The 144179-nt window shown below is 42.5% G+C and overlaps 1 protein-coding gene across 1 annotated transcript; it reads right to left on the bottom strand.

Moving 5' to 3' along the window:
* Window positions 1–16194: 16194 nt before the first annotated feature.
* On the bottom strand, window positions 16195–88519 carry LOC126282389 (venom carboxylesterase-6-like). The gene is made up of 9 exons (XM_049982046.1): window positions 88337–88519; window positions 75390–75666; window positions 62778–62963; window positions 60015–60214; window positions 51121–51286; window positions 42957–43138; window positions 35454–35586; window positions 22049–22178; window positions 16195–16724 (listed from the first exon to the last, which is right to left on the bottom strand). Exons 1-9 carry the CDS (start codon window positions 88517–88519, stop codon window positions 16577–16579), a joined length of 1605 nt encoding a protein of 534 aa, XP_049838003.1. The 3' UTR covers window positions 16195–16576.
* Window positions 88520–144179: the final 55660 nt, after the last annotated feature.

Below are 144179 nucleotides of genomic sequence, written 5' to 3' on the forward strand. Positions count from 1 at the left end.
AGGATGTAGGTTGCAGTGGGTACTGGGAGATGAAGAGGCTTGCACAGGATAGAGTAGCATGGAGAGCTGCATCAAACCAGTCTCAGGACTGAAGACCACAACAACAACAACAACAACGCAACTACACAGGTACACAGAGAACCAGTTATACCAACCTCTCAGACGGCAGCCAGTGTCTAGCTATTAGATTTACCAATCTGGGCCGCTAGTGTACTTCGCCACAACGCAAAAGCACTACTTATACAGGTCAGCGTGCTTTTCGAATAACTCAGTACTAGGCAGCCGTAGGTTTTAGACACTGGTATTTGTAATAACTTAAGTAGGCATTAATCTTCCAAGTATTCTGCAGAAAAACCACAATATATGACCTATTAAGCCTCCTAGTACCATTGGGGTAAATGTGATCCTGTAAGCACATTGGAAATATTATTGTTGTGTACATAGTTCCACGTAGTCAGCGTGTACACAACTTTACCGCTAGAGCGCGCCCCGCTAAGCACAACAGCGCAGGTGCAGCGCTCGTCCGTCTCTGCACTACGAGATGGCGCTGTCTTAGAGACGGACCAAATTCTGCTTCCGCCGATCCGCGTATTAATATGTAACGCAGCCAATGAAATTGCTGCTAATGTAGTACTTTTCTCCTCACGGATCACACTCGCGCAGTGGTACATGAACACGTGTGGTATTTTAACGAGTGTACAGACCTCCGATTAGTGAGTCTGCATTAGTCTGCATTAGTCTATAGTCAAGTTTCAGTCTGTGCCTAATAAGATTACCATATTCCTGTACATAGCCATGAAGATAAATGTATAGACACTTGGTCAAGTATTAGAGATATGTGAGAATAAGATTAACGTACCAAGACCAAAGGAACTTCAGATTGTCCATTGTATACAGCATCCAGAATCAAGTTACATAATATACATTCCTTTTTATTATTTTAATAAATGTGTGTGAAAATTAATCAAGTTCTGTTTAAAGTTGGTCACTGTCAATCTGCTACTCTAAGTGTGCAAGTGGCATTCCTGTCGTCTGACCTAACAGCAGAAGATAACAACGCCACGATAAGACCACGAGACATATTGCTGACACTCACCTACTTCGTTAGAGCGAAAAGTCAAATGATCTGATGGTGTGTGTACCGAAGGTCTTACAGTACGCACACTACAATTATTTTGAAAATATATGACTTATTATGAGTCAATTGTATCCAGTGATGTTTTGTTAAGTTTTGTATTTACAACACATAATTTATTCGTGGTATTTTACTAACTACCACTGATGTCAATAAGACCACAATCTAAACTTTTTGTTTCCTGAATAAAAACGCGGGGACCCTTCGAAACTTTTGTATCTTCGTGGTTTTAAATGACAGTATTTGTCATTGGTCTTTGGGATGTGGGTAGTTGTGGGAATGAAGGAAAAACGTCTTGAAAAATGAACCGAACGACGTGAACAAGTAATCAAAGATCTATGATACATTCTTGTACATACATTTACATGCACTTAATGTGAACAAAATTGTTTACAGAGCATTACAATACCTCAGTGTAAACGATATTTGACATTAGAATGTAATCTTTGTATTCTTTGTTTTCATTTTCTTTAAGGTATGCAAAACTGTTAAGTCATTTAGCTGCTCTTTAAAAGGCTACATACAGTTGTCCGTGAGTAAAAAGGGATTTGGTAAATACAGTCCTGCTCACTGAAGTGTTTGTCCCCATTTTTTTCTTTTATAGCAATCGCAAATGCAATTTTAATTGGCAACTGTCTTCTTGTCAGTTGAAAAGGCATGCCTGGACCAAATGGTGTTAAGTTTATCCGTGGTATTACAACAATTTTCTCAGCATCACTTTGCATTAATTGTAAATTCATCGAATTTTGTTACATCCATGCGTTCTCCACTGACTAAGCCCTCTTTAATACCCAGGTTTCTTAACATCATGACAGTAAAGTTTTTCATTAGTATAGGTTTATCTAATCAATGTAAGTATTCTATGGGATGTTTGTTGTTTCAGAAAATATATTCGTTTAGGAAAGTTAATTTGTACGACAGTCAGAGATAATGGACTACCACAATGATCACAGTTATTGTCTAAGACAATGCTGCATAGAAATTTGTTCAGTTAATAAGTGCTTTAAAACGAAAATGTATTTGTAATAAGATAATATGGAAAGGTTATCTCTTCTTCGTGAGTAATAACTTAGCTTCGTAAAATATAGGTATTAAGTGGGCATCCATAATTCCCTTTCACCTAAGATGTTGAAATTCTACACAAATAATAATTTTTTGCGCAAAAACGGTATGCAATGTTAGAAGCCGGTTCTAAAACCTTTCTAAGGACACCTCATTTATTGCTGAACGACTAGTATGCGTTTAGAAAAAGGGACGTTCACTGGAGAAATAATATAAATGATAGAATGATGACTTAACTCAATTTTCTCATTTTGAGAACTCTGAAGAGCGATCTGTTTTAATTGTAAAAAAAAAAAAAAAAAAACATTCAACAGCCAAGAGTGCATAAAATATTTCTTTATTTAAGTAAACCGGTTTCAACAGACTATGCTGTCATCTTGCGGTCTTTTATAAGTGCTGATTTTTATCCGCTTGACATCTTATTAGAGAGGTTCTGCAGTAGATGAAAATATTTTACAAAAAATATTTTACTGCCTGAAGATGACATCATGGTCTCTTGAAACCGGTTATGTTAAATAAAGAGATAATTTATGCGATATCTCCTGTTGAATGGTTTTTTATGATGATGACTTATGTTGAATAGCTGTAATTTATAGTTTTAAGCGTAGCTGTCTCTCAGCAGCCGTATATAAGTTTCAGCATAGGAATCACATGGCCAACCTGTTGCAAATAACTGTTTGGTACAATGGCTTACGTTTCGACACCTCTAAAGACGTCTTCATCAGAATGAAATTTCAAGAAACCCGCACAATAAGTGTGTCGGCCAACACAGTGAACACCTCTCGACAGAGGTGCTCTCCCTGTGAAGTACTGAGGAGAGAATTGTTCCTCGCTCCAAGAGCGACAGTGGAACGGCGCCTCTCCACGCCAGACGTGTAGGGGTATATCTTTCGCTCTCTTCCATTACTCCTTCAGTTCAAGGTGTCAGAAATATCGTCTGCCAATCACCATTGCTCTTCTAAACCGGGAGAATGACGTTTCGTTTAATCCAGAAATATGTAGTATCGGCGTTTGGCGTTTGCTGTCTCCCTGTGAAAATCTCTGAAACTGCATGCTACGTGTAATGGATGCGTAGGTTGGACGCCCCCACACAATGTAGCGGAATTTGCTTTTAAGCAAAACACGGGGTTGTTCCCCCTTTAAGTCGGGCACACGCTGTCTGCTCCAAGGGCGGCCGAGGTTGACTTGACTTGACCTCTGAAGGGACCGGCCTCCCAGTGTGTGGTCTGTCTCTCTCGAACTAAAAGCTCCTGTGACTGTCGTGTCTGGAATGTATGTGTGCATGTCAGCCTCGAGTATTTCAACCCCGGTGCGCACTTGTTATTTGCATATCGTTTATATGAATTCATACAACATTGACTATATCTTATCGAATTCGGGTTCGAACGAAGCGCCTTGATGTGCGGAATATGATTGTGAGGGCAGAATATCTAAGCAATGAAGGTCAGGAGACCATGACATCTTACAAATGAAATATTTTCATAAAACCTATCATCCCCCGTTTCACTCCCATAGGGACTGAACTTCGAAAAGCAGAGAAACACGTATTTTTTTAAAATTTACAACTGAGAAGCCAAATTTAAATGTTCACAGATTTGGATTTAAAATATTTTCATAAGAAATGTCATCCCCTGTTTCACCCCCTTACGCGTGTAATATCAAAAACACTCAAACAAGAATTTTTTTTATAACCTAGAAGTCAAAAACAGTGTTCATCGATGTAGCTTTAAAAATGCTTTAGTGATTGTTTAATAATTATATATTTATAAAAAGTTTTCACCCACTATTTCATCACCATAGGGTCAAATTTCCAAAATTGCAGAAACACGCATTCATTTATTTCTGACCTAGAAACCAAATATCAATTTTCGTAGTGTTAGCTTCAAAATTTCCTTCATAATGACATTTTCTTTAGAAAACCCTTCATCCCCTATGGTTGGAAATTCGAAAAACCGTTCCTCCAAATTTCAAGTTTCTATCCTTAGCGGTTTGGGCTGGGCCATGAGTCAGCAGTCAGTCAGTCAGTCAGGACATTGCTTTTTACGTATAGCGATTTCTCAAGTCAACATTTTTTCTCAACAGGCAGTAATCGTGCAGGGAGAATGAGGTATGGTTAGAAAGGTTTCTTAGCCGGCTCATGACATTTCCTAGCACTTTTGCTCTAAAACGTATTATTTGTGGGAAACTCTTATATAAAAGAGGCTTTCAACTATGACAGTTACATACCTATATTTTACGAAACTAACTTATTAATCGCGAATAAGAGACTTCCTTATCATGTTACCTAATTAAACTACCGTTTTATTTGCTTTAATGTACTTATTAAATGGATAATTTGTATACAGCTTTGTCACAGGTAATAACTACTGCAGTAGTTCATTATCTCTGCCTGTTATAGAAGTTGACTTTACTAAACGAGTATATTTTCCGAACGACAAACACATTAGTCATTGTTGCTTTCATTTGTGATTTACATCTTGGTACTGTATCCTAACGTGCTTGGGAAATTGTAATTGAAAATGTTTGTCAAGTAAGAGTTACCGGTTATGCGGCCCTACTGACAGTCCCTGATCTCTTCCCGTCGTACAAGCCAGACGCAACATTTCGATTACAATACACATTTTTGGACACATGGAAATGTATCAAGAAGGACGTATCATGAATTCGTGACTATTATTTCGCATTGGCCGAATCATATTTAATTATGTTTTTTCATACTTCCCACAACTACCCTTATCCCAACGACTGCACTTTTCCGAATACTGTCATTATTTAAAACTACAAAACTGTGAAAGTTTCGCTCGGGTCCACTGGTTTGAAAAATTGTAAAAACATTTCTGATGCGAGATTTAATACTATTTTTGTTGTTGCTTGTAGAAAGGCGCTCGCCGTCTTAACTCCAGATGACATCGGCATAGAGGTGTATACCTTGACTATTGCATCAGACGAATTTGTTGCACAGCAACTGTAGTGCAAATAAGAACTAACGTTACCCTCATTGTGCCTGCTAGAACCAACAGCAAACATCTTTTGGAAACTAAAGTGTGAGCAAATGTATCACTCGTCAATATTTCTAATTCGTCACTATTTAGCCTACATTATGTGGTGCAATGAAAACCAGAAATCTGAGCGAGAATGGCAGCTAGTTGTATTTAGTAAAAATAAGCTATTCTGTCTAGTTGGTAGTGAGAACGTCTCAGGTAGCAGCATACGGCCCAACTAAGGGCATCGTGATGTACAGAAGTGTCACTCACAATAATCCCACATCTCTGTTGTTCATCAAGAGTGCACAAAGAAGTTAAGGGCACATTTAGAATCCCATCAGATCCATTGTTCCATCATTATTAAAGGATGTCCCAGGAGGAATGGTCAGTATTGAGAAGTTTGACAGAAACAATCATCAATGCAAAAAAGTGTAGTGAACATGGGCAACATGTACACCTTAAGAGCTGTGAGCACTTCTTCATTTTCAATACTGTGAAACAAATCTCTTTTACTTTAAGCACTTTGCTTATCGTATTTTGGCAAAAGGTAGCAAGAACGAAAATAAGAAAAACATTGTAGTAAACATGGGCTCTGAAATGCATACCTTAAGAACTATGAACACTTGTTCATCAGAAGAGTTGTGTTTCACAGTAGCAAAGATGAAGAAGTGCCCATAGCTCTTATGGTATATATCTCAGACTCCATGTTTTAATAGAAGTTTTTCTGTGAATGATCCTCCCTGTTATTCCATGAATGATCCTCCCTGTTATTCCATGAATGTTTAGCATTCCTCCTGGGACCCCCTGTGTAATGAAAGGGAGATCTGCTTTTACAAAAGGACAATGCTCATGTATACAATACTTGGAGAATGCTTGTGTTGGTGTGCTACAAGAAGCACTCCAAGACATGTGTGATCATGATGAAAATTGTGTATAAATCAAAAATCGTTTTACAGTAGGGACTAACAGAACGAGGCAGTGCCGTAGTTAACACACTGAACTTATATTTGGGAGGAAAGAGTTTGCTCTGTTTGAGGTCCTAATTTAGGTTTTCCCAGATGCTGGGATGTCTCGACAAGGCTACATCGAACCATCTGTTCCATCCTCACAAAAACATGCTTATAAAGTATGTATACACATTTTTAACTATTTATTTTCATTGTATTATGGTGACAATCCTATGTCTTTCTGAGATAATCCCTGGGTGGAAAAGGAAAAAAAATAATAAACTTGTTTCTTTCTGCGACCATGGTTTGGGTATGACTGGACAGTGTCTAGACCAATTCCCACTAGCTACAGTGTTCCTTGATCAGTGAAAAGTTGTGGTGGTTCATAAGACGGTCTCTCGAGATAAGATCTGGTAATTCTTTGAATGTTTGTAAGCATAACTACAAAAATATTAAGTAGCTACAGGATGCAATAAAAAAACTATGAAAATTGATATCAGAAACGATTCGTCTATTTATAAATTCATCCAGAGACCCCATCAATGAGGACATCCTTTACCGATGACGATCGATACGTGGTATTCATTAACAAATTACAAGCAAGTCATACACTCTTAACCTGTACACTATATTAGCAAATAACTGTCATTCACTGCTAAATACTATTCATGCTTTTTGTTGTCGTTGTGTTCCAGTTCGATTTATTTTGTTTATTTATTCGTATGGCTCACATGCAGTTTAAAATTACTGATATATAACATTAGTAGTACTATATACAACAGGAACACGAAAATACAAAACTACATACAAAACTAACTATATGTTAATATCTAGGTATGTAATCCGAGTAAGAGCCGTATCGTCAGCTTTCATGAGGGCGCCCCAACTCCCCTGGTAGGAACGAGGGGGGCATTCATCTCTAATATGCTTGACTGTCTATTTTCGAGCCCCACAGTCACAAACTGGAGACTCTGTAGCACCCCATTTCCAAAGAGAGTCTGCCCATCGTCCATGGCCAGTGGGAGCTCTGTTCAATTTGACCCACAGTTTCCTGTCCAGCTCTGTGCCAGCAGTATCACAATTATACTTTCAAAACCACTCACGCTCTTCAGGATTTTCAATAAGTTGACAGCTCTGGTTCCACAGTTCTCTCACCTCAGTATTACTAGCATCTAACTGTTCTGCTTGGAGTTATATTGTGTGTCTTGAATGGAGTCTATTTGGTCGTAAACTTGGTATGCCAGGTTCTCCTGTAGCTTGCTGTATTCCCTAAGCAAGGCCTCGCTTCTGCAGATTGTGGGTGGGTAGATGTTGCCCCAGTAGAGGAAGCCAATTAATCGGCGTTGGTTGGATTGCCCCAGTTATTAACCGCATAGTGTGGTTCCACCGGACGTCGATCAACTTTATGTGGCACCTGTTTAGCACACCAGGGCACAATACTCGGCTGCTGAGAAGGCCAGCTAAATGGGGGATGTGCGCAAGGTATCTGATGAAGCTCCCCATGTCATTCCACAAAATTTTTAAGTAATATTGTTACGAGTTTTTATCTTGGCAGCAATATTCTTAAGATGTTTCCTATACGAAAGGGTGCGCTCAAGGGTGACAGCAAGGTACTTGGGGTACTTGATATGGAAAAGTGTCTTTCCGTTAAGTTTCACTCTGAGCTGTGCATTTGCTTGTTTATTGGTAAGATGGAATGTACATACTTTAGTTTTACTTGTAATGTATTTAAGTCGCCACTTTTTCACCCTTTGGTGCCTGATGTAACTCTGCTCTACTGTGTCATAGATGTTATTATGCAATACATAGACCTCTCTGGTTGTCAGAGCTTGAAATTGTTTTTCGCGCGCTGCTGTGAAAACAGAAGATTGTATGTGCTTGTTTCCATGGTGTTGCCTGAATTTGTGTGCATTTTATTGAAACTTCCGCTGAGTTTTCCATTGTAAGTACTTACCTTCTTTGTTCTTTTAATAATAGTTTGAAGCATTACGTTACAAGTGAATGAGATAAAGTGGAAAATATAAAGCGGACTTATTAGCACCGTCAGGTTGTGCGAACACTGTATTGTAGCAACAGTGCGTTATCTCTCACTAGTTGTTTTGTCCACTTTTTCACACACAGATGGACGAAAATCGTAAAACTGGTGGCTACTTGCGAACTTTGAGTGATGCAGAGATTGAAGCAATTTTGTATGAGGACATTCCTTCTGATATTACAGAGGATACTGACATCGAAGATGATGACGAAAATGTTAATAATTTTGACAAAGCATTTTCATGCAATTTGCAAGAGGCAGATTATGAAACAAACTCCACTTGTTCGGACAATGATGCCTCAGAGTGTTCTTTGCCGTTTACACCTTCACCTCAATGTGAGTACCGGACACACAATGTGGAGAGACAAACACATAGTAAGGTAAATTTATGCGAATTTAAAAAAAAGTTAAGAAATATCATATTTTGCTAATTAATTTTCTAATGTAGAAATATTTAATATTTATGTGGAATAAAGTAGAAGTTATAAAAACTAGAATTTTTTCTGTGCATGTTGTGATTCTGTCCATGGGGTCTGACGGTACTTCTGAGTACCAGGAGTGAAAAAAGTTGTAAAAAATAAAATAAAATTTTACAAAAAATCCTACCGTCATTTGAAGCCACAATAGCATAAATTCTGCAAAGAAAATTTTAAAAAGTAAATTTTTTCTTATGTCAGGAAACAAAGGGTTAAAATAGGCACTCATAACAGCTAGATCTTCTGTGAGAATTGTCTCCGCTCGTCCAAGATCCTTGGTTCTACAAGCAAAAGCAATTTCGTCCGCGTAGTAGAATTTTGTGGCCTTGGTATTGGGGAGATAGGAGACATATACGTTGAATAATAGGGGTGCTAAGACGGAGCCCTGTGGTAGACCATTACTTAATTTCCTCTCCTTGCTCGTATTTTCTTCCAAGTAAACACAGGAATATCTATTGTTTATCATGGTGTGAATGAGAGTGACAGTTATTTTTGGCATCAGGTTGTTTTTAGTAATGTAAACTGTGCTGTGGTTAGATCTACGAGCGCAACAGATGTCTTCACGTTTTCTTAAAAACCAGCCTCAGTGAAAGTTGTTAGGGCCAGTACCTGGTCGCAGAAACTTCTCCGCCGCCCGAAACACGCTTGGTCAGCTAGGATACGTTCCAGAATGAAGCCGCTGCTTCTCTTATAGATGAGCCTCTCCCAGAGTTTATAAGTACAGCTCAAAAGGGAAATTGGTCTCAAATTTTGAGGTTGGTCTGCTGGTTTACATGGTTTCAAAATTGCCGCTATTTTTGTTCTCCTTAGCTCGCTGGGCTGTGATCCACCATCTAGGATGTTGGAGAAGAAGAGGACGAGCCATTTTTTCCCACCATTACCCATGTTTATCAGAAATTCCAGGTGTATATTATCCAGACCAGGTACCTTACCACGTTTCGTTTGTTTCATGGCTTTATCCGGTTCAGTCAGTGAAAATGGAGAAGAGAAATTGGATTAGTTTGGGCAATGAGCTCTTAGAGAGACGAGTTCTTGTTTTATTTTAGAAGTATGTTGTTTTTCACCGGATGATCTAGATGTTTCAACTATATGGTTAGCGATTTGGTTACTTGAAATACCAGGTTTCTGCCCAGGTTTATTGGAGGCTCCGCTAAGCTTACGCCAGAAGGCTCCATGACTTTCTACTTGGATGTCTGAAGTTTACTTTTTTTTTCATCTCACACCATTGTACTCTTCTAGCAGCGTCAAGACTTTGGAGCAGATTATCTGCAATATCGCTGTCGCCAGTTTCGCTATACTGTTCATAAAGTTGTTCACAATGTTCATTCCACATTGGTATATATTCATTTCTGTACCCACGAGGAATAAACTTTAGCAACAGTAAGAACAGCCCCAACAAATCGAAGGTACCTTTTAGGTTCTGGTGGAATAAAACAGATATATTTACATAGGTGGGCAGCGAAATGCCGCCAATCAGCCGTGCGTGGTTGGGTCGTGGTACAGATGTCGCTATTGGGACAAAAAGCTCAATATTGAGGATTACTGGCTGTGTGGGAAATTAGGTATGATCTCTCTGGATTTAGGCACTGGGTGCCCTTTGCAGTCCAGGGACACAAAGCAGTGATCCGGGTTGTAATCTCTTCGCCTCCGGCCGATCTGAAAGTTTCCAAACCTTTGCATTATAAACCAGGTACAGATTTTCTTTTTCAGCCCAGTCGTTGAGTGCAGTACCACACTTATTCTCACGTGCGTAGTTCCAGTGACTGTGGTGAGTATTAAAATCTCCAGCATAAATCGATGGTTGGGAAGTAACTGGCAGAACATCCAGTGGCCATGGCACATTTGGTGGCTTGTAAATATTATTCATAGTGGGCTCCTCCACTTGCGTAGAGACATAATGGATCTCATTTCCTGTGTTTGTTGAAATGAGACGAGCATGCTCAAAAAATGGTTCAAATGGCTCTGAGCACTATGCTACTTAACTTCTGAGGTCATCAGTCGCCTAGAACTTAGAACTAATTAAACCTAACTAACCTAAGGACATCACACACATCCATGCCCGAGGCAGGATTCGAACCTGCGGCCGTAGCGGTCGCTCGGTTCCAGAGTGTAGGGCCTAGAACCGCACGGCCACTCCGGCCGGCGAGCATGCTCGATATTACTCCTTACGTAGTTGGCAACACCGTACACATTGTCATACGTTGCACCCATAAGATTGTAGACATGGATCCTACCTTTTCTACGCTGGTCTTCCATAGCTGGAGCATGTGTTTCCTGGATTAGAACTACATCAATATCATTATCTACAAGGAGTTTAGATAGGTACTCACCTCTAGCTCGGCTAATACCTTTTATGTTCAGATGGCATACTCGGATTGAAGGGCCAAGTCTTTTAATCAATTGGTCCTGAAAAGGTCAATTTTTAAAGCTTTTTGATTTTGATTTCTAGCTTATTGAACATTACTCAGGGTTCACGTGTGGTATTCCACTACGGACGTGGGCTAGTTGAAACCCCAGTCTGAAGACTGGTTTGATACAGATCTCGACGCTAGTCTATCTTGTGGAAGCCTCTTCATCTTTATATTAGGTACTGCAACCTACATCCATTTGAATCTGCTCACTGAAGCCAAACCTTGGTATTTTTCAATGATTTTTACTCCCCACGTTTCCATCCATTATCAAACTGAAGATTCCTTGGTGTCACAGAATGTATTCTAGCGTTTCACGTCTCAGTTTAGTCAAGTTGCGCCATAAATCCATCCCTCACCCCAATTGAATTCAGCATCTCTGCGTTGGACGCACTATCTGTCCATATATTCTTCAACGTTGTTATGTAGCACCACATTTCAAAGTATTCTACTCCTTTCCTGTACATAGTATTTGCCATCCAAGGTTCACTTTTATACAAGGCTACAAGCCAGACTAATGCTTTCAGAAAATACATCCTAACATTTAAATTTATATTCAGCATTAGCAAATTTCTCATTTTCAGAAACGCTTTTCTTGCTGTTGACAGTCTGCGTTTTATGTGTTCTCTAATTCATCCATTGTCAGTTGTTTTACTCCCCAAACAACACAACTAATCTACTGCATTTAGTGTGGTATTTCCTAATCTAATTTCATCACAATCACTGATGTAATGTGATTATGTTCAATTATTTGTGTTTGACTTTTTGTTGATATTAATCTTACAACCTCTTCTCAAGATACTGTCCACTATTTCCAGCTGATCTTCTAAGTCATTTTCAGTCTGACAGAACTACAATGTCACATGAAGGAACAGGAAAAAATCATTTTGTTTCATGATTAATTTAGGTCTACGTGTTTTGCTACCTTTGGTTTTATTTATTGCGTAAATTAACGTATTTTCCCCATTTTATTTTTGTTTTTCCCAATATTTTGTTAATTCTCATCAATTTAGGTGATATTTTATACTAGATTATTTTTTATGTCCCATATGTTCTTTATTTTTGTCTAATTTCACTGTGTTTCTGTGATATATTGAAAACATACCTGTCGATTATATAATGCAGAGTTATACGGAAGTACCTTCTTGATATCAGAAGATGACCACTTGAAAACTAATAGATATTTAGAAAATAGAACATGTGTCTGAATTTTTAACCCACTTTACAGATGATGAATATAGGCACCATTTGTGACACGGCTAATATCAATACAGTAGTCATCCTCTTTCTGTACATGTTCCAAGGCGTCATGGTCAAAGTCAGCGACCACATTAATTATCCTCATCTGCAACTCTTGCAGGTTAAGTGACAAATGGTTCAAATGGCTCTGAGCACAATGGGACTCAACTTCTGAGGTCAATAGTCCCCTAGAATTTAGAACTAGTTAAACCTAACTAACACACACATCCATGCCCGAGGCAGGATTCGAACCTGCGACCGTAGTGGTCTCGCGGTTTCAGATTGCAGCGCCTGGAACCGCACGGGCACTTCGGCCGGCGGTTAAGTGACAGTGGAGGCAGGAACACACGACCTTTGGCGTAACCCCATAAGAAGAAATCATATGGAGATAAGTCAGGTGACTGTGGTGGCCACTGAAGAAGAGGGAAGTCGTGATTGGAAGCACATTCAATCCAATGCTGAGCCAGCTCGTTACAAAAGTAATCACAAACGTTTGAAATAAAGAGGAGTGGAGCATCATATTACTGCAAAACTAAATCTTACTCTAATTGTGAAATAAGACATTGCTGCAGCACGTCCATGTGAACGATGCCAGAGCACGGTTTTTCCCGCAAAGAAAAATTTTCAGTCAACTATTGGAGAGGACGAGGCACAAGAGATGTTAACTTTGGAACTTTTGCCTTATGTTTGGTACGAAATCGTCGCTTAACTGTTACAACTGACTCACATTTAGAGAATCGAGGATACAAAACGTAGACATCGCTCCATTATATGCCTGTTTTGACACACCTCCCCCCTATCGTGCGCTCTGCAGGTATGGTACGGCGATCATTCTGTATCGAAACTTGGAGGAATGTTCTGTCCGTTAATTTGGGTCATTTTTCTGTATGTCTTGTAGATATGGCGTAGTCATCTTTTGAAACCCTGGAGGTACTTACGATTAGCCTTATATGTAATGACATCATATATCACAAAGAAAGGAGCATTTAAATTAAATTCATTGAATATAATCAGTTACAGAAAAAAATTAGGCAACCATACAGTGTTGACAGCTTCTCAAAAGAAACTCTGTCATAAGTTCAAAGTTTTCTTCTGGGACGCTGTGCCACCGATCAATCAACACTTTACTGTAGTATGAAAACTGTTGCTGAAAGTCTATATTTGCACATAGAAGACAAATTGCCTTACACACAACTGCAGATAAGTGACAATTTACTCTTCCCTGCTGGCATGGAAAGTTTTTTTCCACTAAATTGTGAGTTTGCCATCTCAGGATTAACAGCAGTCATAATTGTCATCAAGTGGTTGAAACAAGAACCTATGGCTCAGAACACAGACTTACATGAGTCTTTGGCTAGTTAAGGGTCATCAGCCTAGTTTGCAAATGCATCCCAGTGGGTTTCAATGTTTCTTTCTGATTGTTGCAACTGGAAATGTTTGTTTCATCGTTTACTCAGTACCGTGTTTACTATTTCGTAAGTAAAGTTTCTTGTGTAGGGGAAGCTGCCAGTTAGCTTAGACGGCAGGGTGGTGATTTAGTTGAGGTGGAAAAAACCAGTAAACGTGATTCCATGAGAAGCTATCATAGTGCTTGTACAGCATAATTTAAACCCTTTATTCTATCAAGTGTGATGCATTGATGTTTGTGAGACATTACTTATTCTGTGCCGTGATTGGCTGATAGAAGCAGAGTGGGCAGGCTTTGTGTTGATGTTTGTGTGTGCGAAGCTAAAGTGCCGTATTTAGTGGCTGTCATGTTTATACTTGCGTTGTGAAAAATATTCATTAAAGGATGCTGTTCTGCGTAAGACATTTTGAGGACGATGAGGAGGTGATACACAGTGAAGCACTGGCTCCGCCACCAGGACAAGGATTCGTACTGACAGGGCGTACACGACTTTGTTTCACGCTGGAGGAAGGGATGGAGATTACGTTGAAAAATAGGGTGTGTAGATAAAACATCTTTTTTTTTGAAGTGTGTAATTCTCATTATGTTCAATAAAGAACTGTCGAAGAAAAAAATGCGGTGCATTACTTTCTAGCCCGTATAAGGTAAATTTTAGGGTCAGTATTGCCTCGCACGTTCCTACACTTCTCTGGAACCGAAATACTGATCCTCCCCGAGATCAGCTTGTACTAGTATTCCTATTTTTCTGTACGTGATTCTTGTCAGTGCTTTTGCAACTGTAACATTCACGCCTGTAAACAGCTGCTTTCTTTCGAACTGGAATTATTACATTTTTCTTCAAGTCTGAATGTATTTAGCCCATCTCGTACAATCTGCATTGCAGGTGGGATTGTTTTGTCCTGGTATTTTGTTCTAAGGATCTCATTAATTCTGCAAGTATTTCGTGTACTCCAAATGTCTTGATTTTGCATAGATCTTTGAGTGCTCTTTCAAACTCTTTTTGAAGTGTATCTGACATTGCCTGTTCATCTACTCACTCTTTTCCTTCCATAATATTATACTGAAGTTCAATTTCTTTGTAAAATGCGTATGTCAGCTAAATTTAACCAAGTGAGCTATAAAGAAAGTGGCTGCTTCAAATAAAAAAATTCTACTGCCTCGTCAGTTACATTACATAGCTATCGTTTTATCTTCTAATGGCAGCTTAGTATTTACTTGTTTACATTGGTATTTTTCGTAGTAAATAGTTTCATACATCATGTAAACATTAACTCCTGTTTATAGTATTTTACTGCTTGTCTAGCAGCTTTACAAGGAACACTGCTACCTGTCTTGTAGTTTACACAATGTTCCAATCCTTGAAAGTATATATTGAGGTAATTTGCAGAAAGAGTGTTTACTAACGTAAGTAACTGTGCCATCAGGCCTAGAGACCCATGTAATGCCGACTGAATCCTGAGTAATCCTCTGCTTTATGGCGTCGTTTGGACGTAGTATGAACAGGCATTAAACAAAAAGATTTCCTGGCCGTTGTCTGATTTCTAGACCTTCGAGCCTCTTCTCATTCAATTCGCTCCTAGAATGTCGTGATGAGGCTTAATGCGCAACCATTTCAATCTCCTCATCAAGGAAAAATACCCGTGAGTAATGTTTTTAATTTTCTGTTTATCGTTAAAGAATGTTGATAATTATTACATTGGGACCGTCTAATCACGACTGAATATCACACAAGTTTTGTAGCGTATATGATTCGCATTTATTCTTTGGAACGCCTATTTAGTGGCCTGGACTACGTACATATTTTTGTTTATGCTATTTAATTTAAATTTAGAGCTTTGTATGTAAGGCTATAAACAGCTCCGACACTTTTCATTTTTGTATGATGTAGTAATAATTTTAAGTTTTGCTCATAGATGGCATGGATGTTGATATGTGTACAGGCAGAAAGTAATGATTATCAACATACGTAATATTACACGCAACTGAGACGACATGATCCCAAAAGCTGATGTTCTTTTGATGTGAAGTGGTCGGCATTCATAATTTCTTGCCTGATGTTAGATGGGTGGAACTTGTTAATTATCTTTTCACCAGAGTAAATAATTCCATTCTGCTACTCGTAGACAAGCAGGCAAAGTATACATGAAAATTGGCAGCAACAAAAACTGTTATGGTATAACTGTATTCGTGAGTGAATGTGTGGGTTCTGAAGACCCTGATAGTGCATATCCCTCTGCAGGGATGTGCTGTTATTTACTTTACATGTTATTCTTACTCGCTTAAGCCGATTAAGAACTTTGTTTGCCTTAAATCCGCTGCACGAGAAGGTAATATACTAAAGACAACAAGGAGTGAAAATATGCAGAATAGCTCAACAATATTCTCTTCAGGTAAACACATTAAGAGACACATCTAAGCACATAGGTGTATAAACATATGCAGAGTTTCAGCTGTGTGGATACAACTTCATTCATGTGAAAATAACACTTTGGAGCAGTCGTTTTTGAATTTCCAGTACTGTATTTTTCCTTCACAAATGCAGATTTGTAGCAGTTCTTGCTGAAGTGTTAAGCACCATTACATGCTAAAATAAACCCTAATAAATTCACTATTTGCATGTTGAATCTTTTCATAGCCGAGACACTCAGATATAAAATGAGTCAGTACTTTTCTACTTGTTTTCTTTATTAAAGTGTTTTGTTTTGAGCTGTCAAATCAGTACACAGCACTGTGACTTCCCGTGAAGCACGTGAGTCCATGTTGACACGCCATGTTACGAAACATTACGTGATAAACATGCTGAGTGAGTAACAATGCACAAACATAATACGAGTCTTGAGCAGGAAGTACAGTAATGGCACACGCCAACGATTACTTAAAGTTCAGAGGGGGATATTCTGCTGCCAAAACTCCATGCGTTCCTTGAACAAGGCTTGCTCCAGATTGACGGTGTCTGTGATGTGCGCATAGTAAAGATTTGTGTTGTCGAAAGGCTCCCAGATGAACTCCTCACCCTCTGGAGATGGTGTTCTGTAAAAGAAACAAAAGTCTCAATTATTTATAATTCAGAAACGTTGCGTTGTGCGAGGCTGCTTCCAGTAAGTTTATTAAAACTGTGCAGTGGGAGGTTGGCCGTATGCCACTACCAAAACTGCGCTTTTTTTCTGTGCTGTAGTCTGGTCGCCTGGCTAAATTAAAAATTTGTACTCCTTCATACAAGCTTCTCACACTGAAAGCGCCAAAATATGAAATCACAGATAATGAAGACTACATTATGCTCAGTACACTGTCCATTCACATCAATGGGACCACCCGTCAAAAGCCTGAATAGGGCTGTGGAGCCATACGGACTCCAGTGCTGTGGTCAGCTCTGCTAGGTTTTATGGTACCACCTCATCGAGGTACTATAAAAAAAAAGAAATCGAATAACATTGGCGTGGACGGAGCTTGTGTAGTAACCATTTCTGCCGCTAGAGGGGTACAGTGTAACTCATTCTCGGTTCAGCGCCACCTGTGTTGTCGACTTGAATTGATCTATTCCTCTGGAGTGATTGTTTTTGCTAGTGCTATTTTGCTCTTGTTTCGTTTTTTATGATGGAAAATTTAAATGCACAACGTGCAGCTGCGAAATGTTATTTTCCACTCGGTAAAAATGCTGCTGAAACTGTTTTAATGTCGAAAACAACTTACCAAGATGAAGGTATGGAAAAATCTCAAGTGCACGGGTGGTTTGCTCGATTTAAAAATGGCTACCCGAATCGATGAAAATTTTTAAAACATTCTAGAGCTTGTGCTCACAGACCGTCGACAGACAATTAATGAACTGTCAGGGATTAGTGGTTATTTTGGAGCTACGTTCATCGAATTGTAATGGAAGATTTCGGAATGAAAAGGGTTGCTGCCAAGTTTGTTCCTTGGGTGACCGATAATCAAAAGGAACGTTGATTTGAAACTTGACGTGCTTGGAAACAACAGCTTGAAACTGATCCAGATTATCTGTTGGAGGTCGTTACTGGTGATGAGTCATGGTGGTATGGTTACGACCCAGAAACAAAGCAACAGTCAAGCCAGTGGAAGGCGTTATCGTCACCCTCTCAAAAAAAAAAAAAAAAAAAAAAAAAAGTCGTCCAGTCAAATCATGCATCAAAACAACGCTTTTTTGATGCTAAGGGCGTAGTTCATTCAGAGTTTATTCCCAGGTCAGACCGTCAATTAAATATTTTATTTGTATGTTTTACGAAGACTGTGCAAGAGTGTTCGTCCAAAAAGACCCGATTTGCGGTCAACAGGAGACTGGTTCTTCCACGACAACCCACCTGTCTCTGTTAGACAGTTTTTAGCTAACAATGACATGGTTCCGCTGTCCTATCCTCCTTAATCGCCTAACCACCCTCTGGGCGACTGAAAAGGGGCATGAAAGGAAATAGATTTGACAACATTGAGGAAGTCAAGAATAAAACGAGGGAGGAGCTGTCATCCATTTCTAAAGCTGACTATAAAAAACTTTTCGAAATGTGGTAGCACCGACGGGACAGATATACTAATTGTAATGGAGAGTATTTTAGAGGCGATAAGTCTGTTTTGTACACAGTCTGAAAATATATAGCTTTTAAGAAGTAATTCCGTTTTTTTTGGGTACCTCCTCATAAATCTGCGGGTTTCAATGACCGGAGGAGTACAGTAGGCTCATCGTTGTGCTCTTCGAATCACACACATACAGTGTGAGCTACGTGATACGTTGCATTGTTCTGCTGGTAGATGCAAAGTGCCGAGGAAAAACAAACGGCATGTATGGGTGGACATGGTCCCCAGGGATGGATGCAAGTTTATTTTAATCAGCTGTGCCTTCCAGGGAATGTCATGAAAGTATTCCACAGATCATAACGCTCGTTCCTCTGACCTGGTTCCTTCCGACGATTGTTGCAGGGCTGTAGACATCAGAGGCCACCTGTCCAATGGATAAAACGTGATTCATCTGAAAAAGCCACCTGCCGCCGCTCAGTGCACGTCCAATTGCGGTTATGGCGTGCAAATTCCGTCCTTCGTCACCTATGAACAGCAGCCAGCATGGGTGTATGAAGCAGGTGCCTGCTTCGAAGGCCCTTACACAATAGCTTTCGCAGAATGCTCATTGAAGAGGCACTGCTTGTAGCCCCTTGGTTCATCCTGGGCGATGAGTTGCTCGACAGTTGCACATCTGTTCACCCGTACTCATCTCCGCAGCTGTAGTTCATCCCTGTCATCTAAGGCCCGTGGTTCACCACGGCTTGCCTTAGATAGCTCCAGTTTGCCAAGCAAGCTTTACTTTAACCATTGCGCCCCGCGAAAAGTTTCCAGACTCAGCCGTTTCAGAAACGTCTCCTCCCTGGGCACGAAACCTAATGATCATACCCTTTCGGATATCAGATAAATCGCTCTGTTTTCTCATTGCGACAATGACTGCAATGTTTACCGCGTCCCCCCGACAAGATTCATATATTCTCCACTGCTGGGGTTGCAACTTCCGGTCTATGACTAGGTATTGCACATTGACTTCGAACACACCTGGCGGACACATTAATGTGTAGAAAAATGTAAGTTAATGTGGATGAATAGGAGAAAGAAACCGGTAATGTTCAGGTACCCTGAGTGACACAGTCACGTTGTTTAAATATCTGTTACAAGGCGATTTGAAATGTAACGAATGTGGGAGGACTGTGGTAAGAAAAGCGAATGGTCGACTTCGGTTTATTGCCAGAATTCTAGAAAAGGGCAGTTAATCTGTAAAGAAGATCGGATACAGGACGCTAGTGTGACTTATTCTTGAGTACTGTTCGTGTGTTTGGGATCCATACCAGGAAGATTAAAGGAAGGCGTCGAAACAACCCAGAGGTGAGCTCCTAGATTTGTTACTGGTGGGTTAGACAACACGCATATGTTGCAGAGTTGCTTAGGGAATTCAAATGGGAATCGCTGGTAGGAAGGCGAAGTTCTTTTCGAGGAACTCTATTGAGAAGATTTAGAGAGCCGGCACTTGAAACTGACTGCAGAGCAATTCTGTTACCTCTCACATACACTGCATGTAAGGAACACGAAGATAAGATACTAGAAATTAGGGTTCATACGGAGTCATAGAGAGAGATGTTTTTTCCTCGTTCTGCACTGATCATTCAGAACATTATGACTACTAAATCCATCTATAGAAACCCGTCCAGCTGAAGCAGCATCACCTGCCGAGGAATGGCTGCTCGTCAGTCACAGGAACAGTGCGTGTAGTATCAGTTAGCGTGATGTCCGTGGGTAAAGTTTGGAAAGCGCGCGATCTATTTGAGTTTGACTGAGGGCACATTGTGACGGCCTGAAGGCTCGACACTAGCATTTCCGAAACTGCACGACGCGCTGGGTGTTTGAGGAGTGATGCGGTAAGTGTCTTCAACAAGTGGCCAAACCAAGGTGAAATCATGTCCAGACGTCGTGGGGTTGGGCGGCCGTCTTTCATTTCAGATCTCAGACGTTGGAGGCTGAGCTGACTGGTAAAGCAGGACAGGCGGCGAACTGCGACAGAACTGACATCAGACTTTAATGGTGGGTAGAGAATAAGTATGCCTGAAAATACAGTGTACCGAACACTCCTAACGATGAGCCTCCACAGCTGACGACCCATGTATGTCAGTGTTAACACCATGACATCGGCAACTACGACTGAAATAGGTAAGTGACCCTCAGCACTAGACATCGGCGTAGTGCCAGAGCGTTGCAGGGTCTGATGAATCCCGAAATCTTCCTCATCATGCCGATGGGAGCGAGTGAATCCGTCGTCTTCCAGGGAAACAGCTCCTTGACGCCTGTGCTGTGGGTGGGAGACAACTGGCGGCGGCTCCATTATGTTCTGGGGAATACTCACGTGGGCATTGATGGGTACAGCGGAGCAAGGCACCATGATGACCAAGGAGTATTGTACACTGGTTGCAGATCACGTACACCTCTTCATGACGATCGTGTTTCCTGATGGCAGTGGTAGTTTTTGATAAGATAATGCGCTATGTCACAAGGCCAGGAGTGTAATGGAGTGGTTCAAGGAACACAGTGGCGTGTTCCAGTTGATGGGTTGGCTGCCCAACTCGCTAGATCTGAACCCGATCAAACACATCTGGGATGTGATAGAACCTGGTGTCAGAGCTCATCGCAACCCTCTGACTTTTGTGTGCAGATGTGATGCCAACTCCCTCCAGCTACCTACCAAGGAACCATCGCTACCATGCCACGACGCGTCGCCGCTGTTATCCTTGGCAAAAATGGGCATACCGGCTGTTAGATAGGTGGTCATCATGTTGCAGCTGATCAGTGTATTTGAGAGTGGAACAGGTAAGGAAGTGACTAGTAGTGGTACGGGGTAACCTCCGCTACACGCCGTACAGTGGATTGTGGATATCGATGTAGATGTAAAAGTAGACTGTGTATAACTCAAAATGGCTCAAATGGCTCTGAGCACTATGGACTTAGCATCTGAGGTCATTAGTTCCCTAGAACTTAGAACTACTTAAACCTAACTAACATAAGGACATCACACACATCCATGCCCGAGGCAGGATTCGAACCTGCGACCGTAGCGGTCGCGCAGTTCCAGACTGAGGTGCCTAGAACAGCTCGGTCACACTGGCCGGCTGTGTATAACTGATGCGCGTCACTCAAATACAGTTTTCTTTCGATTCTCCTCCCCCGTTTGCCCTTTTGTCACTCGTTTTGATGTAAAAAACCGTAAATATCGTCCACATATGTGTTTTTCACAAAATCTCTTGGTATTGTTACCTTTTACACATTTTAACCGTATTTAAATACAGTTTATGTGGCCTTTGGCTGAAGAGCGGTTTTTATCCACTGCCAGCCCACTTTCCCCCATTCAGACACCATGCCGGAATTAGTAGTTCATGTACGAAACTATCTAGTGGAAAGAAACAACAAGATACTATATTTGTAAACCAAAAGATGTTGTTTCAACTTTTACATCGTAAAATACTATTACTCTGAATCTAAGTGAGGTAACAAGAATAAAACAAATGTCTTACCATACACGAGATGACTGAAAATCAGAAAAGTTTGATCTCAAAGTAACGAAACAAGCTTCCTCTGTCAAACTCACTAACAAGAACTAATTTTACCTCTTCTCGGCAGGCAGCAGCACTGTTCACGGCAAAAAAATATGCAGTGGCCACTTTTCCCGCCCTCATCACCTTCCCCTGCCATCCACTATGTACAGTCTTAGGGCCCTTACACTATTAGCGAAGAGATGCTGGGGTGATAATAACAGAAGATGAAAGGAACAAACTCCCTTAGCTGTTGCAGTACATAAAACGCAGCACTTATCCTCCACTTACCCGTACTTAATGAAGTTGCTCCACAGCCGTATCATGGCTAGCCTCAACTGACCAAACGTCGTATTGGGATCCGGCAGGCCCATACGTTCGTTGTAGAACATCATGAAGCCCTGCGAGGCGTGGCTTGTACCTAAGAAAGAGAAACTCTGGCTGCAGTTTAATCGTAAAACAATAAGTATATAACTAAATTTAAAAATGTAAAGTGTTTCAGAGGGAAGTGGGGCTCAAAACAATGTTTCGACATCACTGTCTGAACTGCCCCAGGTAATCATTGGGACAGTTCTTTGAAATCCATTACCAGTTTCAACGCCATATGCTTGTCTAATCGAAGTATATCAACGTTTCTAATGATTTCAAAAACTCAGACACGAAGCTTTAATAATGTACATTTTTGAATCAATTAACAACTGATACCAGGATTACAAATAACTGAAAACTAGACGTACACCCACCATAATAAGAAACGAAGGATGGGATCGATGATTAGAACAAATCAACGAGGCTACTAACAGGTCTTATGAGCGAGTCTGGTTCTATATCATCATCTGTTACGTAAGCATGGTGTCCACCATTTTGCTGACACCAGGCGGTGCTCTATAGTACACAGTCTGTACTATTAAGACGGAAAAATAACTTTAATCTCAAGTGCTGTTCACAGGTAATGTTCTTTCACCTTTTAAAGACTGTCATTTCAGCACATTGTCTTGCCTGTGATACTCTGTGTACCATTTCCGTTAGTTGAACGTGATTTGCAGGAGCATATTATAATAAAGCTAGTTATGGTGAAACAAAATGCATTAACCAGTCTTGAATAATAGGAAATGACTGATTCCCAAGTTAAAGACTCAAAACCCAGAAATCCACTACCAAATAGCTATACGAAAATGTATAAACGCCAACATATGTAATTAGTATGATTAATATGGACATTTCAAAGTGATAGACAACGAAACAATTATTCGTACTTTTTTCTTTAATGTGTGCTCCAAAAATAAATATACGATATTATTTTCTTTGCTATATCTTGTCACAGGTAAATCTTTGTTCTTGTCCAATATGAGTATGGAGTACGATTTATGTATGTGTTGAACTAGCATGGTAGTTGAAGCTAATTATATTGCTAAGTGAAATAACTAAAAATATATCTATTCGACAACAGAAACTCAACGAGTGTTCATATCTTTTAAGAAAATGAAGCCGAGTATTTCTTAGACCAGTATATGAAGTTGCATTTCAGAATCTAGGATGAGCATCCATTACGAGCCCATAATTTCCGACAGTAAAGAAGAACAATAAGAGATGAGTACTATGAAAACTGTTTGCTACCTTTCACTATCTCAGCGTGACAAACGATGTGTAATTGTTACCAGCCGCCAAAATTTAAACTTACTTCAAAATTGATGAATAGACTTTGGGTAATAAGAGGGTGCTGACTGTTGGAACAGTAACTGCTGAACCAAGATAAGTGTGGGTAGGGATGACAATCGAACTCGGATGCTGAGGGGCCTGACTGTCAAACAAAAGGTTCATTTGTTATGCCGTGCGGCGCCACTGAACAACATCTCTGGTATATTTTATTTGTCGTCAACGAGACAATGATGTCTCAGTTTTGGAAAACTCTAACATGGCCTGCACTTCCCACATATCTCCATAAAGTCACATTTCAGCGTGACAACTTGCGCCCGTCGTAAAGCACGCTATTTTTTCTCAACTGCCTTATGGAAGGCGGCGTTTAATTTGGAAAACATGAAGCAGCAACTACAACAGCTAACGCTAGAGAATCATTCAAGATTTAGTGGCATCACAACATTCATTAATTCCTTCATTGGAATGTAGTTTCGCCTGCTTTAAATGATGTCTGCGTGCTCTCCTTCGAAGGTGTTTACGGAATTAGGAATGTTCACTCACTTATTTTCACTGCATTTTGTAACAGTTGTTAATGGGGAGGTATAACTTTTATTATTATAAGATTAGACAGTGTTTATAATTGCGTATTATAACTAGAAAAAAATGATATGAAATGATGCAGCTAAGAAACTACCCACCAAATCTTATTGGCTCCCTTTTAGTTTTTGCGATGGTGAACCAAGTACGTTCAAATGAGTCTGAGCACTATGGGACTTAACATCTGAGGTCATAAGTCCCCTAGAACTTAGAACTACTTAAACCTAACTAACCTAAGGACAGATCACACATCCATGCCCGAAGCAGGATCTGAACCTGCGACCGTAACGGTCGCGCGGTTCCAGACTGAAAAGCCTAGAACCGCTCGCCCACAGCGGCCGGCTAAGCAAGTACGTGCAGACAGCACCGAAACAGAACGGTTGATACACGAATTGGTTAGCTGATATGGTCTAGTTGCTCCGAACTCACCCAGAATAGCGAAATTTTCAGTTCACTTTTCCCGTTCAGAAATCACCTGTTAATGTCACTCCATACTGGTTGTCTTTAAATGTATGGGACGTGGTTGCTACATCCCTGAATTTCACGCTGTGCTGGCTTCAATAGCGCGAAAGCAAATTGACCATTGACTACCAGTTCCATTATTATCGGTTCCCGCATTTATTCCATTCGCGACTGAAACGACGGGAAATGAAGTTAATACGGGTTCCGAAAACTCGAAAAATGTACAAGGAGGGGTCCTATATGTGTTTTATACGCGGCAACGTCAGATTTTAGTAAGCACTAATTCCCCCGAACTCGCCCCGAGTATCGTATTCTGCAGATCACCTTTACGGTTACCGTTAGTTTCGTTCCACATTGAATCGACGTAGTACTGTTTCTGCGTCAGAGTACAAGAATGCAGGAGCTGAATAGTGCAGAATTTTTTACTCTCGCCTACTACATTCATTTTACATTTTTGATCAGGTAAGGTTAGCTGTCATTCATTACGTGTAGCGAAAATTCTGGGTCTTCTCAGGGATGAGACTTCTGCCGAAGGCAGTATCATTATCATTAGACACATCTTCGTTGTTTCTCAGATTATTTTGTGCACTGACGAGGAGAAGAACACGGCTAATCCATCTCCCATGTTTCCCAGAAACTTCGCTCGGTGAAAGAAGGGTCAAAATTAGCGGACACGTATCACGGCTTATCCGTAGATGTTAACGACGTTTCTTTCCCGAGTGAGATTCATACGAAGAAATATCGCTGTGGCAAACCTGCCTTCGCGTGATGCTCTTGCTGCTCAGAAGTTCTATGATTCTAATTTTTATACGATCGGTATCATTCGGGGGAATGCGCCAAATATTCCAGAAGATTAAAAATAAGAATAAAATGTGAGAATTAAGAACTGTTATAAGAATGAAATATAAGAATAAGAGATTTTAAAGAGATTGTAACCCTTGAAAATACCAAACACAATATATAATGTATAGTCAATGTACGTGATCTTACAATTAATATAACACCTTTGAGTAACCTAACTTGATAACAAATATTCGTGTAGTGATCTTCTACGGATGTAGATAGATAAATGAAAAAAAAAGTAGATAATGGCGATGGTTGGGTTTGGAACACTGGACTCTTCAGAGAGAGGCATTTGCGCTAGCCAGTAGCCCACCAGTTGAGTCGGGCAGGTTGCGCGTTAAAAGACATCTAAATTTCGTCGAAAACTTTGACGGTCGTTTTTTCAGAAACGGGCGAGTATCTACGGATAAGAAGTGTTCCCTTTTTTGGCTCCTCTTCCACTGACCGAAGTATCTGGGAAATCGGGTCATGGGACATACCGTTTTCTCCTCGTGAAAGCTCAACTTTTCCATTATTTTAAGTCTACCTCCTGACTCTACTATCGTTTAAGACAAGTGCTCGGGATTGCAACAAGCAAGCGCACACAAATATTGGACGGATATATGGATGCCTCCCCCCACCCCCACTCAACTCCCATCAACCCTCACTTCAAATCGTTGAGTGTCTTGTTCTCCTCTTCGCAATCCGTATGGGTTTTCTCCAATTATCCATATGCTGTACCGGCTAATAAAGTTCTCACATATCGTCAAACACTAGGAATATAATTGTCAATGGTTTTTCCGCAAAACTACATTTCATCACATAAATGGTTCAAATGGCTCTGAGCACTATGGGACTTAACATCTGTGGTCATCAGTCCCCTAGTACTTAGAACTACTTAAACCTAACTAACCTAAGGACATCACACACATCCATGCCCGTGGCAGGATTCGAACCTGCGACCGTAGCAGTCACGCGGTTCCGGACTGACCGCCTTATCCGCGAGACCACCGCGGCCGGCCATTTCATCACATCACGACACTGTATCCTCCATCCTTGAGAACTCCGATCTGAGTTCTCCTAATCATGTTGTAGTTAGGGATGGTTGTTATGACTGAAACAACCGGTTTTCGGTTATACCGTTTTTTTATCTCCAATGTAACCTGAGTTTTAAAACCGCTCAAGATAACCAGTTTCTGAAATAATCGATTTTCTGTTTTTCTTGCTATTATTTCAGCAGTTAATGTACACGTCGAACAAAGACTGAAAAATTCTAACAGTTCATGACACTTCTGCAACACTTTTCAAGAAACACAGATTCAAAGTATCGAGTAAAATAGTAGTCCAGTGAAACTGTCAGAAAAAAAGTCTGTACCTTGCAAAAGGTGGGGTAGAAGATATTATTTTTTTAACTCGTTCATATTGTTGGAAAGGTTAGAAAACCAAGTTTTGCCAACAAAATTTCTCTTGGGAAAACTTTCTGCAATCAAAAAACTTCAAAAATTTCGGACTTTTTTCAGTTTTTTCAAAATATCTTAGTTTCATTTGCTCCTATCGCTTTGACGTCTATTTTCTTTTTTATAGAGCACAAAATTCTCTACAAATTTGATTCTTACCATTTTTTCTACTCCCAGTATCTAAAGCGCTACAGCGCGTCAAAAAATACCAATTTTTCAAAATTTCGAGCAAAGAATAGTTGGTGATAATTTCCACGATGTAAAGTTCCGTAGAAAAGATAAAGTTGTGACTCTCCTTTCTGCGTTCAATTCTGCAAAAGCTGGGAGCACTAAAATTACTCCTGTTGATACTTTAACTCTTTTCCAAAGGATTTGTTTAATGAAACAAAGTGAAGAAGAGCTAAAAGCCTTTCTGAAATATGAACTTGCTCCTTACCCAATGTCCCTAATATCAGAAAAAGGAACAAAATCTTCATTCTACAATGCCTTCGTTTTAGTAGCAGATGTGAAGTCAGATGGACCCAGTAAATTTTTTGTCATTGATGGAGGGTACCTTATCCACGAACTGACTTGGACTTGAAATGTTTGCTTCAAGTCAATAGCCCAAAGCTATGTTTCTTACCTGCAACGTAATTTTGGATCCCAATTTGCTATTGTATTTGATGGGTATCCATGTGAGGGAGAGAAATGTAGCACAAAGAGTGCTGAGAGGATTCATAGGTCCAAACAACATTTTTCGGTTGACGTTGTGGTTGAATCAGAGATGGTGAACCAAGTCCCTCAGGACAAGTTCTTGTACAACGAAGGAAACAAGATGCGTTTGATCACACTTCTTAAAATGTAATTTATGGAGTGTAGCATTGAAGTGCACCAGGCACAAGGAGATGTTGACGTTATAATTGTAACAGCTGCCATTTCAAGAACCAAAGATTTTGGAAGTGTTGTCATTGTAGGAGAACATGTTGACCTGCTTGTGCTCGTGACCGGTTTAGGTGAAGGCATTGAAAAGTTATTTTTCTTAAAGCCAGGAAGAGGAAATGCAGAAAACAAGTGGTTTTCCACTGCATCTTACACGTTTGACAGTGAATATATTCTGTTCACTCACGCCTTTAGCGGATGTGATGAAACATGTGCTTTTTTTTGGTCGAGGAAAAATTACATGCTGAACACCTAACCTCAGCGCTTTGTACGTTGAATAAACCACATGCTACCCGTGAAGAAATAATAACTGCAGGAGAACAGGTTACTAGACCATCTGCGGTACCAGCTATTCGCCAAGTCTGCCACAAAAAGCAAACTGAATATTGCACGGTTGCCACCTACACAAGATGCTGCACAACATCATTCGTTGCGGACTTACCAACAAGTCCAAAGTTGGATGGGAAACTGGGAACCTCCTGAGAAATGGGGCTGGAATCACAGTGACCACGGTCCAATACCCGTTATAATGAGCCAAGATCCAGCACCTGAAGCACTTCTTCACATTGCTTCATGCTCATGCAAGGTGAACTATGGCGGAGCGTGCTCCTGCAGAAAAGTGGGTTTGAAATGTTCTTCAATTTGCAAGAAATGTATTGGGGTCAACTGTGAAAACGTGCCAAAATTTTTATATGAAGACTGTGCAGAAGATGTTATGAAGGATGTTGAAGAAACCGCTGACGGAACCAACGAACTTGCTGAGGCTGACTCGCTGGTTAAAGAAGAGGTCAATCTGGGATCAACTCTATGTACAGACCCTGAATCCGTAACTCAAGGTATTTCTTGTGACACTGAGGAACCTGGCACATCAAAACGTTGGAAGTGATGCTCATATCTGTCTCAAGTGCGCTTAAGTGCAATATTACAAGTATTACACATCCAGAACTGTCAATATTTTTTAGTAACTGACAATGCATTTTAATTGTAATAAAGCTACTTATTTTTAATGTCAACTGTGTGGCTTTTATACACAAGAATAATTACCTACCTAATTAGGTCGCCTATTGCAGCTAATAATAGTTCAGTTTCTGAGACAATTCGTGCGTGCGAGCGCGCGCGCGCGTGTGTGTGTGTGTGTCTCAATGATTTATATTTATAGTTTTACAAATACCAGGGCTGTGGCGGCCCATAGTGAACTTCAGGTAGTGATGTAAGAATCACAATAGTTGGGTGCCCAGCAATCCCCATATTGCATACAGAGAAATTGAATACCTGAAAGTGAGGTGGTAAATTCCAACATATAACATGGTGTATAATGTATTTATACTACACAAACAGAAACTCAAAAAATAGTGTTAAAAATAAGGTATCTTGCCACTATGTTCAAAAATTGAAAAATTGGCATTTTTTGAGGCTCTGTAGCGCCTTAGATATTGGGAGTAGAAAAAAATGGTAAGAATCAAATTTGTAGAAAATTTTGTGCTCTTTAAAAACGAAAATAGGCGTTAAAGCGATAGGAGCAAATGAAACTGAGATATTTTGAAAAAAAACTGAAAAAAACCGAAATTTTCGAAATTTTTTGACTGCAGGAAGTTTTCCCAAGCGAAATTTTGTTGGCAAAACTCGGCTTTCTAATCTTTCCAATAATATGAACGAGTTGAAAAAAATAAACTCTTCTACCCCACCTTTTGCAAGGTATATCTACTATTTGACTGGACTATAGGTAAATAAAAGAAAACTTACTTGGTCTACCAATCGCTGCTTTTCTCGAAAAGTAATGAGGGGTTGAGTACTACAAGAATTTCACCAGTATTCTCCATTAGATTCCAAAGTTTTAAATCTCTGCCCAAAAATCATCTTATAATCGAGAATGATACCACTACTTGTGCATTAAAGCCAGTGCTTATCGCTGAAAACTGAGGTTGAGGTTCTTTTTCGTATTCAGTTGTCTGTTTCAAAAGGGTACAACCAGATAAATGAGAAGAGTTTGAGCGGATTTTGTTGCGTTGATTTACTTTAACATTTCGGGCGATAAACATACGTTTTATTCAAATATAAGTCTTTAGTTTTTACAGGAATTGAGTACAATTGATCTTTAACTGACAAAATCAAAATGCTCATTCGAAAAATTCATATGAATGAGTTAGATAATAGGCAAAATATGAAATTTACGAGGAACAAATACAAAACTATTGTTAAAATTTCAATAATGAATTACTGTATAGGCCGATATTTATTCTTCAGTATGTTAATAAATACTAATTCTGTAATGGGTTTATCTGTAAGTTGACTCATTTCATCGGAAACATTAATATGCCGGCCGGAGTGGCCGTGCGGTTCTAGGCGCTACAGCCTGGAGCCGAGCGACCGCTTCGGTCGCAGGTTCGAATCCTGCCTCGGGCATGGATGTGTGTGATGTCTTTAGGTTAGTTAGGTTGAAGTAATTCTAAGTTCTAGGGGACTGATGACCTTAGAAGTTAAGTCCCATAGTGCTCAGAGCCATTTGAACCAATACACTGAAGCGCCAAAGAAGCATGTATAGGCATGCGTATTCAAATACACAGATATGTAAACAGGCAGCATACGTCGCTGCGGTCGCAACGCCTCTATAAGACAAGTATCTGGCGCAGTTGTTACATCTGTGGCTGCTGCTACAACGGTGGGTTATCAAGATATGAGTTTAAACGTGGTGTTATAGTCTATGTGCGAGCGATGGGACATAGCATATCCGAGGTAGCGATGAACTGGGAATTTTAAAGTACGACCATTTCACGAGTGTACCGTGAATATCAGGAATCCGGTAAACATCAAATCTCCGACATCGCTGCGGCCGGAAAAAGATCCTGTGAGACCGGGACCAACGACGACTGAAAAAAATCGTTGAAAGTGACAGAAGTGCAATCCTTCAGCAAATTGCTGCAGATTTCAATGCAGGGCCAACAACAACTGTCAACGTGTGAACCATTCAACGAAACGTCATCGATATGGGATTTCGGAGCCGCAGGCCCTCTCGTGTACCCATGACGAAACATACCTTTACGCTTCGCCTGGGCCCGTCAACACCGACATTGGACTGGTGAATACAGGAAACATGTTGCCTGGTCGGACGACTCTCATTTCAAATTGTGTCGAGCGGGTTTACGTGTACCGTTATGGAGACAACCTCCTGAATCCATTGGCCCTGCATGTCAGCAGGGGACTGTTCAAGCTGGTGGAGGGTACGTAATTGTGTGGGACCTGGGCAGTAGGAGTGATATGGGATCCCTGATACATCTAGATAAGCTTTGATAGGTGACACGTGCGTAAGCATTTTGTCTGTTCACCTGCATCCGTTCATGTCCATTGGGCAATTCCAGCAGTACAATGCGACGGTCCACACGTCCAGAATTGTTACACAGTGGCTCCAGGAACACTCTTCTGAGTTTAAACACTTCTGCTGGCCACCAACGCCCCACACATGGACGTTATTGAGCACATTTGGGATGCCTTGCAGCGTGCTGTTCAGAAGGGATCTCCACCGTTGTATATGTTAGACACTTGCGTTCTGGACTGCTAAGTTTACCGCGCAAATGAGAGCTTAAGAGTGATGCATTTCAATCGTGTAATTTGCCTTACAGTAGTAGCGCCAGTGGTAGCATACACTTACAACAGCACGTGAGATCCGTGGAAGATGTGTAGGAACTTCAAAAGTATTTTCCTCACGGAAGAAAGTGCTGATAAATTATTGTGACGATTCAGATAAAACCAGTTTACTGAGCTCAGTTAAAGTCAAATCTGACAAATATGTGCATGAAATAACGAGTACGTAATAAAGATTTTCGAAGTGAGTTATCAACGAAAAGATGTCAGCATGATGTAGAAGGTAACAAAACTACGCTTTAGGCCATTTGCAAGTTGAATACTTTGCGCGCTGTTTCGCAGAAATGTTCCTGTTGTCTCAGGGAAAAACTCTGAAAACCTCTACCTGCAGTGCCAACCATGTGTTCTTGGACTTGCTGCAGTATCAGTTGCCACGCAAGTAGTTTGGAAGGATGCTTTAGCTAGGATAGTTAATTCAAATGCTTTCTGCAAATAAGGCCCCTGTATCGTTATAGCGCGGGAGCGCTGTAAGTCTTGGTGTTCGATGCCTGTTTGGGGTAGGAACAAGAGGTAAACAGTTTTTGGTTTAGTCCGGACCGGCAGCCATTCGTATAGCCATTCGAACATCAGGCCTTACTGTAGCTATATTACAATATATTAAGCAAGGTTTGAATGGCGAAATCTTCCAAAATTTTTAGTTTGGCTGAAATTATAGCTCAACTAATGGCATCGTTTCTAATTTCGCTGTTCGGATTTTGCTTGTAAAATCAGCCACCCTTCAATGATACCGGTCTGGAAACTGATAGTTCAAACTTGGCTCACCGGTAAATCGGACCTTGATCTGATAAGTTTTAACCCTTTGAAAAAATTGTACTCCGTCTGTATTTTATGCGAAAAAAGTTTTATACCTTAAATGGATCGGTTCAAACATTGCACGACGATAGATAAATGGATAAATTCAAAAAGTTGTTTTTTTTATTTGCCAGTCTTTATTCGCTGTCAAGAGACGATGGTTTAAAGTCTAGCTAAATATACTGTAGCACGTAATATTCGTTCTTACCTGAAATGAATGCGTGGAAACGGTTTAAACTGAATCAAATAAATGGAAAACGCGTTAGTGCGCTATAAATTGAAAACTGATTCAAAAATTTAGTCTTATTCGGATTTTACTCGCAAAAAACACGTTTTTTGTGAGGTTTTCTTACACGCGCCACTTCTGTGTTTCACTCTTGCGCGAATCGATTCAAATTTTGTAAGGAGGTAGACACATACAAGTAGTTAACAGTCTTTCTGTTCTCTTGTGAAAGCTTTATCCTCTGCCACGATATGGCGCTCAAAATGTGCACATAAAATGCACGTAAAATTTTGTTACGCAAATCGCACTCGCTGAGACGTTTTAAAGACATACGGACGACAAGCAAAAATATTTATACTGTAATTATAAGAAGTGTTTGACAAACTCTTTCATCATTCGGGATTTACGTACGAAAAATTACGCATTTGCATATGAAAATGTGTTTCGTAGGCGTGTGTTGCATTTTAAGGTCAGCATTAGAATAAAATTTAAAAATATCCGGATAATTGCGTGCAGGATTCGTGCACAGATGGTTCTGTAAAATCTAATTATGTGTGCATATAGTTCATGCATCCTAGGACTCGAGAATCACGACGATTTTTTTCTGTTATCGATGTTCATACAAGCAAGATATACGTCTACACATTCCTGAGAAAAAGGAATCTTAACAGATAAACGGACTGACAGACAATCCGATAGCAAATAGCCAAAAATGTTTTTCGTATTGTAATTAAAGAGTAACAATTTTCGGATATTTTTCCGTTGCTTGTACTGTGAAACCTCACATCTTGACAAATATCATGATTCTAGGTCAACAAGAAGTACTCTTTAGGTTCTGATGAATGAGTTCGTATCAAAATAAGTGACATAAACTGCCAAGTCTTTTGATGCATTGACTTAGGAGCTTAAAGTTTTACAACACCAAGGGACCGTTGATCTTAATATGTAACATAAATTTCAATTTGATAACTGTGCCGTTTCGATGTTCATGCATAAAATATTCTATTCAGCGGTGCCTTAAAACCATCGAGAAATCTTTGGACTTGCTAAACATTGCATGTACCAACCCAGAAGTATTCACAAACCTGTACAAAAAGATGCACTGCTTGCACGAACATTTAAAGCTTTGTCGATGACCACACAGAAAATGAAACTAATGCAAAAACTTCTATGAAAATAACTGTCAGAAAAAAGGTCACCTTATTTATAACCAATATAAACTGCTTTACTGCAGTTTCTTCGAAAACTTCTACGCTATATTGTAGAAAATTTATTTTCGGTTAAAACAAGCTTAATTTCGACCATTTTAGTAAGGACTGAAAAGTTGAACGTATTTTGTGGTGTGTACTTTGTTTCACCGTTCTTCTACTTATTTCAACCAATCATACTCATACTTAATTTGCATTGGTTGTTGCAACACTTCTCGCCAAAATTATTCACCCGAGTTTTTCTAGCGGCGGTTACTTAATTTTGAATTTTTATTGTTGAATACTTTAAATAAACAATGACAAGGATTTTAAGATAAGAGATAAGATTTACGCTTTTCAGTAGTTATTATTACTCAGGGTGCGATATAGTAAGCTGTTAAGTAAGGTTATTTAAGTGATTACAGAGTAACAGTTTTCGGATTTTTTCCGTTGCTTGTACTGTGAAACCTCGCATCTTGCCAAAAATCATGATTCTGCGTCAACAAGAAGTACCCTTTAGGTTTTGATGAATGAGTTTGTATCAAAATAAGTGACATAAACTGCCGTATCTTTTGATGCACTGACTTAGGAGCTTAAAGTTTTACAACACCAAGGGACTGTAATATGTGACATGAATTTCAATTTGATAAACATAAACAGAGTAACATAATTAATGAGGAGGTATTGAATAGAATTGTGGAGAAGAGGAGTATGTGGCACAACTTGACTAGAAGAAGGGATCCTTTGGTAGGACATGTTCTGAGGCATCAAAGGATCACCAACTTAGTACTGGAGGGCAACGTGGAGGGTAAAAATCGTAGAGAGAGACCAAGAGATGAATACCCTAAGCAGATTCAGAAGGATGTAGGCTGCATTAGCTACTGGGAGATGAAGAAGCTAGCACAGGATAGAGTAGCATGGAGAGCTGCATCAAACCAGTCTCAGGACTGAAGACCACAACAACAACAACAACAACAACAACAACATTTAAGTGATATGGTCGTATCGTAAATTTATCTACGTAATATAAACTATTTACATACATTATTATCTTAATTTCGTGCAGTATTTGATATTTCGTTCGGTATCCTGTTTATGTTTGCTGTTATTTTGTGCGTTTGTATATATGGTCTCATATGTATATGAATAAAATGTGTGTAGCTATAAAATAAAACAATTTCAGAAACAATAAAAAACTAGACAAAATTAAAAAATTCAAATATAATACAAAATAACAAAATAATAAAAACGAAAATTATGAAAAATTAAAAAAATTGAAAATAAAACAAGGAAACTCCCGTTGGCGTGTGACCGTGACGTGATGGTGAGGCTTGTACATGTTCAACCATCCCAGGCAGGTTACCATAAAGGGACCATGCTCGACTCAAGCAACATGATTCTAAAGTCAATAAAAAACATATACTGGATCAGTCGTCGCCCGAGTCAATAAAAATCTACATTGTTTGCGAAGTTACGGCGGTTGAATGTTAAAATTACGGTAGAGTAAAAGTTTGGAACCAGAATAAAATGATCACATCATAGCGCGAAAAAGGCGAATATGTACTAGCCAGAGTTAGGGATGTAAAAGGAGGGAACTAGCATTCGACTAATCTGACAGCCTCAAAGACATCTAAATCAAAATATCTTACTCGCGCTTCAGATAGCATGTGTTGTCAACCACCATTCAGGACCACACGCATCATTAACTTATCAAGCAATAGTTTTTATTCTTATCAAAGAACTTCTAATCAGGCCCTAGCAATGTGGTGAATGTGAATAAGAGATAAGTTTTTTGTTTAAAAATATAAAATAAAAAAAGAAACGACTGCACGGCAACAGATAAGAAGGGGCTCGTGGGAAAATTGTGTCACTACAGATAAGAAGGGGCTCGTGGGAAAATTGTGTCACTATGAATCATCACAAAAACTTTTTTGTTTTCAGTTGTTGTAGAACAGACGTACCATACGTGCCGTTGCCAAGCTCCGGTCCTCGATAATCGAACAGGTGGTAGTAGATGGGCCCGGCATCGGAATGGTTGGATGCCACCCTCACGGTGGCGTCAGCTGGCTCGCCCCAGTATATATCGGTACACATCTGGGACGCGAGAAACAAACATAAAAGAATATATATATATACACTCCTGGAAATTGAAATAAGAACACCGTGAATTCATTGTCCCAGGAAGGGGAATCTTTATTGACACATTCCTGGGGACAGATACATCACATGATTACACTAACAGAACCACAGGCACATAGATACAGCCAACAGAGCATGCACAATGTCGGCACTAGTACAGTGTATATCCACCTTTCACAGCAATGCAGGCTGCTATTCTCCCATGGAGACGATCGTAGAGATGCTGGGTGTAGTCCTGTGGAACGGCTTGCCATGCCATTTCCACCTGGCGCCTCAGTTGGACCAGCGTTCGTGCTGGACGTGCAGACCGCGTGAGACGACGCTTCATCCAGTCCCAAACATGCTCAATGGGGGGCAGATCCGGAGATCTTGCTGGCCAGGGTAGTTGACTTACACCTTCTGGAGCACGTTGGGTGGCACGGGATACATGCGGACGTGCATTGTCCTGTTGAAACAGCAAGTTCCCTTGCCGGTCTAGGAATGGTAGAACGATGGGTTCGATGACGGTTTGGATGTACCGTGCACTATTCAGTGTCCCCTCGACGATCACCAGAGGTGTACAGCCAGACTAGGAGATCGCTCCCCACACCATGATACCGGGTGTTGGCCTTGTGTGCCTCGATCGTATGCAGTCCTGATTGTGGCGCTCACCTGCACGGCGCCAAACACGCATACGAGCATCATTGGCACCAAGGCAGAAGCGACTTTCATCGCTGAAGACGACATGTCTCCATTCCTCCCTCCATTCACGCCTGTCGCGACACCACTGGAGGCGGGCTGCACGATGTTGGGGCGTGAGCGGAAGACGGCCTAACGGTGTGCGGGACCGTAGCCCAGCTTCATGGAGACGGTTGCGAATGGTCCTCGCCGATACCCCATGAGCAACAGTGTCCCTAATTTGCTGGGAAGTGGCGGTGCGGTCCCCTACGGCACTGCGTAGGATCCTACGGTCTTGGCGTGCATCCGTGCGTCGCTGCGGTCCGGTCCCAGGTCTACGGGCACGTGCACCTTCTGCCGACCACCGGCGACAACATCGATGTACTGTGGAGACCTCACGCCCCACGGGTTGAGCAATTCGGCGGTACGTCCACCCGGCCTCCAGCATGCCCACTACACGCCCTCGCTCAAAGTCCGTCAACTGCACATACGGTTCACGTCCACGCTGTCGTGGTATGCTACCAGTGTTAAAGACTGCGATGGAGCTCCGTATGCCACGGCAAACTGGCTGACACTGACGGCGGCGGTGCACAAATGCTGCGCAGGTAGCGCCATTCGACGGCCAACACCGCGGTTCCTGGTGTGTTCGCTGTGCGGTGCGTGTGATCATTGCTTGTACAGCCGTCTCGCAGTGTCCGGAGCAAGTATGGTGGGTCTGACACACCGGTGTCAATGTGTTCTTTTTTCCATTTCATATATATATATATATGTATGTGTGTGTGTGTAATGTACCGTATCACAAGAACTCTTGTGATACGGTACACACACAATGTACCGTATCACAAGATCTATTCTATTATTTATTAAAAGAAACTGTGTATAGTTACTGCTGTATCTCCTGTGTGTAGCTATATAGTTTCCTTTAAGTGTGCTCCTCGTGTTCCACATAAAAAAATATCAGCATTTATATCCATGACACCCTGCATATGGATATAAATGGAGATATTTTTATACATGGCGCCCTAATATGAACGTTCACCTGTGTGTTGACTGTTTTTTCTCTGCGTAGAACAGTGTTACCACGAAATCGTCACAAACTTAGGACCTGATATTTTCTGCACAGTCGTAAATGCGCCGGTAAGCGGACTACACCTCTCAGTGTAGACCAACCATTTTGCGTCCCTGTGTCCACACTTCAGCACCTGACCTGCTGCCCAGATGGCTTGCTCTTGCCACATGAACTTGGTAGTGCTAACCAACACATACGAGGGCTATCCACAAAGTAGATTACGTTTTGGAATTAAAAATAAATAAAGTATTGGAATTGTTTTATTATATACAGATGAAAGCCAAACTTAAATACTACTTTTCTACATAGTTGCCATTTAAATTAAGGCACTTATCGTAGCGATGGATGAGCTTGGAAATTCCTTCTTCGTAAAATTCGGCCGCCTGCGCCTTCAACCACGCGGTTACCTCTTCTTTTGGGACAGAAAAGGTGTGATTTTTGTGGATTTTCTGGAAAGAGGCACTACAATAAACTCTCAAAGGTATTGCCAAACTCTGCACAGACCTCAGAAGAGCAATACAAAACAAGCGCAGGGGAAAGTTGGGCTCAAAGATCTTGCTGACTCACGACAACGCCCGGCTCACACGGCAAATGCCACTCGTGAAGTTCTCGAATCTTTTAAGTGGGAGTTGTTTCCTCATCCGCTGTACAGTCCCGACCTGGCACCGAGCGACTTCCACTTATTCCCAGAAATGACGAAGTGGTTGGCTATGCAGCGTTTTGATGGCGACGCAAAGCTTCAAGAAGAGGCAACCACGTGGTTGGAGGCGCAGGTGGCCGAATTTTACGACGAAGGCATTTCCAAGCTCGTCCATTGCTACGATAAGTGCCTTAATGCAAACGGCAACTATGTAGAAAAGTAGTATTTAAGTGTGGCTATCATCTGTATATACACTCCTGGAAATTGAAATAAGAACACCGTGAATTCATTGTCCCAGGAAGGGGAAACTTTATTGACACATTCCTGGGGTCAGATACATCACATGATCACACTGACAGAACCACAGGCACATAGACACAGGCAACAGAGCATGCACAATGTCGGCACTAGTACAGTGTATATCCAACTTTCGCAGCCATGCAGGCTGCTATTCTCCCATGGAGACGATCGTAGAGATGCTGGATGTAGTCCTGTGGAACGGCTTGCCATGCCATTTCCACCTGCCGCCTCAGTTGGACCAGCGTTCGTGCTGGACGTGCAGACCGCGTGAGACACGACGCTTCATCCAGTCCCAAACATGCTCAATGGGGGACAGATCCGGAGATCTTGCTGGCCAGGGTAGTTGACTTACACCTTCTAGAGCACGTTGGGTGGCACGGGATATATGCGGACGTGCATTGTCCTGTTGGAACAGCAAGTTCCCTTGCCGGTCTAGGAATGGTAGAACGATGGGTTCGATGACGGTTTGGATGTACCGTGCACTATTCAGTGTCCCATCGACGATCACCAGAGGTGTACGGCCAGTGTAGGAGATCGCTCCCCACACCATGATGCCGGGTGTTGGCCTTGTGTGCCTCGGTCGTATGCAGTCCTGATTGTGGCGCTCACCTGCACGGCGCCAAACACGCATACGACCATCATTGGCACCAAGGCAGAAGCGACTTTCATCGCTGAAGACGACACGTCTCCACTCGTCCCTCCATTCACGCCTGTCGCGACACCACTGGAGGCGGGCTGCACGATGTTAGGGCGTGAGCGGAAGACGGCCTAACGGTGTGCGGGACCGTAGCCCAGCTTCATGGAGACGGTTGCGAATGGTCCTCGCCGATACCCCATGAGCAACAGTGTCCCTAATTTGCTGGGAAGTGGCGGTGCGGTCCCCTACGGCACTGCGTAGGATCCTACGGTCTTGGCGTGCATCCGTGCGTCGCTGCGGTCCGGTCCCAGGTCGACGGGCACGTGCACCTTCCGCCGACCACTGGCGACAACATCGATGTACTGTGGAGACCTCACGCCCCACGGGTTGAGCAATTCGGCGGTACGTCCACCCGGCCTCCAGCATGCCCACTATATGCCCTCGCTCAAAGTCCGTCAACTGCACATACGGTTCACGTCCACGCTGTCGCGGCATGCTACCAGTGTTAAAGACTGCGATGGAGCTCCGTATGCCACGGCAAACTGGCTGACACTGACGGCGGCGGTGCACAAATGCTGCGCAGCTAGCGCCATTCGACGGCCAACACCGCGGTTCCTGGTGTGTCCGCTGTGCGGTGCGTGTGATCATTGGTTGTACAGCCGTCTCGCAGTGTCCGGAGCAAGTATGGTGGGTCTGACACACCGGTGTCAATGTGTTCTTTTTTCCATTTCCAGGAGTGTAATAATAAAAACTCCAATACTTTATTTATTTTTAATTCCAAAACGTAATGTACTTTGTCGATAGCCCTCGTAAAATACAACTTGTAATAGCTTTAATTATTAGTGTGCAAATGACGTAAATATATCATCTATGAAGGTGTATTGACTTAGAGCCAAAGGAAGCTGAGAATAAAGCAATTAACTTAACAATATGGTGAAGACTGTGGCATAAGCCTGTGACACAATTTTTCTCTGACTGTAGGTCGTGTGCAACCTTTTTTGACGTCGATGCTAGGAGGGGAAGGGTGATAGGCCTATCGTCCCAGCTGCCTCGTACACCTGGGAATGATTTCTGGTACGCATTTGATAACGGGCTGAGCGAACTTGGTCATTCCTGGAGGAACTAGAATGAGCAAAAATCCCCACTCCTATCCAGGACTGAACTTGGACCTCCAGGCCCCCAGCTTAGAGCTTCACCAACTAGATCACCACGGTCACGAAAGAAACGACTTATGACTCTAAAATGTTAGTGTGACATAAAACATCAAAACGGAGATTCAAGGGAAGCAGGAAATGAGACAATTATGACGTAAAAACAATTCACCAATACAGGGGAAATTTATAATCTACTGCTGGGTATTATTCGTTACCATTATGCTACTTCCGCGCGTTATAATATACCTGGACCCGCTTTCCGAGTCTGTCAGCAAGTTAGCAGAGGTTCTGCTGCTCAAGTTCGTCTCACACTACGATGGTGGCCGTATTGAAGTCACTCAGCGTGTGAGGATGGCTCCTGTGCCCACAGACTGCATGTTTCAGATGCATGTTCAGTCACGTTGATGACTAAAGTACCGCAGACCATTCAGTTTGGTTGTTTCTTGCCGCCTGGAGGAAGCTGTTCTGAACATGGGCATGATGAGAGTTCGTTTGTTATCATTTTCGAAGACGATCCGTTCGCCGAAATGCTGACAGTAAGGTTGGACAATAGGTGGGGAGTATCTTGTAGCGATACTGCTCAGCGCTCTGTTGAGTATGTTTCCACAGTTCTAAACTGATAACATAGAAGTTTTCTGGTTGTAGTGCTTCAGCAGACCGAGAGGAAGGCGACCGCAACCGCGGCCGAAACGTTGAATTTATCAGTGACAGTTATTTTACAGTATGACGGTACATCATACCCAGGAACTTTTTATGTTAATTTGGAACTCCTAAATTACCCTCGATGGCGGTGAGAGGCGGCCGGCGTTCGTACATGATACCAGCCCAAGACACCTCCCCAGAACCCATGGGAATGCAGGCCTGAGTCGCCCATTGGTTTTTGGCCTCCTTCACACTACTATGCAACGATTGTAAAGTGTCAGACAAGTCCTGGACTCGTCAATGAAGAGAACTCAAAATGACTGATCCAGGTTCTTTTCTAACATGTTCTTCGCCTACCTTCTTTAGTCATTGTTGCGCTGTTGTTAGTAATGGACGCCTAGAGACAAAACAGATTGAAAGGAGAAGAGCACCTACTGTCTGTGTCAACACAGCCCTCCTAAATGACAGTGCACGATTCTGGCAGATAGTACTGGAGCGATCACTATCAACCAGTGGAAAATACCAGGCTTCACAAGAGAGTGTTAGATTACATACCGAGGGGAAGAAGAGACTATTAACGACTCGGGGCGCGCTGGAGACAGCTGTGAAGCCAGAACGAGCAGGAGTGGTTAATCCATTAAGTGAAGAAGAAGAATTATAGAGGCTGACTGTTCGGATGACGTAGCTGTGATCTGTGGTGTGCGCCAATTCGGCGAACACCTTCCCATGCTGACAAGTTTTCTTGCTGTAGAGTGAAGGTGCGGCCTAAGATGAAAATAACGCTTCTAAACATGGTGACAGTTCTGAACAGTCCAGGATTGGAGACACAACGAGTTCTGCTGAGGTGCAGCGAGAATGCGGATTTACTTGCATCACTTCTACCCAGGGGGCTGTACAGAGCGATTTCCTACGACCAAAAAAGTTATTGAGAAAGAGGCTGTATATTAAAATACGCGCAAACGATGGTGCAAAACCTTTTTTGAGCGGTTAACATGGTATGTGGACAGCTACTTGGAACCAGTTGTAAGACTGAAGATCACAATAACGTAAAGGTTTAGAATCTGCGTGCCTGAACAAGGGAATTTGATTGCAACCTAACATCAGATTTTGTTCCACAGTTGTTGTGAGAGACTACACAACAGCAAAACAGTGTTTATTTTGAGTGTCTATCCCAAAAGCGTTTGTCTAGCCTGTTTGGTGTTAGGGAATTTTGGATGTCAATGAAGGTAAGAGGGCCATTCAGAAAGTAAAGTACGATCGGTCGCGAAATGGAAACCACAGTGAAAATCAATGTTTCGTTTGTGTTAGTTAGCTAGCCTTTCAGCTGCTTCTCTACAAAGTGGCCTCTCCGACTTACGTTGTAGCGTTGTACCAACTTTCACAATACCCTTATCATAGAATGCAGCCACCTGTGCTTTCCGCCATTTCTCTGAGCTGATCTGCAGTTCGTTGTCTGTGCCAAAATGTCTTCACAGCCAGCGGTTCATGTGAGCAGAGGTGAACATCAGAGGGAGCCAAGTTCGGGCTGTATGGTGGGTGATCAAACACTTCCATCCGAAACGCCGCAGGGGTGTTTTCATTTACCCTTCAGTGTGCGCCTGAGAATTGCCATGAAGAAGAAAATCTATGACATGTACGTTATCTGGGGTTGCGTGAAATCAGGCGTCTTTACATCTTCACTGTGGTCTCATAGCTGGAAGGAGCGACGTGACGCGATCGATAGGCATACTAGAGACACTGCCCACTACATCTGTGTAAAGTTTCATTTGATTTTCGTTGACGTTTCCATTTTGGGACCTATTGGACCTTATGTTCCGAACAGCCCTCCTATATCAATCGATCAATATCGTTCTCTCGTTGCTGACTGACAGATTTTTAGTTTTCTCCACTTGTTCCCTTGTTATACTAGCAGTGTGGTTTGTAGTGTCCATCCCGTATGTAAGGGCTCTTTTCTCCTTGCTAAAGATATTTCCTAGAATTACTAATTTTTCTCTGTTTCCTTTCAAACAATTCATGAATTCAGTGTGTAGATAAAGCAGTAGTCTTCTAACGGTATATTCATAAAGCCATGACCTACATGTCAAATACAGACTTACTCAGAGGATTCTCCTCCAGTATTACAGCGGGATCGTAGTCTACCACAAGCAGGGAGACTGACAAAAAATTGGTTAATTGACAGGAAGTACCTCTTCCACACCCAGACTGTCCAGTGCTGTTGACACTTACATCGGTGATGGCTTGAGCATCGTCGATGGTGATGTTCTCGTGGCCAAAGTAAAAGTCCCGCATCTTGAGTGCCGCCTCCTCCCGCTCTTCGGCGGTCGGCAGGTGCAAGATTGGAGACACTATCTGCACGAAGTTGTCGCTGAGCTCCTGCACTGCTGCCGGGTCAGAGAGGTAGAGCTTCTCTGTGGGAAAAATATTCATCAATTACTCTAGAAGACTAGTCGCTAGCAGACGCGTAAACATAGCGCGAACAGCGCAAGAGCAGTTGTAATTGGCTGTAGAATCACAGGAGTAAAGGAGAATTTGGTAGCAACCATGTTTATCGAAAATAAGCGATCTAATGTCAGGAAAGCATTCCTAGAGGCAACTATAACTGTTCAATCGTTCATAATAAAGCCCCATAATGATTCATCATGCCACGAAAACTCGCAAGATGAGGAGTTTAAAAGATATATGTTGTGTCCTAAAGAACAGACACCACTCACTTACTCTCTCTCTCTCTCTCTCTCTCTCTCGCTCTCTCTCTCTCTCTCTCTCTCTCTCTCTCTCTCGCTCTCTCTCTCTCTCTCTCTCTCTCTCTCACACACACACACACACACACACACACACACACACACACAAACACAAAAACACACTATATATATATATATATATATATATATATATATATATATATATATATATATAAGGTGCGACGACCGAAGTCCATTCTTTCAGTGAGAATGCACACCAAGCCCGACCTCTTGCGGGAATCTGAAAGAGCAGGCTGCGCTATTAAGAGGGCGACGGGGTGAGAATTTGGGGCGGCTGTGGGGCGTGCACGGATGGTCGAGGCGGATAAGCAACCGCTTGTGTCAAGCGGCAGATTCGGATTCGAGTCCCGGTCTATCACAAATTTTCGCCTGTTACCATTGATTCAGTTCAATGCCCAAAAGCAGCTAAAGTCATTGGGAACTGAATCGAAATTATTTAGGCACATAAAAACAACACAGAATGTGGACAAGTACTGTTGTATAACGTTTTCCTACTTTCATAGAGCTCGTAGTTCCTCTCTAGCTGATGATGGGCGAAGTAGAGAGAATGTAAAATGTGGACTGGCAATTGTAAGAAAAGAGTTTCTGAAGATCTTTTCTGAAAGTATTTCTCTGGATAGTAGCCATGTATTAGAAAATCGACAGCAATAGATAGATTCAAACAGCATAAGTTAATAAGAGACCGGAGTGATCCACCATGGTACACAAGACACGTCAGAACACTGTTGCAGAAGCAACGAGAAAAGCATGCCAAATTCAGAAGAACGCAAAATCCCCAAGACTGGCAAAGTTTCACGGAAGCTCGACATTTAGTGCGGACGTCAATGCGAGATGCTTTTAATAGTTTTCACAATGAAACTTTCTCTCAAAATATGGTAGAAAACCCAAAGAGATTCTGGTCGTATGTAAAGTACACCAGTGGCAAAAACAGTCAGTACCGTCACTGCGCGATAGCGATGGAAATGTTACCGATGATGGCGCCACTAAATCGGAGTTACTAAATACAGTTTTCCGTTACTCCTTCACGAAAGAAGACGAAGCAAATATTCCAGAATTCGAAACCAGAACAGTTGTTAGCATGAGTGACATAAAAGTAGATATATTAGGTGTTGCGAAACGACTCAAATCACTTAAGAAAGGCAAGTCTTCCGGTCTAGATGGTATACCAATGATATTCCTTTCAGAGTATGCAGACGCAATAGCGCCTTTCTTAGGAATCATATACAACCGCTCACCTGACGAAAGGTCTGTTCCTAAGGGCTGGAAAGTAGCGCCGGTCACACCAATATTCAAGAAAGGAAACAGGAGTAACACCCACTGAATTACAGACCATATGACTGACCTCAATTTTCAGTAGAATTTTGGAGCATATACTGTACTCGAACATTATGAATCACCTTGAAGAAAATGACTTATTTATAAATAACCAACACGGATTTAGAAAATATCATTCTTGTGGAAAACAGCTAGCTCTTTATTCCCATGAATTAATGAGTGCTGTCGGCAAGGGATCTCAGATCGATTCCATATTCTTAGATTTCGAGAAGGCTTTTGATATCGTTCCTAACAAGCGACTATTGATCAAATTGCGTGCACATAGAGTATCGTCTCGTTTGTGTGACTGGACTCGTGATTTCCTCTCAGAGAGTTCACAGTTCGTGGTGATAGACGGTAAATCATCGAGTAGAACACAAGTGATATTTGGCGTTCCGCAAGGTAGTGTCATAGGCCCTCTGATGTTCCTGATATACATAAATGATCTAGGTGATAATCTGAGCAGCCCCCTTAGATTGTTTGCACATGACGCTGTAATTTACCGTCTAGTAAAATCATCAGACAATCAATTCCAATTACAAAATGATGTAGAGAGAATTTCTATATGGTGCGAAAAGTGGCAATTGGCACTAAACAAAGAAAAGTGATAGGTCATCCACATGGGTACTGAAAGAAATCCGATAAATTTTGGATATCGATAAATCGCGCAGATCTAAGGGCTGTCAATTCGACTAAATACCTAGTAATTACACTTACAAGCAACTTAAATTGGAAAGATCACATAGATAATATTGTGGGGAAGGCGAAACAAAGACTGCGCTTTGTTGGCAGAACACTTAGAAGATGCGACAAACCCACTCAAGATACAGCCTACATTACACTTGTCCGTCCTCTGCTGGAATATTGCTGCGCGGTGTGTGATCCTTACCAGGTAGGATTGACGGAGGACATCGAAAAAGTGCGAAGAAGGGCAGCCCGTTTCGTGTTATCGCACAATAGGGGTGAGAGTGTCACTGATATGATACGCGATTTGGGGTGGCAGTCACTCAAACAAAGGCGGTATTCTTTGGGGTGAGATCTGTTTACGAACCCTTCGCTTAAAACTTCCGGGCTGATAGGCTGTGGTCAAAGTATAAAACTCTCTCCTGACGCAGCTAGGTGAGCGTCATATCAAAAACCTCGCATTATTATGCACGATTGTATAGAGAGGCTATCGAGACTGTTAAACATCGTAATAATTTTAACAGGAAAGACGAAGGTGTTAAACTGGATAAAATTTGGATGTCAGCGTTGATCGCAAGCGTGACGATCGAGTACTTTCAATCGAGAATGTTGGCATTACCAGAAACAATCTCATAGCGGACGCCACGTGATCGACTGTGGCGTCCTCTGTACTGTGTATACAATCAGCGCTTCCTCGAGTTCTCTTCGCAGTTTTTTTTACCTTCGAGGATGTCTCCCGCAGTCCGAGATGAAACGTCAGGAGAGAGTTTTATACTTCGACCACGGCCTATCAGCCCGGAAGTTTTAAGTGAAGACAATACCGGCCGTGAAAGCTTACATTGTATGATCTATTTACGAAATTTCAATCACCAACTTTCTCTTTCAAACGCGAGAATATTTTGTTGATACTCATCTGCGTAGGGAGAAATGATCATCATAACAAAATAAGAGAAATCAGAGTTCGAACGGAAAGATTTAGGCGTTCCTTTTTCCCACGCGCCATTCGAGAGTGGAATGGTAGAGAAGTAGTATGAAAATGGTTCGATGAACCCTCTGCCAGGCACATAAGCGTGAATCGCAGAGTAACCATGTAGATGTAGATGTAGAAAGTGGATCATGGACATACACAGAGTAAATTAATTCAAGTTTTGTAAGAAAATATTGTATTGAATCAGAGATGGTCAAACGTAGTATCGATTGTGTAGTAGCGTCGCTGCTCAACAGCGATCGCTGATTCAAGGTGTTATGGGTAAAGTGTTAGAGTAACTTCAGTTCGAGTGATGTATGGAGGACTCTCAAGTGTAAAGATGTGTTGTATCTGGTGTGTGCTGGATATATACTTACTCGCTACGGGCAGTAATGATTTTTTATTTGCAAGCTACTATGATGTTCGCTAATTGTAAAATGAAACTCAACAGAAGCTGCAAAAATTAAGGTAAAGGAAGTTGTTTTGTTACTAATGCAATGCGTATTCATAAGTGACGACTGAGACAGTGTATTCACTCACATCCAATGATTTTGTAAAGGTAATTGTTAACGTGTAAACAGCTTATTGAATGTGTTGATTGTGAGCATTATTAATTTTTAAAAACTCAAAATACAAGTTTTTTAAATTAGTGCCATATTGTTACTTACCCAAGTCAATACGAGTTCCCAGATCTATGTAATTTTGAGTAACTATTTTTCTCAAGAAGTTATTGTCTCAGTCATATTTTATTTAATTAAAATGTGTGCTAAGCAAGAGCCTTGCACAATAGCTGTTTGCTAACTATACAATTTTAAGTACTAACAGAAAGCAGTGCGAAGAGCATTACCATAGCGCAAATAAAGGTAAGAAATTTTAGTATTGCAGGGACACATTCGAAATCATTTTAGCGACGATACGGTCGCAACACGGCATCACGCTTTACCTAACATTGGTTCGCCCACTGTTAGAGTATGCGGCCGTGGTCTGGGGGAAAGCCGCAGATGCTCACATTGTGACTCTGCAACGGATACAGAACCGCGCCCTGAAGACTGCTATGCATCTTCCGAGGCGCTTTTCGACGCGCCAACTCCACGAGGACACCGGAATCCTGCCTCTTCGAGAAAGGTTCCGCGCCCTCGCCAGGAAATTCTACGAGAGGACGGAACACTCCCGTAACCGGCTCATCCGTGGACTGGGCCAACAACCACATCACAGGCCAAGCACGCGCTGGCCTGACCTGCTGAGGGATTAAGTTTTACTAATCCCCCAGCAGAGTGTGTTACTTTTTCTCTTACAGGTCACACCAGCATGGAAAATTCGACAGGTGTGTTAATATATTATTCTTTTCTCTTCCACAGGAACCGCAGGAATGACAAATCTGTCTAGTCTGCACCATTCTCGAGCCAAGGATCGGCTCGTCTTTACAGCGTCAGCGTCAGCGACGATACGGATCGCAGATGGGGAAATCTACTGACACATGATACTTTGATACAGGGCAGATTGTTATAGTCCAGCACCTGGGAACGAGCATCTCGGAAATGGCGAAGCTGGTCGGCTGTTCGCTTCTTACTGTCTTTAGCGTCGATGTAAAACTGTTGATCGGAGATGAAACCACATGACTAGGTGTTGCACGTCTGAGCCTCATTACAGGACATGTTCGCTTCTTACTGTCTTTAGCGTCGATGTAAAACTGTTGATCGGAGATGAAACCACATGACTAGGTGTTGCACGTCTGAGCCTCATTACAGGACATGGAGGTACGTCCGGCCTGTAAAGCAGGACAGCTAGCGATCTGTGGGAGACAGAGTACAATCCTGATGCAAGCAATAGTGTTTCCGAGAAGACCATTCAGCGCTCGTATTGAACGTTGATAACAAGTGGGCTTAGGCGTGAATGGGAATTTGGACTGAGGAGGGATGTGTGCCAGAGTAGTCCGTGCAATTGCGCAAAGCTACTGTGGCAGGGTGGAGTATGGTTAACGCATCCATCTAGTGAGCAGTAGATCCAGGTTCGTATCCCGATCTTGGTGCAAATTTTCAATAGTCGCTTCAGTCTGCATACAAACATCTCCATATTAGACGATCGCTACATGTTTCTAAGCTGACACAAAGACCTCTTCAGTTACAATCAATGATTCAAAATGACAGTCACAGTCGCATTATTTATTTTGCTGCCAACCGGTTTCAACACGCGATGGGGTCATCTTCAGGGCAATTTACACTGGAAAGTTATAATATTAGTAAGTAACCATGTACGTAATCTACAAGCAATTAGTCAAAGTTACACAAATAATTTGACTAAGGTGGAAGAGTCAGCAGTGATCAACGGCATGAGGATGCAGGACGCAAAGGAAGCCACTGCATTAAAGACACTATGTGTATCCACAGGAAATGTGGCCTGTAATTGAAAGAGTGTCATCATGGTCTCTCCATTGCAAAAGATTTCGGAATAGTCACCTTTTGGGATGGCTCGGCTCTGGGCACTATGGGACTTAACATCTGTGGTCATCAGTCCCATCGAACTTAGAACTACTTAAACCTAACTAACCTAAGGACATAACACACATCCATGTCCGAGGTAGGATTCGAACCTGCGACCATAGCGGTCACGCGGTTCCAGACTGAAGCGCCTAAAATCGCACGGCCACTCCGGCCGGCCACCTATTGGGATGTCCAGTAAGGGACTGCCAAGAGGGAGATGATGATGAGGAAAAGACTGAATAACTAGCGGAACGATAACGTTCTACAAGTCGGGGTGTGGAAAGTCAGAAGTTTGAACGTGGTAGGGAAGAAAAAAAGGAGGGCTAGAAAGGGTTGCGACTGACCGAGAAACGAAGAGAGAAAGAAGTGTAGCTGCCAGAAGATGGGGGCATTTGTTACACTGTTTGACAGAGGAAAAAAACTTGTTATGAGATTTAATTTTTGTGGTATGTTATGAGAGAGTCATAAGAAGTGCTTAGGATTCTTACTAAAAGCAACAGGAAATTGAATTTTGTGCAGAAAATAGGGTAGCTTATTCCAAAGGCGGACCGCACCAACAGAAAAGGATCTGCGAACGTTTTCTTTCGCAATGGGCACAACTAGAATATTAGACAAGTTAGGTCTTTTGCTTGGATTATGATGAAATTACATGTACTTAAAATGTGATTCTAGGTGCTGGAATGGATGCGCACTGAGTGTATGGTAGTCACGTGACTGGTCTGTCCGCAGCCACCCTTAACGGGCATATGGAGTACTCAGGGACGTATGTTGCAGATGTACCACACACAGTAATTCTTCATTAGTCGTAACCATCTAGCATTCTCACCACTCGTGATATAATGGATTATTTCGCAATAATGAAGGTTTACTAGAACGATTGACTGCAGAAGTTTACGTTGCCATCCTTTGCAAATATGTTCCGAAATAGTGTGCACACAGTCAAGCGGGAATCTTCCTAAATGTGGCAACAGTATTTTCTGCCCGTGGTACCGGATGCACCTTTTGAGAGATGTTTGAATATCGCCTTTTAGACTAGTACTCGGTTGTGCCGTTTATTACGGTGACTTACACATCCGGCGGCGCGGAATCTCTAGATCTGTTGTATACTCTGATTTGCTCAGTGCTCTCCAGAGCCCGTGTGCGATGTACACGTACCACACATTAGTACATCGGATATAGGAATGCCCTCATCGTTCGCTGACGCTGTTACCAACGTAACGTTTGTTTGCGTCGCCTTAATATGTTGGCATCCGCCCCTCGAGGGACGAGACTCCTGCTTTCAGACACGAACGCTGGTCATATCTCGGATGGGAACAAACTATGGGGGACTAACCCCCCTCCCTATCGCTTGCGTGACTTCGTCTCGCCCATCTCGTTGCAAGCAGATCACTGTTACTGGACTACGTATAGGTCACTGTCTTTTCAGTGATCGTCATCTGTTAATTGTCGACCCTACACCACTTTGCTGTCACTGTAACGAACTACTGACGGCGAGACACTTCCTAATCCTGTGTCAGATTTATGTGTCTCATCTGAGCTACACGAAGTTTTAGTAGGTACAGCATAGGCGGTAGTACGCGTTATAGTATTTACTCGCCGTAACAACGTGGAAAAACAATATTAATTCTCGACTGTAGACCTGGTTTTTCTAGAATCTCTTACCGAACGGCCCGTTAAAAAAAGGAGGAACGTTATAATTGTTAATTTAGCTTTCCATTACACTTGTTAGTTTGTAATTACCTTTCTAGGCTCACTATTATTATTCATTTCGGCACCACTGTGTCATTTAACTTCACCCAACCAAGGAATGAATTTCCTGGAAAATGTCACGTTTTAAGTCGTTATTTGGGCGCTGTTTTGCACCCTGAAGCTAAAAAAAAAAGCAATCAGCAGTTGAAATGCTCAGGCAGACTTACAACTGACTTGTTAACTGCCTTCTGATATAGCACTGGAATGCTGTCAAGGCGAATAGGAGGCAGTTTCTCGCTGCACCATTAGAATGCAAGCTGTTCTATTAAAATTAGTGTTGAGAGCTCAAAATTGATAAATTCTTTATGTCGTTCATTACAACCTATCTGTGTCTTTTAGAACTGACAAAACTTTATCAGCATGGTAAATAGCAGATTGTCAATTTAACGAATCAGAAACTACGGTGGTCAGAGTCGGATGGGCAGGTTGAAACTCACGTCGAATCAGCTCGAGTCCGTCCCCGGACGTGAAGCCCGTGATGACGGGGACCTTGTTGAAACGGCCTGCCTTCAGGCTTTCGGCCGGCCACTCGGTAACGAAGGCGCCGTCCACGTCCTGTTCAAGCACGGGGAGCCAGGCAAGGTGCTGGATGCGGATCTCCTCCTGCAAAAGTACCAGCAGCATAATTAGTAGGCAGTAAGAGTAAAAGATACAGGTAGCACTTTACTCAGGGTGTCCCTAAAAGTGTTTTAACTTTGGCGCTCCTGTATTAGTCACATGCAGTTCTCTAGAGTAACGTATTTCGTCCAGTTGCTGGAGTCGAAAATAAACAAATGGTAACGCAAGGAAAATGCACACCATTACTGCTCTGCTAACTTGTATTGTCCATCGATGAGTAACAATTCGACATTGTCTTTCTTCACGTATATGCTATTCACACAAACCATCAACTGATGTCAATTAAATGAATGACTGGTGTGCAGCTTGCTTATGTTTCCAGTTGTTTACTGTCAACTTCAGCAAGTGGATTAGTTTACCTTGGGTACCTTCATCGTGTACTACCATTTTGTGTTACATATCTAAACAGCACTTGCCTAATAACTTTTTCCCACACATAAAAAGCGTATTTGGTGGCGTCAAGATAAATGCGATACACCACAACACCCTGTATATAGCTAGTTGGATTCCATAATGGCAGACACAGGAGATAGTGTATAGCTCAGTGTGATTCACTAATGAACGAAGCAGACAGCAGATTTTCTGGAACTAGACAGAATTTGAGAAATAGATAAGGAGTTAGCGGCATGTCTATAACTGTGAAGGATTAATCACGCACTGTTAGAAAATTACCCAGAGTGGTATTTTCCCCCAATGACAGAATCCCTTAAGTTTATCTATAATGTATTTGTGTCTTGCCTAGTTGTTTTAGATGCTGTTGACTGCACGACGAGATGTACCTCCTGAAGTAATAAAACTTATCAGTCAGTTAAACGATATTTCATTACGCTGTCCATTTGTTTTCCATTACATTTTTTAGCGCTGGAGGCCTCTAAAACGATAGTGCTGCAATAATGTAAAGGCAGCAAAAGCTCGACTAGTACTTCTGTAAAGTTCCGATCCGAGATCGTGTAATTATCAGAAGATTGAGCGAAGAGTGACGGAGAGTGATCCTGTTCCGAGATAACATCCCGAAGATGTTCGGGCTCATATGCGATTCCTCTTCGTCGAAATGTCTTGGCTCAAACTCGTCTAGGGGTTGAACCACACATGTCGCATTATACGCCCTAAATTAGACACTTGTGACCCTTTCATTAAATTGTCTGGCCGATGGCAAGTTTGCGAAATACAAAGTTCACATAACACATAATAGCAGTAATAATAATATCGGGAACTAAATTAACGACCCATAAATAATGTAGGCCACACAGTTGCGATTTGGTTAGAATAATGTTTATTCAGAAAGCAACTAATAGCGAAAGTGGTCGAATTTAAGATTACTGTTACACTCGAGTGCATATCCATTTAACACAGTTCGATCATGCACGATCTCGTCGCAAATAACGTGTCCAATACTCCATCTAGTTAACTATGCGAAAAGTCAGAGTTCACAGCAGGCGCTCGGCTGCTCACAGCTCAGAGACTATGTCCCGCGATACCACACAACGCGAAATTTTCAAAGTCGTTTCACTTGCTGGCTACCTAAAGACCAACAGTCTGCTTTCGCGTCTCAATCCGAACTGTACTCTTTGGTGTCTAGACCTGAACTGTCCTCTGCCCGTGTCCGACAGCGTTTCCGGCGCGCCGAACATCGTCGCTCAACTGACTACAGCATTACTCTTTCCTGAAGTCGCCCATCTGATTGGCAACAGCTTATTCTACATTACTTTACATTTTAACATACTTATATAATCAAAGCTTGATCACTTTCACGTTCTAAATAAAGTAACAATAATATCCCTTACATAATAAACATAAATTCTTTTACAGAAAACCAAAACAATTTCCTTCATAACTTTGAATGTCATGGCCAGTAACGTTGCATTAATGTGCTTTCTGATAAATAAATAAAGAACAAAAGTAACTATTATACACTAAATTTTACAACAAATATTCTATTACCTAATGATCCAATAAGGTGTCATGCTGTCATCGTTCAATGTGTTTTGTGTGGAGGAAATGATGATCTGATGCTTAACTGAAAATACTGATAATTAAGATTTACTATATCTTTTAAACAAATAAAGTTACAGAGTTGATATTTACAACGTTTGTCATTTTAATGATGCGCTTCTATATGAAATGTCGATCGTTAAGACCGACCAAAGCGTTCAGATTTTTTTGTGGAGGAAATGATGATCTGATGCTTAACTGAAAATACTGATAATTAAGATTTACTATATCTTTTAAACAAATAAAGTTACAGAGTTGATATTTACAACGTTTGTCATTTTAATGATGCGCTTCTATATGAAATGTCGATCGTTAAGACCGACCAAAGCGTTCAGATTTTAGCATTGAGATCTATGTTACAAAACTTTTTAATTGCACTTTAACAGTAAATCCTAAACTATTATAGATATGATCAATATTCAAGTTTTATTAAGATCACCATATAAATTTTTTCGAGGATAGCAGATTAAAATTACTGTGGCTTTATTCCCTGCATTACTATAGTATTAAATAGTTTCCATAAATGTTTCCCATTATAGTCGATTTTAGGTCCACCAATTGAACACTACTATGTCTCCTCGGCCACAAAAACCTTCTACTGGGTTTCCCTATGACGTAGATTCTCGTCTGTCTCACTCTCACACTACAGCGCTTAGGCCTCAATAGACAATAGACGGCTGTGAGTTTCCCCATCTCGTGGTGAACATGCGCCCTTTGTGGCACGCGGTCCTGGACGACAGGGTTCGTTTCGCAGTTCCTGTAGGCTGACTCTTTCGACCATATATTTAAATGAGGGCGCAGTGTTCGTTAACTGGCACTCTGGAGTGCCAGGACGCCAATGAAACATCACTCATTAACAATCATTTATTTTGAGAGTTGTACAATAACTCCGACTTCTTGCCGGAGTTGCACAGGAACGTCCGTGCTGAATACGGAAGCCACTGCTTGAAAGGTCGAGGTGGCAGGCCCTGACATTGCCTTTGGTTTGTACCGAGACCTGTAGGAGGGTGTAGTGGCTGTGCGTCTGCGCATCGAAGCGTGGCTGTGGACGTCCTCAGAGCCTCAGTACTCTCTAAGAATGAAGCTGTACTTAGGCCTGTTCCCAGAATACTGTATCCCCCTGTAGTCGGTTTTCGAGATGGCGCGAAGGCAGAAAACCCAGCAGCAACACCAAGGACAGCCGGTAAGGCGGTACTAATGCTGCCGCGGCACTGCCCCAACAAATCCTGGGCCTAATCTCAATGAGGAATCGCCTCAGGAGACAATGGCAGCGCACCAGGCGTCCGTACTTTAAACGGCACGTTAACAGGCTACAGGGCATCATACACGATAAAATACAAACACATAGAACACAACAGTGGAACCAAAAATTCGAAGGGCTGGACACCACACGACCTGGCGTGTGGCAACTAGACCGACACTTCACCAGGGAGAAAATATACACCCCCACGCTTCAAGGGCCTGACGGACCTGGATACTCAGCGGAAGAGAAAGCAGAGCTAATGGCCCGAACATTCGCAGCGTCATTCACACCGAACCTGGTACCATCAGATCCAGTGTTCACACTTGCTACTGATCAAGAGGTTACACGCATTCTAGCCCAACTATCGCGCGACGACATTCGACATGCTAGCACAGCCGAAGTCTCCTGGGCTATAATGCATTCCGCTGCTAGGAAAGCCCCTGGTCATGATGGCATTCAAAACCGTGTCCTCCAGGAGTTCACGGATAAAGCAACTGAGTACCTAACACACATAACGAATGCCATACTAAAACACCAACACTTCCCCGCCTTTTGGAAGACTGCCAAGGTCCTGATGTTCAGGAAGCCGGGGAAAGACCACAGCCTCCCACAAAATTACCGAGCCATCAGCCTTCTGAGCTCGCTGAGTAAGATTGTTGAGAAGGTGATTCTCAAACGCATCACTAGGCACTGCATAACAAATGACATCCTGTGACCGGAGCAATTCGGCTTCAGGAATCACCACTCCACAACACAGCAACTCCTACGAGTCGTTGAACACATAACATATGGCTTCAACATAAACAAAGCTACAGGGGCGGTGTTCCTGGACATCGAAAAGGCTTTCGACCGTCTATGGCACAACTGCCTCATCCGCAAACTCAGCGACGCGGGATTCCCCGACGGGCTGGTGCGCCCCATACACTCACACCTCACAGACAGGAGTTTCAACACTGACGTGCAGGGAAAACAATCAACACGACACGGTATACACGCGGGAGTACCCCAGGGAAGCATCCTAGGGCCCCTACTGTTTAACCTCTACATAAACGATCTCCCAACCACACACAACACAACGATGGCAATCTATGCGGATGACACAGCCATCCTTGCGCAAGATTGGAAATCATCAAGCATTACGTCACGCCTACAGACTGCACTCAGAGTGGCTGAGCCTTGGTTGGAGAAATGGCGTGTTAGAGTAAACGTCGACAAGTGCGAAGCCGTTCTGTTCACTAGAAGACCGAAGCAACTGCGCAAAAACCGCTACTGCAGACCAATAACTCTAGAAGCACGTCCAATATGTTTCCGCGAGAAAGTCAAATACCTCGGTGTCTGGCTGGATCGGAAACTACTCTGGGGGGACCACATACAACACATGACCAACCGAGCAAGCGCGAGGCTCAAACAGCTCTATCCTATGCTCAACAGGCGTAGCACACTGAACAGAAGGGTGTCGAGGTCCATGTACATGACTTATCCGACCCCTGATGACGTACGCTGCGCCTACACGCCTGCGCCGTCTGCAGCTCATACAAAACAAAGTACTCAAAATCATAAGCAATGCTCCACGATGCACACGCATCGCGGACCTTCACCGGGAATACCGACTTGAGATCTCAAGGAGGTAATCCACAAACTCACCACAAGACGATACAGGAACTCCAGACATTCGCAGAACCCGTTTATTCTGAATCTGGAGAACTACGACCACAACCATAGATGGAAACATAAAAGACCAAAAGACATACTTGTAAGGACATAACGTCTATGGCCAAGCATACGCAAACATAACGGTACAGGCGAGCCCCTGCTAATTAGACGCCATTACTGGATATCCAGCAGAAACACACTGCCGAATAACTGGCACCACACAGGGAAGCTGTGCCGTACACTGCATGCAGACAAGCTCCACACATCCCCCACACAGTGAGATGATCTATGGCCGATCTCCCACTACTGTATAACGATCTTGATTGTTCCAGGAATGTAGCAGCTGCAGCAACTGGGACACATCGCCATCGCTTGTCACGGTAATGATCATGATACCCATACTAACAAATCCAACCTTGCATGAACTATCGCAGCTAGTAAGCCACTACTGCTCTTACTACCCATCCCACTGTCGCAGAGGTTTTTTTCCCACGGCACGAGCCATGGCACTTTTTTCCCTCTGCTCTTCAAATTGCTACCCTCACTCCCGTTTCGTCCACTATCTATCACCTGATGGACCGTGTTAATGCGTAGTCGTACCCAGACGCACGGACAACTTCACAGCGCAGCACCCTGTGATCCACTTACTAGATAACTAACATATTTACAGAGGTGGCAGTAGAATTTTTGGTTTGGGCACCACGTTGGTGCTGGCGTGGAGGGGCCCATACCTACACACACACACACACACAAAAGCCATGTTTCCGGCGACACATTCACCCAGTGCCAAAGTTGAACAGTTTGTAGATGGGCAGGTCGGTTCTTCTTCAAGGGAAGATCGGCCAGGCCCCCAACCTCTGTCAGTGTCATTATAACCGGAATGACAGCGGCTTGCCGTTCAGAAGACTCTTCCACAGTCAGATGGCTGTGGACTTGTAGCAGTGGGCTTCAAATTAGCGGCAGCTTCTAGATACTTATTGAATTCACCAGAGCATTCTGCAACTTATGGAGCTGGTCTGGCATTGGTATCGGTGATGAAGAAGGAATAGCCTTTCTCTGAGAATAAGCTTGAGGAGGGAAGAAATTGTATACCAGGGGATGACATAGTTCCCCTGCCCTCCCCCTCCACCCCCCCTCCCCCCGCCACCCCTATAGTGATAACAGAACATGTTTTCATTTTCGGAGCCTATCAACGCTCTCAGCTGCTCTAGTGTTTCATTTCAGAGTTTGAGGGTGTTGGCCTCCTGGAAGGTGTTATTATGAGTCTCTAGGTGAAATTACTGTATTTAGCCTCAGTACAGTAGAGCGTTCTGTCTGTTCTGCACTGTTGTCAAAGTGCTGAATCAGTTATTCTTGGCTTCTCTCTCACATAGACTGATGAAACGAGCTCCAAGCTTGTTTGCACTTTTAGCCACCCGTGTTGACATTCGGCTATGACGCTGTTTCATAACCGGCAGACGTGTCCCGCTTAGTAACGCCTCAGTCAGTTTTTGACAAAATTTTATTCCTGCATTTATTTACTATACACTGTGCATCGGTTCGTTTTGTTATGCAGTTGATTCGCCATGGTTTCATGTGGCTTACATGCGGATGAATATCAATTCTTTGTATTACTAGTGAACATATGGTTTCTGATAATACATTTAAAGCTTGTACATTGTTTAAAAATCCCTATCAACCATATAAATATCACCGTATCAACACTGAAACAATAGAAAAAAATACCATACAATTCGCAACTTGCCTTGGCACACCACGGGACTCTTTCAGTGAGATGAACCTTTCTGGTAGTCGTTAATGTCAAATTGCCCGCATTCTCATTAATCCTATCTTTCAAGCATCCTTTCTTTCAAGCAACTGATATATAGAAAATGATTAAGATTTATTGGGAATCCACTCTTCCACCACTTCATTATCAATAATTTACTCAGATCTTCGTTCACCAAAAGAAATAAGATTTGATAATTTTATTGTATTATTTATGATCAACTGGTTCCAAATTACATGGACAATACGAAACCTTTGAGGAAAATGAGACTTACCTACATTAAACAGTACCACCAGTCCTGTCTTAGTTTTCTTTACTAGCAAAAGAAGAAACGTCCTGTCAATGACGAAAGTTCAATGAGGAAATTTCTAATTGCGCTAGAATAGGGAACGATTCAGGATTTGCCTGAATCAGTTTAAGGAAACTATATGCCTGAAAGGTTTGTTGTGGAGACATGAGATTCAGTGAGAGCATTATTTTATCAACAGCTCGCAGTCGAGCAGTCTCTTTTCTGTTTCACGATAACGAGCAGCGACATTTACAAGTAGAAAGAATTTTTGAAGGCGTAGAAAAGTTGCAATGTGTGAGATCAGTATCTGACACCAAATGACCCAGCGATTGGGTGTGGCCGGCCGGTGTGGCCAGCCGGTGTGGCCGTGCGGTTCTAGGCGCTTCAGTCTGGAACCACGTGACCGCTACGCTCGCAGGTTCGAATCCTGCCTCGGGCATGGATCTGTGTGATGTCCTTAGGTTAGTTAGGTTTAAGTAGATCTAAGTTCTAGGGGACTGATGACTACAGATGTTAAGTCTCATAGGGCCCAGAGGCATTTGAACCATTTTTTGATTGGGTGTGTCAGTTAAAAGGGAAAGATATGGATGCAAGAGATAATTAAGCACACGTTCTTAATTTATCATGAAACTTCAGTAATATAAGAGCACACGAGGAAACTTCTCACAAGAATCCTTTATTCCCTATCTGTTGTATTCTCACAGAATTTCGCTGACAAACATTTCAGATTATGAAGTGTACCATTCATCCACCCTATAACTAACTTTAAATGTTTGTTTCATTTCGTATCGTATTTTAATGTATCCTTAGCTATGTAATTGATGTCGCAGAGTCCAAATGCTTTTTGTCAATGGTCTAGTCACAGCAAACAAGACTTCGTTTCCACATATTATCTTTTACTTTGTCGTGTACAAGAGAAGCTGTTAACAACTAGAAGGAAATGGAAGATTGAGGCTTAGAGTCCTGTCAATGACAAAGCCTTTGTAAATGGAGCACAAACTTATATTCGGTAAGAGATTCGGTCATGTCATTTTCAAAACAACATTTCCAAAATTTGCTTTAAGAAACTTAGGAAACGACAGTCAAAGTAAAACTGGATGGCCAGAGGAGGATTTTAACTGCTGTTCTGAATGGGAACTCAGCTCTACTGTGCCATATCGCTCAGTCTGCTGTCACTTACTATCCAAAACGAAATGTTCTGTGCAGTCATTTACGATTCGTTTCAGTTACTTAATGAACATACCTACCACAAATGTTTTCAATATATGAGCAGTTCTGTTGTCTTCTTTGTAGTGCAGATAAAAGCAAAGCTGTTGTCAGCCTGAAGATAGTTTTAACACCATAGTGCATTGCTAGACATCATACTATTGGATGTGGTAGACCCTCGACTTCCTCCAAATTTTGAATTTATTTTCATAGCCTTTTATAGGAGAGTCTGCAGTTTCATGTGGAACCCGAACCACGATACAACTTGGCATCTTTCACACTGAAAAACCATTGCCACAATTGAAAGAAGTGATGTGAGTGACCTAAAGAATTTCGAGAATGGAACAGGGGATTGAAGTCCATACCTTTGATCTTCAGCCTGGCTCTTATCTGCTACGCCATCCAGACACACTGTCACTCTGCAGGTGTGACGAAGATACACTGACCTGAGTGTATAGACCATCATGTCCTTTAAAGAGTTGTCTGACGCCTTCATATAGCTGGATAATAGTCCGTGTAGTGGTCGATACGGATGCTTATTGTACAAATCTGCTGGAATTACCTCTGGAGTGATGATGTCGTCATCGTGAGATACGAGGTCCTGTGGGTCAACCGTCAGGAGGAAGTCTCGCAGCTCCTGAGTGTTGTTCGCCGTGAAGCCGAGGACCTCTGCCAGACGGAACGCCTTGGCCGCAGGGTCGGCCATTATTCCCCAGGGGCTGGCCGCCTCTCCACTGTGGATTATGGCAGCACGGAAGAGGCCTGTGAATAAAACATACTGCTACCACGTGTTCGAGGTGGACTGTGAAATCAACCAACAAATGCTACTTCGGTGGCAGTCATATTCTGTAGCGACCTGCATCATGAGATACAGAGTAATTATACAGTCCACCGAACTTTCCAAAAAATTGGTACAGATAAAAGGACAAGAACAACGTAAAAAATGATACAGTATGTGAAAGGCAGAATCTCAGTTTTTTAAATAGTTATACTTAATGTTTTAAGTGTTCACTCTTTGTCACATGGTACATCCAATTGTAGTCCAGTTCAGCCCATACCCGAACCAGCATATCAGGAGTGAAGGTAAGAACAGCTGCTGCGATATGCTGTCAAAAGCGTTCGAGGCCCAGTGGTAGAGGTGGAAACCCATACGAAAAATTTCGAGGTGTCAACTCAGACGACTATGGTGGCCACTCGAGCAGTGCTGCCAGTGGTCGCAATGCGGCCTACCCAGTGACGTATCGAAGTATCATTCAGACGATCTCGTGCACAATTTTGGAAATGTGGAGAGGCGCTATCTTGTTGAAAAATGAAATCGCTGCTATTAGTTTCAAATTGTGTCATGAGCCATGATTGCAACATGTCGAGGTAGGTGACACCAGTCTCACAGCGAAGAAAAATGGTCTGTAGACTGTCTTGTAGGATACAGGAGAGCTTTCTGGGATTTAACAGTTTCACGTTCTTCACATGGTCCACTGTCTGTTCCGACATGTCCGGCTGGCCCGATCGTTTCGCATCTCACGAGCAACCATCCTTCTCGAATTTCCTGTATCATTTCACAATGCTATTGTGAAGTGGTGGTTTCTTGTGAAACTTGCCATGGAAATCTCTTTGCATACTCACTAGCGTTTGGCAATGGGCAAATGCGGTCATACAAAATGCTTTCTTCGCCTGCTTCGCTGCCATTTTGTGCAACTACGGTCGGTGGCACCCTTGCTGGCTATTTGCAAATTAACTTGGCAATACCACGTTTAAAAGAAACTCTCAGAGTTTGTTCGTCACTGAATGCATCGTTCGTTGGCAATGTTTAGCCATTTACCTATACTGGTTTTTTAAAATATTTGATGGACTTTATAAGTAAACTGTGACTCTTAAGAGATATGTGGTGTGGCCATATCGCTTGCCATTACTATGTGTGTCTTACATAGACCAAGAATGTGAAATGGAAAGTAAAAAGACAAACTGTTAAGAAACTAAGTGCAAGCTCATGCTTTCTATGTATCCATTAAGTATTGCCATTGTGTACTTGGACTGGTTTCAAAGTTATTTTCCTATGCTGGAAGAGGATAAATAGATAAATGAATGATGAAGGTGTACAGGACTGTTAGCAGTACAGAAGGGTATCATAAGGCGTAATTTAGTCTCTGAGTCTCCTCGTACATTTTCCTTCGCGGCCTGTGATTACTGTGACTTCACTGTATATATTCATTGAGGACAGCTGTCGTGAGTGTATTTCTACATCTACTGAACTAAGAATGGTATGTAAGATGAGAGTACTGTGCCAAGCATATTGTACTTTAAAGGATCAAATGGAACTTTCAGCATTTACAAAGCAAAAGAAAAGCGAAATACGAAATCAAACATTCCCTCAATTCTGTAACGTCTGCGCCAAGGAATGCTACACGTCTGCTGTTGCTTGGGGAAAAGCAGACTTTTTCTGAAAAATTCGAGGGTGCACTGCATTAAAAAAGTCTAAGGTAAGAACATTACCATTGATAGTAGGAATTGGAGGGTGAGTAGATGCTACATGCTAGGTTATCTGATCGTAGTATGCATGTACATCGGCTATAGAGTAATCCTCCCGAGCTCTAGCATTTTAAATAATAACTAAGTAATAATATGCCGGTATCCGAATTTATTGTACGATAGTGAAATGTATTTAAAACTACTATGGTTTATATGGCAACCTATGGAAGAAGAGCCTAGGTTTTCTATGTCTATGTAAGCCCCCTGGTAAAAATTGAGATTGTCTGTATAAACCGAGCCCTAGATCTATTAAGTACTCGCTAACAATAGCAACAACTAGATGAGACGAGCGATATGAGTAACACTTTTGAGACTTCGGTATAAATTTCGCCGGACAGGCATCCTGCACTCACCAGTGTCACATTAGTGAAACTGTTTTACAACTGCATAGCTTTAGAAATTGGATTATATGAAGAGGTAATCATATTAAGCAACCGTTGGATACCAGAGTACTGATTGCGAAAATGTAACTAAAATTTTCGTACATGAAGAGACCCTTTCTCTCTTGAGTTTGCTACATTTACAGAGACTTCAGCATTGGATTCTTCTGAACCAAAAAATAAATTTGGACAAGAGAACATAAACCCGGTTTACTTTAAAGACATAAATGGCGACCTGCTTAGTGTCACTCAGTGTGCTACTCTTTGGAAATTCTTTAGTTGGGTGAAGTGATTTCGTGCATCGATTTGCGGCGAGAGGCGATAGCTTTGCCACCATGATAAATGCTGACCAAAGTTTAGTTTCCTTAGCGACATCCAAAAGTGTACCACTGTTATATGAAATGGTTTTATGCACCAACCTGCAGTGAGAGGTGACAGTACCAGGTGCGAGACAGAGCAGCCTCCAGAGCTCTCACCACCGATGGTCACCTGGTTAGGATCCCCACCGAAGGCAGCGATATTCTGTTGTATCCACTGCAGGGACATCACCATGTCCTTCATGCCGGCATTCCCAGGGATCACCTCGTCACCAGTGCTCAGCAAGCCTGCAAAGTGCACCATAGTGCAACCATTAAAAAATTAATCATTGCAATTGTGCCTTTAGGATTCACACAAACACCCACTCTCCCACCCCCCCCCCCCCCCCCCCACACACACAGCCCCTACCTAATAGCTTGCTGGATTCAACAAGTAAATATTTTCTAGCAAATAGTACCAAGTCTCTTATACAGAGGTTGTTAAATCCAATATTTTGCACCAAAACATACCAAATCCCTTTCAACTTTAATGGCAAGAAGTACCAGATCCTCTTGCAATGAGTCTTCTGGCATTTTTCCTGTGATGCAAATAATATTAAGCGTATTCGATTGTTTTGTAATAGTTATTCATCTCAAAACAAAAATTATTGTATTTTGTTTCTGTTCTGTGTGATTGCATGACAATATGGATTTCAGATTGAGTGGTTCTCCCCTGGATATGGTCATTTGTAGAGGCCTGCAGCTAAGTCTTTTGGTATTGAAGAACAGAAACCCTGATAACTTGAAACTGTAATGCTCCCAGAAGAACATCACAACGTATCTGAGACAGTAGAAAGACTTTACTCCCAGAATTCTGGTTTTTCCTCAAACAGTTGGTAAGAAATCAGTCAAATATCAGTTCAAAACTAAAAAAAAACCTTTAAAATTAATGAAGCTGAACGTCTCACTGGCCGTCATACCTTCGCACTCGTTGGTCTGCATACTACATACACAATGACACGAAAGTGCAAACACAAAATGTTCAGAGGCAGGGTAAGGTGTGGTCGTATTTTGCCTCAAGTAAAATATTCACCAAATACTACGCATGTACAAAAGGCAAAGAAAAATGACTTTCTACAGTGGGGTATGAATTGAACCAAATCCCTTACTAAAAAAAGTGTTAGAGGATAATGAAGTATTATTAGCTAATGAGGATGAAGACACTGACAAGATAGATGTTCATAATGATGACTGATGATTTGAACCAAATAACGGTAATACTAGGAACAATTAGTTCCTATATGTATAATCATTATTGATATAGTACCTGTTAAAAATTCTTACAATTCTGTAAGACTTGAAGTAACTCCCATTCTAGAAGTTTCAGTAGAGAATTAATACATGACAAGTTATGCTCTAAGTAAGAGAAAGATAAAGTTATGTTCTAAAGTTTTGATTGATGAACATGTCCTCTAAAGTCATTTGCAATAAATGTTATTTGTTCATGAAGCATGAAGCCCCGAGTTCGAGTCTTCGTCCAGCACATAGTTTTAATCTGCCAGGAAGCGCACACTCTGCTGCAGAGTGAAAATCTCACTCTGCGTTCATGAAGCATAGTTTGTACACTTTGAAAATAGTTTTTATGACAAAAAGTACCAATTACAAAATTAAATTCCCAATAACTGTACAATAACAATGAGGAATGTTTTAAAATTTTCCAAAAGACACGTCAGTGAGTCCCAGATAAGCTGCAGATCAACTATGGTTTGTGCATATCAACTATGGTTTGCATATGAGAACTTTTGTGGCTACAGGAAATTTTTCTTGTCTACTGGAAAATTTGTCCAGTTTGGTACCTTTTTGAAACAAGCTATATATATATATATATATATATATATATATATATATATATATATATATATATAGCTCCTTTCAAAAAGGTATATATATATACCCCGAACAGGCAACGAAGGCCCAAAGGCACCAACCGGCCGCTGTATCATCCTCAGCTCACAGGCGTCAATGGATGCGGATGGAGGGCATGTGCTCAGCACACTGTTCTCCCGGCCGTATCTCATTTCTGAGACCGGAGGTGCTACTGCCCAATCAAGTAGCTCCTCAGTTTGCCTCACAAGGGCTGAGTGCACCCCGCTAGCCAACAGGACTCAGCAGACCGGAGGGTCAGACACCTTAGAACTTGCTATAAGTCTACCTTCAATAGCCTGAATTCCTCTCTGCACAGACTTCAGTGACCACCTCGAGATGGCGAAATAAATGGATCACATGTCGGAGCTGTTGACGACAGGCGGCTAATATATCTGCGTGTCCAGTGAAGCACAACAACCAGACCGTTCTGTGCTTCACAGGCACTCTTGCTGCCACGGTAGCCCATTTCGTTCTGTGCTTCACAGACATTTCTTGCTGCCACTGTACCCTGTTCTACCTGGCTACGATTTAGGACTTCTCTGTGGTTATTCCTCCTAACTGTTTTACTTGGCAACTGACTGGAATTTTCTTGGTGAATCTTTAGCGTGGCTGTCTATCACATTTAGTCAAAGCTCGGTCTGGTTTTGAGAACTGTCTGTGTATTTTAGAGTTATGTAAAGATCAGTCAAATAAATCAGTTTTGTCCCCCTGACTACGTTTTTTTCCAAAACGAACTGCGGAAATAATGAAGGACAAATGTCATCAAACAGATCAGGAAATATTCATAAATTGGTTATATGAGTCAGTGATTGTCTGGAGGGAAATAAGTGAACATGAAACAGGTCTGCCATACTGAAATGGCTCTCATCTGAAGCAGCACAGATTAACTTGTTTGTTTTTTTCTTTCTTTATTGTAATCCCCCTCATGAACCATGGACCTTGCCATTGGCGGGGAGGCTTGCAAGCCTCAGCGATACAAATGGCCGTACTGTAGGTGCAACCACAGCGGAGGGGTATCTGTTGAGAGGCCAGACAAACGTGTGGTTCCTGAAGAGGAGCAGCAGCCTTTTCAGTAATTCAGTAGTTGCAGGGGCAACAGTCACGATGATTGACTAAACTTGCCTTGTAACACTAACCAAAATGGCCTTGCTGTGTTGGTACTGCGTACGGTTGAAAGCAAGGGGAAACTACAGCCGTCATTTTTCCGCGGGCATGCAGCTTTACTGTATTGTTAAATGATGATGAGGTCCTCTTGGGTAAAATATTCAGGAGGTAAAATAGTCCCCCATTCGGATATCCAGGACGGGACTATTCAATAGGACATCGTTATCAGGAGAAAGAAAACTTGCGCTTTACGGATTGGAGCGTGGAATGTCAGATCCCTTAATGGGGCAGATAGGTTAGAAAATTTAAAAAGGGAAATGGATAGCTTAAAGCTAGATATAGTGGGAATTAGTGAAGTTTGGTGGCAGGAGGAACAAGACTTTTGGTCAGGTGAATACAGGATTATAAATACAAAATCAACTAGGGGTAATGCAGGAGTTGGTTTAATAATGAATTTAAAAAAATAGGAGGAAGCTACTACAAACAGCATAGTGAACGCATTATTGTGGCCAAGATAGACACGAAGCCCACTCCTACTACAGTAGTACAAGTTTATATGCCAACTAGCTCTGCAGATGATGACGAAATTGATGAAATGTATGATCAGATAAAAGAAATTATTCAGGTAGTGAAGGGTGACGAAAATTTAATAGTCATGGGTGACTGGAATTCGAGAACAGGAAAAGGGAGAGAAGGAAACATAGTAGGTGAATATGGATTGGGGGTAAGAAATGAAAGAGGAAGCCATCTGGTAGAATTCTGCATAGAGCAAAGAATCATAAAAGAAGGTTGTATACATGGAAGAATCCTAGAGATACTAGAAGGTATCAGATAGATTATATAATGGTAAGACAGAGGAACCAGGTTTTAAATTGTAAGACATTTCCAGGGGCAGAGGTGGACTCTGACCACAATCTATTGGTTATGAACTGCAGATTAAAACTGAAGAAACTGCAAAAAGGTGGGAATTTAAGGAGATGAGACCTGGATAAACTGAAAGAACCAGAGGTTGTAAAGAGCTTCAGGGAGAGCATAAGGAAACAATTGACAGGAATGGGAGAAAGAAATACAATAGAAGAAGAATGGATAGCTCTGAGTGATGAAGTAGTGAAGGCAGCAGAGGATCAAGTAGGTAAAAAGACGAGGGCTATTAGAAATCCTTGGGTAACAGGAGAAATACTGAATTTAATTGATGAAAGGAGGAAACATAAAAACGCAGTAAATGAAGCAGGCAAAAAGGAGGCTTATCTCACTAGGGGTAAGATAGATACTCCCTACAGAAAAATTAAAGAGACCTTTGGAGAAAGCTTTGATGGAAACCCAGTTCTAAGCAAAGAAGGGAAAGCAGAAAGGTGGAGGGAGTATATAGAGGGCCTATACAAGGGCAATGTATTTTAGGACAATATTATGGAAATGGAAGAGAATGCAGATGAAGATGAAATGGGAGATATGATACTGCGTGAAGAGTTTGACAGTGCACTGAAAGACCTGTGCTGAAACAAGGCCCCGGGAGTAGACAACATTCCATTAGAACTACTGACGGCCTTGGGAGAGCCAGTCATGACAAAACTCTACCATCTGGTGAGCAAGATGTATGAGACAGGCGAAATACCCTCCGACTTCAAGAAGAATATAATAATTCCAATCCCAAAGAAATCAGGTGTTGACAGATGTGAAAATTACCGAACTATCAGTTAAAAAGTCACAGCTGCAAAACACTGACGCGAATTCTTTACAGCCGAATGGAAAAACTGACAGCAGCCGACCTCGGGGAAGATCAGTTTGGATTCCGTAGAAATGTTGTAACACGTGAGGCAATACTGCCCCTAAGACTTATCTTAGAAGAAAGATTAAGGAAAGGCAAACCTACGTTTCTAGCATTTGTAGATTCAGAGAAAGCTTTTGACAATGTTGACTGGAATACTCCCTTTCTTATTCTGAAGGTGGCAGGGGTAAAATACAGGGAGCGAAGGCTATTTACAATCTGTAAAGAAACCAGATGGCAATTATAAGAGTCGAGGGTCATGAAAGGGAAGTAGTGGTTGGGAAGGGAGTGAGACAGGGTTGTAGCCTCTCCCCGATGCTATTCAATCTGTATATTGAGCAAGCAGTAAAAGCAACAAAAGAAAATATCAGAGTAGGTATTAAAATCCATGGAGAAGAAATAAAAACTTTGAGGTTCACCGATGACATTGTAGCTCTGTCAGAGACAGCAAAGGACTTGGAAGAGCAGTTGAACAGAATGGACAGTGTCTTTAAAGGAGGATATAAGATGAACATCAACAAAAGGGAAACGAGGATAATGGAATGTAGTCGAATTAAGTCGGGTGATGCTGAGGGAATTAGATTAGGAAATGAGACACTTAAGTAGTAAAGGAGTTTTGCTATTTGGAGAGCAAAATAACTGATGATGGTCGAAGTAGAGAGGATATAAAATGTAGACTGGCAATGGCAAGGAAAGCATTTCTGAAGAATAGAAATTTGTTAACATCGAGTATAGATTTAAGTGTCAGGAACTCGTTTCTGAAAGTATTTGTATGGAGTGTAGCAATGTATGGAAGTGAAACATGGACGATAAATAGTCTGGACAAGAAGAGAATAGAAGCTTTTGAAATGTGGTGCTACAGAATATGGGTAGATTACATAAATAATAAGGAGGTATTGAATAGAATTGGGGAGAAGAGGAGTTTGTGGCACAACTTGACAAGAAGAAGGGACCGGTTGGTAGGACATGTTCTGAGGCATCAAAGGATCACGTATTTAGCATTGGAGGGCAGCGTGGAGGGTAAAAACCGTAGCGGGACACCCAGAGATGAATACACTAAGTAGATTCAGAGGGATGTAGGTTGCAATAGGTACTGGGAGATGAAGAAGCTTGCACAGGATAGAGTAGCATGGAGAGCTGCATCAAAATAGTCTTAGGGCTGAAGACCACAACAACAACAACTATTGTAATTTCATTCCACTGTCGCATATGGACAGGGGAGGGCTGGCAGTGCCATAGTCCACCACTCTTCAGCCAATTGGCTTTACAGAAATACAGAAGGATGATCACATAAAGAAGGGGAGATAAAAAGGGGAAATGATGGGAGTTCAAATATACACTTAGAAGGGGACATGCAATGGGGGACAGTTAAAAAGTCTACATAAAGTTAAAAGAACACAGCTATCAAATCAAAGTGGACTTAAAAAACATGGAAGCAAACAGAAGTTAAAAGTCGGCCACATGATAAAAATCACACAGAAGAAGACAAAAAAACCACTGGAAACGACAGAGCACTCATGAAGAATAAAAAACCACTGGTAGTGACCTGCCGAGGGACTGGAGGCTGGGGAGGAGGGAAAAAGAGGGGCAAAAGGTGCAGTGGGGGGACTGGGACTGGGCGGTGGGATGAAGAGGAAAAGAGGGGCAGGAGATGCACCAAGAGGCAGGAAATGGGTAGGGTGGGACATGAAGAAGGAAGACAGGGCAGGAGGGAGTGCAGAGACACTGAATGGGAGCACAGGAGAGGGAGGGGGTGTGGGACGGGGAAAGCCACTCAGGAGAAGGGAGGGGGAGGAGAGGGAGCTCTGAGGAGGAGGCAGGAGGAAGGTGGGGTTACAGCTGGTAGGAGTGCAGACGTCAGGGGAAGCTCATCATCTGGGAGGGGTAGTTGCTGGAAGCTGCATTGGGAAAGTAGGTGGAGGATGTGGAGATGAAGAGAGGGTGAGACACTATGGTAAGGGTGTGGCAATGGGCTAGCAGTGGAGAGGAAGGGGGACACCAGGGGGTGGGGGAGGTCGAGTCAGCATTCAATATACAAGGTGTGGATATGTTCAAGGAAAAGGAGAAGGTGGGGGAAGGGGTGAGGTCATAGAGCATATATGTGGGAGAGGGAAGGCAGATAAGAAAGGGGAGATGGTGTACATGGCTTTTGAGGATTTGGAGGGTTTTATAGAACCTGGGAGGGGTGGAAATTCAAGCTACGCTGGCATTACAAAGGAGTGGGCGGATCAAGGATTTGTAGGTGTGAAGGATGGTGGAAGCATGCAGTCCCCATGTCTGGCCAGACAGGAGTTTCAGGAGGTGGAATCTGTTGTGAGCTATGTGTTGGATTGTAAGGAGATGGGGAGTCCAGGTGAGGTGTCGGTTGAGGGTGAGGACAAGGTATTTGACAATAGGAGTGAGGTGGACAGGATGGCAATAAATGGTTAGGTAGAAATCATGGAGACAGAAGGAGTGCATGGTGCAGCCTATGATGATTGCCTGGGTCTTGGAGGGGTTGTTACAAAGGAACAACTGGTTGCACCAAGTGTTGAAATGGTCAAGGTGGGTTTGGTGGGTATATGGGACTGTTGAAGGGTTGGATAAAGTGCTAGGATTCCAGTGTTATCAGCAAATTGAACAGGTGGAGGAGGTTTGGGCATATCAGCAGTGTACAGAAGACAGAGGAGAAGGGAAAGGATGGAGCCTTGGGGCATGCTGGCGGAGGGATAGAAGGTATGGGAGTTGGAATTGTGGATATTGACATAGGAGGGACGATGGGAGAGCAAGGAAGCAACGAGACAGACGAAATTGATAGGGAGAGTTTGAAGAGGAGCCCGGGATGCTGCTCATGGTTGTAGGCATTCTGAAGGTCAAGAGAAACAAAGATAGTGGAGCGATGGGAGCTAAGTTGGAGGGAAAGAAGATTGGTAAGGTTAAGGAGCAAGTCGTCGGCTGAGAAGGAAGGCTGGAAGCCACACAGGGTATGGGGAAGGAGGTGGTGCTGGTTAAGGTGGCGGTGAATGTGGCAGGAGAGGATGGTCTCGAAGACCTTACTGAACTTGGAGGAGAGGCAGATAGGACAATAGGAACAGGTATCAAAGGGGGGGGGGGTTGTTGTGTTTAGGGAACAACAGGACATAGGAAGTCTTCCACAGGTTGGGGTAAAAGACAGTGGAGAGGAGGGCATTGTAAAGGGTAGCAAGGACAGGCAGGAAGGATGGGGGGATGCCTTGAGGTGGCAGTAGGTGGGCCACCGTGACCAGAGGCGCTGTTGCATTTGGAGTGGAGGGCAATTGTGATGTCGTGTGCGGTGACGGGAGTGTTGATGTCTGAGGGGAGGTAATTGACCCAAGTACTGAAAGCTGGGGGCGAGTGGTGGGACAAAGCTATCAGTGCAGTCAAGGACAGTGGGGAAGAGGGAGTAATCAAAATGGGGAGGATAGGGTAATGCAGGGTGGGATGGCTACCAGTAAGGTGGTGGAAAGCTTACCAGTACTTGGAGGTGTTGACAGGTAGAGTGGAGTTGAGGCATGAGCATGACTGGCGCCAGTCAGGTTCAGTTGGTGGAACACTCATTTTTGTAAAAGCTCTGGAAGACTTGTACACTGTCCCTGAGAAGAAGAACCATCTCATAATGCAACAATGATGAACCTTTCATTCACTACCAAGAAACAAATTGAGATTGTGCTGATCAATTTCGGAAAGACTGGCATACGTCCAGCAAAACATGATCTGTTTTGTTATTGTCCTTCGCGTGTTTTCACATTAACCACACAGACGCCGTTTATATATAGGTGACACAGATGGCAGCACTCTATGGCACACACAGAGCGCTAGCGGCAGCGTTGAGACTGAGGACTGATTTTGATTGTAGAAATCGTGATCCCCCACTGCAAGAAGAGCGATTATTCATTAATTTTCTCTACTTGCGTTGGGTAGCACCCACAATCGGTTTAATGCCCAGACAATACACGAATCTGTGTACAGGGTGTATTATAATTCGTAGCGAAAACTCACATACGAAATTATAGGATAATACTAGCAAAAGCATTCTAGTAATCCCGAGTCCTCAAACTTGCTGTTTACTAGAGAACTGCGAATGTATGGTTATGGACCACCACTGACTCCACTATGAAATATTGTCCTAGTTAGTACAAATACATTTGAAATGTAAACTTTTCGATTAAGTCTCCATCTAAGTGAGCTCAAATTTTACCCAAGCCTTTCGTTAATAGGAAACACAATACCACTTCAGCATGTTACATGTGACAATTAACTTTACACTTTCATGGGAGGTAAGGTATGTACACGCCACTGGCGACCATGGAAATCAGCCACTATCACAAAGTAACAAACAACATAGCGAGACATTCTGTCTACGGTCTGTCAGCGTACAAAGTCCCTATAGACACGAGAGCTGAACCGACGATGTATTATCTGCCGGCTTTTATCTCGGGACCTTCAGTCGACGTTTCTTTATTACTTTTCTCTTGTTTCGCGAAGACGAGTGGCTGGCGCTCTCAAACATCCTCCCTCCATTGCTGCCAGCAGACTGAAGTCAAGCACGTGGCCGGAAGTAATAAAGACCGCGGAATGGGGATGGGGTGGGAGTGGGGGGGGGGGGGGAGGGAGGGGGGTTGTTACCCTGGTCGTTATCGCTGTAGCTCCTTGCAAAGGTTGTTCGTTGCAGCACGGGAATCAAGGATCCGTTTACCATCAAGCTTTCGTCTTTCTCATAAAAACTAATCTCACGTTACGGGCGTGATTTCTCCACAGCACGAGGTGTTTGTTTGTAGGGGGGAGGGGGTACGTGTAGGGAGAGGGGTGGGCAAATGATATGTCGCTCGTGTAACTAGAACGGGTTCTGGTGACACACACTGAAACTCAGTCGGTTGAGTGAAACGTGTGGTGGTGGTGAATGTGAAGAACGTGCATCCAAAGAAGGCCAAAAGTCAAGTGACAGCGAACCAAACAGTCTCGGCCTCGAGACAGTTATTTTGGAGGACCGTTGACATTCCAATGGCTTACTGGCGCCCAATCGTGCATAATGATCTGATAATGCGGAAAGTGGAACCAGGTGCGTATCTCAAATACCGAAAGGCGATCGTAAGGCTCCGCGAGGGGCAGTTTTCCACATTATGCTGACAAGTGATGGTGGCAGCAGGAAGCTTAATTTTTTCAACAATTGTGGCAATGGGTAGGGCATGGTTTCCATTTTTAAGTACGTAACTGAGGTTCCAGCAGCTCAGCGGACGCACACAGAGTTAGCACTACAGAAACAAAGGTGGCCATATGTAGGAACAGCGATAGCGTAACCCTTAACCACTGCGTCATATGGGTCTACAGTGACAGGTGCGAGCTGCGTTTTGAAAAAAGGGACGGAAAAGACCACACGTATGATCTTTCATCAAGGAAATGCACCGGTGCACAGTACGAATACGATGCAGGAGTGTCTTTGTGAAATCAGCTTTGACCTACCTCCTAACAGTTTCTATCTTTTTTCAAAGATGAAAGACGCACTCCATGGTCACACATTTTCTAGTCGTCAGCTATTTCCAGTCATCAAAACAGACTCCTAAAGGAGCGTTCATACCGGCGACATTGTGAACGATGTCTACGGCTGCAGAGGGAAAACTTTGAGACGATTCACATTTGTTATGTGATTATTTTGTAGAAACGAAAACCGGAGACCTTAGAAATAGAATGCACCTCTCCCGCGTCTTGGGAAAAGTCCATTTAATCGATATAGGGCCGGTGTGGGTCGCGTGGTGCAATCAGGACGTTGGTGACAACGGAAGTTCGTTTTGCTGCTCTAATTAACCTTAATAACGGAGATGAGAGAGAGAAGAACTTCCCCGGTTGCGACTGGGAACAGGGCTTGTGTTTGGCAGAAATGCTCTGTCCAAGTAGCAAGTTATTAGTCTTCTTTTAACAGCATTTATTTGATGTAAACACAGTTAAATGTGAGGTTGTCGGACCAATTGCACCTTGATACATATGAAGCCCAGTAACTTCCTACAGATTCAGTCAGCAACTCTCCTGAGGATACCCCTCTGAACACACGCAGTCTATAACATTTATCAGAGACAAGCGCCTTTGGTATAATTTGTTCTGCTAACTACTGAATCACTGGCCCGTTGGCCTAAATAATTAATCTCTGGCCCCTTGGCCTATTTAACTAATACTCTACGGCCCCTTAGCCGAAATGAAAGGAGACAACCAGTGTCTTGTCCCTACTATTTACTGAAAAAATATTAAACGGTCATTATTTGAAACAGAGAGTGTGCTATTCCAATTAAATCAAGATAGATAAGCGACTTTGACAAAGGGCAGATTCCTATTACGCAAAGTCTGTGGACGAGTGCCTCGAAAGTGGTGAAGCCCGTCGAATGTTCACGCTCTACTGTCGTGATCATCTACAGAAAGATGTAAGAGGACGGTGAAACTACCACTAAACGTTGAATGGTTGGACGTCCACGACTCTTCACAGAACGTGAGGTTCGGAGGCTTGTCTGCTCTGTTAAGTGGATAGAAGGTTATCTGCCGAAAGAGCTGAATGCTGGTGCACGCACAAGTGTTTCGGAGCACCTCGTTCATCGTACATTGTTGAACATGGAGTTCCGCAGCAGACCACCCCTACGTGTATGTATGTTGACCCAACGAAATTGTCAATTACGATTGCAGTGGTAACTGGACTCCCGGGATTCGACCGTCGATCAACGGAAACATGTCAGCTCTTCGGGTGAATCACATTTTTGCTGTACTAAGCGTATGGTCGTTTCCACAAACGCCGTCATCGATCTGAACGGCCGCTCGAAACGTGCAGCACGCCACCGATTTTGGCTGTTGGGATCGGTATTATGCTACGGGAAACATTCTCCTGCACTTGCATGGAATCTGGGTCAGTAATCGAAGACACGCTGACAGCTGCGAACCAGCTGCATCCCTTCATACTTGATGTTTTCCCCGACGGCGACGTCACCTTTCAGCAGTGCAAGTGTCCGTGTCTCTGAGCCAGAACCTTGCTACAGTGGTTTGAGGAGCGTTATAGTGAACTCACGTTGATGTCTTGACGACCAAATTTGTCTGGTGTAAATCCTACAGAACCCATCTGGGTCGCTATCGGCTGCATCACGGCGTATGCATATCAGCGACACATTATTTACGAGAATTACATGATCTGTGCGCAGACACCTAGTACCACATACCTCCAAAAACCTGCCAACAAACTGTCGGATGCCTGATACACAGAATCAGTGACACATTTCGTTCCAAAGGTGATCAAAAAAGCTATTAAGTAGATGGTCATAATGTTTTGTCTGTGTGATTGAACTTTAATAGTGCTCGTTGGCAGAACATCTGCATCAACATCTACATCATACTCCGCAAGCCACCTAATGGTTTGTGGTGGAGGCTTCTTCCGGTAGCTCTATTTGATCGCTCCAACCCTGTTCCACTTGCGAATGGTGCGTGCGAAAAATTATTGTCGGTAAGCCTCTGTATTGCCTCTAATTTCTTGAATTTTCTCCTTCTGGTCAATCGCGAGATGCATGTGGGGGGAAGTAATATATTGCTCGATTCCTCCTGAAAAATGCTGTCTCCAAATTTCAATAGTAAATATCTTTGTGATGCACAACACCTCTCTCGTAACGCCTGCCTGTGGAGTTTCTTTAGCATCTCCGTAGCGCTCTCTCGTCAGCTAAACGATCCCGTGACGAAACACGCCACTCTTCGCTAGATCTTCTCTATCTCCTCTATCAGTCCTACCTGATAGGCATTCCAGATTGATGAACAATACTCGAGAATTGGGCGAACAAGAGCCTTATAAACCGCTTCTTTCGTGGATGAGTTACATTTCCTTATGATTCTTCGTGCTAATTTTGATTTGTCATTAGAATAATCTACGGCCACGACACCACGTATGTATAGATCACAAGGACCATACCAAATCTACTTACCCATGGCACTGACTCGAGGCTGGACTGCGACTACAATGATGTCTAGCGACAGGAATATGTCTGGACCTGTGTCTGCCGCAGACCCACTTTTGAAGGCGCCTACAGGAAACCACGTGAGCACCGGGAAAGGGCCCGATGCATTCAGAGGCACGTATATGTTGACGTATAGGCAGTCTTCATTGCCTTGAAACCCTCCAGACATCCCTACCTGTGGGCAGGGGTCAGGGTCCTCCAAGGCATCGCGGTCACCATCCCAGCTGGCCGGGGGTTGCGGTGCCTGCCAAGAGATTCATCAGGTCACTAGACAGGTACACACTAGAGTATAGGCCTAATACAGAGCCTACGTGATGACTGGGTGTTGTGTGCTGTCCTTAGGTTAGTTAGGTTTAAGTAGTTCTAAGTTCTAGGGGACTGATGACCATAGATGTTAAGTCCCATAGTGCTCAGAGCCATTTGAACCATTTTAGTACAGAGCCCTACATGGATCCGATAACTGCCTGCTGTCAGGAACCTCTCGTCTGCTAAGGAGGATAGAGCGACTTCGTCTATATATGTATGGACTGTAAAGGCATCTAAAAAGGTAATGAAGGCGACCACTGTCTACATCTACATCTACATATACATGGCTACTCCGCAAATCACACTTACGTGCCTGACAGAACGTGCATAGAACCAGCTTCACAATAATTCCACTCTCGAACAGCGCGCGGAAAAAACGAACACTTATATCTTTCCGTGCGTGCTCTGATTTCCCTTATTTTATTATGATGCTCGATTTTCCCAGTTTAGGTCTGTATCAACAAAATATTTTTTCATTAGGAGGAGAAAGTTGGCGATTGAAACTTCGTGAGAAGAATCTGCCGCAACGAGAAATGCTCTGGTTTTAGTGATGTCTACCCAAAATCCTGTACGATGTCTGTGACACTCTCTCCCCTATTTCTCCATAAAACAAAACTTGTTGCCCTTCTTTGAACTTTGTCGATGTACTCTGTTAATCCATCAGGTAAGGGTCCCACACCGCACAGCAGTACTCCAAAAGAGGATGGACAAGCGTAGTGTAGGCAGTCTCTTTAGTAGATCTGTTGCATTTTCTAACCGTTCTGCCAATAAAACGCAGGCTTTGACTCGCCTGCCCCAAGTTGTTCGTAATTGTAACTCTTAGGTAGTTAGTTGAATTTACGTCCATTAGGCTTGATTTATTTATCGTGTAACTGAAGTTTAACGGATTCCTTTCAGCACTCATCTGGATGACCTCACACTTTTCATTATTTAGCGTCAGTTGCCAAGTTCGCACCATACAGATATCTTATCTGAATCGTTTCGCAATTTGTTTTGATCTTTTTATGACTTTACTAGGCGACAAACGACAGCATCACCTGCATACAGCCCAAGACGGCTGCTCAGGTTGTCTCGTAAATTGTTTATATAGATAAGGAACAACAGAGGGCCTACAACAATACAACAATACCTTGGGGAACGCCAGAAATCACTTCAGTTTTACTCGGTGGCTTTCCCTCAATGACTACGAACTCTGACCTCTCTAACAGGAAATCACGAATCCAGACGCATAACTGAGACGATATTCCATCAGTAGGCAACTGATTACAAGCCACTTGTGAGGTGAGGTGCAAAAGCTCTCTGGCAATATAGAAATATAGAATCAATTTCAAATTCTTTGTTGACAGGGCTCAACACTTCGTTTGAGTAAAGAGCTAGTTGTGTGTCACAAGAACGATGTTTTCTAAATCTGCGTTGATCATGTGTCAGCCCGTTCTCTTAGAGGGATTTCAAATTTTTGGATCACAATATATATTCCAAAATCCAGCTGCATATCAACGTAAATGATATCGGCCTGTAATTCAGTGGATTACTCCTATTGCCTTTCTTGAGTACTGATGTGACCTGTGTAACTTCGAAGTCTTTGGATACGGATCTTTCATCGAGTTAGCGTTTATATGTGATTGTTAAGTATGGAGCTATTGCATCAGCAGACGCTGAAAAGAACCTAATTGGTATACAGTCTGGATCGGAAGACTTGCTCTTATTAAGTGATTTAAGCTACTTCACTACTCTGAAGATACGTGCTATGACAGCGCAGATTCGTAGAGCATTTCAGTATCGTACTCCAACTACCCAGGTGTGGCAAATATCTTGCAAAAACCTTTTAACTGTAGGTAATGGAAGTCAGAGTTGGCAATGTAATAAGTGGCTTTGAGAAACGTTCCTCAAGTTTTTTCTGAATGCTGTTCGCCGCCAACAGAGGTTTTTAAACGAAGTGATATTGCATTTAATAAATCTCTGCAGTATGTAGAGGAAAACCTTTCTTTGTTGCTTATAGCAAGAGTGTAGTACTCAGGATCCCTTGAGAATGATAAATGATTTTGGACACTTATCAATCCAGAAATATCGGTGCGCTTTCTAATCCAAAACGCAGGCAGCCAGACTGAGCCAATCCACTTAACCAAACCGAAATTAGGCAACCATTCTGTGTTGGGGTATATAAGGACCTGGGAATCTCAGTTCCAATTCAGGGCATTAGACTGTGTGGTTTGCAACACTCCGCTGTCACTTGCTGAGGAACCTGTATAACAGTGCTATGTAACAATCAAACAACAATGTTCAGAAAAACTGTTGTACCTCAACAGTCCACAGAGCTCGTACCTTGAACTGACTTCAGATTTGGCATTCAGTTTAATCTGTGCTTACGGAAACAATGTGTGAACTATTTAAACATAAATGACACAATTAGCTGTAGGAATTATCACGTGTGGACCTGAGTAACTTCCACTGTGACAGTTGGTATTAGTTATTAAGAAATAGCATGAGATCATATGAAGTAGCGCAGTGAGCGATTACTTAATATCTCCACGTAATTTCACTGACGTTAGCATAAGTTAGAAACAAATCTCCTGAGTTACTAGTTGCTCGTTCAAATATACAGAGTGCTTCACGAAGATCTGCAAATAGTGTAATATTTGCAGACCTAAAGAAAAAAGTTCATGTAAACATAGGTCCGCAAATGTTTAGTTATGGAGTTACGGCTAGTAAAGGATTTTACCTAAAATTTAGCAACTTCGCTAATATGTATACATCGTAAAACTGTACGAGGTTAAAGTAAACATGAGGATGGATGAAAGATATAGTTATGAGGAAAAAGTCAATACACGTGAAGCATTACTTTCTTGCATTATGAATGCTATAGACGAAATTAAAAACTATCCTGTGAAACTGAAACAAGCAACAAAATCTGTTCATACACTTGCAGCTAAACGCATTGAACTTGGTCGAGACATTTTTGAACATTTGTTGTGAATGTATTGTGAAATTGTATATACATTGTACAACTTTCTTAACACTAAGCTTTGTTTTTTCCGTTTTAACATGAATTCACATGTGCTATGGTATTAATAAAAGCAGATTATCTGACACATTCATATCGTTTCAGGTAACGGTATTACCATTATTTTTCCAAAATTAAATTCTCTACAACTTCTGTTGAAAACTTTGTGCAATAGTCTGAAATTCAAAAAACAAATTGGGCCAAATAGTTAATAAATTAAATTTTTTACAAAATTACTTCTGTGCTTCTCTGGATGTTCTGGAAAACTACTACAGATACACTGCTGGGACATGTTTTATTAGATTCACCAGACCAATAACAACAAAGTAAATGAAAACCATGCTTTACTTTAAACTCGTACATTTTTGCGATGGCTTCATATTAGCAAAGTTGCTAAATTTCAGGCAAAATCTTTTATCTGGAACTTTTTTCTTTAGTTTTCCTAGCAGAATAACGTATTAAAATATTTGCATCTCTTCATGAATCACGCTGTGTATGTGCACTGTCCTGGTTGCGTATCGCACTCATGAGCCCTCTGAAAAAGGTAGAGCGGAATATTAGGTCATTATTCTGTGCCAGCAGTTTCATCCAGGCTAACACAATTTGATTTTTTTTTTTCAAATTGGGCATAACGAAGATTGATCTGTGAGACACCTGGAGGAGGAGAAATCCAAATACTACCTCCTGGCCGTTATATGTTTCATGTGATGATAATTGCTTGTTAACCGGCATTTAGTTTCTCTAATCAGAGCTCTCAGTATCGCACCTGAGGTGTCCACTGTTGCCTGTGTTCCACAGCAACGTATCAGTTCTTATGCATTATTTATGAACTCTGGCTTTTGTACCATTTCCTCGTCCTTTTTTCGTTCTGTTAATCAAGCTTTCCAAGCACTCAGCATAACTGTTACCTGCCATGGGAAGCAAAAGCAGTTTCTTCCAGTTTTTGCAGATGGCTCCCTGTTGTCCAGGCCTTAGCCGAAACGCTGTAGCGCCGCTTGACAAATAAGACGCTTCAAGGACACTGTATATTTTAAATGATGAGAGAAACTGATCTGTTTTATAAATTCATTAGCTTTTTTGGGTCTAGAACGAAAAATGACGCTATGTACTAACTTTTAGAGTTATAATCATCTATGCTGCCACACTCTCCTTATTTCAGTTATAGAAAACCATTATTATTTCACAAAACAGACGCAACATTTTTGCTTTCACCGATTCAGTTTAGGCTGCATTGCATATGCTGGTAACACTGCTGCTTTCCATGAACTGTAAATGATCGTCTTTGTCCTTGTTTATTTTGCCTTTGGTGAAGTGTTTTGTTTACATCCTACCGAAAGTTTCTTGCCTAAGTACTACAGATTTTTGTGAAACTAGTCCATTCCAGTAAGCGGAACTATTGTATCAGTTCTTTAAGGAAGAATCTCTCACATGGCTAGTCTCGCTGATAGCTGAAATTTTTATGTTAATTGTGATGATCTTATTCGACGCTAAACCCTTCGTAATATATTTTTGTTACTTCCAGGTAATCTATACAATCACATTGTCTACATTACACAATTTCCATCATCATAAAAGATGCTTCTGCAATCGACTACGAAATTGTATCAGAATATCCCCTCCCACAGTTTTTAAGCATTATTACGAATCAACTGTAGAATTCTGTTGATTTTAAGCGATTATATATTCATTTGTGTAAAACAGTAACATAATGGTAGAAACAGGAATGTAATAGTTATTTCTGCTGAAATATTTGGAGATAAATGTCTTAATGCATGTTCACCAAAGCAGGAAAACGAGCTAAATGGTTTCAAGAAGAAACTTGAAGACACAAAAATGAAGCAGGACGAATATTATCCGCCAGGAATGTTCTGAAACAGAACTTAATGTGCTCAAATCTTCATCCACAATTTCCCACAAGTATTGTTTTTCAGAATTTACATACACATATCTTCGTAAGTTTATAAAGCAGTTCACTCTTTTCTTCTGTAAGCTACAGTTGTCCCTACCGGTATAATGGAGCTGAACTTTATTGCACTGTCAACTATTTACAGAGAATTACAATTTTTAATTAAGAAAAATATGCTAAAACATAAAATACAACATACAATAGAATTTTTTTGGTTAAAACATTTAATGTGCGGTATTAAATAGGTGCAGTATTCTCGCCATCATGTCGTACATACATGGTAAAGATTTTGTCTTCTTTGCATGTGCATCAAGGCATTAAATAGTACCTGAATTTCAAGAAGCGTTTTAGAAAATCGTGTGCACAATTTGCTTTATTATTATTTTTTATAAACATCAACAGTCCTAAATGGATGAAAGTAATTTAAAATTGTTTGGAAATTATTCTGCATTAATTGTCATAAACTATAAAACTGTAAAACGCACACAAGAGGAACATGTGCTGATTTTCGCTTAATTTAGAAATGAAAAAGCACACAGCGTCATTAATCAGAGTATAACGTCGTTAGGATGGATGGTGTGGAGCCCCCTGCTGTGTTCTCACGCCTGTATTGAAAGTAAGGTTTTCAATTTTACACAGCTATTCTTAATGTATGTACAATATCCTACTACCTCCTAGTACCTATCGACAGTTGTGGCATCCAACTGAGGTGTTGTCGGACTGAGGGTTATTATATAACTGTAGCCTTGCTCCACCTGGGGCAATTCGTCATTAACAGAGAAACAATTCACTGCACAAAAGCGTGTAATCAGAATAATAGCTGGAGCCCATCCTAGATCACCTTTCAGACATTTATTTATGCAACTCGGGATATTCACAGTACCTTCGTAATACATATATATTCACTTAAGAAATTTGTCATTAACAACCCATCCCAGTTCAGAAATAACAGCGAAGTGCAGAGCTGCAACACTAGAAGAAAGGATGATCTTCACTATTCTGGATTAAATCTCACCTTCGCACAGAAAGGTGTGAATTACGCTGCCACAAAAATCTTTGGTCATTTGCCAAATAGTATTAAAAGTCTGACTGATAGCCAACCAACATTTAAAAGCAAATTAAAAGAATTTCTGAATGACAACTTCTTCTACTCAATAAATAAATTCTTAGACTGAAATATTAACTGCAAAAATATTCATTATTTTGTGTAAAGAAAACTTATGTTAAAGTGACACGTTCCGCATCATTACGAAATGTCGTATTCATGATCTGTGGAACAAGGATTAATGTATGTGTGTATGTATCGCTTCACTAAACGTAGACCTTGCTGGAGCGGTAAAAAAATGACTTGTAATTATGACACAGAGGGCAAATGACTTGGAAGATTAGTTGAGTGTATTTGATAGTGGCTTGAAAAGAGGATATAAGATGAACACTGAGGCGGATACCCTTGGCCCTTGGTGGCCACTCGCATTGCCTCCCGCGCCGCCCCCGCTGGTCAGCCCGTACGCTGTTCTTTCGTTTTTGTTGTACATTAATATGTAGCCCGCGCATCCGCGTCATTGCATTTTATACGTTTCTAAATAAATTATGAATAATCCGCCTCGATTGCGAAAATTCCCGGTGTTTACCCAGGTTTCAACGTGGATAACCACTCCTTCTTCAGAACAAAATAAAAAACAGCTTGCCTAAATGGGCTTAGTCAATTTCTAAAATGAACACCCACAACGGCAGGTCCCAAGACCGGGAATTTTCGCAATCGAGGCGGATTATTCATAATTTATTTAGATAATTACGATTGCTGACGCGCTGCAATGCTAAAAGTTCTTATACGTTTCTGTCTGCCACAACATTACGCTAAAAGTGACGGTAGCTCAAGCTATTTTTAGCGCCCGCTCCTTGAAGTTTTTCTCTATCCGCCACTGGATGAGCATCAACAAAACTAAAACGAAGGCGATGAAGAGCAGTCGATTTAAATCATGTGACGCTGAGGTAATTAGACAATGACACTAATAGAGGAATTTTGCGATTGGGTAGTAAAATAGCCATGGAAGTATAATACACTCCTGGAAATGGAAAAAAGAACACATTGACAGCGGTGTGTCAGATCCACCATACTTGCTCCGGACACTGCGAGAGGGCTGTACAAGCAATGATCACACGCACGGCACAGCGGACACACCAGGAACCGCGGTGTTGGCCGTCGATTGGCGCTAGCTGCGCAGTATTTGTGCACCGCCGCCGTCAGTGTCAGCCAGTTTGCCGTGGCATACGGAGCTCCAGCGCAGTCTTTAACACTGCTAGCATGCCGCGACAGCGTGGACGTGAACCGTATGCGCAGTTGACGGACTTTGAGCGAGGGCGTATAGTGGGCATGCGGGAGGCCGGGTGGACGTACCGCCGAATTGCTCAACACGTGGGGCGTGAGGTCTCCACAGTACATCGATGTTGTCGCCAGTGGTCGGCGGAAGGTGCACGTGCCCGTCGACCTGGGACCGGACCGCAGCGACGCACGGATGCACGCCGAGACCGTAGGATCCTACGCAGTGCCGTAGGGGACCGCACCGCCACTTCCCAGCAAATGAGGGACACTGTTGCTCCTGGGGTATCGGCGAGGACCATTCGCAACCATCTCCATGAAGCTGGGCTACGGTCCCGCACACCGTTAGGCCGTCTTCCGCTCACGCCCCAACATCGTGCAGCCCGCCTCCAGTGGTGTCGCGACAGGCGTGAATGGAGGGACGAATGGAGACGTGTCGTCTTCAGCGATGAGAGTCGCTTCTGCCTTGGTGCCAATGATGGTCGTATGCGTGTTTGGCGCCGTGCAGGTGAGCGCCACAATCAGGACTGCATACGACCGAGGCACACAGGGCCAACACCCGGCATCATGGTGTGGGGAGCGTTCTCCTACACTGGCCGTACACCTCTGGTGATCGTCGAGGGGACACTGAATAGTGCACGGTACATCCAAACCGTCATCGAACCCATCGTTCTACCATTCCTAGACCGGCAAGGGAACTTGCTGTTCCAGCAGGACAATGCACGTCCGCATGTATCCCGTGCCACCCAACGTGCTCTAGAAGGTGTAAGTCAACTACCCTGGCCAGCAAGATCTCCGGATCTGTCCCCCATTGAGCATGTTTGGGACTGGATGAAGCGTCGTCTCACGCGGTCTGCACGTCCAGCACGAACGCTGGTCCAACTGAGGTGCCAGGTGGAAATGGCATGGCAAGCCGTTCCACAGGACTACATCCAGCATCTCTACGATCGTCTCCATGGGAGAATAGCAGCCTGTATGGCTGCGAAAGTTGGATATACACTGTACTAGTGCCGACATTGTGCATGCTCTGTTGCCTGTGTCTATGTGCCTGTGGTTCTGTCAGTGTGATCATGTGATGTATCTGACCCCAGGAATGTGTCAATAAAGTTTCCCCTTCCTGGGACAATGAATTCACGGTGTTCTTATTTCAATTTCCAGGAGTGTATGTAGAGTGTCGCTGCAAATTTACGCTGTACATTGCTGTGAAGCCGCTGCTACCATGTTAGATGCCCCCAAATATTAGCAGACTACTTTTTACGATTGCATCTTGTTCTCAGTTTCCATCTATACGTAACATGTTTTAAACAGAAAATGTTACAGTGCTTTCATGAATAATAGAGTGCCTGGAAGCAATTTTCAGAATTTTTTCCGGTCTGAAACGCTTATTTGATAAAGTAATACGACGCATTTCGCCTCATTAATGTAACTTTGTTTTTTGCTGTTTTTGTAATCTTCTCTTAATTCGGAATGACGAATCTTATATTCGGTCTATGATCTCTTTCCGAAAATGCTGAGAAGATATGTTTGCTAGGTTTCCAGTCTTTCCTTCTCATAGCGTTCTCCCAGAACGCTTTTCCGACTTGGAAAGATAGGAAATCTAAAGTCAAATGTTAGAAATTAAAGGACTACCGTAAAAGTAAACACTGCAAACAGACTTCATGTAGATAAAAGACAACATCGTCTAGACGAGTCCACTTCCGAATTAAATGTGATTCCTTTAGCCTTCAGACTATAATGACAATGTCTAGTACGTCCGCAAATGATGCAAGCTGGCAATTTTCTTTTTTTTTTTTTTTTTACCAAAACGCTTCCATCAGAAAGTAATGTTTGGGTGAACGTCTGATTCAAGTTTGTGACACCATGAGAATAATCCTTATTATACCTCCACGAAAATAGTTGACGATTACCGAAGTAAAGAGGATGTATAGGTTATTCTTAAGTCCCGGATGGTTTTAATTATAGCTACTGACAGAGGTCCAGTGTGGGCTGAAGTTACGATACGGGTTGGGTTGGGTTGTTTGGAGGAGGAGACCAAACAGCGAGGTCATCGGTCTCATAGGATTAGGGAAGGACGGGGAAGGAAGTCGGCCGTGCCCTTTCAAAGGAACCATCCTGGCATTTGCCTGGAGCGATTTAGGGAAATCACGGAAAACCTAAATCAGGATGACCGGGCGCGGGATTGAACTGTCATCCTCCCGAATGCGAGTCCAGTGTGCTAGCCACTGCGTCACCTCGCCCGGTTATGGTACGGCAGCGAATCTTAGTATATGCGCTAATGTGTTAATGTAGAATCAGTTTATGCTGGAAAAGAATTAGTTCAAATTTGGCCACCAGGTGCAAATCTGGCCTTTTAATGCAAGAAAGACGTATACAAATGTCTCCATATATAGTGGATTAGGAACGGGTCGTGGGCAGAATAGGTCAATCGAGTGAGCAAGGCATAACATCGATTTTAGTATTAACCGATGCTTACACAGTTCGTTCAGTATGAGCACCGGAGACGTCGACGAGATGTTGTATCCGTAAAACGCCGTCAGATCAGGTAGAGATCGAAGGTGTCCCTGGTGAACACGTTCTTTTAGATATCACCAGGGCGAAAAGTTACATGGATTCCGATAAGGTTATCTTGCAGGCGATGAATCTGAAAAATCCCTGGAAGTCATGGAAAGTTGCATTAAGCCGATCTTTCAGTGGGCGAACGGCGTGAAGAGTTGCCTCTTCTTGCATGATAACAATGGTTTCCACACAGTTGAGCTCTTCCAAAGCAGGCATCACACGCTGTTCAAGGAGGTATCGAAAACGCGCAGACGTCACGGTACACCTGTCAGACCATCTGGTGTGTTCTCTTCAAAGAAGAACGGACCTAGAATAAAGGTGCTTGAGAATTCACACAACACAGACACATACGGCAAGTGAAACAAAACCCCAAACTCGGCGGTTCTGAGAATTCAAAGCATTTTATGGTGTAAAATGTGCCTCGTCACTTCACAGATTATTGCCCGGCCACAAGTCATCAACTTCGATCCGTGCCAGAATCCGAGGAGCAAATTTAGAGTGTTGCTGTAGATAATGAGGTTTCAGTTGCTGCACCGTCTGGATTTTGTACGGGTACCAGTGTAACACAGACCACAAAACATTCCGTACTGTTGACCGTGGGATGGACAATTGTCGTGCCACTGCGCGACCACCAGCTCTATCCGAGGCGTTTGCTGCATGGTCAGTTACAGTGACAGCAACTTCGTCAGTTGCTTCCACCACCGCAGGACGCCTTCCTCTTCCAACAGGTGTCACACCAGGCTCACCCATGTTTTAGAATTTTATTATCATCTTCTTCAAACCATTAAATGACATGGGTCTCTCCTCGGACCTTTCCGTCGGCGATACTCTCTTAATGCAGCACTGCAGTGACAATGTGGATGTCCTAGAGTCATACAAACTATGTACAGCGCCAGATTTGCTTCTGGTGGTCGAAACTGGAACTAATTTTTTTCAGCATCTCTTGCGCATTAATCCATTGGCATATCTACCACGTTTCGCTGTCATACGGTAATTACAGGCCACCCTGTCAACCCCCGGTAGCTGAGGGGTCAGCGCGATAGAATCTCAATCCTAAGGGCCCGGGTTCGATTCCCGACCAAGTCGGAGATTTTCTCCTCTCAGGGACTGGGTGTTGTGCTGTCATAATCCTCATCAATTCATGCCCATGGAGGGGCAAGTCACGGAAGTGGCGTCAAATCTAAAGACTTGCACGCGGCGAACGATCTACCCGACGGGAGGCCCTAGTCACATGGCATTTATATTTTTACAGCCCACACTGGACGTCAGCGAGTAGTTGCATTTGAATTATAACCATCTCGTACCTGCAGGGCTTGAGGAGATGACTGCACGTAAACTACTAAACGTACATAAAACAGACACATATCAGTGGTCAGGTTTTTAACTAAATTTACAAGTGCTCCGTGCACCGTCTGTAATGAAGCAAACGTCAGTAAGGACGTACGAACAAGAGCGTGGATTTCATTAAGTCACAATTACAGCACCATACTTTGGAAATCTGTCCGCTTGGTTGCATATCTGCAAGCGATAGGTAATTCGATGCGACAGTGTAGAGCATATGATTTATCTGCATGTCCCGACACGAATGCCCCCTAGTGCAATTATGCCACGAACCAAAACTCGGGACCGAGCGAGGTGGCGCAGTGGTTAGCACACTGGACTCGCATTCGGGAGGACGACGGTTCAATCCCGTCTCCGGCCATCCTGATTTAGGTTTTCCCTAAATCGTCTCAGGCACATGCCGGGATGGTTCCTTTGAAAGGGCACGGCCGATTTCCTTCCCTAACCCGAGCTTGCGCTCCGTCTCTAATGACCTCGTTGTCGATGGGACGTTAAACACTAACCACCACCAGCACCAAAACTCGGGGAGATGGTCTATCTACTGATGTGCGTCATTCTTCTGTAAGTATCGTAGTTTTGTACAGCCGTCTTTTGAAACCTAGAGGTTAATCACGAATAATCATGTGAAATGCAATAGCAACCAAAGAGTTTCAGCAAAAGAGGTACATGCCAGCACTGAATAAAAATTTAAGGCTCTTCAGTAAATATTTGTCTGGATAGTAGCGTTACATGGAAGATAAACATGAATAACAGTCAGTACAAGAAAACTATAGAAACTGTTGAATTGTAGCGTTACTGAAGAATGATAAAGATTAAATATGCAGATTTGATAACAAAGGAACGGGAACTGAATTGTGTCAGGGAGAAATGTCTGAATGGTACAACTTGAGTAAAAGAAATGAAATGAAATGAGCGTATGGCATCGATGGAAGGGAGGCCCCAATCGGGGAAGTTCGGCCGGCAAGTGCAAGTCTTATTTCAGTCGGTGCCGCACTGGGTGACTTGTGGGCCGATGATGGGGTTGAAATGATGATGAGGACAACACAACACCCAGTCCACGAGCGAAGAAAATCTCCAACATGGTCGGAGCCCGTTTGCATGGGAGGCAAACCCGTTACCACCCAGATAAGCAGGCGGACTGAGTACAAGAAGATACAGTTTGACAGGATAGATCGCCAGGCATCAAGAAATAGGAGTTATTTAACGGAAGGGAGCGTGGCTGATAAAAACTTTAGAGCAAAGCCGACGTTAGACTATAGCGAGCAGGCTCAAGTGAATGTATGCTGCAGTACTCGTGCAGAGATGTGAGAGTTTGTGCAGGACAGGCTGGCACTGAGATTCACATCAAACTAGTTTCCAGAGTGAGGACTACAGCAAAAGCAGCCTGTTCATCACCCATGGAGGTGTGTCTATGCCCTCTAGATGTATGAGTACAAATGCAGGAAGCGTCTACAGGTCTGTGGATAAGAAGTGGCAGCATTTACCTGGAAGCGTAGTTCCCCGACGGGTGGCTGTGCGTAGGGCACTCCCCTGAAGCTGGCGTAGGGCAGGCCCAGCGCGCTCGTCTCCACGGCGCCCCTCAGCCTGCCCTGCTGCACCGTCACGTACACGTCCTGCGCCTGCAAAACGTCCATAAGGAAGCGTGAGTTGTTGGCAGTAGTGACCATACACCATGCGACCTGTGGTGGTATCGTCCTCCTGGCTTTGCCGCTATCTGGTCTTAGCTTTTGTTTGGTTTTCATTTCACTACAGGTCGTGAGCTGTATGGTTTGTTCCCAAAAATCAAGGAGAAGTTCCGATTCACTGCTTGAAAGGCAATGGACCATTTTGTTTTAGGTGCAGGGGTATCTATCTTTTCATTTATTGTCTCAATGTGGTACCGGTTGCTTCATGTCGCGATTTGTCTGATTTTGTGTTCATTTTGTACATTTGTTATTAAGAAGAATGTTTTATGAAACTAACTAATGCGTATGTGTGTATGGCATTTTTATCCAAATCACCTGTGAAACTGTTTTATATGGTGCACGTAAATTTTTACGAGCGGCATTCAATAAGTAAAAAACGGTTCAAATTGCTCTGAGCACTATAGGACTTAACTGTGGTGGTCATCAGTCCCCTAGAACTTCGAACTACTTAAACCTAACTAACCTAAGGACATCACACACATCCATGCCCGAGGCAGGATTCGAACCTGCGACCGTAGCGGTCGTGCGGTTCCAGACTCAAGCGCCTAGAACCGCTCAGCCACACCGGCCGGCATTCAATAAGTAATGGAACACAAATTTTTCTCCGCCAGTTGGTTGAAAAAAAAAACGGAATTTGTTGGGGGACATCGTGGAGTATTCCTGCTTCACCCTCTATAGTTTCATGAAGTGCAGATAGGTGGCGCCGCAATGGCATCAGTTACGGAGGTGCCTTCAAAGCAGAGAGCTGTCATTGAGTTTCTTTTGGCGGAAAACCAAAGCAACGCAGATATTCGTAGGCTCTTGCAGAATGTCTAAGGAGAGCTGGCAGTGAACAAAAGCACGTTGAGTCGTTGGGCGAGTCGTTTGTCGTCATAGCAACAAGGTCGAGCAAACCTGTCCGATCTCCCGCTTCCCTGCCGGCCCACACAGAGCTGTGACTCGTGCAATGTTGGAGCATGTGGACGCTCTCATTAGAGGTGATCGACGAGGTGATCGAGGTGATCACTATCAACCACCCCGTAGCGGTCGCTCGGTTCCAGACTGCAGCTCCTAGAACCGCTTGGCCACTCCAGCCGGCGCCTAACAAAAGATCAAGAACAGCGAAGGACCATCTGCGCGGAATTTCTTGTTCGTTACGAGGCTGATCGAGGCTATATTTTTCGTATATCGTCACAGGTGATGAAACGTGGATTCATGACTTCGAACCGGAAACAGAACGGTAACATATGGAGTGGAGCCACCACCTCACATCGAAGAAAAAGTTCAAAGCTGCACCCTAAGTAGGTAAGATCATGGCGACCATCTTCTGGAACTCTCAAGGAGCTATTCTGTTTGATGTTCTCTCTCGTGCTGCAGCGATCAACTCTGGATTGTACTGTGCTACCCTCGCTACCTTTTTGCGCCGGATTTGCCGCCACAAAAATGCAAATTAGCTTCTCCTTCTCCATGATAACACAAGGCCTGACACAAGTCTGCTCACCTGAGAAGAGCACTGAAAAACTTCATTGGACTGTTTCTCATCGCCGGCCGGAGTGGCAGAGCGGTTCTAGGGGCTACAGTCTGGAACCGCGCGACCGCTGCAGTCGCAGGTACGAATCCTGCCTCGGGCGTGGATGTGTGTGATGTCCTTAGGTTAGTTACGTTTACGTTTAAGTAGTTTCAAGTTCTAGGGGACTGATGACCTCAGATGTTAAGTCCCATAGTGCTCAGAGCCATTTGAACCATTTTTGTTGTTCATCATCTACCCTACAGCCCGAATCTTGCACTTTCCGACTTCCATCTGTTTGTCCCAGTGAAGGATGCACTCATCGGAAACAATACTGTATGATGGGGAGGTTACTGGTGCACCAAGAAGTAAGCTCCGACGTCTACCAGTAGAGCTGGCATCCCAGTAAGGTGGCGTCGCATTGAGCGCAGATAATATTGAAAAATAGGAGTATGTAGCCAAAAGAGTAGGGAATAATATGGCGTATTGGAATCCTGAGTAAAAGCAACCAGTTTCAGAAAAAATGTGTTGCAGTATTATTGAACGCCCCTCGTACATAAATTTCCACATTACACTACAGTTCTTCCCACAATGTTAACTCATTAAACAGATGGGCTAATTGGGATTCATTTCTTTAGTTTATATCACTGTAATAACAAAAATTCCCCCTCGATGTTAGATTAATATGACATATCTACTAGGTCAGTGACAAGAGCAGCGCCCATAAAATTGCACCAAAAATAAATATGTAGAAAGTAACGGCGTAGAGTGGAAACAAGCCACGATTGTTTCCCTTTTATTAAATGTTTGTGCTCTACATTACTACGCTACATACTATGTCATTCATCATTAGCTTTAATCATATTCTTGTAAGACCATGGATCTTCAGTGGAATTTGAATGGGTTAAGAATACATGCAAGGAACTACGTCTATTAGATCAGGGTAGACCAATGTATATCTATCTTCAGGAGACACATTGTAAATTATTTCACATTCCTGAGCTGCGTGGCTACATTCTCCACAAAAACGACGACCTTAGTGTAGAGAGAGCTAAAGGAGGGGTGATAATTTTTTCTTTAACCATGCCTGCCTCTACTCGCCTCTCTCTTTCACAGTCTCCCAAACTTGTGGCGAGAGGTAATTTTAAGTTCACTTTTAAAAAACCTTGTAAGGACCGCACACACCCGAGTAGTAACCGCAGTGTTGCCTTCACCAGATGCGCAGGAAAGACCTTGGACTGGATGGTCAACAGCCACCTTGCCTGAATCGTAAAATCCGGACAATTACTTATACGCTTTCAGAGTGGGGTCACAACTCCTTCCTCGGCTTCCTGGAAGCGGCTATTTGACACCGAGAAGGCCTAAGATACAACTTGGAAACAGAATACCATTGTGCAGGTCCACGAATGGAAGTTCCGAGGGTGTTTTGCCATCTTTGTATGGTCCTTCCTCTCATTACGCTATTTCAGACACCGAGTCAATGACGTCCACTCTGACCGCTCTGAACAGGAGAACGGCGTCCCTCAGGGAACCGTTGAACGTCCTGTACAGTGTCCTTTGTTTGTGGAGGACCTCTGTCTTTTGTTCCTCCTCTAGCCTTGCAAAAACAGTCCGTCATTTGCATCTGATGTCGACGGCTAGAGGAACTGGCGGAGAAGGGGGGTTTTAAATTCTGAGGCGAACAGTCTCTTTGCGTTTTTTTTTAACCGTTCACGTTCTGTTAAAAATTTTCTTCATTTGAAAGACAGATTAGGTTTCTGGATCTTACATTTGGCTATAAACTTAGATGTTCGTTAGATTTTAGGAACATGAAAAAAGTCCCTCAAAGCACTCAATATTTTAAAATGTGTTAGTCGTAATTCATGGAGAGCATACCAAAACAATCTGCTTCAATGTAAGAGTCTTCGTGCGATCTCGGCTTTATTATGGTTTCCCGGTGTACCAATCTGCAAGATCCGATTTAAAGATGTTGCACGTGGTGCACCGTGAAAGACTTCGGCTGACCAGTGGGGCTTTAAAACCAGCTCCATATCGAGCCTCTATGCTGAATCCGATGAGCCGCCGCCACATATCAGGTGTCGTCCCCCCACGGTAGGCTAGGACTATAAATCAATGTCCGCTCCAAACGGAAAGGCTTTTTCATAATCGACAAGACGTAATGAGGCTCTATGGGACCCGTGAAAGGGCTTGCCTTTTAGGACTAGGTGTGGCTGGTTTTAAATTTTGCACCAATGATGGAGCAGTTTTCCACCTTGGCTCATGCACAGGGACAGTATTTTTTTAGACCTGAGGAATTATAAGAAGATTTGCACTCCAGATTTTACCTTTGAGTCTCATGCTTTTAACACTTTACAATGACGGAAAAGAAATCGCCTCAACGAGAATTAATACTGTGATATAAACGAAAGTATGTAGGCATCTGAAAGGTGATGCCTATTCAGATTTCGCACCGGTCACATATGAATAGCACTAGTAGCACCATTGTGACTCTGCATATCAGGTTTGCTTTAAACGCTCACTGTAACGGTCGTGAACGTGAATTATCAATGAGATTAGAGGTCATGAGTTGATGTTAGTCGAGAATGCCTTTAACACGACAAAGACGCCATTATCAAAACCACACTCAGTTTGAACTAGGTCGTGTCATAGGGCTACGAGAAGCTGGATGTTCTTTCTGCGATATTTCAGGAAGACTTGGCAGGAATGTAACCGTAGTACATGATTGCTGGCAGAGGTGGTCACGGGAAAGTACAGTCGCAAGAAGACCGGGCTCTGGACAGCCACGTGTCACTGCTGAGAGGGAAGACCATCGTGTTCGGCATATGGCTCTGGCGCATCATACTGCATCTGCTGCAGCAATCTAAGCAGCAGTTGGCACCTCAGTGACACAGCGAACTGTTACAAATCGGTTACTTCCAGGACAGCACCGAGCCAGAAGCCGTGTAGCGTCCATTCTACTGACCCCAAACAATTCCCGTTTGGGACTTCACTGATGTCAAGCGAGAGCTCTTTGGAAACTGCTCTTGCCTCGATGCCAGCGACGGTCTCGAGTTGGCTAGCAGGTGGCCAACTAAGGACCTGCAACCAACTTGTCAGCGTGCTACAAACACTGGATCTATTTCCGGAGCTATGGTCTGGGGTGCGATTTTCTATGACAGCAGGACAATACTCGTGGCTATCCCATGCACCCTGACAACAGATTTGTACGTCAGTATGACATAATGACCTTTCTAGATTCTGAGAAGCTCATCTGCAGAAACCAGCACGGTTTTAGGAAACAGAGGTCATGCGAGACACTCTTTGTGCTTGATATACAGCAGGCTCTAGATACCAGCTCCCCTGTTCATGCCATATTTCTTGACTTTCGAAAGACGTTAGACTCAGTTCCGCACTGTCGCTTGCTCCAAAAAGAGCGTGCTTACGGTCTATCCGATGACATATGCGGTTGGACAGAAAGTTTTCTACCAGACAGAAAGCAGTATGTCGTCCTGAATGGGGTGACTTTAACAGAAAAAAGTGTAACTTCAGGTATATTCCAGGGCAGCGTAATAGATCCGCTGCTTTTTACGATTTACATAAACGATCCGGTTGATGGTGTTGACAGCGGCATTAGAATGTTTGCCGATGATGCTGTAGTCTACAGGAAGTAGTATCAGACGAAAGTTGTGAACGAATCAGTGAGGATTTGCAGAAAATAAATGCGTGGTGTAATGACAGGCAGTTATCTCTCAATATTAGTAAGAGTAACCTACTGCGGATAACAAGACGAAAATCCCCACTGATGTACGAGTACAAAACAAATGCTCAGTCTTTGGAAATGGTAACATCCGTCAAGTACCTGGGTATGAATATTCGAAATGATCTCAAATGGCATGATCAGATTACACAAGTAACGGGCAGGGTGAACTCTAGATTGCGGTTTATTAGTAGAATCCTCAAGCGATGCAGTCTTTCAATAAAGGAAATAGTTTACAGTACGTTAGTTGGTCCAGTATTAGAGTATTGTTCACCTGTACGGGACTCTTTCCAGTTGGGTCTCATTCAAGAGATTGAGAAGGTTCAAAGAAGAGCGGAAAGATTCGTGACTGGTACATTTAGTCATCGCGAGAACGTTACAGACCTCATAGAAAGTTTAAAGTGGGTCACACTTGCAGATGGACGACGCGCTAAACGGGAGGGGCTGCTCACTAAATTCCGAAATCCAATCTTCGCCGAGGATGTAGAGCATACATTATTACCACCAACTTTCAAATCGCACAATGATCACCATTGAAAGATAAGGGAAATTGGAGCTCGTACTGAGGCGTTCAGACAAACGTTTTGCCCTCGTGCGACCCGCGAGTGGAACAGAGGGAAGGAAATATGAATTTGACGCGAATTGAGCTCTCCGCCACACACCGCTTGGTGGCTAGTGGAATATATATGTAGAAATAGACGTAGAATCAGGTGATACGAACTGTTGTGCTGTCATTCACGAAAATCACCCCAGGGGGTGTTTTCCAACAGGATAACGCTCGTCCACATACCTCTGTTGTAACCCAGCATGCCCTACAGAATGTCAGCATGTTGCCTTGCTCTGCTCGATCACCAGATCTGTCTCCAATCGAGAACATAAGAGACATCATCCGACAACAACTCCAGCGTCATCCACGAAAGGAAAAAAACCGTCCCTGTTTTGGCCAACTACCTGCAAAAGGCATGGAACTCTCACAACCTGACATCCGGCACCTGTAAAACACGATGTATGCACTTTTGGTTGCTGGAGTTCAACATTCTGGAGGTTCAATCGGCTATTAATGTACCAGTGTTTCAAATTCGCATTGGCTTATCTCGCGCTTACATTAACTTGTGATGTTGCAAAGTTAAGCACTTAAATATGTTACCGATACAAATATACTTTCGAAAGTCGTTACCCCACATTAATTATATTTTGGTGTAGCCATTTTTTTCCACCTATGTATCACAGATTTACAGCGTCCGCCCCGATTGCTGAGTGGTCAGCGTGACGGATTGCCGTCCTACGAGCCCGGGTTCGATTCCCGGCTTGGTTGGGGAATTTTCTCCGCTCAGGAACTGGGTGTTGTGTTGTCTTCATCATCACTTCGTCCCCATTGGGCGCGCAGGTCGCCCAATGTGGTGTCGAATGTAATAAGACCGGATCCACGGCGGCCGGACCTGCCCCGCTAGGGGCCTCGCGGAAATTGACGCCAAACGCTCATTTCCACAGGTTTACAGTTGTGTTCCCTGATGGTTCCAAACAAGGACTTTTCATTAGCTCTTCAGTAGTGTACCCCGACCGCGTCTTCAGGATTCCTCTTCCTCGTGGATATAGTGTATTTACTGGAGAGCTCCATACGCCTCTTAAGGCACTGGAGGAGGTGAAGCACCTATATGGCAAACATGTTTCGTCTGCTCCAAATCTAGCTATCTGACTATGGCGTTCCTCATGCCGTTCACTCAGACTGGATGAAATGACTCTGACCGCCTCCAAATGGAACACTCTCCCCTATTGCATGTCTTCGTAGTCCAACGACAGGATCATCCAGTAAGTGATCCCTACAACGTACAAATCATGTACTCCACATTTTAACTGAGTACGTTTCATTATTGTAATGAGAAGGTAGAAGCGAATTTCGGTTGCAATGTGTCCTCTATTTTAGCTGACGACATGCTTGGCTAAGTGTCGTGACCTGACGCAGGATAGAGGGGGACGTGGGTTTGATGTTAGTCTGCAATTTCTGAGCGGTGAGGAGCAAATGCAGGAAGACAAATTCCCAGTGAAGGCAGGGGGATGACTTGGATCAGCCCCAAGCAATGTCACACGGCACTTACGAGAGGCGCAGATTTGGAACTTGACAGGATGTTTGTACCAGGAGACTCGTGGAATCCGGGACCCTGAATAACACTGGTTATTAGCGATTAGACCACATTGAAGGGTAATTCTAAACGTTAGAATAAGCAAAGGGGCCAGCTGGTTGCACCACAGAAGTCATTGTCTAAATCCACAGGGTTGAGGCTAACAAAAGTAGAGAACACTAGCAGCATGTTTAGTACAAATTTAAGAGTAGCCGTCCAAGTGAGAGAAACAGACATGTTGGAGCTTACCGAGGCTGACCGCAAGCGACACGATCTGACTGAGAGCTCTATCTGAACGCAAATACATGTGTTTTTAAAGAATCGTGGCGGCCCAATATTTCTCCTATCCTATAGTTGACCCAACGATCCACTGGCATTAACAAGGTTCAGCCTATCTGACGACTCATTCTTCACCTCTAGGTCGCATCTCGCCAATCATATTTAGCTTCCTCCACTTCTAGTCGGTAAGTAGGGATACTTCTTGACTTAACAGCAAAGTTTGGTAGCAACAGCGTTCAGCTGAAAGCTAAACGTCACTGCCAGCTCGTCAGCCGAGTAGCGTCGTCGTCTCGTAGCAACGTTTCGATGGAAGACGAAGCTTGTTGCCTCTACTAAAATGTGCCTTTTCGTGGTCATCTTCTGCTGTGACACCTGTATCAGCGACTAGATGTAATTCTATGAAGTGACACTTTTCCCTTGGGAGAAAAAAATGGTTCAAATGGCTCTGAGCACTATGGGACGCAACTGCTGTGGTTATTAGTCCCCTAGAACTTAGAACTACTTAAACCTAACTAACCTAAGGACATCACACACATCCATGTCCGAGGCAGGATTCGAACCTGCGACCGTAGCAGTCGCACGGTTCCGGACTGCGCGTCTTGAACCGCGAGACCACCGCGGCCGGCTCCCTTGGGAGAGCTGCCCATTTCTGGGAGAGCTGCCCATCTCTGATAACCTAAACGCTATCACTTTTGCCCACTGATTTCCTATCTTGGAGTGCCCTTGATGGCTCCAAACAGCCTTAAAAGCAACAACGTGCAACTCATTGCGTCGTCAATATATGACAGAAGGTTTCCAAGATGTGTTTAGACTCCGGCCCAAGTTTCTAGACAGAAGATTTTAGTTGTTGCAGAGTAACCGACTCAACCACTTAATTCCAGTGATCAGCCAGAGACAGTTCTCCACCCAAATGTTGCAAAGGTTGTTTCGACTACGCTTTAGAGGTTTTGTTGGGTAGCCGTTTGCATACTCCATACTGTTCCAATTTCTCTTCATCCCATTTCCGCATCTTTATAGCACTGAAGAAAGACATTCATGGCTGTCTTTTTGCTTCGGATGAAGCATACACGCCGGCAGGGGTGTCCGAGCGGTTCTAGGCGCTACAGTCTGGAACCACGCCACCGCTACGGTCGCAGGTTCGAATCCTGTCTCGGGCATGGATGCCTGTGAAGTCCTTATGTTAGTTGGGCTTAGGTAGTTCTAGGGGACTGATGATATCAAAAGTTAGTGCTCAGAGCCATTTGAAACGTTTTTGAAGCATACACAGTGTGTATAATCAAGGATCAGTAGGTAACTGCATTGAAGGTATTGAATGTTTTGTCCGACAGTGGGATAAATATGTTGACAGTTATGGCAGTTACTTTTGGAACAATAAATAACGTACCTACTTTTACTCCATCTGTCTCGTTTTCATCAGACTGCACCTTACATTTGATACTTCAAGTGGGGCTATTATGTAAATTGAAGGTGGCGAAGGGAGAAATAAAAGAAAAGGGAATGCATTATTGCTGTCAGCTACATCGGGACTTTGTGCGAAATCAGCGGCGATGAGTAAAAAATGTGTGCAGGACTGGGATTCGAACTCGAGACCTCCCGCTTACCTGGCAGTTGCATTAACCACTACGCCACACGGACACAGTGTTTATCGTAACTACGTGGACTGTCTTGGTATGCCCCTTGGCCGCTCCACATTCCCACCTAACACCACCTTTCCACAGTTCCCATCCAAGTCATCCATGCTTGCTACTTTATTCCCACAGGAGATCTGACGTAATTATGCACGCACATTGAAATTTGTGGATTCATTCCGAATCCGTCATGCCCTAAAGAACAGACACGACGTGGAATCCACAGCTGTGATACATATTATGTAAATTGAAGGTGGAGGTAGGAGAAGGAAAGGAAAGGGAAGGCACTACTGATGTCAGCTGAATCGGGACTTTATGCAGAATCAGCAGCGCCAAGTGAAAATGTGTGCCAGATCGGGACCCCATCCGGGATCTCCCGCTTACTAAGGAGTTGCGTTAACCACTGTGCCACCTGGACACAGTGGTCATCGCAATTACGGACTACCTTGGCACGCCAACACGTCGGCTCTATGGACAGCAAATATTTTTAACCTCTCGTAAGTATTCATTGCTGAACCATTAATTAGTGAAGGACTATGTTCTAATGGAAGGGGGCTGGAGAAACTACATAAAGCTGGGCGTTTACATGTAGTGCTTACTTACCGTACATAATGATAGATGGGCTGTCACGAGCACCATCGTAGCAAAGACTGCTTGAACACAAACTGCCATCTTCACTGGGAATATCAACTTTGTCGTCTTACTGTGTGCAGTCGAGATATTTTAATGAACAGACGTATTCCTGTTATGCTGCTCCAGGCCGCATCACAAGCTTTTATATGTATAAGTACCTAGTACGGTGGAAAGAGATAAGGAAATATTATCGCTGCAAATTGATGTTTGAAATAATCACTGATATCCATTGCCAACAGCAGATGTTGTGATAATGTAGTCTCTCTCAGCTCCAGCCTTGAATGTTGATCGAAATCTCAAGTACCTTGCAGCATGTTTGGGGCTTGTCATATCTGTTGATGAGCAGATATTGTTTATCTTTGGAACGAAGTGAGGATAATCTCAGAGAGTCACTGGTTGCCTGGTTGCTAAGGTGTAATTCGCGATGAATGTTTACCCTGTGAAAAGTTTATTTGTGTATTTGGAAGTAGCCTGTTTCACTTCTGTTTGAAGAGATGCGACTAATATCTGTAAATAAATTATATGGCTAGATCACAGATTGAAATGTAATATCTATTAGTCTAATCAGTTAAATATTTACAGCAAAAAATTCTCCACTTCATGAAGATTGCTCTTTAACTCCAAAACATGTAATGCTTCACAACTAGTCTATTTTTGCAGATGCTTATATGCTTTATTAACCACAGGAGAGAATTTCTTACTGATTTTTTGTGATAACTGATGCTTATGTTGTTTTATTTTTGTGTTCTTCAGTCTGAAGACTCTTTTGATGCAGCTTTCCACGCTAGTCTAGCCTGTGTAAACCTCTTCATCTCTGCATAACTACCACAACCTACATCCATTTGACCTATTGACTGTAATCAAAGTATTGGCCTCCGCAATTTTTACCTCTCGCAATATGTTAACATTGATGGGGTCCGAAGGGGATGTTATAGGACCATTACTGCTCACAGTGTATATATAAATTCCCAACTGGATAAAGTCGGAAGCTCAATGAAGCTGTTTCGTGATGACGCTGTTGCCTGTAACTATAGGGCAACGCTATAAAAATTTAGCAAAATGAAGAAGACCTGCAGAGGTTTGACATTTGGAGTAGAGATTAGCAGCTGACCATCAACATATAGAAACGTAACGAATTCTGCATAAATAGAAAGAAAGACTCATTATTATATGGTCACAGGGCTTCCAAACAATCACTGGACTCAGCCACATCCATGAAAATCTGGGCACATGCTTTACAAGTGATTTAAAATGGAACGCCAACATAAAACTATTTGTATAAAAGAGAAATGACTCATAGATACATTGGTAAAATCCTCAGGAAATATAGTCCACCTACGAAGCGGGTAACTAACAAAACCCGTGTTCGACCAATTCTTCAGTACTACTCATCAACAGGAGAAGCTTACAAGATAGGACCGCTAGAGGATATGGAACGGATCCGAAGACGTCGTACGTTCGTTTAGTAAGCATGAAAGCGTCACAGAGATGCTCATTTAGCTCCAGATGTAGAGTTTGCAAGAGAGGAGTTGTGAAATATGGTTTGCTTCTGCTGGTTGACACTGCTTGGGGTTGTTAATTTATGTAAGAATGTGAAAGTGGACCCTGCATCTGAAAAACGTTAATCGCCCTCCAAAATAATAAATTAGGAATCCTACAAACAACTAAATGAGACAAGAATCAAAATTATTTTATTTTATTCTGGTAAAGTTATGGATAAACAGTCGACCAGCAGGGCAGTATTCGTATAAGACCTTGGAATATCTGACAAAAGGGATGGGGGAAGATTCTAATAATTATATAAGTGAATTAATTGCAATTAGACAGTGCACAGAAATTGTTGTGATGTTAATTGAAAGACAAATAACGCTATAGGAAGAAATATGCCACATCTGTGGTTGGAGTTCAGAGCAGACTGTTCATTGAATGGAAATACAAGTCTTCAAAGTGAATCCTGAGATAAAAAAAGGTGTGAAATGACTAATTGCTGCACGCATCGTCTCGCAGTTGTGGCTTGATTTTCCCGTAGCGTTGCAGGTAGAGATTGAAGTGGCTGCTGAATCACTGGTGAATTAATTGGAACTAGACAGTGCAGAACAATTGTTGTGATGTTAACTAAAAGACAAATAGCGCTACAGGAAGGAATATGTCACATCTGTGGTTGGAGTTGAAAGCTGACTATTCACTGAATGAAAATACAAGTCTTCAAAGTGAAGCCTGAGGTAATCAAAATGTTATGAAATGACTAATTGCTGTAGGTACTGTCTCACGGATGTGGCTTGATTTCACCATAGTGTTGTAGGTAGAGATTGAAATGGCTGCTGAATCAGTCATTGGTTCATCAACGATCCTCATTATTGGCGAAGTGCAAATCAGCTCAAGGTTTCTCCAAGTCCCTCGATACATCAGCTTTGGTGACAGAAGGCCGTCAAAGGCTCCCGGTGGAGTCCAAGACGGAGTGATTACCGATCGAACGTTTTCTGTAAGGAAATCTCACGCTGCTGCAGTTTGCATCTCTTACTGTATTTCGACTGGTTGGGCTTCGGGTAATCGGAGTGCCAACTGCCAACGCTAGTCCCCTTCCCAGGGCTGTTCTCTGTTTGATTAACCAGGAACGTGTATTCCACCATTTTGCACAGAAGAAAGTCGTCTCGCTCTCTCGCCATCTCTCTCTCTCTGTGATCCTCATTGGCACAGTAGAGCTTCTCAGTCTAACATGTTTACTTAAGTTCGCCAATCCCTTTGATTCTTATATCGCAAAAACATTGCATTTTTGTGGAGTCATCACATCCAACGGTGTCTCACGCCTCTAAAGACCCAAACACTGCGGGTCACCATTCCATTTTCGAGATGTTTATCTCTGGAATCTGGTGCTTTACGAGTAAAACTCAGCTTTCTACTTTTTATGCACAGTAGTCCTCCACTTTCCACTATCCTGGGCTGTAAAATGTTTGGCAGCAGGGGGCTTGCCTCACAGGAGAGCCTATCTGTCTTCATCCACGATGCTTTGGGCACCCCAAAGCGGCAATATACAGAGCTGTCTCGCCTGTTGGTTACTCACCTGCGCCTCCCTCGGGCATCCTTCTGCAAAATGGCTTCAAGTGTGGCGGCCTACCTTTCCCTGGAAGCCCGTGTGCTTCTGCCGTTTCTAGAATGTTTTCAACATCCTCTTGCTTATCTAAGCCTGCAAGTCTGAATGAAGAGGAAATGAAGAGTATAGCTACATTATTCAGTTGCCAACAATCACTGTGGCTTATCATATTCATTGGTGTCGATTAAACATTGTGATCAGATGGAACTTTTGCTAGGAATGTTACGTGACTGTTTCTGGAAAAATGGTTTCGCAGTACTTGACTGTTAAAATATTGAGAGTGTACATTCCCAAATTAGTCAGACCGTATACTTCTTAGAATTACATGTACCTCATGGAAAGAACATGAAGCTAATATGCTCTGTCATTATTCAAGCTAACACTGGCGCTTGTGCACCATTCAAAGTAGGAATAGGAAAGGAGGTTAGAGCCAATGGTAGACAAAGTATCCTTCACCACACACCATAAGGTGATTTGGGCAGTATGGAGGTAAATTCAGATGAAGATTGTGCCTCTACATATCCATATTATGCTGTGCAATGTGGGAAAAATAGAACTGGTTCAGAAAATACTGACAATACGGCTGATGTAGCATTGACTCTTGCTAATGCACACCACAGAAGCTACTGGGAATTGCCACTATTGTCGTCAGTGCAGCGCTTTGTTCTACTTATAAACTATGAGACACGCGAGTCCCCTGTGTCTGGTGGATGGCATGCAATGGCACTTTCAATGTTCTGTTGTAGCCTTTCTTGTGTGAGGCTTATATGAGTACACCTGATCCTTCAATTTGCACCAAAGGTAGAACGCATGGTGACAGAGATCAGGCGACAGAGGTCGCCAGGAGATTGCACTGCCTCCGCCGATTGTTGTTTCCTCACCGAACACCTGAACACATGACAAGGTTGTCAAAGCAGTGTGTGCTGTAGCCCCATCTTGGTGAGAATAACCATACCGTTGTGCATCTTCTGTGATTTGATCCATATTCGAATAAAACCGTTCCTGGACTTCCCAGTTAGCATTAATAGCTTGTTGAGAAAGTCGTGATAGTGTGTGGACACCAGACTTTATGCACCAAACTTGAGATTATATAACGGCTTTTCAAAGCACTGATGAGGATTTTCTGATCCATAATAGCGCTTGTTCTATCAATTCACATAGCCTGAAAGACCGAACCAGGTCTGATCTGAAGAAATAAAGAACTAAGGATCCAAAAGTTCTGATTCCATTCACTCAGAAAACACTGGCAGAACTCAACTCACTATGGTACCTATGTTTGCTTTAACTCATCTCCAACAGTAAAATTTGTAGCGGTACAGATGCAGGTCGTTTTTGATAACGTTTCGACATGACGATGTCTAAATTACTACTTGAACAGATAAACGGCAAACAACATTTTGTTGAACTTTGTTCCAGGGATAACCTTCACTCAAGAAATGGTTTCTGGTGTTTGAACTCTTTCAGATGGTTATGATGTTTATTCGCTACAGAGCCTATTTCACGCCATTTGAGCAGGTATGATGCTCATTTCATTACTGAGCACTTGATTGGTTTTGGTTCGTGCAATGACCTAATTAGTGTCCTACCCGAGAGCATGAAAAAATATATTTGCTTTTTGAGGAGGATTACCGAGCATATAACTCTGCGCTTTCTGTATTCGTTAAGATTTATTACTTGATTTTTTTGCTTATTTACCAACAGGTAGATCATCACAATCCCCTTTGAAGATGCAGGGAATACACCACCCATTACACAGTGGTGTAAACATTGTATAAGGTGTTTGATTATGGCCGGCCAGAGTGGCCGAGCGGTTCTATACGCTACAGTCTGGAACCGCGCGACCACTACTGTCGCAGTTTCGAATTCTGCCTCGGGCATGGATGTGTGTGATGTCCTTAGTTAGGTTTAAGTAGTCCTACGTTCTAGGGGCTGATGACCACAGCAGTTAAGTTCCATAGTGCTCAGAGCCATCTGAACCATTTTTTTTTGTTTGATTATGTTAGATCGTCCTAGGAATTATGAGATAGGCATAACGTCCATGCCAATTGTTGCAGATTCTGTCCAATTAGTTGTCAAATTGAATGAACATTTCACTCACTGTACCATGATGTAACAATTAATGTAGGCTATAATTGAGGAGCAGTATCTCATTGACTAGATGTACATAGTTTTATTGGTTACTGCTGAACCACATAATGCAGTACCAGTTTTGTTTTACGTCTTATGTTGTTGTTACCTTAAGTACAGGATAAAGCATTTCAGTTCTTGGACTGTTCTCACTGATATTGTGAATTTAGTCCATAATTGAGGGGCAATTTCTCATTGACAAGACGTACATAGTTTTATTCGTTATTGCTAAACCACATAATGCGGTACCAGCTCTGTAAATTTATATAGCACTATGAAATGAGATGATGGTTTGTGCACATACAAATAATGAGGATGGTATGTAAGTTAACTTAAGCTTCTGAAAATGTTTACTAAGCGTGTTTGTTCGTTTATCATGGTATGTCTTTTATCTTTATAAGTACTTCAATTCACATAGTGTATTACCTTTCGATGGCAAATGGTTGTATGAAATATTGTTAAGTTTTTTTGACAAATGGGATGTTTAGACTTTTTTGAGAGAATTATGTTCTCATGTTTCCTATTGTTCTTTTGTATGCGTATATTGTATGACGATGTACTAGTAAAGTAACATTCTGCATTATCGTATATTATTTTATAATATGCTATGACCTGACTCAGATCCAAAATGTTCTTCATCATTTTTCCATTTAGCCTTTGTATTTTGTAATCGTTCTGGAGAGTAGTTGTGTTTCGTCATTACGACTATAAGAAATGCGTGTATTTCTCACCAGACGCTGTTCGATTTATTAAGTTAAAGTATAATCAGTGATCTGTAATTAAAGATATTTGCAATGAAGTTTGTTTTTGAGATCGAAAAACAGTTTGGTCACAACTTGTTGGTTTTTGCTTATGGTAATTTCTTCTTCTACATTAGGAAATGCCGTGTGCTGGCACGTCTTTGGTTTCTTTCTTCATTAAACAGTGATACTTGTAGTCTAACTTTTCGTTGCTTTGCAGAACTATGAATTTTTTAGCTTTTACACAACACGCTTTTTAGTACACTACTGTTTACTGTTTATTTGTATACTTCTAAGTTTGTATTGAATTTTGTGGTGTTGTAAGCATTGCCACTGCTTCGTCTTTGACCTGTATTTTTTTTCCTTTTTCTCTTTACTTAATTATATGAGTGTTATTCTATTTAATTATGTTGCTGTGTGTTTGTTCATTGTGTAAGAGTAAAGGAGGAATTGTGATAGAATTTTATTGTTGTGAATAAGTGGGGGAGGGAGAAGCAAAGATGAGTGGGCATAAGTACGTAGTCTGTGATGGAGAGTGAGCTGGAGGAAAACGCGAGGAGTACGAAGTGAAATGAAAGTTGGGTGGTTTGGGTTGGAGAGGGTGAAGGATGGGAAAAGCCCTTTCTTTTTCATGTGGTTTGTTCAATTATTTTAGCTAGCGTCTGTTTTACAATATTAATTTGTTACTGTATTTATGCTATTCAGGTGCCACATATCGAAAGTTATCTGAGCTTCGAGAATATATGCCTATTCCTTGGCGTGGTGTAGGGTCTCTTCCTACTGTCCACCAACTTCGACGGTGTCTTTTGTACTGAGGATCATTCATGAATTCAGTTTTGTCTTAAGTTTCCAGTATTTTGTGTAAGAGTATTACTATATGTAAGATTATCTTTGTGATGAAACATTGTTCCCTATGTGGTATGTTTTGATTCCAGGCACCATCAAATGGTCTGTTAATGACTGAAACTGGTAAATCTTCGTCTTCTTAAAACAACAACATCCAGTTTCACATCCCATATCCCACAATTCAACATTAGCCCCTTCGCATTGAAGCTCTTGCTACCATCAAAACGTGGCACAAATAACATTGTGCAACAATAAAAATGTAAATCGAATGAAGCTAGCCAGTTCCTATCAGTTCTAATGTGCTGATCGCAAATAGCATAAAGACAGTTCAAAATTGGCTCTAGTTTTCATTTTACACTGTTTTATTATGGTAAGGTAATTGTATAGAGATTTTTATGTTAAGTTTAAAATCAAATATTATAATGATTTGTTAGAGTCATACTAACTAGTAACAATTGGTTATATTATTGTCCCTGGTCTTACTTGTCTACAATATTTTGGATATAAACTTTTTGATACCAATTTTAGTGATCTCTTCAACTTAAGTGATTTTATTAATGCATGTAATAATTTTTGGACATTGATTCCCAGATTATCTACCAGTTGTTCAAGTTGGCTGCTATTGAAATGAACAAAAATGCCACGAGTTTGTGTTAACAGTGTTGACACATTTTGCTATGTGTATGGAGAAGTGATATTTCCTTCACAAAAACAGCAAATAACTCCATTGATTAAAAAGCTTACAGTTGTAATTTTGGGTACAAAAAAGATGAGCAGTATAAACCCTGGGCTCCACATGTGATCTTAATCTTAAACCCTTGTGCCGGCAACCTCTGGAATCGAATGCATGGGAAAGGACTTTCAATGCCCTTTGCAGTGCACATGATCTGGCGTGAGCCATCTAACCACGTCAGTGACTGCTACTTTTGTTTGGTTCTCCCTATCAAGAAGGGAATACCTAAGAAGAAGAAGCAGACAGTGATCCATCCTAACATTCCATCTGCCATTCATCCAGTTCTACATGGGGAAGGATTGCCAATACCTCAAGCATCGACAGATTATGAGATTACTTCTGATGAGGATTCTGAATGTCCTGAACCATGTACATCACAAGACACAGAGTTTCTGTCAAATATGTCATCAACTGACGATCCGCACAAATTGTCTCAAAATGAGTTAAGTGATTTCATTAGAGATTTGGAGCTCTCTAAAGCTAAAGCTGAGATTTTAGCATCAAGACTGCAGCGGCACAATTTTCTAGAAAGCATTGTAAATGTTTAATTCTACCGCAGAAGAGAGCAACAATTCACTCCTTTTTTTAACATATAAGATCTTGTGGCACGTGTAGAAATAAATCGTCTAATGAAGGCTCTCAGAAAATTAATTACAACCCAGATGAGTAGAGATTCTTTATTGATTTGTCAAAGTTGAGCTTAAAAGCAGTGATTTTACATATTGGTAATGAGCATCTTTCTATTGCAATTGGGCATAATGTGCATATGAAAGAGTCATACCAAAACATGAGAATTTTACTAGAAGCCATCAAGTATAATGACTCTCATGGGAGATTTGTGGTGACTTGAAAGTGATTGCACTGCTATTAGGTATGCAGTTAGGGTATACTAAATATTGCTGCTTTCTCTGTGAATGGGATAACCAAGCTCGTAAACATAAACAGTAAACATGAATGGCCCACCCGAAAATCTCTTCAACCAGGTATAAAGAACATTAAGAGTGAACCTTTAGTAGATTTTTCTCCCGCCCTTGCAACTCTAGTTGGGTCTCTTGAAAAAAGGGAATGAACAAAAATGGTGATGCATTTAAGTACTTAAGGCAAAAATTGCCTTACTTAAGTGATGTCAAAGTAAAGGAGGGAATCTTTGTTGGCCCACAGATTAGTGAGCTTTTTGGAGACCATACTTTTGATGGAATCATACAAGGTGATGGGAAGCATGCATGAAAATGTTTTAAGACAGTCTGTTTACAGTTATTCGGGAACAAACGAGCAATAAATTACAAGGAGATTGTAGATAACATGTTGTCATCTTATGAAAAACTCGATTGGAAAATGTCACTGAAAATATATTTCTTACATAATCGTCTTGACTTCTTCCCCAAAGATTGTGGTGCACTAAGTGATGAACATGGGGAGCGACTTCATCAAGATATTGCCACATTTAAGAAGAGGTGTGCAGGAAAGTGGAGCCCTACTTTTTTAGCAGATTACTGCTGGACTGTCATAAGGGATGTTCCCGAGTATGTGTAGAAACGTCAAGCCAAGCGAACTCGGTCATCTTCTGAATTTATCTCTGAACAACATATTTAAATTACATATTGTACATATGGACATGTAACATTTGTAATCCTTTATATACATTTATATACATTTGTGAGCAGTTAATTAATATATTTTATTTTGTGCTTTGTATAGTTCTGGTACAAAGTATACTTACAAAGTATTTTCATTCATGTAATATTATCCTCATTTTTTCTTAATATTTTACCTTTGTACTTCCAGAATGGCAGTGAAATTCATCAGCGCATAACACATAATATAATTCAAGTCATTATTCATGTAAAATTTGTTATGCTAATTCTTGGAACGTGAATGCATATTTAGTGAGTTATATATACAAAAAAGTAGATTACTTTTATAAAAAAAAACTAGAGCTACATATTTATGAAGGTGATGATTTTGTACCATTATATACCGAAATAATCATAAGTAACTCAAAATTATGCAATTTATACACTTTCACTTCAAATTTGTTGTTCAGTGTAATTAGACTGAATATTTTGCATCCGAACGTCCACTTCCATCTGTCTGCATTTAACGAGCGCAGCTGAACAACGACAACTTCAGAATCTAGCTACCATTTGACTGTCTGACGTACTACACCAAGCGTATGGACGACACGTTTACAACAATAATAATTCCAAAAGTATTGTCAGCAGTTGAAGACTAATCTGAACTGCTGGTGACAATTTAACCGACTGTAGCTACATGAATATACAGGGTGCCTGGCCTAGAGGTATACAAAAACAATCTTGTATATTTCGCTACCTATTAATCTTTATGACTTTTTTCGTCCGACACTGAACACAGAACCTCACGCATTTTTAAGCGTGCCTGTACAGTTAAGTGTAGACACCTTTTGTTGCTCGACGGATATCGAAAAGGTACTCCATTTCTCGCTACATGTTGATAAGCATGACAGGTCTTGTGGTCTCTACTGTGGCGTAGATCCACTGTCTCAAATCTACACTCTCCTGTACACAATGTCTTTGATAACCTCTATACATTGAAATCCAGCGGAGTCATATTAGGAGACAGAGAGAGGCAGAAAATGAGACTTCCCTTCCGATCCAACGTTGAGGAAATATCTCATGGAGAAATGTGTTAACATCCCCTTGATAGTGAGGTGGGGCACCACCCTGCTGGAAAAAGACCTAGGGAGGCATTTTGGAACTCCACAGTTCGTCAACATGTCGAGATAGTTGTGCTCTGTCACTGTAGACTCCAAACAATTGACGGATCACACGATGTTTAATGTAATCCCAACCACAGGAGTGTCCCTTTCGTACTCAGTCACTTCTTCTGGAGCCTCGCTTCCCCAGTTATGTCGGTTAGCTTTGCTAGAGATTGGAAGGGAGTGGAGGCGGGTAGTAGATTCATCACTGAACAGCATTGCGTTGAGGTAGTCGTTGTTTTCATTTGTACAATGCAACATATCAGCAGCAAAATCACTTCGTCTGTGGTGATCCTCCGGCTTAATTTGTTGCAATAGTTATAGTTTGTAAGCACGAAACCGGAGACGACTGTGCACAATGTCGTGGACTGTCAAATGGAGGACTCCTAGTTCCCCAATAGTTTATCTAATGAATTAACATTGGCTTTTAGACAATGCTTCGCGCATACGTTCACCGTCTCTTCATTTACATGTGTTGGCGGATGTTCTCCAGCATGTGAAAGCAAAATTCTCATTTACATGTGGGAGGATCGACTTTTCATTTTTTGCTTGTCACTGAAAACGTGTTATAATTTTTAAGTCTGCTAACTACATCACACTGTGCACCTTTCTCCGGCGCGTCCATATGTTGACTGCCGGGAGTGTGTCTGCCTGCTGCACAGCAAAATTTGCAAGCATGCATCATACGATTCAATGCTGTTCATGAAATATTGAGGATGACATCTTGGAGATTGTCTCTATCGATTGCGTATTTATCCAACTGCATAAATTGTCGGTTTATTTCGTTATACGCATTTGTTTGTGTATACCTCTAGCCCGGCCACCCTGTAATAATCGCTATGCGGCGATAAGCAATAATCTTACGGAAAAGTAAAAAAAAAATAGTAAATATGTGACCTGAGTTTCTCACGGCGTGTACAATTTTCAAATAACTTCCGAGAATGGAGCCACGTGAAATCGTCGACAGCCGCTGATATTTTGGCAGGAAATCAACCTGTCATTTTCAAGGCTAAACGCAGCAGGAAAGCACTGTGCAAGGAAATTACCGCCTTGGTTTGCAGAGAAATTACGAAAGAAGGACACACACACACACACACACACACACACACACACACACACACACTGCCTGTGAATACACTACGTGATCAAAACTATCCGGACACCCACAAAACATATGTTTTTCATATTACGTGCATTGTGCTCCCACTTACTACCAGGTAATCCATATCAGTGACCTCAGTAATCATTAGACTTCGTGAGAGAGCAGAACGGGCCGCTCCCTGAAACTCACGGACTTAGAATGTGGTCAAGTAATCGGGCATCATTTGTGTCATACGTTTGTAAGCGAGATTTGGAAGTGGAAACGTGAAGGGAGACGTACAGCACAAAAGCATACAGGCCGACGTCGTCTGTTGACTGACAGAGACCTCCGACAGTTCGAGACGGTCGTAAAGTGTAATAGGCAGACATCTATCCAGACCATCACACAGGAATTCCAAAGCGTATCAGGATCCACTAGAAGAACTATGACAGTTTGGCGGGACGTGATGGTCGAGTGGCTGCTCATAAGCCACACATCACGCCGGTAAATGCCAAACGACGCCTCGCTTTGTGTTAATAGCACAAACAGTGGATAATTTAACAATGGGAAACCGTTGTGTGGAGTGACGAATCGTGGTACAAAATGTGACGGTCTGATGGTAGGGTGTGGCTATGGCGAATGCCCGGTGAACGTCATCTGCCAGCGTGTGTAGTGCCAACAGTAAAATTCGGAGGCGCTACTGTTACGGTGTGTCATGTTTTTGATGGAGGGGGCTTCACCCCTTGTTTTGCGTAGCACTATCAAAGCTCAAACCTACATTGATGTTTTAAGCATCTTCTTGCTTCCTACTGTTGAAGAGCGATTTGGGGATCACGATTGCATCTTTCAAATAGATCGAGCATCTGTTTATAATGCACGGCCTGTGGCAAAGTGATTACACGACAATAACATCCTTGTAATGGACTGGCCTGCAGAGAGCCCTAACCTGAATCCTGTAGAACACCTCTGAATTGTTTTGGAACGCCGACTTCGTGCCAGGCCTACCGACCGACATCGATACCTCTCCTCAGTGCAGCACTCCGTGAAGAATGGACTCCAATTCCCCAAGAAACTTTCCAGCACCTGAATGAACGTATGCCTGCGAGAGCGGAAGCTGACACAAGGCTAAGGGTGGGCCAGCACCATATTGAATTCCAGCATTCCAGATGGTGGGCGCGACGAACTTGCAAATCATTTTCAGTCAGGTGTCCGGATACTTTTGATCACGTATTTTATGACCTTAAGTATCGACCAGAATTTATATCTATCCTTCTAAATACTCGCATAAATTACAGAAGAAGTGACTAATAAAGTATTTTTTACTTTGTTTTAGAACACGAATTTCTAATTTTCTCCATCTATGAATTCTTTATTGTAGGTGACCGACAAATCTTTTAATTCCCTTAAAGCACTCCGGATATGTAGATTTCTTGTGACCAGGAAGGAAGCTTGTGTGCTCCATTAAGGGGAGCCGGAACGATCCGTCTCCTCCATGTTAATTTTAGCAAATAGAAGAAACATTTTTTTTCTAAAACCATTAAACATATTGCTCTGAAATTTGGACTATATGTTCAGTGAATATTTATCTACAAAGTTATAATGCCATGTTAAGAAATATTTATTTATTTTTGTTTTACAATTTTTTTAAACAGATGCTAATTTTTTTCTCCAAAAGTTTGGGCGCTGAAGACCTTGCTGTCGTGCGCCCAAAACCCCTCTACTACTACTCCAAAAGTTTGCACTTTTTCTTCTGTAACTCATGAATATTACAACTTGTTGTAAAAATGAAGGAAAAGAAGTAAACAATATTGTGTATAAATTTCACTAATATACTGTTAGCAGTTTTTAAGAAAATGTTCCTCAAAGATGAAAATTTTAAAGTTATGAGAAAAGGCTTCGAAAGTTAACAGTACATTCCTGCCCCATATGATGGATTATCAGCGTCCTCTTCTTTTTCCAATGTTAGTTTCCTTTTCACTGGCCTTTTCTTCCCTTTTGCTGCATGTTGTCGGCTTTTGTCTCTTCTTCCTGCACCTCTTAGTCTTTCTTCATCAATTAGGCGCATTGTGGAAATGGTTTTGTGTCCTGGTTGGAAACCTAAACGATTTAGCACATCACATTTGAAAATGTTTCCTTCATTGTATGTTGCCAGTGCATCATTCACTCCAAGATGCAATGTTTTTATCTGTACAAACACTTTTTTCGCAATCCCAATCTAAACTAAATTATTTACACTTTCACTTGGATTTTGTGTTTTTTCATGTAAACACTTTTCCAATAAACTTGGCTTTGATAAATCTCTGAATACATCAATTACAGCATTTCGCAAACTGTTTTTATGGGCATATTCCTTTCCTGATTGGTATTTACACCATGAGTCGTCACCTGTGGGGCACAGTGCATGTTGTGGGTGCTCATATGTTGATGCAGTATGAAAAAATAATGCCCATACTGCTCTCCTCATATGCTCAATGTTACAGGTACGAGCAAAATTCATCAAATACGCAAAATTGAACAGCTAAACAATACAAAGAAAACTCCACAAGTCAACACACACGGTATAGGGTTTATCTATGTGACAAGTGACTGTTCATATCGGTAAACGATACGCCATTTAATCCTCAAATTAGTAGGTGAGTAAACCTGTCTGATCACATTAGCCATACAACGTTGGAAAACAAAACACTAATTCCGCAGAGATACCCTGTTTGCAGCCAGCAAGCGGCGCCATCAGAGATGACACAAGTCGTTACAGTCGTTTACGTGGCGCGTCAACTTTGCAGCGATAAAAAAAACACACTTAGAATTCACTTAGAAGGTTGAAACTTGATTTATTTTAGTCAGAAAACTCCAAATAATTTTACAATGAAAAAACCAAAAAAACGTTAATTTTTTAATTTCCATCGTTCGGGTTCCCCTTAAGTGACATTCAAATAAATGTGCTAAGAATTGTGAGGGTTTGTGATATGTCCAATTTGTTTCATAAAACTTCAGGAAGATGTGCTTAATGTGTTAACGGAGTGACTGTCTCCCTCATGTTTTCTCTAAATGGCCAGCCAGTCACATTTCCTTATACTGCTGTTTTAGCTCTTGTATTTCTTATTTTACTTTCAGTTTTAGCACCTTTACAGACAGGCTGAACCCAGTCTTTGTAAGTGGTCCAACAGTCACATTTTTCTGAGCTGTTGACTTAGCTCCTCTGTTGTTTACTTTATGTTTTAATCCCAGGTATAGCACCTTTCACCCTTTCTCAGTTGTCTCATAGCGTTCGAGATGGAGTGATGGTGTGGGTCAACGCGAGTGAAGTGGGAGTAAGTGAGCGAGTGTCATTTTGTGGTTTTACTACTCAAAATGGTTCAAATGGCTCTGAGCACTATGCGACTTAACATCTGTGGTCATCAGTCGCCTAGAACTTAGAACTAATTAAACCTAACTAACCTAAGGACATCACACACATCCATGCCCGAGGCAGGATTCGAACCTGCGACCGTAGCAGTCGCGCGGTTCCGGATTTTACTACTCACGGTGTGATAACATTTTAGCCCTTTTAACCACGTTCGTTGCTTTTAATATTTGTAAAGGCGCTGATAATCTCGCTGTTGAGCGCCCCTAAATTCTAAACGCACGCACACACACACACACACACACACACACACACACACACACACACATACTTTTGTGCTCCAGTAAATTTTCCGCATTATATAGCAGTGATACGTGATTTACTCGCCTTAAAATCAGATTATCACGTTTCATTTTAAGAAACTGTAGATTTTCTTTGATTTAAACCAGTTACATCCGCATCGTAGTCGTTAATTTTTCTCTCTCCAAATCAATTATGTTTTTAAAAGACACTTTGATAGGCTCAGCCGCTTCAGCACCGGCCGACGGTTTCTGTCCTTGATGTCTAATTCCTCAATACCATGCCTACATTTAAAACGTGTAATCTAGCCGGTAGGGCTTTGAAATGTGTCAACCCCTTGTTTCTTGTTCATTTCACTAGATTTTTTCACAAACTGAAGATTCTTTTATTGCTTGACCTTGGCTAGGTTCCTGCATTAACCACATGTAAACTGTATTGTCTCAGTACTGGCTTCCTGTCTTTTTCATTGTTTTCGTATGCAAGCTTCCACCTTCACAGTCAAGTACGCTGGAAAATTTAGTGGCGACATCACTGGTCATTTTAATGTCTGACTCCAAATTCCCGAGGTAAATTTGGTACACTTCCAATTTTCTTCAACTGGTCTACTATTTTAAGTTTATCGGAGATTCTAAGAAAAACGCGTTTACTTTGAGTCATCGTTGAGAACGACACAAGAGCACGATCTGTCGCAAGAGAAGCTTTAGACGTCAACGAAGACAGTGGTCGGCCGGAAGGAGGAAACCACTGAATTGGCCAACACAACGTCAGTCGGACTTATAAGTGGCGAGTTCGCAAATTTAAACTTGTCAACAGGAACACTTTGCTTCATTTCCACATTTTCCACATTTTATTGACAGGGAACCAGCAACATTATTAACTTCCTTGAAGCGTTTATTAACGATTCTGTCAACTGTTTCAGTAGTTACATTAGTGACAAGTTTCGAACCTTACAGGTTTATTTTAAAGCGTCTCTTACTGAGACTGCACTGACAGTGTTTGATCTTAATAATGAACATCAAATGGCAACAGATACTTTGTAAATGCCTGCACAATGATGCCATAATCCACACATACCTCTCACCAGTTTGATTTCGACTTGGTAAGAGGAATGTGTGGTGGTTTATATAAATACGCAGCTTTTCAAAGAATCGTTAACAAACGATTAATGGAACGCTTTGGCTAACAGATGTTTCGCTTGACGGGTACTCAGGTAATCATTTCTCTTTTGTATAATCAAAACTTCTTTGGTTTTTTTATAGCGAAAATAATTGGTAGCAGGTTTCCTACAAACGTCTACTCACTGTCTGATTTCTTTTAAATTTTGTATTCCATGGAGTCTCATGACTTCTCTTGAACAATCGTCTAGTTTGTTCTCTTGGTCATCTTTCGAAGGTCATTATTCCAGGTAAGTAATCTACCATCTCTCACTACCTCCATTTCCACGAAGAATGTTCTCAGTACTACATTTCAACTGAATTCAGCCAACCTCTATAGTTCCTTGTGCACAAAGCTGACTGATATTCATTTAATTTGTGGTTAACTACTGGTCAGGTCTTTTGAGCAAAAAATCATTTCTTTTTATCGCAGGACATTTAGAATCTGGTAATTATCTGCACAGAGCCAGCACTGTCACGGCACACTTGCTGAATCGTCAAACTGCCCATTCAAGGGAAATGTCCGATAACGCTTTGTCCAATTTCGTGCCCATGTCTCTGTCGGTAGTGGAAATGGGTGACTGCCAGCTATTTGATGGAAATTCCAAATGCCCCTTTGTATTACAACATGATCGGGGAATTTGCACTTAATCCTTTCTGGCGTCAACCTTCAGCACATTATGATCTCCTTTGCTGTAGACTTTATTGATTGCTGTGAAAGAAGCAGACTCTAAAACAAGATAGGAAGAGTAGGGTTTAACACCCCGTCGACGATACGGTCTTTAGAGACGAAGTACAAGATCGGAATAGTATGGGCTGCGAAAGGAACTCGGCCGTGTCCTTTTTAAAAAGGACTGACGCCATCAATATGGATGACTGGATAGGAATTTGAACTCCTTGTGTTTCACCACTGCGCTCGGTGCACATACGAGAGGCGCTGTACTCAGTAAGTGTGTGAGTACTGGTCAGTGTTCTTGTCCTGAATACCGACCCACCTACCAAAAAGTGAAGAAGTTATTTAATCACTTGTGGCTCTTTTTGCTAAAAATAAAGTTACCAAATTAACTAGGATAATCTACTTCATGAAAAATGGGCAGCGACCAAAGACTCCACACGCAAATTCGATAGATTACTTAGTAAATCACTTGTTAAAATAAATAGATTCCACAAATCTTTTAAAAATACTGAAAATTGTAACATCTTTGAAAAAATACCTGCACTTAATAAATGCTAATTAATTACTCTCCTGGGCACTAAAATGTCGTCAGTTTAGTTTCAGCCACTAAGCAACTGAAATGAAAAACTTCCTGGCTGATATATTGAAGCCTTCGGCTACATTGAGTCACTTCTATCCTCATACATAAGAAAGATGAGAAAGTCACCTTGAGTTGAATGTAGGAAGCTACCATTAGTAACTGAAGAATCACCATCCACGGCATTGAGATTAGAAAGATGTGGGCTTATATGAGCAGCTCTACCAAGGTTCCAAAAAAAGGCACCATCACGTTAATTCCGATGGAAATCTGAACTTCAGCTACATTGCACCACTTGAAGACTTACAGATGATTTCTGTCCACCTGTATGAACTTGTTGATGGTGATAGATACCGGTTGTCGTTCGTCAATTTGTAACAAAGCAGGTGACTTCCCCCCCACCCTCCCCTCTCCCCCTGTTATATTTTTATTCCCCCTTCTCCCCCCTTTTTCTGTTTTTTTTTTTTTTTTTTTTTTTTTGCAAATATATTGTTCTTGTTACTTATATGACATGTGCACAGTACCAGAAATTTTGAATATTAACTCAGGGCTTAGCCAATTTTATTACGCAGTACATTGTTCTGATTAACTGGAATTCATGAGTGTGATTATTTTGCGTAAAAGCGCAGCTAATTACAAATACCAGTAATTTAAAACCTCTTTATTGTTGTTCATATGTAAACATATATACCCAGTTACTAACTTTTGGACAGAGTAGAGGAAAAGACAGATGAATAATCATTTAACTGCTAGTGTTCGAAAATTGGTAGTAACTTTTGCCGTCATTTAGTTTCCGAGTAATTATCATTCTTATCCAAAACATTGTTGGTGAAGTAGAATCCCATATTTTGGCAAACTAGACAGCATAATTCAACAACAACTATTGTTTTATCTAAAAGTCCTTAGTCAAACATATTGTTTAGTTATTCACGTAGAGAAATCTTTAGTTGTAGTTTATAAAAAACAGCAAACAACAATAGCTCAATAGCTCAAAGTGTTTCTAATAACTGTAAATCTATGTAAGAAGTTCCTTAGAAATTATTTTAGTCATTCTGCGGAAGAGCACAACGTGAGAAAAATCTGTGTGTAAAAATATACAGCGGACGAGTTAGCGCAAATTACAATTCGTACAATGTGTCGAGTTTTATCTAAATTTCACATCCAGGAGAACTTTCTGTAATTCAGTGACTGCTTTTAATGAGTTACGGTGAATTTGCAGTCAATTTCGAGAACTGTGTCGAACTTCAAAAACGCTTTCTGGAAATTGTTACAGTAGTGTTAGACTGTGTACTGTGTAATTTCTGAATTATACTTACTGCTCAAGTCGTTCTTCGTATTGATATGACAGTTATACTTGAAGGACAGTGTAGTTAGTGAACACTTTAATGATTTAATGGCCACACATTAACTACTGTGAATCAGTACATTGATACTAGCACTCAGACAATCAGCATCATTACAGGAGATCAGTCAAGTGTATCTGTGCATAAATAATAGTAAATGAAACTCGATCTGGCTACAAACAGTAGACTATTTAACATCAAACTGCAGTTAAAGTGTTTTGGACTGTAAATCTGCTGTGAACAACATCACTTGAATCAGACTATTTTTGAAAACAATTTTTCAGCCAGATTTGACGGAGGCCCAGCTGCCGGAGGTGCATTAGCACGGGTAAAAGGTTAACGTTACAAACTGTTCTTTTACTTACAAAAGTACAGGTTCCCAGGCATTTTAACGCTTTACAAGTACTGCCTTATTGTGTATTTTCTGAATAATCATTCGTATTACTGCAGTTTTGTAAACTGTTCTCCGAAGTGCAAGTAATCATAAATACTCCGCCGATTTTCTTTAAAAACACTAGCAATAAAGCAGGAGGCAAGAATTTTTAACAAAAGAGAGAGAAAGAACTTAGAAAATAAAACAAATTAGTTCCTTATAGATGCACCAAAATAGTGTAAATATGTTTTGGCTGCTATCAGAGATATCAGGTTAGCACTTTAGAATCCAAATGTTACCGAACCTGTAAATCACAAAATCGACGTCATAAAGCTCCCGGGACACCGTCTACAGCATCTCCATTCGTCATTGCTTCCTAGCCTCAGGACAGGAATACAAGATATGTAAATAATGATTGAGTCGAAGTTGATTTAGCAATGAATCTTAAAGAAAGTGAGAACGAGACAGGCAGTACCAAGTTAGCGGTTAGCTTAGGTTGCGGAATGCCTGAGTCACTAAGACACTTAAGCTTTTCATTATTTGAGAGTATTTGAGAGTGAAGACATGAACGAGTTTGTCTTTAATGGAAGTTACTCTATTTCATGTTGAGCTGGTGCAGGACGAATTACTGGAAAAGGAGAATTAATTATATTTAAATATATACTGAGGTTTATGTACAACTTTCAGACATATACTTAAGACTCACCAACTGAAACATCTCCCAGATTTACTGGAAACTGGTGCTATAGCCGAAACAAGATTCTAGTAAGGAGAAACACTACTTATCATACTATTTGCAGCTTGCCTGGAATCATTCACTGTAGAACAGTTTCTCATTATAAAGGGGCCCTTACCACGCTTCCATCATAACAATCGCTGCTAAGAATAAAATTCCCTAGAATCTTGTAAGTTTAAAACCATAAAAACGTCTTCTGTTCTTCTTTGGTACACTGAATTCCTATTTATTTCACCAGATAACAAACTGATTGGCTGCGTGAACTCTACGCTAGAGTTCATTAGTCGTTGTGGCTGGCGTGTGATGGTGTACCAGTCTTCCGGCAACCCGTCACTAGTTGTTTTCAACATGTGAGAGATCTGGAGGACATGCTGACCATGCAACATTCGAACACCCTCTAGATCGTGATGGGTCAAGACAGTAAGAACAATATAGGGTCTTGCCTTATCTTGCTACAAGAAAACATCATAGGGACATAGTACTTGGCACCCATCCACCACTCTCAACATGTCAAAAGTGTAAGGCCATCTGTCAAAATTGCTGGCTATGAGAGCCAGTGGTGAATACGTTATGAACACATCCCACACCATCATGCCAGATGGTAGCCCTTTTGAGGATGAAGCAATCCGGCAACGTCCATTCTCCACAGAGACCCCATACAGGGTAACGTCGTTCTTGATGCTGTTCACAGAAGAGTGACTTCTCTGGAAAGACGAGACGTTGTCACTAAGGTGCCCAATAATGCGGTTGGACGCACCACCCTCGGGGCGCCACTCTCTGCTGCAGTGACAGGTGAAGCTGTAAAACTGCTCGCTATGCTGACAGTCCATGCTGTTTCAGACGTCGTCGAACTATCTGTGTGCATACTGGTCTTGCTGTAAACAAGGCCATTTCCTCACACAGGGTGTATGGCATGGCTGTATGGTCTTTCATGGTGTCTGTCCTCTCAGCAGCTAGTCCTGTGGGGCCAATGAAACTCTGGGTGGCGTTGAATATGCCCATTCTGAAACCATTGATTCCATATTCCCATTACAGTCGTCGGATAACGAAAACAAGCTGCGTTGTCATAGATCGATAAACTGCACTCTAGTCAGGCTACGACCCTTCCTTTTCGAATTCCGACATTTGCTGATAGACGTATCTCCTTCTCCCATGAGGAATAGTACAGTCTTCTGGCAAACGAGCAACGTGTCTGGAGACAAATACGCAGTATAACCTTTCCTTATATACACTCCTGGAAATGGAAAAAAGAACACATTGACACCGGTGTGTCAGACCCACCATACTTGCTCCGGACACTGCGAGAGGGCTGTACAAGCAATGATCACACGCACGGCACAGCGGACACACCAGGAACCGCGGTGTTGGCCGTCGAATGGCGCTAGCTGCGCAGCATTTGTGCACCGCCGCCGTCAGTGTCAGCCAGTTTGCCGTGGCATACGGAGCTCCAGCGCAGTCTTTAACACTGGTAGCATGCCGCGACAGCGTGGACGTGAACCGTATGTGCAGTTGACGGACTTTGAGCGAGGGCGTATAGTGGGCATGCTGGAGGCCAGGTGGACGTACCGCCGAATTGCTCAACACGTGGGGCGTGAGGTCTCCACAGTACATCGATGTTGTCGCCAGTGGTCGGCGGAAGGTGCACGTGCCCGTCGACCTGGGACCGGACCGCAGCGACGCATGGATGCACGCCAAGACCGTAGGATCCTACGCAGTGCCGTAGGGGACCGCACCGCCACTTCCCAGCAAATTAGGGACACTGTTGCTCCTGGGGTATCGGCGAGGAACATTCGCAACCGTCTCCATGAAGCTGGGCTACGGTCGCGCACACCGTTAGGCCGTCTTCCACTCACGCCCCAACATCGTGCAGCCCGCCTCCAGTGGTGTCGCGACAGGCGTGAATGGAGGGACGAATGGAGACGTGTCGTCTTCAGCGATGAGAGTCGCTTCTGCCTTGGTGCCAATGATGGTCGTATGCGTGTTTGGCGCCGTGCAGGTGAGCGCCACAATCAGGACTGCATACGACCGAGGCACACAGGGCCAACACCCGGTATCATGGTGTGGGGAGCGATCTCCTACACTGGCCGTACACCTCTGGTGATTGTCGAGGGGACACTGTATAGTGCACGGTACATCCAAACTGTCATCGAACACATCGTTCTGCCATTCCTAGACCGGCAAGGGAACTTGCTGTTCCAACAGGACAATGCACGTCCGCATGTATCCCGTGCCACCCAACGTGCTCTAGAAGGTGTAAGTCAACTACCCTGGCCAGCAAGATCTCCGGATCTGTCCCCCATTGAGCATGTTTGGGACTGGATGAAGCGTCGTCTCACGCGGTCTGCACGTCCAGCACGAACGCTGTTCCAACTGAGGCGCCAGGTGGAAATGGCATGGCAAGCCGTTCCACAGGACTACATCCAGCATCTCTACGATCGTCTCCATGGGAGAATAGCAGCCTGCATTGCTGCGAAAGGTGGATATACACTGTACTAGTGCCGACATTGTGCATGCTCTGTTGCCTGTGTCTATGTGCCTGTGGTTCTGTCAGTGTGATCATGTGATGTATCTGACCCCAGGAATGTGTCAATAAAGTTTCCCCTTCCTGGGACAATGAATTCACGGTGTTCTTATTTCAATTTCCAGGAGTGTATACGACGGATCAGGGGATTCAGTAAGTAATGGAACATTTTTTTCGCGGCCAGTTTCGGTTGAAAAAAGAGGAATTCTCCTGTGGAACATCGTGGAATATTTCTGCTGAAGCCTCTACAGTTTCATGAAGTTATGATAGGTGGCGTCTGTAACAGTGATGCCTTCTAAGCAGAGAGATGTCACTGAGTTTCTTTTGGCAGAAACCGTGGCATCGCAAGTATTAAGAGGCGTTTATAGAATCTCTACAGAAACGTGGCAGTGAAAAAGAGCACGATGAGTCGTTGGACGAGGCGTCTGTCATCATCGCAACCAGGTCGTGAAAACCTGTCCAATCTCTTGTGTGCCAGCCGGACACACACATACAACTGTGATTATTGCAATGTTGGAACATGCCGACACTTTTATTCGAGATGTACGACAGATCACAGTCAATCACCTCGCTGCTCAAGAGGATGTCTCTGTTGGTAGTGTTGACAGTCTCGTCGTACAGTTGGGGTGATCAAAGGAGTGTGCCTGTTGGGTTCCTTGCCATCTAACAGAAGTCCATAAAGAGCAGCAAAGGATATCCATGGAATGATGGCTGCACTCCACTGGAAACAACATGCGGATGATGGAGATCTTATTGGTGTAGTAAGACGTTGGATCTGAGGATGGTCAGTAAAGTGGTACCGTTTGCGTATACAGGCCTTCCCAGTAAGGTGGCGCAAAGTTGTCACATTCAACGGATATTATGTTGAAAAATGGATTCTTGAAGCCAGAAGAGTGAGGAACAATATGGTGCATTGGAATACAGAATAAAACAAACCTCCTTTCAGAAAAATATATTGCATTACTTACTGAACATCCCTCGTAGACAGCACTACTCGTACCTACTTTGTACACTGAACTACTCCACATTTACAGGTCCAAGCATGTAGCGCACTTCACGTCAGTTTGACTTTGACCGTAAAAGAGAACTGTATCTAACAGCAGGAGGGAGTACTGACCCCGAAATTGTTCAATATTATAAAAACTATTGTGCGGTACTAAGAAAAGTTATTAAAAAGTCCAGAAGCATGTGTATCATGTCTGAGATCAGTAACTCTGATAATAAAATTAAAGCAATTTGGAATATTATTGAAAGGGAAACAGGGCAACCAAGAGCACAGGAAGACTTTAGTGCCACAAAACTGAATGAAAAGTGTTCTAACAAACAATCTGAAATTGGAAATATTTTCAATAATCATTTTTTAAATGTGGAGAATGTAGGATCTAGAGCTTCACTAGAAGAGGCAAGGCTTCTAATAGAAGAGGTCATACCTGTGCAGTCTGAAACAACTGTATTTCCACGAACCTCTCCCTCTGAAATCAGTAAAATAATAAACTCACTGAAAAGTAAAAGCTCTTACGGAATTGATGGCATTTCCAGCAAGATACTTAAAGCTTGTTCCCCACAGATAAGTAGGATTCTCAGCCACGTATGTAATACCTCTTCGGAGCAGGGTGTTTTCCCCGATAGACTGAAATATGCCATTGTAAAACCATTGCATAAAAAGGGGGATACGTCGGATGTCAACAACTATCGCCCAATCTCTCTTCTGACACCTCTATCAAAAATTTTTGAGAAAGTAATGTATTCAAGAGTAGCCTCCCATATATGTAAAAATAAAGTACTAACAAAATGTCTGTTTGGTTTTCAGAAAGGCTTTTCAACAGAAAATGCTATATACGCTTTCACTGATCAAATATTAAATGCTCTGAATAACCGGACATTACCCATTGGTATTTTTTGTGATCTCTCAAAGGCCTTTGACTGTGTAAATCATGGAATTCTTTTAGATAAGCTAAATCATTATGGTTTGAGGGGGGCAGTGCACAAATGGTTTAATTCATACTTAACTGGAAGAATGCAGAAAGTTGAAATAGGTGGTTCATGTAATGTTAATACAACAGCCGATTCCTCAAACTGGGGGCTATCAAGCACGGGGTCACACAGGGTTCGGTCTTAGGTCCTTTACTGTTCTTGATATACATTAATGACTTACCATTCCATATTGATGAAGATGCAAAGTTAGTTCTTTTTGCTGATGATACAAGTATAGTAATAACATCTAAAAACCAAGAACTAAATGATGTAATTGTAAATGATGTTTTTCACAAAATTATTAAGTGGTTCTCAGCAAACGGACTTTCTTTAAATTTGGATAAAACACAGTATATACAGTTCCGTACAATAAATGGCACAACTCCAGTAATAAATATAGACTTTGAACAGAAGTCTGTAGCTAAGGTAGAACTTTCAAAAATTGTAGGTGTGTCCATTAATGAGAGGTTAAACTGGAAGCAACACATTGATGGTCTGCTGAAACGTCTGAGTTCGGCTATGTATGCTATTACGGTTATTGCAAATTTTGGTGATAAGAATCTCAGTAAATTAGCTTACTATGCCTACTTTCATTCACTGCTTTCGTATGGTATCATATTCTGGGGTAATTCATCGTTGAGTAGAAAAGTATCCATTACTCAAAAACGTGTAATCAGAATAATTCCTGGAGCCCACCCACAGTCATCTTGCAGACATCTATTTAAGGATCTAGGGATCCTCACAGTAACCTCACAGTATATATATTCACTTATGAAATTTGTTGTTAATAATCCAGCCCAGTTCAAAAGTAATAGCAGTGTGCATAGCTATAACACCAGGAGAAAGAATGATCTTCACTATGCAGGGTTAAATCTGACTTTGGCACAGAAGGGGGTAAATTATGCTGCCACAGAAGTCTTTGGGCACCTACCAAACAGCATCAAAAGCCTGACAGATAGTCAACCAACATTTCAAAATAAATTAAAAGAATTTCTAGATGACAACTCCTTCTACTCATTGGCTGAATTTTTAGCTACACTCCTGGAAATTGAAATAAGAACACCGTGAATTCATTGTCCCAGGAAGGGGAAACTTTATTGACACATTCCTGGGGTCAGTTACATCACATGATCACACTGACAGAACCACAGGCACGTAGACACAGGCAACAGAGCATGCACAATGTCGGCACTAGTACAGTGTATATCCACCTTTCGCAGCAATGCAGGCTGCTATTCTCCCATGGAGACGATCGTAGAGATGCTGGATGTAGTCCTGTGGAACGGCTTGCCATGCCATTTCCACCTGGCGCCTCAGTTGGACCAGCGTTCGTACTGGACGTGCAGACCGCGTGAGACGACGCTTCATCCAGTCCCAAACATGCTCAATGGGGGACAGATCCGGAGATCTTGCTGGCCAGGGTAGTTGACTTACACCTTCTAGAGCACGTTGGGTGGCACGGGATACATGCGGACGTGCATTGTCCTGTTGGAACAGCAAGTTCCCTTGCCGGTCTTGCAATGGCAGAACGATGGGTTCGATGACGGTTTGAATGTACCGTGCACTATTCAGTGTCCCCTCGACGATCACCAGAGGTGTACGGCCAGTGTAGGAGATCGCTCTCCACACCATGATGCCGGGTGTTGGCCCTGTGTGCCTCGGTCGTATGCAGTCCTGATTGTGGCGTTCACCTGCACGGCGCCAAACACGCATACGACCATCATTGGCACCAAGGCAGAAGCGACTCTCATCGCTGAAGACGACACGTCTCCATTCGTCCCTCCATTCACGCCTGTCGCGACACCACTGGAGGCGGGCTGCACGATGTTGGGGCGTGAGTGGAAGACGGCCTAACGGTGTGCGGGACCGTAGCCCAGCTTCATGGAGACGGTTGCGAATGGTCCTCGCCGATACCCCAGGAGCAACAGTGTCCCTAATTTGCTGGGAAGTGGCGGTGCGGTCCCCTACGGCACTGCGTAGGATCCTACGGTCTTGGCGTGCATCCATGCGTCGCTGCGGTCCGGTCCCACGTCGACGGGCACGTGCACCTTCCGCCGACCACTGGCGACAACATCGATGTACTGTGGAGACCTCACGCCCCACGTGTTGAGCAATTCGGCGGTACGTCCACCCGGCCTCCAGCATGCCCACTATATGCCCTCGCTCAAAGTCCGTCAACTGCACATACGGTTCACGTCCACGCTGTCGCGGCATGCTACCAGTGTTAAAGACTGCGCTGGAGCTCCGTATGCCACGGCAAACTGGCTGACACTGACGGCGGCGGTGCACAAATGCTGCGCAGCTAGCGCCATTCGACGGCCAACACCGCGGTTCCTGGTGTGTCCGCTGTGCCGTGCGTGTGATCATTGCTTGTACAGCCCTCTCGCAGTATCCGGAGCAAGTATGGTGGGTCTGACACACCGGTGTCAATGTGTTCTTTTTTCCATTTCCAGGAGTGTATATAAGGAAAGGTTATACTGCGTATTTGTCTCCAGACACGTTGCTCGTTTGCCAGAAGACTGTACTATTCCTCATGGGAGAAGGAGATACGTCTATCAGCAAATGTCGGAATTCGAAAAGGAAGGGTCGTAGCCTGACTAGAGTGCAGTTTATCGATCTATGACAACGCAGCTTGTTTTCGTTATCCGACGACTGTAATGGGAATATGGAATCAATGGTTTCAGAATGGGCATATTCAACGCCACCCAGAGTTTCATTGGCCCCACAGGACTAGCTGCTGAGAGGACAGACACCATGAAAGACCATACAGCCATGCCATACACTCTGTGTGAGGAAATGGCCTTGTTTACAGCAAGACCAGTATGCACACAGATAGTTCGACGACGTCTGAAACAGCATGGACTGTCAGCATAGCGAGCAGTTTTACAGCTTCACCTGTCACTGCAGCAGAGAGTGGCGCCCCGAGGGTGGTGCGTCCAACCGCATTATTGGGCACCTTAGTGACAACGTCTCGTCTTTCCAGAGAAGTCACTCTTCTGTGAACAGCATCAAGAACGACGTTACCCTGTATGGGGTCTCTGTGGAGAATGGACGTTGCCGGATTGCTTCATCCTCAAAAGGGCTACCATCTGGCATGATGGTGTGGGATGTGTTCATAACGTATTCACCACTGGCTCTCATAGCCAGCAATTTTGACAGATGGCCTTACACTTTTGACATGTTGAGAGTGGTGGATGGGTGCCAAGTACTATGTCCCTATGATGTTTTCTTGTAGCAAGATAAGGCAAGACCCTATATTGTTCTTACTGTCTTGACCCATCACGATCTAGAGGGTGTTCGAATGTTGCATGGTCAGCATGTCCTCCAGATCTCTCACATGTTGAAAACAACTAGTGACGGGTTGCCGGAAGACTGGTACACCATCACACGCCAGCCACAACGACTAATGAACTCTAGCGTAGAGTTCACGCAGCCAATCAGTTTGTTATCTGGTGAAATAAATAGGAATTCAGTGTACCAAAGAAGAACAGAAGACGTTTTTATGGTGTTAAACTTACAAGATTCTAGGGAATTTTATTCTTAGCAGCGATTGTTACGATGGAAGCGTGGTAAGGGCCCCTTTATAATGAGAAACTGTTCTACAGTGAATGATTCCAGGCAAGCTGCAAATAGTATGATTAGTAGTGTTTCTCCTTACTAGAATCTTGTTTCGGCTATAGCACCAGTTTCCAGTAAATCTGGGAGATGTTTCAGTTGGTGAGTCTTAAGTATATGTCTGAAAGTTGTACATAAACCTCAGTATATATTTATATATAATTAATTCTCCTTTTCCAGTAATTCGTCCTGCACCAGCTCAACATGAAATAGAGTAACTTCCATTAAAGACAAACTCGTTCATGTCTTCACTCTCAAATACTCTCAAATAATGAAAAGCTTAAGTGTCTTAGTGACTCAGGCATTCCGCAACCTAAGCTAACCGCTAACTTGGTACTGCCTGTCTCGTTCTCACTTTCTTTAAGATTCATTGCTAAATCAACTTCGACTCAATCATTATTTACATAACTTGTATTCCTGTCCTGAGGCTAGGAAGCAATGACGAATGGAGATGCTGTAGACGGTGTCCCGGGAGCTTTATGACGTCGATTTTGTGATTTACAGGTTCGGTAACATTTGGATTCTAAAGTGCTAACCTGATATCTCTGATAGCAGCCAAAACATATTTACACTATTTTGGTGAATCTATAAGGAACTAATTTGTTTTATTTTCTAAGTTCTTTCTCTCTCTTTTGTTAAAAATTCTTGCCTCCTGCGTTATTGCTAGTATTTTTAAAGAAAATCGGCGGAGTATTTATGATTACTTGCACTTCGGAGAACAGTTTACAAAACTGCAGTAATACGAATGATTATTCAGAAAATACACAATAAGGCAGTACTTGTAAAGCGTTAAAATGCCTGGGAACCTGTACTTTTGTAAGTAAAAGAACAGTTTGTAACGTTAACCTTTTACCCGTGCTAATGCGCCTCCGGCAGCTGGGCCTCCGTCAAATCTGGCTGAAAAATTGTTTTCAAAAATAGTCTGATTCAAGTGATGTTGTTCACAGCAGATTTACAGTCCAAAACACTTTAACTGCAGTTTGATATTAAATAGCCTACTGTTTGTAGCCAGATCGAGTTTCATTTACTATTTTTTATGCACAGATACACTTGACTGATCTCCTGTAATGATGCTGATTGTCTGAGTGCTAGTATCAATGTACTGATTCACAGTAGTTAATGTGTGGCCATTAAATCATTAAAGTGTTCACTAACTACACTGTCCTTCAAGCATAACTGTCATATCAATACGAAGAACGACTTGAGCAGTAAGTATAATTCAGAAATTACACAGTACACAGTCTAACACTACTGTAACAATTTCCAGAAATCGCTTTTGAAGTTCGACACAGTTCTCGAAATTGACTGAAAATTCACCGTAACTCATTAAAAGCAGCCACTGAATTACAGAAATTTCTCCTGGATGTGAAATTTAGATAAAACTTGGCACATTGTACGAATTGTAATTTGCGCTAACTCGTCCGCTGTATATTTTTACACACAGATTTTTCTCACGTGCTCTTCCGCAGAATGACTAAAATAATTTCTAAGGAACTTCTTACATAGATTTTCAGTTATTAGAAACACTTTGAGCTATTGAGTTATTGTTGTTTGCTGTTTTTTATAAACTACAACTTAAGATTTCTCTACGTGAATAACTAAACAATATGTTTGACTAAGGACTTTTAGATAAAACAATAGTTGTTGTTGAATTATGCTGTCTAGTTTGCCAAAATATGGGATTCTACTTCACCAACAATGTTTTGGATAAGAATGATAATTACTCGGAAACTAAATGACGGCAAAAGTTACTACCAATTTTCGAACACTAGCAGTTAAATGATTATTCATTTGTCTTTTCCTCTACTCTATCCAAAAGTTAGTAACTGGGTATATATGTTTACATATGAACAACAATAAAGAGGTTTTAAATTACTGGTATTTGTAATTAGCTGCGCTTTTACGCAAAATGAACACACTCATGAATTCCAGTTAATCAGAACAATGTACTGCGTAATAAAATTGGCTAAGCCCTGAGTTAATATTCAAAATTTCTGGTACTGTGCACATGTCATATAAGTGACAGGCACAATATATTTGCAAAAAAAAAAAAAAAAAAAAAAAAAAAAAAAAAAAAAAACCAGAAATAGGGGGAAGAGAAATATAACAGGGGGAGAGGGGAGGGGGGGTGGGGGGGAAGTCACCTGCTTTGTTACAAATTGACGAACGACAACCGGTATGTATCACCATCAACAAGTTCATACAGGTGGACAGGTGGACAGTGCAGGCGATGGCAGGAGGATATGTGACGCTCGAGCTATGGCGGAAATGATGACGGAGGAAGAATTCAGTCTGTGACAAGGACAGAGGCGACGAATCCATCGATTAAGATGACTGACTGTGATTTACAGGTTAAACCTGATTTCCAGCGACAAACTACAAGAGGTTTTACGGGATGTGTTGCGTAACAAATTGAGGATAAGAACCCACGGCATGAAACGTCAATCAACCATACTCAGGGCATCAAAGTTACAGGGGAAAACGCCATCTGCTTGGTCAACACTTCGCTGCAAACATGAGTTATGGCGGGTGACGCCTCTGCCACCAATTCGCTAAGTGTTGTGACATGCATACTAGTGTTAGATGCCATCCAATATCCTGAATGCTTTCATATTCGTTTGAGGGATATTGTTCGAACAGTCCACGGGTGTATGCCGGTCCATAGTGTCCAATGGGCACAATATTTCGGCGATCAGACATGTCGCCATCGTCATGTGCGCTCATGAACTGAGCTCCTGAAGGCGGACACGCTCAGCAAAGGAAACGAACGGGCGACTAGAGCGGACGGGGCAATTACACCGACGCCACCACAGACACCAGCGTCTCAGCTACCGCTGACGTGCGGGCGCGGACCTCGGAGAGAACTCTTCACGAGGGGAGGGGATTTCATACGGCCCCCTCAGGAGCTCAGTTCGTCAGCGCACCTGACGATGGCGACATGTTTGATCGCCGAAATATTTTGTCCGTTGGACACTATGGACCGGCATTACACCCGTGGACTGTTCGAGCAATATCAGACATCGTTGAACTTTTGCAGATACAATTCAATTATGGCTAGAATATATGTTATGACACACCACTCCTACGTGGCATTATCCATTAGGGGGCGATGCAGAATCATTGTGATCTGTTGCAGACTTAAGAAATACTTTTAAATCTTATCTTCAGAAACTCACTAACTACTGTAAGCTGTTATTTAGTTTGGGTAGCGTGTATACTCAATTTGTTTAACGTTATATACCGAACTCAACGACATACTTTTTGTATATAAACATCTGTAACTACGAATATATTTAGTAGTCAGCAATAAGCACTCTAGCAATACTACACTACTGGCCATTAAAATTGGTACACCAAGAAATGCAGATGATAAACGGGTATTCATTGCACATATATATTATACTAGAACTGACATATGATCACATTTTCACACAATTTGGGTGCATAGATCCTGAGAAATCACTACCCATAACAACCACCTGTGGAGGTAATAATGGCCTTGATACGCCTGGGAATTGAGTCAAACAGAGCTTGGATGGCGTGTACATGTACAGCTACCCATGCAGCTTTAACACGATACACCAGCTCATCTTAAGAGTAGTGACTGGCGTATTGTGACGAGCCAGTTGCTCGGCCACCATTGACCAAACGTTTTCAGTTGGTGAGAGATTTGGAGAAGGCGCTGGCCAGGACCGCAGTCGACCTTTTTCTGTATTTAGAAAGGCCCGTACAGGAGCTGCAACATGCGGTCGTGCATTATCCTGCTGAAATGTAGGGTTTAGCAGGGATCGAATGAAGGGTAGAGTCACGGGTCGTAACACATCTGAAATGTAACGTCCACTGTTCAAAGTGCCGTCAATGCGAACAAGAGGTAACCGAGACGTTTAACCAATGGCGCCCCATACCATCACGCCGGGTGATACGAAAGTTGGCGATGTCGAATACAAGCTTCCAATTTGCGTTCACCGCGATGTCGCCAAAAACGGATGCGACCACCATGATGCTGTAAACAGAACCTGGATTCATCCGAAAAATGACGTTTTGCCATTCATGCACCTAGGTTCGTCGTTGAGTACACCATCGCAGGCGCTTCTGTCTGTGTCAAGGGTAACCGCAGCCTTGGTCTCAGACCTGATAGTCCACGCTGCTGCAAACGTCGTCGAACTGTTCGTACATATCGTTGTTGTCTTGCAAACGTCCCCATCTGTTGACTCAGGGCTTGAGACGTGGCTGCAGGATCCGTTACAGCCATGCGCATAAGATGCCTGTTATCTCGACTGCTAGTGATACGAGGCCGTTGGGATCCAGCACGGCGTTCTGTATTACCCTCCTGAACCCACCGATTCCATATTCTGCTAACAGTCGTTGGATCTCGACCAACGCGAGCAGCAATGTCGCGATACGATAAACCGCAATCGCGATAGGCTACAATTCGACCTTTATCAAAGTCTGAAACGTGATGGTACGCATTTCTCCTCCTTACACGAGGCATTAAAACAGCGTTTCACCAGGCAACGCCGGTTAACTGCTTTTGTGTATGAGAAATCGGTTGGAAACTTTCCTCATGTCAGCACGTTGCAGGTGTCGCCCCGGCGCCAACCTTGTGTGAAAGCTAATCATTTGCATATCACAGCATCGTCTTCCTGTCGGTTAAATTTCGCGTCTGTAGCACGTCATCTTCGTGGTGTAGCAATGTTAATGGCCAGTAGTGTATATGCTAATGCTTAAGCATTTACAAAAAACAGAAAAGAGATAGTCATTATGAGGGTAAAGTTTACAAACATTGTCTAGCAAAGTAGTGAGGTGGTGCCAATGTTGATCAGGACATGTGGAATAGCCTGGGCCGTGCTAATTATGCAGTGTGCAGCGTGTATGCAGTGTGTGACTCAACTAACCTATTATCTCTGTACAGCGTAGAAAGTGACTCTCACATTCTCTATCAGCTTCTTATCATACTGCTGTCACCCTGCTGGATTACTGCTTTGCATGCACGTTGATGTGCCAGCATTTATGGCCAATTACTACAGTGAAATTAGTTGCCACTTTTTAGCAATGTAGGCACGTGGTGAGGCAAGAAAAGTAGACACATCAAAAAAAGTTTTGCATCACCCCAGTTCACAGAACTCCTGTGTTTGTCCTTAGGATAATTTAGGTTAAGTAGTGTGTAAGCTTAGGGACTGATGACCTTAGCAGATAAGTCCCATAAGATTTCACGCACACATTTGAACATTTTTGAACCAGCACCTCAAAGCACTGAAATATTAATATATGAGTGTTATATACACGATTACAAGCATCGTGTGTAGTTGTTTTTAGCCTTTGCAACACTAACACCAGGTAATTTACAAAGCTTTTTTGTGCTGTTTTTATATCCCACAACGTGCAGCATTAATTTACACATGAAATGGTGTTACTCTTTGCACAGTCGTTTTTAGCATGGTGTTATTATCAGTACAAGATATGTATAGCCCGATTTTTTAACATCATTGCAGTTCTCGTTTTTTAACACTCCAAATGTTTTATTAGTATACCAGTTTAGGAGGTTGCTTCAGTTATCGTTTTAGACTGAGTCTCTTTCCTGCCAATGAAAGTGGAGTAGAGAGATTTTTTTCGACTTTAGTTGGAGTAACGTCCTATGTAGAGTTACTATTTATTTTAAATCCGCCTGCTACTAGTTTCGAGCGGATTGCGCCTTTTTTTTTTACAGCAGGCTAACACTAATTGCGTGGCATCGTCAGTTTTGAGATGTAATGTGATTTTAGGTACTCCTTATGCAGCACTGTACATATAGATGTGTAAATAGAACTGATCTTTACTTCAATTTCCCACCAAAAAGAAATTAAATACACTAACTTAACTTTCCTAACCTTCAGCAGCTGGACAGAAACTGAATGTTTCCTGATATTTCTAGGGGCAGGGTGATGGTGTGGGTGGGTGATGTCATAGGTTTGGGGAGAGGAGTATGGGAGTTAGGTTAGTGGAGTTAACCCAGTTTCCCACCATGACATCAGTGTGATGTTGCCACATCTATAGCCACCATCTTGGATCCATCATCTTGGATAAATTTGGAAATAATGCAAGCTGCACCAGAAACCGACTAGCCCCATTACTGACTTAATGTGGTTGGGTGGCCACAGATCATTATACATGTCGAACTTTTTAGTTTGGGCAGACGGGTAAAACAGGACAGACAGTGTACTGTGGCGGAGTTAACATCAGACTTTAATGCTGGGTAGAGTACATGGGTGCCTGAACACACAGTGCAATTAACACTCGCAACGATCAGCCTTCGCAGCTGACGACCCATGCATGTGCCAATGTTAACACCACGGCATCGGCAACTACGGCCGAAATGTGCCTATGACTATTGGCACTGGACGTTGATGCAGTCGCAGAACATTGCATCGTCCGATGAATCCTGATACCTGCTTCATGATGCCAATGGGAGGGCTCAAATCCGCCATCTTCCAGGGGAACAGCTCCCTGGCACCTGTACTGCGAGATGGAGACCAGCTGGTGGCGGCTCCATTATGCTCTGGGGAAAATTCACATGGGCATCTATCGGCCCAGTAGAACTCATACAAGGCACCATGATGGCCTTGGAGTTTGTGCACTGGGTGCAGATGGCACACACCCCTTCATGGCAACCAAGTTTCCCGACTGTAATGGCATTTTTCATCCAGATATTGCATCATGTCACAAGGTGACGAGTGTGATGGAGTGGTTTGAGGAACACAGTGACGAGTTCCAGTTGATGTGCTGGCTCCCCAGCTCGCTGGATCTGAAGACGATAGAATACATCTGGAATGCGTTTGAATGTGGCGTCAGAGCTCATCGCCCTCCTCCGAGGAATTTATTGGAATTAGGTGACTTGTATGTCTAGATGTGGTGCTAACTCCCTACAGTGGCTTACCATGGCCTCTTTTCTCGTATGCCACGATGTGTCGCCATTGTTACCCGTGCCAAAGATAGGCATACGTGCTATTAGGTAGGCGGTCATAATGTTCTAGCTAATCAGTGTATAGCCGACTGTGATTCATAAATTACGTAGTTTTCACGAATCAGCAGCTGTCACGGTGACAATTAAAGTAGGAATGACTGTTTTCCGTTTTTGAAGTTATCCATTGAAGATATCCGTTTTATTCTGAAAGGTACCGATATCAGTGACAGAGATGATTTGTACCTACATGGTAGCGAATTGTTAGGAAATGAACAAGTATCTTCCAACATTACTTTTTCTGTTGAAAATGATACTACATATAGTTTAAGAAAAGAAGTCCTAATAGCCAAACAATGAAATGACAATGTTCAAGGAAAATTTTATAGTCTAATGTTAAGATAAAAGAGTTTGATGAGCCTATCTTCCAGTCACTTGTTGCTGTATCAGCTCCTAGCGAACTACTGGCCTGGTGGAACTGGAGCTATAAACAATATGCTTGAAAACCTGGAAGAACAATAAAACTGGCGTTGTGTACAAAAAACCGGATCATAAAAAAACACAAGCAAGTCAAAACTGTAATACGTTTGGCATATACCTAAGAAAGAGGCTTCGTCAAACGCTTATCACTCAGGGCAACTGGGAGACCAAAACGGTCCATTCTTAGACTTGTGATGTTGTGGCACGAAAAGGTTTGAAAACTTGTTGAGAGTTCTCCATTCTGAAAATAATGTCTTGGCAACAAATGAAATGAAAACTGGTACTAACTTTCGGATACTTCAACCATTGCGGAATCAGTTTAAAAAAACAAAGAATTTCCACAAGAATATCGCAAAGTTGATTAAGTAATGATCACTTTTAAAGCAGAGACAGTCTAAAAATTGGTCAAAACAAACCTGTAGCATGGGGGTTCAAAATGTGAGGTGGGGCAGGAGCTTTTGCTTACTTAAACGACATTGGAATTTGTCAAATTATTGCTTATTTAGAACAAATCTTCTCAATATAACTGAATATAAAGAAGCGAGTTTTTGCGCCAGAAATCTCAAAATTCTATTACATCAATGAAATACAAAAAAAGTCTCAGATATTTTATACTCGTTCTTTGCTTGCAGGATGTGACAGCTACGTCAGATAAAAATCTTAAATTCCAAAATGTTGAAATACTTAGAATAGCACATCAAAGTGAAAAGAATTAATAATAAGTTGCTAAGGTTAAAAAAGTAAAATTAGATAAATTAGCAGAAGTTTAAATGTTGCTTCGAATGCAAGGGGTGCTTTTCTTTCTTTCTTTTCTTTATTTTTTAAACTTCCACCGGATGCAATACTGAATGCCATCCATTTTCTTTTTGACACTCCTCCAACTTCGTTACTCTGAAAACTTTGCAAACACTGGGTCTAATATTGTCTCTAAGAATTTGTACTTGTTACTTCTTCGATTAATAAGGGGTCATTACAGGCAGAAAACAAATCTATCATGAATTTATTGCTAAATTCTGCCTTCTCAATTCACAAAATTTTGAGCCCACAGTTATCTCTGCCTCCACATTGACTCGAAGTAAGGCGGTCCTTCCACGCAGTTTTACTCGCAGTTCAACAGCGTCGCGGACAAAATTGTTAGACCAGAATACACAGTTGCCAGAACCATAGACAATTACATAAACTGTAGGTTCAAGGACTGAAACTCAAACGTAAAAACGTCATTACTGCGAATGTGTTAATGTCTGAAATACTAGGCTTGTATTCCGGACGAGAGGAGCTCAGAAAATTCCATTAACATTATTATTTAAGTCTCTAGTTGTTTTCGAGGCTACTGGCGATTTCACAATTTTTTAACTATGAACTGTTTTCAATTTTATTTCACAAAATAACGCTGTCATTACATGTATGACATGTCACAAAACGTTAGACTTTTGTAGGAAAGTAATGCACGAAGACGGCAAAAGACACTTCACTTTTTGGATAACGAACTTTTTCACGTAGTCTGATGTGGAATGAATTTTTATACTGTGGGGTATGCCTTTCGTGTCTACATATGGAGGAGAAGAGTATTCGGGGATTTAGATTCGCTGTAGCTCTCGAAAAAGCTCCACTTTTTCTATGTAACTGTTTGCCTCAATGGTTGTTTCAGTCACAAGATAAAAGTTCTATATATGTAGATCTAGGGCTCGTGCTTATGATTTAGAACGTGCAGTCTCATTTGCTATGCGTGGAAACGTCTGAAAAGTTTCCACACATCTTCAATGTGTTACATTATTTTGATGCTGTTCACGGTGATATTATATTAAGACCTTGAGTTTATGCGTATATTTATGTTTTGATTTTCTTATTCGCGCGATTGTAATTGCCACAAACTAATTATTGTCGCCATCACTGACTCTATTCGTGTTCACTGTGTACTGAATCAAATGTCACTTTACACTCCTTTCGTTATATGAGTGACATATCTAATGCACGTGACACAGAAGAAACAAATTGTGCATCCGCAAGTAATGAGTAAAGGTCATCAGCAAATGGCTTCCCGCGTATTCTGTCGTGAGGCTAATACATCACTCGCTACATTATCATATTTCTCTACTCATGTCGATGGCTGGCTGGTCATTCCACACTTGACCTGTGCGAAATTGGCGCCTAGTACGACATAGATTATGGCATAGTCTTACACTGAAAGGGTCATACTTGGCATCTTCTGCAGCTGTGACAGAGGGCATCGTCAAGTATTTCATCTCAGACTGAAGTAGCATTAGCTGCATTTTATGAAGGACCGATAAAGAATTTGACCTGTCGTTACTTTGTTCGGAATGCCCCACTTCATCAGCAAGATTTCATATACTTCGTTTCTCGGAATAACTCTCGCTAAACATATTCGTCGTGAAAGACGATATGTAACAACTCCCCCCCCCCCCCTCCCCCCTCCTCCAGACTCCTCCCCCCACGTCACTTCAGCCGAAGCACTTGTCAATAATCACTTGTTTCCAAATCTTTCAACATTTTGAAGTTCATAATTTTAATCTGGTGTATCTGTCGTACCAGGCGATAACTGCCGCCCGAAGTGGCCAAGCGGTTCTAGGCGCTTCAGTCTGGAACTGCACGACCGCTACGGTCGCAGGTTCGAATCCTGCCTCGGGCATGGATGTGTGTGATGTCCTTAGCTTAGTTAGGTTTAAGTAGTTCTACGTTCTAGAGGACTGATGACCTCAGATGTTTAGTCCCATAGTGCTCAGAGCCATTTGAACCATTTTTGAGGCGATAACTTATAAAATATCGGAGACGTGATTTGTGGTTACTTCTTTAATTTAACGAAATTTTTTACTTCTAGTCCAGAAACACGCTTCTTTATTTCCAGGGACAGAAAGAGAAAAGTGAACACTTCCATGGCGATCTTCGGCAGCATTCTCTATCCTCAGGTATCAGTGATGTGGAAATTACAGACTTGTCAGGAGGTAATATTGCTGCACTCGATGTACGAGTGTGTAGTTAATTTTACTGGTCAGATAGAACTCAACAGCTCGATCTTAACGGTACAAAATCGTTGGAAGTAAACGTAATTTCGAAAGTCCGGAAGAGAGTGTTATAGAACCTTCACTGTTTACGGTACGTGTAAATGAACTGATGGTTATAGTCGGAAGCTCCGTAAGGAAGTTTGCGGTTAACGATGCTGCATAACGAAGATCGCAACCCTATAACATCGCAGCGGAATGCAGGAATACCTGTAGAGGGTCAGTGCTTGGTGCCGTTACTTGCGGTTGATCCCCAACGTAAGTAAATTTAAAATATTGAGCAAAAGTAATCGGAAATACCAATAACTGTTCTATTATACTATTGGCGAAAAATCGTTAGTGACAGTGACAAGAGCACAAAAGTGACTTGCGAAGTACAGATATTGAGCTAGATGTAGAAACTGGTTCTTGGAATCTGATCATTGGCGTCGGTATACCAGCAGGCATTAGACGAAGCATTAACCAATTATGATGGCTGTACAAGTAGTACGTGTCGTTATTACACACGAAAGCACACTTTTTTGTGGCCAGAGCAAGTGTAAACTCGTAGCACATCAGTTATTGTGATTCTCCTATTTCATTTCCTTTTTTGTTGTTAACCGAAACTATTTAAGGCAAAGCACATTGCAAGAGACGAAGAGCGTGCCGTGTAGGGGTTACCTCAGACATCTCACTCATAACAGATATTTGTCATCGAGACGAACAGTGGCTAGGGGCACATAAAATAAGGAGCAGAGCATTTTCTGAAGTGCGTTATTCAGCTCGATAGGGTGTGGTGATACAGGTATGAGGAGCTGGTCTATTTTTTTTTTAATTTCCTTCTTCATAGTTGTTTTGAAAAGTCTGATCATGATGTTATTCTATTTTTCTAATTGCATATATATGTGTGGATCATAGAGTTCACTGTATGGTTAAGCATCTTTGTAACGACAACTTGCATAGTCGAAATGGAGTACCGACAATGGTAATTGATTTTTATATGTTGCGAAGCCTCCCTAAACTGGGACACTACGGTGTGACGCGAACTGATACATACAGGTAGTGTACAGAGATTAACGGCCGGTACTCCTACTGTCACTCATAGCTGGTTGCAGGCGCTTCAGGCTGCGCACGATATACACTAACCGCCGTCTGCTTCACGTCTGCTGTGCAGCGAGCTACCTTAATTTAAGTATTAACTGTATTTTTCTTACTTGTCACTTCTTCTTCTGCGTGTTTTTGCTTTTAGGAAGCTTTAATAGTCGAGTGCTATTAAGTGTTCCATAGATTTCGTGTTTGTTTTGAATACAGTCAGAGAGAGTCCCTTTAGTCAGCCATAGTGCCAGTAGTGTCAGTGTCGCCCAAACCGCCGTCTGCTTCACATCTGCTGTGCAGCGAGCTACCTTAGTTTAAGTATTAACTGTATTTTTCTTACTTGTCACTTCTTCTTCTGCGTGTTTTTGCTTTTAGGAAGCTTTAATAGTCGAGTGCTATTAAGTGTTCCATAGATCTCGTGTTTGTTTTGAATACAGTCAGAGAGTCCCTTTAGTCAGCCATAGTGCTAGTAGTGCTAGTGTTTGTTTTGAATACAGTCCAGAGACAGGTAGTGCTATTTTCCTTGTTTTCTACAAGAAGTGGTTAGCTATCACAGTTTAGTCAATAATCAACCGCCTTTAGTGAATTAGCAGGCTATTTAAAAGTTTATTAACACTCTATAGTAAATTGATTTCTTAGGATGGATAGGATGTGTGACTGCTGTGTACGGACGCAGGAGGAGCTGGCCACTCTTCGCGAACAGCTGAGCGTGTTGATGGCCGCGGTCAGCCGTCTTCAGGCTGCTGCCTCGGAGTGTAGCGGCAGTGGGGAGTCGGGTGCGTCGCAAGGTACACCCCAGGTGTTACATGCTTCACCCACTGTCCCTGCTGTCGATACATCTTCGCGGGTACCGGGCGCGGTTGGGCCACCCTCTCCCCAAGGGGAGTGGCGGCTTCAGCGGCGTTCGCGGCGCACGAGGCGGAGGGTCAATGTGGAGGCTGGCCGTGTGGCATCGCCCGCTCTGCCATGTGGCTGCTCCTTCAGCAAGGTCCGAGCAGGCACATGGGGGGAGGGCTTTATTAGTTATTGGGAGCTCCAACGTTAGGCGGGTAATGGAGCCCCTTAGGGAAATAGCGGAAAGGTCGGGGAAGAGGGCCAGTGTTCACTCTGTCTGCTTGCCGGGGGGTCTCATCCGAGATGTGGAGGAGGCCCTACCGGCGGCGTTAGAGAGCACTGGGTGCACCCGACTGCAAATTGTTGCTCATGTCGGCACCAATGACTCCTGCCGTCTGGGTTCAGAGGTCATCCTCAGTTCGTACAGTCGGTTGGCGGAGTTGGTGAAGGCGGAAAGACTCGCTCGCGGGGTGGAATCAGAGCTAACTATTTGTAGTATCGTTCCCAGAACCGATCGCGGTCCTCTGGTTTGGAGCCGAGTGGAAGGATTAAACCAGAAGCTCAGACGATTCTGCGGAGAGCTGGGGTGCAAATTTCTCGACCTCCGCTATCGGGTGGAGAAATGTAGGGTCCCCCTGAATAGGTCAGGCGTGCACTACACGCCGGAAGCGGCTACGAGGGTAGCGGAGTACGTGTGGAGTGCACATGGGTTTTTTTTAGGTTAGAGAATTCCCTCCCTAGGCCCGACAAGACGCCTCCTGAGACGCGGCAAGGCAGGAGTAGGCAAAATGCAACAAGGAATAACAATATTAATGTGCTTATAGTAAACTGCAGAAGCGTCTATAGAAAGGTCCCAGAACTGCTCTCATTAATAAACGGTCACAACGCCCATATAGTACTAGGAACAGAAAGTTGGCTGAAACCAGACGTAAACAGTAATGAAATCCTAAACTCTGATTGGAATGTATACCGCAGAGATAGGCTGGACAGTGAAGGGGGAGGCGTGTTTATAGCGATAAGAAGTGCAATAGTATCGAAGGAAATTGACGGAGATTCGAATTGTGAACTGATTTGGGTGAAGGTCACGGTTAAAGCAGGCTCAGACATGGTAATTGGATGTCTCTATAGGCCCCCGGGCTCAGCAGCTGTTGTGGCTCAGCACCTGAAGAATAATTTGGAAAATATTTCGAGTAGATTTCCCCACCATGTTATAGTTCTGGGTGGAGATTTTAATTTGCCGGATATAGACTGGGAGACTCAAATGTTCATAACGGGTGGCAGGGACAAAGAATCCAGTGAAATATTTTTAAGTGCTTTATCTGAAAACTACCTTGAGCAGTTAAACAGAAAACCGACTCGTGGCGATAACATATTAGACCTTCTGGTGACAAGCAGACCCGAACTATTTGAATCAGTCAATGCAGAACAGTGAATCAGCGATCATAAAGCGGTTACTGCATCGATGATTTCAGCCGTAAATAGAAATATTAAAAAAGGTAGGAAGATTTTTCTGTTTAGCAAAAGTGACAAAAAGCAGATTTCAGAGTACTTGGTGGCTCAACACAAAAGTTTTGTCTCAAGTACAGACAGTGTTGAGGATCAGTGGACCAAGTTCAAAACCATGGTACAATATGCGTTAGATGAGTATGTGCCAAGCAAGATCGTAAGAGATGGGAAAGAGCCACCGTGGTACAACAACCGAGTTAGAAAATTGCTGCGGAAGCAAAGGGAACTTCACAGCAAACATAAACATAGCCAAAGCCTTGCAGACAAAAAAATTACGCGAAGCGAAATGCAGTGTGAGGAGGGCTATGCGAGAGGCTTTCAATGAATTCGAAAGTAAAGTTCTATGTACTGACTTGGCTGAAAATCCTAAGAAATTTTGGTCCTATGTCAAAGCGGTAGGTGGATCAAAACAAAATGTCCAGACACTCTGTGACCAAAATGGTACTGAAACAGAGGATGACAGACTAAAGGCCGAATTACTAAATGTCTTCTTCCAAAGCTGTTTCATAGAGGAAGACTGCACTGTGCTCCTTTCTCTAGATTGTCGCACAGTTGACAAAATGGTAGATATCGAAGTAGACGACAGAGGGATAGAGAAACAATTAAAATCGCTCAAAAGAGGAAAGGCCGCTGGTCCTGATGGAATACCAGTTCGATTTTACACAGAGTACGCGAAGGAACTTGCCCCCCTTCTTGCAGCGGTGTACCGTAGGTCTCTAGAAGAGCGAAGCGTTCCAAAGGATTGGAAAAGGGCACAGGTCATCCCCGTTTTCAAGAAGGGACGTCGAACAGACGTGCAGAACTATAGACCTATATCTCTAACGTCGATCAGTTGTAGAATTTTGGAACACGTATTATGTTCGAGTATAATGTCTTTTCTGGAGACTAGAAATCTACTGTGTAGGAATCAGCATGGGTTTCGAAAAAGACGGTCGTGTGAAACCCAGCTCGCGCTATTCGTCCACGAGACTCAGAGGGCCTTAGACACGGGTTCACAGGTAGATGCCGTGTTTCTTGACTTCCGCAAGGCGTTTGACACAGTTCCCCACAGTCGTTTAATGAACAAAGTAAGAGCATACGGACTATCAGATCAATTGTGTGATTGGATTGAGGAGTTCCTAGATAACAGAACGCAGCATGTCATTCTCAATGGAGAGAAGTCTTCCGAAGTAAGAGTGATTTCAGGTGTGCCGCAGGGGAGTGTCATAGGACCGTTGCTATTCACAATATACATAAATGACCTGGTGGATGACATCGGAAGTTCACTGAGGCTTTTTGCAGATGATGCTGTGGTGTATCGAGAGGTTGCAACAATAGAAAATTGTACTGAACTGCAGGAGGATCTGCAGCGAATTGACGCATGGTGCACGGAATGGCAATTGAATCTCAATGTAGACAAGTGTAATGTGATGCGAATACATAGAAAGATAGGTCCCTTATCATTTAGCTACAAAATAGCAGGTCAGCAACGGGAAGCAGTTAATTCCATAAATTATCTGGGAGTACTCATTAGGAGTGATTTAAAATGGAATGATCATATAAAGTTGATCGTCGGTAAAGCAGATGCCAGACTGAGATTCATTGGAAGAATCCTAAGGAAATGCAATCCGACAACAAAGGAAGTAGGTTACAGTACGCTTGTTCGCCCAATGCTTGAATACTGCTCAGCAGTGTGGGATCCGCACCAGGTAGGGTTGATAGAAGGGATAGAGAAGATCCAATGGAGAGCAGCGCGCTTCGTTACAGGATCATTTAGTAATCGCGATAGCGTTGCGGAGATGATCGATAAACTCCAGTGGAAGACTCTGCAGGAGAGACGCTCGGTACGGGCTTTTGTTGAAGTTTCGAGAACATACCTTCACCGAAGAGTCAAGCCGTATATTGTGCCCTCCTACGTATATCTCACGAAGAGACCATGAGTATAAAATCAGAGAGATTAGAGCCCACACAGAAGCATACCGACAATCCTTCTTTCCACGTACAATACGAGACTGGAATAGAAGGGAGAACCGATAGAAGTACTCAGGGTACCCTCCGCCACACACCGTCAGGTGGCTTGCGGAGTATGGATGTAGATGTAGATGTAGATGAAAGCGCCAAAGAAACTGGCATAGACATGCGTATTCAAGTACAGAGATAAGTAAACAAGCAGAATACGGCAACGCGTATACAGGACAACAAGAATCTGTCGCAGTTGTTAGATCGGCTACTGTTGCTGCAATGGTAGGTTGTCAAGATATGAGTTTGAACGTGTGTTATAGTCGGCGCTCGAGCTATGGGAAACAGCATCTCCGAGGTAACGATGAAGTGGGGATTTTCCCGTAAGACCATTTCACGAGCATACCGCGAATAAGGGAAGGGCAAACCTACGTTTCTAGCATTTGTAGACTTAGAGAAAGCTTTTGACAATGTTGACTGGAATTCTCTCTTTCAAATTCTGAAGGTTGGCAGGGGTAAAATACAGGGAGCGAAAGGCTATTTACAATTTGTACAGAAACCAGATGGCAGTTATAAGAGTCGAGGGAAATGAAAGGGAAGCAGTGGTTGGGAAGGGAGTGAGACAGGGCTGTAGTCTATCCCCGATGTTATTCAATCTGTATATTGAGCAAGCAGTGAAGGAAACAAAAGGAAAATTCGGAGTAGGTCTTAAAGTCCATGGAGAAGAAATAAAAACTTTGATGTTCGCCGATGACATCGTAATTCTGTCAGAGACAGCAAAGGACTTGGAAGAGCAGCTGAACGGAATGGATAGTGTCTTGAAAGGAGGATACAAGATGACCATCAACAAAAGCAAAACGAGGATAATGGAATGTAGTCGAATTAAGTCGGGTGATGCTGAGGGAATTAGATTAGGAAGTGAGACACTTAAAGTGGTAAAGGAGTTTTGCTATTTGGGGAGCAAAATAACTGATGATGGTCGAAGTAGAGAGGATATAAAATGTAGACTGGCAATGGCAAGGAAAGCGTTTCTGAAGAAGAGAAATTTGTTAACATGAAGTATAGATTTCAGTGTCAGGAAGTCGTTTCTGAAAGTATTTGTATGGAGTGTAGCCATGTATGGAAGTGAATCATGGACGATAAATAGTTTGGACAAGAAGAGAATAGAAGCTTTCGAAATGTGGTGCTACAGAAGAATGCTGAAGATTAGATGGGTAGATCACATAACTAATGAGGAAGTATTGAATCGGATTGGGGAGAAGAGAAGTTTGTGGCACAACTTGACCAGGAGAAGGGATCGGTTGGTAGGACATGTTCTGAGGCATCAAGGGATCACCAATTTAGTATTGGAGGGCAGCGTGGATGGTAAAAATCGTAGAGGGAGACCAAGAGATGACTACACTAAGCAGATTCAGAAGGATGTAGGTTGCAGAAGGTACTGGGAGATGAAGAAGCTTGCACAGGATAGAGTAGCATGGAGAGCTGCAAAAACCAGTTTCAGGACTGAAGACCACAACAACAACAACCGCGAATATCAGGAATCCGATAAAACATGTAATCTCCGACATCGCAACAGTCGGCAAAGGATCCTGCAAGAGCAGGACCGACGACGACTGAAGAGAATCGTTCAACGTTGCGGAAGTGCAACCCTACCGCAAATTGCTGCAGATTTCAATGCTGGGCTATCAACAAATGTTACCTTGACAATCATTCAAAGAAATATCATCGATATGGGTTTTCGAAGCCGAAGGCACGCTCGTATACGCTTGACGACACAAAGCTGGCCCCTTAATTTCGACATTGCACTGTTGATGACTGGAAACATGTTGCCTCCTCGGACCAGTCTCGTTTCAAATTGTATAGAGAGGACAGACGTATACCGGTATGGAGACAACCTCACGAATTCATGGACCCTGCATGTCGGGAGGGGACTGCTGAAAGTGGTGGAGGCTCTGTAACGGTGTGGGGCGTGTGCAGTTGGAATGATATGGAACCCCTGACATGGCT

This window comes from Schistocerca gregaria, chromosome 7 (assembly GCF_023897955.1).
Source record: "Schistocerca gregaria isolate iqSchGreg1 chromosome 7, iqSchGreg1.2, whole genome shotgun sequence".
In the NCBI taxonomy this organism is placed as follows: domain Eukaryota; kingdom Metazoa; phylum Arthropoda; class Insecta; order Orthoptera; family Acrididae; genus Schistocerca; species Schistocerca gregaria.

Excerpts from the sequence above, each read along its gene's own strand:
- LOC126282389 (XM_049982046.1), bottom strand. The coding sequence starts at position 88,519 with ATGGTCACTACTGCCAACAACTCACGCTTCCTTATGGACGTTTTGCAG. Across the intron at positions 60,215-62,777 it reads ACTGTCACCTCTCACTGCAG|GCCTCTTCCGTGCTGCCATA; the intron begins GTTGGTGCATAA and ends TTTTATTCACAG. Across the intron at positions 16,725-22,048 it reads AGCAACTTCATTAAGTACGG|AACACCATCTCCAGAGGGTG; the intron begins GTAAGTGGAGGA and ends TTTCTTTTACAG.